This window comes from Zeus faber (genome assembly GCF_960531495.2).
Source record: "Zeus faber genome assembly, chromosome: 11".
In the NCBI taxonomy this organism is placed as follows: Eukaryota; Metazoa; Chordata; class Actinopteri; order Zeiformes; family Zeidae; genus Zeus; species Zeus faber.
This window is the reverse complement of record NC_137205.1, coordinates 6,457,069-6,573,473: the sequence shown is the minus strand read 5'-3', so window position 1 is coordinate 6,573,473 and position 116,405 is coordinate 6,457,069. Positions and strand designations below refer to the sequence as shown.

The following is a 116,405-nucleotide window of genomic DNA, read 5'->3' as shown; positions in this document are numbered from 1 at the left end:
CCAACTTCTACCAGGTTGCAACTTTTGAGTATAAGAGAAATGTGCCGTTATAGCACTACCTGCCAGCTACTACTAACAGTGCTGTATGGAAACGCCATTTTACAGGTTTCAACACGGTGAGCTCGCTTTTTCTTTCTTTTTTTTTTTTGCTTTGGGGTAGAAATTGATAATAGGATTTTAGGATGTACAGTATACTACTGGTGCCTACACACACTGTACATCTCTGTGCCTACTTCTATCTGGATATCGCCGTTCCCTTTGTATATTACAATGCTTTGGTGGTGAAGTGAGAGAATAAAGTATTGAATGAAAGCTTGATCTTTGTAATAGTTTCCAAATTAATAAATACTCTCTGATAAAATATTTTTTAGATAGAGGGGATGGTTGACCTTTGCCGTTCTACAGGCCTGTCTTGGTCTCACAAATGCATCTTATGGAAAATAAACATCATTAAAAAAAAAAAATCTATATATTGCCTTGATAAGCAGTTTTCTATTACCTATGGTCAATTTCAAGAAAGTAACCCTTGGTAGCTTACCACAATGAAGTCACTTTAACGACAAAATTAATTCTCTGAATATTTTTCTCCATCTTTATTGTTCATAGTCCCTAAATTTGTCTTTGAAACTACATTGTGTGAACCTAATCTGACAATGGTCTAACACCGACTGAAAGAAAACAATTCATATAATTTCCCAATGGAAGTCTATTCATTGGATAATCAGCTGCCGATCAAGTGTTTTAACAAGGGAACAACCGAACAAATGGAGTCACATTGATTTGATTGTGCCTTCTTGCTGTGAGGCAGCAGTGCAAGCTCCACCCCACCAACAGTAGATGCCGTCTGCAGCAGTTTTCCCTAAAGGCGCGGCCGTCAATCAAAACCATGAATAGGGTGAGAGAGTGGCCATGTGCTGCTCACAGGGTGCTCATATTCATATAGATGTTTTCATAATGCCTTGTTTGGTCAGTCCATGAGTGTTATAAGAAGAGCAACAACAGCGGTACCCGGTGAGCTGCCTCAAATGAGCTGAACTGATTGCAAGTGGGGGGCCTCTGCCCAGCGGTTGCATTGCAGGCTCTGGGCAGAGGAAGGAACAAACGAGCAGGAATGTAGCAGGCCATCACCTCCATGCCCTTCAGCATTTGCGAAGGCTCTTCCTCAGCTGTAGCAAGGGTGAGATTGGGTGGATCAGCAGCTGGTGGGATGGTTCTGGCCACTGAGAGAGAGATTTATTCAGAGTTGAAACGGTATATGTTTAACAAAATAGGTGAATTACAGACTATTTTTCATTAGTCTCATGGAAAATGTTCTAAAAGTGAGGAGTAGGAGGCTCTGTTAGGGAAGACTGTTAGTCTACCAAGTAACTGGAGTAATCACAAGACAACTGAACGCTAGATACTCCAGGAGAGCATTAATGCATCATCAAGAGCTGAATAGCTGAAATCGGAAAAATAGCTGAAAAAGAAAATGAACCTAAAATTTGACATACGATTTTTGAGAAGTTTATTTTATTGTTTTTAGTTTTTTGCCAATTTATAAGTTTGTCTCGAATATCATTTTTAATATAACTTGAATGCATGGTAATCACATAATGTATTATTTTACATTATGTATTATTATATTCTATAATAATGTATCATATTGGATGCACGTCCCCACTCCTGTCTATTATAACTAATCTACATATAGGGTTACTGTTTAGTGATGGGATATATTATGGTATAAGTCACAGTACCCTTAATCAAATGTTTCATATAGCATTGATCACAGTGCAGTATTGCCTAATATCAGACAAGGACAATTAAACTTTATTACAATCTTCATAACTTAAAATGTTACATCACTCATCCACTACATCCTTCAAAAATATTTGTTTTTATGCAGTACATACCTGTTACTCCATATTGCAGAGTCATGTGGAGTGGCATTGTGTTTGTACATACCTTTCCAATATAGGCAACTGCTGATGAAACTCGGCTTAATGGGAAATTGACCACTGTCAAAATCACATCTCAGTAGGAAGCCCCCCAACTTTTTGTATGAGTGACAAAGTGATACACTAGCAAAAGCTATCTGTATATTGCACAGCATAATCTTTATCCATTTGCGTTTCAGCATACTATTCATAGAATATAAATTAATTGCATTGAGGCCTGCATCTTAAAGCCGCCAGGACCAGGGGCTCTACCTAGAGCTAACTGTTTGGCTGCCATATCAAGTTCGGTAATTTGGATGTCTTCATCAGAGATTTTTTTTTAAATCTAAACTAATTTGAGGAATCTGATTCATTTTCAGAAAAATAAATAAATTGCAATGCTGAATAGAGAATTGGCTGAATATAAATTGGAACAAACTTGAGAAATGTTAGACGCTATTAACGTAACTTTCTTACACATTGTTTAGGAATGCAGACTTTCTTTCCTGTCTTGTGTCTTATTTAGAAAAACTGATTCTGTTTATTGTGACGAGAACTCACAAGCTGGTGCCCTGAGCGTGATCACGCTATGTGACGTCATGCACCCATTGCTGAGTCTAGACTGCCATCTAGCGGCCAAACTGCAGTGTTTCACTGTTTGTAGTGTGACTTTGGTCACCATACGTTTGACCTGTTTTCATTCGTGAAAGTACTGTATACTACTTAGTCGTTCTATTTTTGTAGGTTGTAACTTTTCATCGTCTTTGCAGCTACCGCGCGCACACACACACACACACACACACACACACACACACACACACACACACACACACACACACTTTGGAACCTTTAGTGCAGTCTGGTGATCAGAAAGATCGTTTCTGGCCTTGTTCAAGGCGAAGATGGACTACATTTCGCACAGTAGACATGTGTCCGAATTGCATCAAATTGGACACCTGCACATGTCAACTGTTGTCCGCACACATACATAGGTCAGTTTAATTTAGGAGGATTTAAATCTATATTTAATACAACACAGACAATTTATTCGATTATATCATTAGAGAACTCAGAATCGCGACTGCAGCGCCGCCCCTCGCGGCCGCCTGCGCGAGCACCTCAAGTCGATTATGCACATTTTAGTATTTTTAGTGTTTTTTTAGAGTTTATCGAGATTGTTGTGCGTAATCACCGGTGTTCATGACATTTCACTGCATATATGTATGACCGTATGCATGTGACAATTAATCTCTTGAACTTGATGTGAGAAGTGACTGCCTGGGCAGTGCTTGCGTCTCTGTCGGGTTTCCTAGATGTTGCGACATTATCAATGCGATCCTTTCTCACATCAGGAGGCACACTAGAGGTTGCTCTTTAACAAATACATATCTAAATTTCCACTCTAAATACATCAATGTATCATCAATATATTACATTTCAACCTTCAATTTGTTTAATTAAATAATTAAAAAAGAGTGCATTTTGCATTGTGGTAGGCATAATGCATAATGCACAATAACCATTGAGGGATTCACAGATAAATTCTTATATAGCTGCTGTATCCTATTTGATACATATTTTCAACACAATTTTACTATAAAATAAGGTACGAAATCGTAAGCAATTATCAGTAGCTTCAAACCAGTAAATATTCATTTTATAATGTATTCATATTATATTATTCTGTTACACAATATTCATATTGACATATTAGTAGCAATATAAATGTTTTTCTGTTACCTTTTAGAAATGAGTAAAGATTTTGTTGCAAAAATTATATGGGGATCTCTAAATGAAAGGAGCGTTTTTGGTTTTAGAATTTAAAGCACCTCTACTTCCGGAAGCACACGCATAATCCACCAGGGGGCAGAAGACATGCATACATAAGTATTGATCATGTTGATGTTGTTGTTGATGAAGACCAAACGTAAACTTATGTCAAATATGATACATGATGTTGATGATATTGTCGTTACAGGGTTGCTGACCAATGCATTGATTGTTGTTTTTTTTTTGTTTTTGTTTTTACGTCAAAATATAAACGCTTTAGTTTTTGCCTCAATTTTGCATCGAATGAAGTAAAAAAACTAAAAACAAATCCAGGATCTTTTCTAGGCTCACGAAGGGCCTATGTCTTTCAAATATGGCCCCCAAAAAGACTGCATTTGTTTTGTAAAATGTTGTTTAATTTCATTATTTAATAATCCATCTGCTGGACAGGTGGGGCATTGAGAAGATGCAGATTAAACAACATGATCAGTGCACAGGTGTTCCTTATGAAGGGGACAATAAAAGGCCAGTGTAAATTGTGCAGTTGTTGTTTTGCAACACAACGCCACAGAGGCCTCAAGTTTTGCGGGAGCATGAATAAACACTAGAGCTGTTGCCAGAGTCACGAAATGTCCAGTTCACACTGTCCACACTCAGCCCACGCTGAACGGGAACCTAAAGGCAGATGTCAGAAAACTTTAAAGTGGTAACATGAAGGTTGCACGCAATAGTGTTTTAAAACTGCAGAGCACTGAATTCCCATTGAAGATGGTCGTCTCGGCTGTCTTTACCATCATGTTAACATTCCAAATAAATGAAAAAGCTGGCGAGTGTTGCGTCTGGAAAAAAAACCCCGCTTTGTTCTTCTTTGTTTAAAATAGAGAAAACAAACTATGTGCATGTCATTTTCATGGAAAGGTATCAAGGTCATTCACGTGTACAAGTATCAAGTGCAGTCATTGTTCTCTGTTACTGTTAAGGATTGCCACTTTACAGAATATAATACATTGAAATGCATGCATACCTCAAGCAATGTAATTCAAAGGACTGTGTTATAAAGAGTTTTCTTCAAATCCTAATCCGAATATGGTCTATTATTATCAATTATTATTATTATAATTATTGTTGTTATTATTCTGTGTAAACGTGGAGTTTTGTTTTAATCCAAATCTTAAATTTGTCCAATTTTTGAGACACAGTAAGGTTGTATTCAATCCATCCCATATTTTTAAGGCCTTTGATTTAGATATTCCACATCAGCATGTTCTGAAATGTTATGGGTGCTGTCTTGAGGTTGTATACTTCCATTCTTAGGTGGAATTATTCTGTTGAAGAAGAATACGCACTACATAAACATACACAATACATAAATGTCTGTCACCGTGGGGCCGGGATCCGTGCCTTGCACCCGCGGCCCGGGTTCTGTGCCGGTGGCTGCGTCTTGTGCCTGCACCCGGGGGTTGGTTGTACGTATGCGCCCCTGGGGTGCAGGGTCTCCTTGTGCTCCCTGGGACTGGGTAATGCTCCTCTGGGCTGGGCGTGGGGGTTGCTCCAAGACCCTCTGACTTCCCTGAGCGCCTGGGGGTCTTCTGTGGCTGCAGGGAGGGGTGCTCGGTGATTTCCTGCAGCCGTAGGGTGTCTACAAGGCTGCGGAGTTCGGGGGGCTCCGGGGGGCTCCGGGGCCCTTTCCGCTGCTTGAAGGCGCCGCGACATAATACCGACCTTCTACACCAGTACCAATGGGGATAAGTCATGTACACTCACCGGTGGACGTCTTACTCACACACACACCTGCTTCAAGTGCACACCAGCACCCTCCTGGTTGCATTCCTCTCATTTGCTGCCATAACTATGACAGGAAGAGGCCACGTGACCAGTTGTAGTTCCAGTTTTCCTGGACCTAATTCACTGTTTTTCAATACATGTTGTCATCCAATGTTTATGTTTTTGTGTAAATGTTGTTTGTTTCTATGTCTATTTGTCTCACCCGTGGTGATTCTCCCCCTCTTGGAGTAGTGATCAGTTGTTTATAGACCCAAACATGATAAATAGTTCTCCAAAGAGGGGGGTTGGTGGTGGTTCTCTATAACCAAAAACTGTGCTCTTGTCATTCCACAGGTCATCCACAGGACAGAGTTATTGCAGCAGTTCTTGATGATTTAAGAATTAATAAAGAGTTGCATTGCAGGATGAGAACTTAAACTCCACTTGCAGACTAACTGTGTCCTAGATGCAATGGCAGACAAATACTCTGTGTTGCATGCTGACAGCACAGGTTAAAAAAAAAGAAAATAAAATAAAAGAATAATCACAAAAATTTTAATTTGTTATAGGTATCAATCAGCATCGGCCATTTCCTCAGACGGATCGACAGCTGCTTGCCGCAAACAGCAATCATCTTCTTCTTCCTCTTTCGGCTGCTCCCGTTAGGGGTCGAATTGTAATTGCAATCATCACTCACATACACACAAAGACACACATAGGCTACGACGCTGTTTGCAGCAGTTTGACACAAAGTCAAAATATATGACGACATCATCAGCAAAGAGTTGGAATGTCTCCGATTGTCAGATGTGGAATGTTCCTCATTATAACCACAATTATATTTAATGTAGAATAAAACCGTTCAGATTGATATCTAAAAAAAATTAAAAAATAAATAAAAAATGGAACGGTGATGAAAAGAATTTAATTTACTGAATTCACTACCTCTTCCAACTGATGGAAGCAAAAGCAACAGGTTTGGGCTTAAAGACAGAATGCAGTTATGGTATACAATATCTATAGAAAATGCTTAACGACAAGTCGTTATGTACAGTGTTTATAACAGTATGAGTGCACTTAAATTACATGTTATTATTTGAAAATGATTATAGGCAAAGGAATGATAGGCGAAGGACGTCGTTGGAGACGTGTTAGCCCATGGGTCAATGGCGCCACCTGTTGGTCAGAGCAGGAAGCAGGTAAGCGTTGGGCTCAGATGGTTCTATGCAACGCAACCATTTGGCACGCTGTCGTTTTTTGACGCAGTCGCTGACGTTTCACAGTTCACCTCTTCAACATGTAAAATTAAAATAAAAAAAAACAACAAAATAAATAATAACAATAATTGAAAATAAAAATATATAATCAAACAAATAATGAACATGTAAAATTAATAACTCATCGGGACACCATGTTATTTCTTGTGCGGTCTTGTGAAACTCCCGTTATGTTTACAGGGTGATTTTCGCTACTCGCCGCCAGGTGAAGGTAAATCACGTCATGGCAGAATAAAATGGAAGCATTACGTTCCATTTTATGGAGACATCAACTCGTATCTTTATGACAAAATGAGGAACGCTTCACGAATTTGCGTGTCATCCTTGCGCAGGGGCCATGCTAATCTTCTCTGTATCGTTCCAATTTTAGTATATGTCCCACCGAAGTGGGACACACCTAACCACGGACTGAGTTGTACTTATAGGCGTCATACGGGGGGGAGACAAATATTATGGTGTCGCGTTTTCTAAAACGCGTTGGAGAGGCTCTCGGTGTTCTGAGTTCCGGTTGAAAGGCTGAAAAGTTGTCGCTGTCTTATCTGGATGACAAGCAGAACCCTCTGGAGGTTTGCAGAAGTTCTGGTTCAGATAGTTCCCAGATGCATGCTGGGACGTTAAGGCAAATCAGGTCCTACGTCAGCTGGAGCTGATTGGTGGGCGAGAGACAAGCGTTGAGGCAGCCACACACACACACACACACGCACACACACACACACACACACACACACCCCAAACGGTCTTCCTTCCTCCTTTGGTTTCCTCCTTCCTTTCAGCAGAGAGGTGGAGGGAGGGAGGCGGACAGGAGGTCGAGCAACACAATGGCTGCTACCAGAGGGAGAGGGAGAGGCGGGGCTCTGAGAGGCTCAGGACCGGGCGAGACAAGGGTCACACCCATAGATACAATTTAACTGCTTATAAGATTCACCCAGTGCGGTCAACATTCCCATGGTTACAGCGAGCTCCACCAATCCGAGATGCCCCTTTTACACTTAGGGTTGTGGGTAGTGTAGCACTTTGCAATGACATCGAATAAAACATGTTTCTCTCAAAACAGGGTTGATATCATACGCACGTGTGGCTTCTACAGGAGCAAAAACTAATTATATACATTGCATAATATTTACACAATTATTTATAAACCTTTAAAACCTTAATGCTAAAACCTAACCCTAAAAAATACAAAAACTAAAATTCTGTGCAATTTTGTTATGCATCTTGATTCAATGGCCTCATGGGTAAAGTAGTTATATTATTATAAACCTAAAAAGGAAAATAAGGTGTGGGTGAAAAATGACACGCATGTGTGTCTAGGGGTTAATTTGGTCGGGGAATCTACCTGTGTCGTCAGAATTTACATATGTAATTTGCAAAGCCCTGAATAATATGTTAGGCCATTTTAAGTGGCGCCCCCAATTGACACTAGCACTCCTCCAGAAGTACATGTCCAGAGCTGTCCAAAACAGTTGACCTTACTTTGGTAGCTCTTTTAATAACTGAGATATAAGGCTTCAAAGGTGACTTCTGGTCAGGGTTCAAAGGTCAATATCTAGTTTTGTTCTTGTTCTTGTTTTTACTTTGTCGTAGAACAAAACCAAACACATTTTTGGAAATGTTTCATCTTGTAGGTTAACATATGTAAGTTTGAGACAGTTCAGTGGACCCTGCAACTACCATTACATCAAGATGCATAACAAAATGGTGCAGAATTTTAGTTTTTGCAGTTTTTAGGGTTGGGGTTTAGCGTCAGGGTCTCAAAGTTTTATAAATAATTGTGTAAATTTTATGCAATGCATACAATAATTTGTTTTTGCTCCTTTAGAAGCCACAAGTGTGTATGATATCAACCTTGTTTTCAGAAAAACATGTTGTATTCGCGATGTCACTTAGAAGGACTACACTACTGATAAACCGTGTAAAAGCAACATCTCTGATTGGTGGAGCTCGCTGTTTCCACTAAAATGTTTACCACACTGGCTGATGGGTACATTAAACTTTTCAGCCAGGGGTGCAAACGCTTACATTTATATACAGTTAAATTGGATGAAATGAAATGAAATTCATAGTGAGGGTATGACCTTTATATCCCTATTCTCGCCCAATCTTGAATTGAATAGACTATTCAATAGAGAAAAAGAGAAACCAGTATCCCGCTTGTATTTCGTGCTAGTTAGAAGGAAATTTAAACCCATGCATTTTAAATACGAATAGATCCATGGCCCCCCCTCCCCCACCTCCCCACGGTGGCGTACTTTCGTTAGGTTAGTTTTTATGTACGTATCTGTGCCCCCCCCCCCCCCTCCCCGCCTCCCGATGACAAATGAAGGAAGACGTTGAAGAAAATCTCCCCATTCAAATGAATTGGTTAAGATTTTATTCCATGTAGCATGAAAAAACCTCCCCAGTCTAATGAATTGGTTTAAATTTGTTATGTGTAGCACGAAAAGAAGTCGGACAAACGTTCTTCGGGACACGGTTCAACAGATAAATATTCGTGACTATGAGCAAGAAAAACCGTGAGACCGGGTTGCGTAGTCTACGCACATGGTATGTACTCGTTACAGAGGAGTACCTGGCTGCAGCCTGCAGAAGATTCAAGATTCAAGATTCAAGATTTTTATTTGTCACATACATATACATACTTCCATACATATATGCAGTGAAATGTAATGCAACGCACCCGGTGATAGCACACAATAAGTCCTAGGAAAAAGTACAAAAATAAAATAAAATAAAAAGTAGAAAATTCCTTTCTAATAGACCGACTAACTGACTCCTAAAACGTAATACAGTAAGTGGAATACTTATAGAATAAGATAAAAAATATATAGAATAAAATACAATAAAAAATAAATTGAAATAAAATGGAATAGGTAGAAGGAATATGCCTATGTATATACAGATATGTGCATTTAAAGTGGCATGTGAATTAAAGTGGCATGTGAATGTGAATAGTGTGAGGTAGTGTTTGGGATAATACAGCACAGTATACAACAGTACGGCGCAGCAATACGGCATCACGAACAACCCTGAACAGTGATACAGTATGCGGTACAGTATGCTACATACAGTACAGTAGGTAGTGGAGCCTAGTGCATGGCTCAGTTAGGACCCCTGGTGAGGTCAGCGTTGACAGTTCTAATGGCTTGAGGGAAGAAACTCCGTCTCAGTCTCTCTGTTCTCGCTGCGTGACTGCGGAGGCGCTTGCCTGACCGCAGCAGCTGGAACAGTCCGTTGTTGGGGTGATGAGGATCCTTCATGATCCTACGGGCTCTGCTACTACACCTCCTGGTGTATAACTCCTGCAAGGGGGGGAGGGTAGTTCCAGTGGTACGTTCAGCTGAACGCACCACCCTCTGCAGGGCCCGCCTGTCCTGGGCAGTACAGTTCCCAAACCAGGCAGTGATGTTGCCTGTCAGGATGCTCTCCACTGCTCCAGAGTAGAAGGACTTGAGGATCCTCACCGAGACCCGGAATTTCCTCAGCTGCCTGAGGTGGTAGAGACGCTGCCTCGCCTTTCTCACCAGAGTGTCTGTGTGAACAGTCCATGTTAAGTCCTCTGTGATGTGGACTCCCAGATATCTGAAGCTGCTCACCCTATCGACAGAAGTCCCATTAATCCACAAGGGCGCGTGCGTCCTCGATTGTGATCCACGCCTAAAGTCCACAATCAGCTCCTTGGTTTTGCTGACGTTCAGGTGTAGGCTGTTGTCCTGGCACCAGAGTGACAGGTCAGCCACCTCCTCGCGGTAGGCCTTCTCATCGCAGTCGGTGATCAGGCCAACGACCACGGTGTCATCAGCAAACTTGATGATGGTGTTGGAGCTGGACCTGGCCACACAGTCATGTGTGTACAGGGAGTACAGTAGGGGGCTGAGGACGCAACCCTGGGGGGATCCTGTATTGAGGGTGAGGGAGCTTGACATGTACTTCCCCACCTTGACCACCTGGGGGCGGCCTGTGAGGAAGTCCAGGATCCAGGTGCACAGCGGAGCATTCAATCCTAGCTCCAACAACTTGACAGCCAGTCTGGTGGGGACTATGGTGTTGAAAGCTGAACTATAATCAATGAACAGCATTCTCACATAGGCCCCCTTCTGGCCATCCAGGTGCGTGAGCGTGGTGTGCAGTACCTGGGAGACCGCGTCATCCGTGGATCTGTTTTGCCGGTACGCGAACTGCAACGGGTCCAAGGTGCGGGGGAGGGAGGCGCAGATGTAATCCTTAATCAGCCTCTCGAAACACTTCATGACCACCGAGGTGAGGGCCACCGGACGGTAGTCATTCAGGCAGGTTGGAGAGGCGATCTTCGGGACAGGAACGACGGTGGACCTCTTGAAACAGGATGGGACCACTGATTCAGCCAGGGAGATGTTGAATATTGTGGTGAACACCGGAGCTAGCTGGTTAGCACAGGTCTTCAGTACTCGTCCAGATATGCCATCTGGACCCGCAGCTTTCCTGGTGTTCACCCGCATCAAAGCCCTCCTGACCTCGTGCACCGACACTGAGAGTGCGCGCTCGTCCCCAGCGGTGTAACTCCAATTAGCCGGCGAGCTAGCGGTGCTGCTGTCAGACTCGAACCGCGCATAAAAGGAGTTCAGTTGGTTGGCCAGGGAGGCGTCCACACTCGTGGCTGGGGAGGAGCTGCTCTTGTAGTTTGTTATTGTTCGCAGCCCCTCCCACAAGCATCTGGTGTCCCCCCGCTCCATCTGCAGCTCCACTGTGTCTCTGTACGTCCGTTTGGCGTCCCTCACCGCCCTCCGCAGATTGTACGACGCCGCTTTGTAATTGTCCATGTTGCCAGATACAAGTCTGTCGTTGTAAGCGGCCGTGCGCGCATTCAGAGCGCAGCGGATGGATTTATCAACCCATGGTTTCTGGTTTGGAAATATCCGAACTTTCACCGTGGGAACGATTTCATCCGCGAGCGTAGCCACAAAACTCACTACAACCTCCGTAAACTCGCTGACGTCACTTGAACTTGCTTGGAACATGTCCCAGTCTACGTCAGTCAGAGCGTGCTGAAGCTCAGCCTCTGATTGGTCCGTCCACCGCTTCACTTCCCTCATCATCACCAGATCCCGCGCGATCAGAGGCCTGTAAACAGGAAGCAGCGAGATCGCGGCGTGATCTGATTTCCCGAAAGCAGGAAGCGACACGGGCTTGTATCCGTTCTTGTAAGGAGTGTAACAATGGTCCAGAGTTCTGTCTCCCCTGGTGGCACACGAGATGTGTTGGTGTCCCAGAATGGGGTGGGTTCAACGTCGAACCTCCAACTTTGACAAATTTGGGTCTCACTAGCTGTGAGAGTGTCACATTCAGCTTTGTGTGCATTTTCCAGCTAATCCAATGTTGTTTTTTTAATCGTTTGAGATACATCACTTTTACTGGACAGGAAGGGTATGAAAAATTGTAATCTGAGAAGTAACTTGTAACTATAGCTGTCGGATAAATGTAGTTGAGTAAAAAATAACAATATTTCCTTCTGAATGTAGTGGAGTAGAAGAATAAAGTTGCATGAAATGGAAATACTCAAGTAAAGTTCAAGAACCTCAAATTTGTACTTAAGTACAGTACTTGAGTAAATGTATTTTAGTTACATTCCAGGTGCCATGCCATTGTTCTGACGGCCCATTATTCCGAAACCCAATAGTCCAAAAAATTGTTCCATTGGACATGGACGACACCTTAACCCTAACCATCTCTAACCTTATACCTAAACTTAACTATGAACTATTGGGGCTTCAGAAAAATGGGCCCTCGGAACATCAGACCCATCCCGACCATCAAGCGCCAAGGAATTCCAGTGCGTCAACTCAATGTCGAGGTCCTCACCACCGCCAAATTGGAGGTCATACGCCATCTGGCCAAAACCAATGTAGTAGCAGCTGTCCTTCTTCAGGAGACCCACTGCACAGAAGAGGACAAGCTCAGGCTGCCTGGGTTCCATCTCGCTGGGTCCATCTACAGTAGACAGCATGGCCTGGCAACCTTTGTGCGGGATGACCTCAACTGGCCAGTCCCCACCTGGCTCCAGTGTTGAGTGGCTGGTCACTAGAATCCAGGACACATCAGTGGTCAACATGTATAAGCCCCCACCATCAACACTGACCGTGTCAGCCCTCTCGCTGGTCCCGGCACCCGCCATCTACGCAGGGGACGTTGTGTGAATGGGCTTTCGGCGCCAATGCTCTACTTCTGTATGATGCAAAACAGCACCCAAGCTTCTACTCTTGCCGATGGAACACCCATAACAACCCGGACCTGGCCTTCGCCTTGTGCTGCAGTGCTGACCCCACACCGGAGAGACGCATCCTTGACAGGTTCCTCCGATCACACCACCGACCGTCCATCATCCAGGCTCCCTCCCTAGTGCAGCCAGTACCAGGCAAGCCCGTCAGGAGATGGAACTTCAGGAAGGCCAACTGGCAGTTATACACGGCTGAGGCAGAAAGAATATCAGCCTGTCTCCCGGACCCTGATTCTGCTGATGTGGACTGCGTATGCTGCCTACTGAAAAGTCCCCCTAGGGGCAGAAAAGAAATCCATCCCATGAGGCTACAATGAGAGCTATATCCCGGGCTGGGATGAAGAATGCAGCCAGCTCCTACGAGACCACCAGCAGGATAGGGGGAGCAGGCTCAAGGGAAGATGTGGATTTGACTGCAACGGCACTTCTCCAAAAGCTGGATGCGACCCGTAAAGCCAGATGGATTGAAGTTGCTGAGTCAATCAACTTCACCCACTCCAGCCGCAAGGCCTGGCTGTCCATCATCCAGCTGACTGAGAAACGGGGTTCCTCAGGGGCTCCTCAAGCGTCTGGAGTTCCAGCAAGCCCCAAAGTACATCGGTGTATGCCTGGATAGGACACTTACCTTCAAGCAACACCTAGAAGATGTGAGGGCCAAAGTGACATCAAAGGCCTCGCTTATCCGACATCTTGCTGGTACAAGGTGGGGGCCCTCGGCCAAGACCCTCCGGATTTCTACACAAGACCCGGTCTTCTCTGCAGCTGAATACTGTGCCACAGCCTGTCATAAAAGGTTGAAACCGTGATCAACAACTGTCTCCGGACAATAACCAGCTGCCTGAAGCCCACACCTGTGTCCTTCCTGCCAGTACTTTCAGGAATTGCCCCGGCCGGACTTCGACGAGAGGCTGCTACCATCAACCTTGCCAGGAAAGCCCAGACACACAGCTGGCATATCCTGCATGACACAACCATTAAATCAGCACCTCCACACAGACTCAATTCCCGCCACCACTACAACAAGGTAGCACAACAGATGCTTCGTTCCATCCCGGAGGACTTGTCGACTAGTGCATGGCTGGTGGCATCCTGGAAGCAGAAGTGGGAGTCGGCTGGGCCATCACGTATGCACTTATGCATTCAGGACCTGGGAGATGGTGTTAAAGGAGAACATCTACCGTGCCGGCAATGGACCCTGCAGAACCGCCTGCGAAACGGAGTCGGCCGCTTCAAGTCATCTTTGAAGAAATGGGGCTTGGCAGACAGCGCAGCATGTGAATGTGGCAAGCCAGAGCAGACTGCCGAAAACATAACCACCACCTGTCCTCTGTACAAACCACCGTCAGAGATCGGCCTCTTCCAAGTGGGACCAGAGATGAGGGCGTGGCTGCAAGACACTGAGTTGGACATCTAAGGATGATACACAAGAAGAAGAAGAAGAAGAAGAGGAGCATCAGGCAGTCACCGTCGAAAGTCAACCCGCTAAAAATAGGCGTTTGACACCTTTCCCATTGCCAGAGTGAATGTTTTTTCTTTTCTCATGTGTCATGTTCAACGTCACAAACACCTCAGAAAAGGGGAGTTTTGGCAGTGTGATTGGGAAAAACAGTAGAAGCAGCATGGGGTATCCATGCCCACACTGGCAGCACCTGATGCTGGTCCTTTGGCGGCGGGGACGCTCCTCCTGTTTGGAGACCGGCATGGGGTGGTGCTAGTGGCTCGGAGCCCGGTGGGGTGCGCGGGGGTTCTCTGCTGTGGTCTCTGCGGTACGATCTCCACACTCAAAACATTTCATGGTTCCCCATGCAGGAAAAAAGTCAATAACTTCTGATTGTGATTTTGGATTCTAAATCGGATATGAAATGATCGAATGGTACACGGATATTCCTGTCGAATTACACGCCAATGTCTGGAACTTCAGCACACGTCGCATCGCACCGGTAAAGGGGCCAAAATTTGCGTGTCCACCGAGGTGTCCTGTTTACATCAAAGCTGATTGGAGCCGAAAAATACTCGTGACTATCTTTATCCTTTTCTTTCGGCTGCTCCCGTTAGGATTCGTCACAGCGGATCACCTGCCTCTAATAACTTCTGTTCTGCACATCTTCCTCCCATACACCAACCACCTGCATGTCCTCCCTCACCACATCCATAAACCTTCTCTTTGGCCTTCCTCTTGCCTGGCAGCTCCCTCCTCAGCATCCTTCTCCCAATGTAACTCTAGTCTCTCCTACACGTGTCCAAACCATCTCAATCTTGCCTCTCTCACTTTTCCACCAAACTGTCCAACCTGAGCTGTCCCTCTAATGTACTCATTCTTAATCCTGTCCATCCTTGATGGTCGACCCCAAGTACTTGAACCCATCCGCCTTCTCCACCTCCACTCCTTGCATTCTCAGCTTTTTGCTGCCCTCCCTCCCATTCAGGCACATGTATTCTGTCTTACTCCTGCTGACTTTCATTCCTCTTCTCTCTAATGCATGCCTCCACTTCTCCAGGGTCTCCTCAACCTGCTCCCTACTCTCGCTATGGATCACAATGTCATCCGTAAACATCATAGTCCACCGAGATGGACTATGATGACGAATAATGACCCCATAGGCGCCCGTGACCATGTCGCTGGTTCACTGGTTGTCTTTCTTTGGACCTCTTTTGGTAGGTACTAACCACTGCATACTAGGAACACTCCACAAGACCTGCCACTTTGGAGATGCTCTGACCCAGTCGTCTAGCCATCACAATTTGGCCCTAGTCAAAGTCCCGCAGACCTTTACGCTTGCCCATTTTTCCTGCTTCCAACACATCAAGTTCAAGAACTGACTGTTCACTTGCTGCCTAATATATCCCACTCCTTGACAGGTGACATTTGAACAAGATGAGTGATGTTATTCACTATCACCTGTTAGTTGTTTGAATGTTGTGGCTGATCGGTGTAAATCGGTGCCTATGGAGTGAAGGAAGTGAGTCACCTCGATGACCTCCGTGTCCACTTATCGAGATTGATGGTCATTGCCATCTAGAGCCCACTCCTAACTGATTTGATTTGTATACATTGAGTTGAGCGTATTTAAGACAAAATATCTCCATGACATTGTTGAGTAGAGCGCTGTCATAATTTACTTAATCTATGAGCCCATAGGGGACAATAGAATCTATCACAAATTTTCAATTTTCTTTTCCTCTGAAGGAATGTTGTTATGCATATATAGTCCACCGCTAACTACATATCAAAACATTACAGGATCATTAAAATTAAGTGAAATTATACGTTAAAGATCAGGCATACAGCACTATACATGGCTGCTCGGACCTGCTGCTCACTCATCTTTATTAGTTGGTGGAACAGCATGATCATTAAAAAGTTAACTACAAGCATTTAAGGTGAGCCATAGCTTCATTTTCTGGTTTTGTGTGCTCTACGGACTATTCGGCTGGGAACAGCAACGGCCAAAATGCTATTCTACTAGCGCTAAGATGGATAGAAGAAGTGCAACCGATCAAAGATTGGATAGGTTCTTATTCCAGCAGTGCACCAACAAGTATTAAATACATACAGTTACATACAAAGAAGGACATACTACTTGACATAGCTCAAACAATATTGACAATTAAGAGGTCAAAAAATTTAATTAATGTGGATTCCACTATATACCGGGAACACCCCACAAGACCTGCCGCTTTGGAGATGCTCCTACCCAGTCATCTAGTCATCACTATTTGGCCCTTTTCAAAGTTCTTCAGATCCTTACGCTTGTCCATTTTTAATTTTTCTTGCTTAATATGTAAATAAATAAACTAACAAAGAAACAAATATATATCATAAAAGAACACATGAATGGATGAGCATTTAAATGTCTACACGCTGGTGACAGAGGGCCTCTTGGAGAGAGCCCATCGTGAGTTGGGCATTCTAAACACAGAGCCCTAGAACCTAGACCAATGGTTATCAAACTTTTGGGCCGACGACCCCTAAAAAAAAAGTCAAAAAGTCTTGCAACATCGTCATTCCGACTCGCCGATGTTCAATCTTTGACACCTACAAACCTCCGTGGAGTTCGCACCCCATATGATAAAATCATTGCCATTCGTGCTGCGTTTATGCTCGTTTGTGCCATAATTTATATATATATATATATATATATATATATATAATTTATTTATTTTATGTATTTCATGAGCTGTTTTATGTGACTTTCCATCCCATCATCGCTAGTAAATATTCCGATTTGTGCGGGACGGTCCTTTTTTTGTACAGGCTCAGAAAGTCATCTGGCGACAACCAGAACAAAACATTTGGCGACCCCCCCCCCCAGGGGCTCGGGACCCACAGTAGAACCCCTGCGCTAGACCACGCGCTTGGTGCTGTAAACAGACTCCCGCGCGCCGCGTTCGGCAGCCCGAGCCACCTTCTCTTTCGGGATGAAGAAGGAACACAAGCAGCAGCAGCGGGCTGTGGCGGCCCAGACCGACGTGGCGTCTGACTTCGGGGTGACTGTCCAGCAGCTCAATGATCTGCTGACGGACGAGAGCGGCTTTTACAGCTGGCCGACGAAGCACTTCCACGAGGTTTACCCCGGCATCTATGTCGGGAACGCGTGAGTTCGTTCGTTTGGGGAATAATTATTGTGAAATTAATAATAATTATTGTGAAATTAATAATATTAATGACTGGGAAATGTCTGATGGGCTCTCACTTGCTTATTGTTATTTCTCAAAATATTCTTAAACATGTTATATTCCCACTACCACCCTTTCTCATACTTAATGAAGCTGAAGCGTATATGGAGCGGCGGTTTCGTTGCTTTTATTTTCAATGAGATCAGAAAGCAGCCTGTTGAGTGTTTGAAAGGGAGAAATAAATTTGTCAAAGGGCCAAATGGAGCAGAGGCAGGGCTGAGCGGACTGGACGATTCCAAAATAGACTGCCCCGGGATTGGTTATTCTAGTGATGTGGAATAAAAATAGCTTTGCGGATATGCACATTCAATCGCTGTCCTTCCCGTCAATCACTTGTGTTTAGATATGGTAGACGAGGCCTGACAACAAAATGTCTCTCAGTACACATCAAATTTCACTTCCAAACAGTTTGAACATTGTTGTTCAACTTTGATTTCATTATTTGTTAAATACACTGCATCCTACTTTAGATCGACATTGTTGATAATTCATTGTTGATAAAATGCAGGCCAACAGAGCCTACATCTAACACATTTAAAGCTGTATGTGGCGTCTTTCAGATGCTTACGCTTGTCAAGTTAGAGAAGTGCAGATGCAAGAACAGTTAGTATGGATTATTTATTTAGTGCAGTGACGTCATTTTGACGTGTGTTTTATCTGAGCTGATGGAAAGAATGCACTCAACTCACGGATAGCGGCGCTCACACATTCGAAAGAAGAAGCAAGGAAAAGAGTTTTCTGGAGTGCACCCACCCGTCATACAGCCACCGTTTTTGTATCAGCATTGGTGGCAATGCTTTTCACTGTCTTTCATGTTGGTCTCACAATGTTGTTTGAAAACCTGGCGTCCAATCCAATATTGTACATTGAGCCATTCTTCCATCAGTTCCAATCCATCTCTCCCCACAACAGAGGGAGGTGCTGAGTGGTACCAAGCTTGGCAGCAGAGCATCTCATCCCGTTTGATACACCAGTAGAGTTATCAGTTAGTCAAATTGGGTCGTAATTTCACTTGGTGACATCTCTGCTGCACTCCCTCAACATTTTGACAAATGACGAGTCTAGTGACAAACACGAAAGAACATTTTACATTCTTGCGAGAATGGTACTTGGCAAAAAATGAAAGTAGACCCGCGTCGGTGGAAGTAAATATGTACATTTCAGTATTTAACAATGAAGCTTAATGAACAGTTTTAGGATGGTCACGGATGATTTCTGTATTCATTCTGTCACTGAGCAAAAATCTCGACCGTGCAGGTTTGCGGCCACGAATGTGATGCTTCTGAAGCGACTGGGGTCCACACACATCCTGAACGCAGCGGAGGGCAACTCTCTCATGCACGTCAACACCAGCAGCGAGTCGTACGCTGGCACTGGCATTGTCTACCACGGCATTCCGGCCAGCGACACGGACCACTTTGACCTCAGCATTTACTTTGAGGAGGCGGCGGACTTCATCGAGAAGGCCCTGGCACACAAAAATGGAAAAGGTAGCGGTGAGCCACTGATGGGTATAATAATAATAGATTAATGTTCTCTGTTTTTTTAGTTACTATTTACTGCATGTTATTTGTATCGCAACCAACTTTAAACACTGACCAACATGTTGCCTGGAAGTTGAATGCATGCATAAGACTTGTAGGTCTGGCCAATACAGCAGGAGATTGTCGTCATATCGTAACTTGATTATTAAGACACACTCATTTCTTTCTTTTTCAACACATGGTGGGAGGGAATGGCAAAATACTGTACATGGACTGTAGATAACATTTTTATACTGTAGAATTTTCAGTTTCAGAAAAAGCTAAACAGAAACAGTGACATTTAAACACAATTTGGGTATAGTAAATAATCAAATCGTTTATGGGTACAAATATTGTGGGATTACCTCTCTTGCCATTGCTTTGCACTGGAATAATTGGAACATTGAATTTACTTGCTCACTCTCAGCATAGCGTGCAAAAACTCAAAGCAGCAAACCTCAAAGCAAAAATCGAACTCTGCATTTACACAGCTAACTCAATAGATGGCAAATTCTACAATTACATTTTTTTATTTTTTTTTATTTTCAAAAATCCCCCTTTGCAAAGCCCACTCATTCATTTTGGGGAAAGATTTAATTTTGGAATGAAGCTCTTGGTGTCCTCTCCAGGTAAGGTATACGTTCACTGCAGGGAGGGCTATAGCCGCTCTCCCACCCTGGTCATCGCCTATCTGATGCTTCGCCACAACTTGGATGTCCACTCAGCCCTGGCCATGGTGCGCCAGAAGAGGGAGATCGGACCCAACGACGGCTTCCTGCGGCAGCTTTGTCACCTCAACCAGAGGCTGGCAGCCGAGGGATCGTTCTGAAACAAATGACAAAAGACAGGGGGAAACGTATAGTGAGTGGAGAGGGAAATCACTTTTCTTTCCAGTTTGTGAGGGAAAGCGCTCGCTTACAAGATGGCAGCATTTAGCGTCTTCTAAACTTTGTGAGGAATTAAATTGAATAAAAGTGATGCTTCTAAGTGATGGGAAACACCTGGGCTTGTAAATATTAACCAAACAAAGGGGCAAAAGTTTCTCCACCAAGTGGAACACCAAGAAGGATCGCCTGCTGTGGGCGATGTTTATACTACATTGTTGTGGTTATTATCAGTGTGCCGACACCAGACAAGAGGTCTTCACAGGTCCCAAAATTCAGACCTGAAACTATTTCGCCCTTAGACATTTGTCCTGAGATCCGATTAGAGCCATGTCAACCTACAAGATAAAGCATTTCCAAAAAATGTGTTTGGTTTTGTTCTATGACAAAGTAAAAACAAGAACAAAACGTTTGAGAGATTTCAATGGACCCTAAACTGAGATATTGACCTTTGAACCCTGACCAGAGATCACCTTTGAAACCCTATATCTCAGTTATTAAAAGAGCTACCAAAATAAAGTAAACTGTTTTGGACAGCTCTGGACATGGACTTCTGGAGGAGTGGTAGTGTCAATAGGGGGCGCAACTTAAAATGGCCTAACATATTATTCAGGGCTTTGTAAATTCTGACAACGCAGGTAGATTCCCCAACCAAATGAACCCAGAGTAACACATGCATGTTGTTTTTCACCCATACCTTGTTTTCTTTTTTAGGTTTATAATGATATAACTAATTTACCCCATGAAGCCATTGAATCAAGATGCATAACACAATGGCACAGAATTTTAGTTTTTCTATTTTTTAGGGTTAGGGTTTAGCATTAAGGTTTCAAAGGTTTATAAATAATTGTGTAAATATTATGCAACGTATATAATAATTCGTTTTTGCTCCTGTACAAGCCACACGTGCGTATGATATCAACTCTATTTTAAGAAAAACATGTTTTATTTGCAATGTCACAGCGAAGTACTACACTACCCATAATCTTAAGTGTAACAGCAACATCTCTGATTGGTGGAGCTCGCTGTTACCATGGAAATGTTTACTGCACTGGGTGATGGTATGACCCTATGTCCCTATTCAAGTTCAAATTCAAGTTCAAGCGATTATTTGTCACATACATATACATAAGGTCATACATATATGCAGTGAAATGTCATGACACCCGGTGATTACACACAATCATTTCTATAAGCTCTAAAAATACAAAAAGAATACTAAAAATACTAAAATGTGCATTACTGACTTGAGGTGCTCGCGCAGGTGGCGGCAAGGGGCGGCGCTACATTATATAATATAATTAATTGTCTGTGTTATATTAAATATAGATTTAAATCCTCCTAATTTAAATTTACCTATGTATGTATTTGGATTATATAGACAACAGTTCATCCAATCTACTTCGCACTTGGCGGGTGGATTGCTCGGGACTCAAGGATGTGCAGTGTCCAATTTGATGCAATTCGGACGCATGACGTGTAATATTCTCGCCCAATCTTGAATTGAATGGACCATTCAATAGAGAAAAGGGGAAGCCAGTATCCCGCTTGTATTAAGTGCTAGTCAGAACAAAGTTTAAACCCATGCATTAAAATGTTTTAATACATCCATGGTCATAAATTTTGGTTATTTGCTCAAAGTGGCCTTCCAAACAACACCTCAATGATGTTGTTGAGCAGAAGGCCTTCCCCAAAGAGTGGAGTGGGATGGTTTTGAAATAAAATGTTCAACAATCAGATATGGGTGGGGTGTTTGGGTGTCCACATATTTTTGGCCATGTGGTGTGTAATATAAATGTAAATGTGGCACTGTGTCGTCACCCTTCTCACTCGCTCTAGAGACGTTCACATGTGGCTCCGCCTCTCAGATGCCCCGCCTCTCCCTCTCCCTCTGGCAGCAGCCATTGTGTTGCTCGACCTCCTGTCCGCCTCCCTCCCTCCACCTCTCTGCTGAAAGGAAGGAGGAAACCAAAGGAGGAAGGAAGACCGTTTGGGGTGTGTGTGTGTGTGTGTGTGTGTGTGTGCGTGCGTGTGTGTGTGTGTGTGTGGCTGCCTCAACGCTTGTCTCTCACCCACCAATCAGCTCCAGCTGACGTAGGACCTGATTTGCCTTAACGTCCCAGCATGCATCTGGGAACTATCTGAACCAGAACTTCTGCAAACCTCCAGAGGGTTCTGCTTGTCATCCAGATAAGACAGCGACAACTTTTCAGCCTTTCAACCGGAACTCAGAACACCTAGAGCCTCTCCAACGCGTTTTAGAAAACGCGACACCATAATATTTGTCTCCCCCCCGTATGACGCCTATAAGTACAACTCAGTCCGTGGTTAGGTTTGTCCCACTTCGGTGGGACATATACTAAAATTGGAACGATACAGAGAAGATTAGCATGGCCCCTGCGCAAGGATGACACGCAAATTCGTGAAGCGTTCCTCATTTTGTCATAAAGATACGAGTTGATGTCTCCATAAAATGGAACGTAATGCTTCCATTTTATTCTGCCATGACGTGATTTACCTTCACCTGGCGGCGAGTAGCGAAAATCACCCTGTAAACATAACGGGAGTTTCACAAGACCGCACAAGAAATAACATGGTGTCCCGATGAGTTATTAATTTTACATGTTCATTATTTGTTTGATTATATATTTTTATTTTCAATTATTGTTATTATTTATTTTGGTTTTTATTTTTATTTTAATTTTACATGTTGAAGAGGTGAACTGTGAAACGTCAGCGACTGCGTCAAAAAACGACAGCGTGCCAAATGGTTGCGTTGCATAGAACCATCTGAGCCCAACGCTTACCTGCTTCCTGCTCTGACCAACAGGTGGCGCCATTGACCCATGGGCTAACACGTCTCCAACGACGTCCTTCGCCTATCATTCCTTTGCTATAATCATTTTCAAATAATAACATGTAATTTAAGTGCACTCATTCTGTTATAAACACTGTACATAACGACTTGTCGTTAAGCATTTTCTATACCACAACTACATTGTCTTTAAGCCCAAACCTGTTGCCTTTGCTTCCATCAGTTGGATGAGGTGGTGAATTGAGTAAATCAGTTATTTTTATCACCTTCCAAATAAAACAAGATGTTGTCACTGCTTTTCCTTGAGATTTTTCTTCCATTGCACTTTGACAAAAGAATTCACCGTAAACTGTTTTTTTTTTCGTCATCAGTTAGCGCCATCCCCTCTCCATTTTCGTTCATCTCCTCCCATCCCCTCCTCTCCTCCTCTCCTTTATGTTTTATTCTTCTTCCACAGAATAATTCCACTTCAGAATGGAAGTATACATCCTCAAGACAGCACTTGTAAAGTTTCAGAACATTCTGATGTGGAATTTCTAAATGAAAGGTCTTTAAAATACGGGATGGATTTTATACAACCTTATAGTGTCTCAGAAATTGGACACATTTCAGGACATTTTGGATTAAAAGTAAACTCCACATTTCCATCACAGAATACTACTACTACTACTACGACTACTACTACTACTACTAATAATAATAATAATAAGAAGAAGAAGAAGAAGAAGAAGATGAAGAAATAAAGATGATATGATGATGATAATAATAATAATAATAATAATAATAATAATATTAATAATAATAAAAAATAATAATAAGAAGAAGAAATAATGATGATATGAGGATAATAATAATAATAATAATAATAATAATAATAATAATAATAATAATAATAATCTCCTTTCCCTTTCAGCTGCTCCCGTTAGGGGTCGCGACAGCGGATCATCTTCCTCCCTTACACCAACCACCTGCATGTCCTCCCTCACCACACCCATAAACCTTCTCTTTGGACTTCCTCTTTTCCTCTTGCCTGGCAGCTCCATCCTCAGCATCCTTCTCCCAATGTAACTCTCATCTCTCCTACACACGTGTCCAAACCATCTCAATCTCACCTCTCTCATTATTTCACCAAACTGTCCAACCTGAGCTGTCCCTCTAATGTACTCATTCTTAATCCTGTCCATCCTTGTCACTCCCAATGAAAATCTCAACATCCTCAACTCTGCCACCTCCAGTTCAACCACTTGCGTTTTTGTCAGAGTCACCGCCTCTAAACCGTACAACATAGCTGGTCTCACTACCGTCCTGTAGACCTTCCCCTTCACTCTTTCTGGAACCCTTCTGTCACAGATCACTCCGGACACTCTTCTCCAACCACTCCACCCTGCCTGTACTCTCTTATTCACCTCTCTCCCGCACTCTCCGCTGCTTTGGATGGTCGACCCCAAGTACTTGAACTCATCGGCCTTCTCCACCTCCACTCCTTGCATTCTCAGCTTTTCGCAGCCCTCCCTCCCATTCAGGCACATGTATTCTGTCTTCCTCCTGCTGACTTTCATTCCTCTTCTTTCTAATACATGCCTCCACTTCTCCAGGCTCTTCTCAACCTGTTCCCTACTCTTGCTAGAGATCACAATTTCATCTGGGAACATTATAGTCCATGGAGACTCGTGCCTGATTTAATCTGTCAACCTATCCATCACCATTGCAAACAAGAATGGGGCTCAGAGCCAATCCTCAAGCCGACGCAGTGCAACTCCCTCTGGCCTTTTCCATCAGCATCCTTAAAGCAAACATTGCATCTGTAGTACTCTTTCCTGGCATGAAACCATACTGCAGTTCGCTGATCCCCACCTCTCCTCTTAACCTAGCCTCCACTACCCTTTCCCACAGCTTCATGCTGTGGCTGATCAACTTAATTCCCCTGTAATTACTACAGCTCTGTACGTCTCCCTTATTCTTGAAGATAGGTACCAGTACACTTCTTCTCCACTCCTCCCGCATCCTCTCCCTTTCCAGGATGGTGTTAAACAGTCTCATTAGGAATGCCACTGCCAACTCACCTAAACATTTCCATGCTTCCCCAGGTATGTCATCTGGGCCAACTGCCTTTCCACTCTTCATCTCATTTAATGCTGTTCTCACCTCATCCTTGCTAATTTTCTGCACTTCTTGATCCACTATCCCAACATCATCCACTCTTCTCTCCCTCTCATTTTCTTAATTCGTCAACTCCTCAAAGTACTCCTTCCACCTTCTCAACACCATCATCACCCTAACCTGCTGTACATCCTTCCCAGCTTGGTCCCTTTGCCTTGCCAATCGGTACAAGTCCTTTCCTCCTTCCTTACTGTCCAATCTCTCATACAACTCGCCGTATGCCTTTTCCTTTGCCTTTGCCACTTTTCTCTTCGCCTTGCACTGTATCAGCTTGTACTCCTGTCTACTTTCTTCATCTCTGACTATCCCATTTCTTCTTCGCCAACCTCTTCTGCTCAATGCTCTCCTGTACTTCCTCATTCCACAACCAAGAATCCTTGTCTTCCTTCCTCTTCCCGCATGATACACAGAGTACCTTCTTGGCCGTCTCCCTCATCAATTCTGCAGTTGCTTCACCATTCATTCCCACCTATTGCCTGCCTTACCTCTTTCCTGAATTGCATGCAACACTCCCAACCCTCCTTTTCAACTTCCACCATGTTATCTTTGGCTCTTCTTTCACTTTCTTCCTCTTCTTGGTCTCCAGAGTCATCCTACAGACCACCATCCGATGCTGCCAAGCAACACATTACCTTACCACCACTTTGCAGTCACTAATCTCTTTCAGATTGCACCTCCTGCATAAGATGTAGTCCACCTGTGTGCACCTTCCTCCACTCTTGTATGTCACCCTGTGTTCCTCCCTCTTCTTGAAGTACGTATTCACAACAGCCATCCTTTTGGCGAAATCCACCTGTGGCGGACAAAGGGGGGTGGTCAAGCACTGGCTGCAGACGACAGCATGGCTCTTAATGTCTTAGTTTGTCTTACAGAGGAGATCAGGCTCGTGAGAAGTCCAGCAGAGGAACGCCATTCCTCCTGCGCCCGAGAGGACGATTATTGTGGGGGTCTCTCCCCACAGGTAAGGGTTTAGGGAGGGAGGCGAGGGAGTCTTTCTGACCGTGGTGCGCCGACATGGCGAAAGTTTTATTGTCCATTGCAATATGTGGCACACAGGCCACAATTATATAAAGCTGAGGAGTCTTATAATAATGGAGGTTAATAATTGTCCTCTCGGGTACAGAAGGAATGGTGTTCCTCTGCTGGGCTATTCACGAGCCTGTGCGCCAATCTCCTCTGTAAGACAAAACAAAATGTTGAGAAAACTCCCTGCCTTGAGTCGGACTAATCAGCGCCATGTGAGCGCTGATTGGGCCGATTCTGGGCAGCTAAGTGGCTGCGGGAAAAGGGAACCGTGCTGTCGTCCGCAGCCACGGCTTGACCACGCCACCACCATCTGTCCTTCCACATTCCTCTCCTTGACACAATACCTACCCATCACCTTCTCATCGCCACATGTCTCTGATCCCTTCGCCAACATGCCCATTGAGATCTGCTCCAACAACCACTCTCTCACCCTTGGGGACGCTCTCCACCACTACATCCAACTCACTAAAGAATTATTCTTTCTCTTCCATCTCACACCCAACTTGGGGAGCGTATACACTGACCACATTCATTATCATTCCATCAATTTCCAGCTTTATGCTCATCACTCATGTCATGCTGTCATGGTGTTGCATGGATTTTAAGCCGGATGCCCTTCCTGACACAACCCTCTCTATTCCTCCAGGCTTGGGATTGACACTCATGATACACTGGCTTGTGCACCCCCAGTGGCTGATTATAGTCTAGATATTATGTTTTATTAATAGCTGTCTGGCAGTATTTCCTGGCCCAGGTCATTGATTTCCGTTAAGTGGAGACTTGCAAAGTCTTTTGAGATTATACTGTGTTTAAGGGCTAGAGAGAGATAGAAAGAGAGCATACGCACATATTATGAAGACACCTTTATATATGAGTCCAGGGCCGGCTCTTCCTATAGGCGACATAGGTGGCCGCCTAGGGCGACATCCCAAGGGGAGGGTGCGGAGAGGGAGCAATCAGGCGCAATTTGCACACCTGTCTCCTTCTCCAGCGCCTAAGCTACATCAGCAATGGAATGTCTGCACTGCGACCTATTATGTCCATTGCGCGCCAGCGATGGGGCACCTGCGATCGGCCAAAACAGTGTGTTTTTATTGTAGATGTCGTTTATTTTATTTCACCGTTTTCTTATGGAACAAAGCAAGCATTGTACATAAGTGGAATTTACCTTTCCTCAGGAACTTTCCCTTTTTGTTAACCCTTAGATAATCAGACATGAACTCATAGTTGGCTTCTTTGTCATCTTTCATGTTGCTGAATGTTGACCTCTCGACGATGTTGTCAATGGTGGCGTCCGATAGATCCTTCCCTAAAAACTCACACAGACACACCACCACTGATCTCAGGTCCTGAACCACAGAAAGAAATCACTGTCGTTAGTAGGGATGTGGGAGTGTGATCCAAACCTTTACAAATATTCACTTTTTACAACTAATAACAAGTGTGTGTTTTATCAACAATTACTTTGATCATCTCTTCGTAACTGAGGAAGTGAATGTTGAACTTATCCTGATTAGCAAACCAATCTCTTACATGGTCAAACCAGCAGCCCCCAATCACTGGGTAGAGACACATAGACAGAGTAAATACAATAGCAATTGTCATAGATAACTAATCATTTTGTCCCAAATAGCTGGCCATTATTTACTGTATATACTAGTGCATGCCCATTCAAAATGCATTTTAATGGCACAGTTTAACATTTTCAGAATGGAAGATGAAACTGCTGGTTAAAGTCACTGGGGAAAGACACTGACTCAGTCACAGAGCCCTGAATCCCTGCCCCACTGCTGCACAGAGTTGGGCCGTCGTATGTTGTTTATTAATATTACATGTGTCTCATGTCCAAATTGCACCAAATTCAACATTGCACGTCCTTGGGTCCCGAGAAATACACCCGCCAATTGTGGAGTAGATCGGACAAACGGTTGTTGAGATAATCGAAAGACATACATACAGAGAGACAGACGGACATACAGACAGAAAGGGATTCCTTCCTTTCAAAATTAGAAGATATAATTTGTAAATATTGTATTATTGCGCTTCCCCTTGAAATTGCATTTTTTTATTGCTACACTAGATGTTGGATCAGCTTCTTTTTATCTATCCGTCAATCAAGACAATCAAAGCTGAATTTTGTTTCTATTCTATATCCATAGATGTGACAATGTGAGAAACTTACTCCTTCCGCCGAAGTACCTGTCGATCATCACTTCGCAGGACTTCAAATCCTCCAGGTTCTTTAGTAACTGGGTGAAGTGGAAGTAGGAGACCATACCATCTTTAGGATTCCTGGTAATATATGTAGATGACCTGAACATTTAAGGAAACATTGTGATTACTGCAATGTACCTAGCAGCATGTGTTGAAAATATGCTCTTGCGTGCATGTGTGTATGGGGATCGCACTTTGGCCTTCTTCTGAAGCAGTCCCTGGGGTGCAAGGTTCTGAGGGAGGTGGTAGGTGAAGAGGCGTGGTGAGGGAACTTGGTCAAAGTCCAAGCCCTTGAGCTTGTCCTCCAGCCAGAGCATCTGGGACGGGGTGGTGGTGTTGTCCATCTTGGGAAGGTTCTCCTTGCATATCAGGGTGATGATCCGCTGGGCCCACACTGTCCCTGGTCGGTGGATTTCGATCAAAACCGCTAAGAAGGAGAGACAAACAAAATAAGTGTTTGTTAAGGTCCTAGAGTCTTTCCCTACATCTACAAAGGAGAAAGCCTGGAACAAGGTATTTGACGGCCTTGTAAAAAGGGAGGGAGCTAATATCTTGAAATGTGATATTATTGCAATTCAAAACATGCAAGTTATTTTGAACATGCACATGCAAGTTTCCGTCCTCTCGACCTCAGTACAGCATCAGACTGACCCTGCTGGACGAGCTGGTGACCAACCTCACCACCATTGTGCAACAACTTCTTGCTGCCTTGCCGGTTTCCGCTGCAATAGCCACACCGCCCTCCACCGGTCCTGTCCCACCAATGCTGTCCATGATGACTGGTCACCTCTGATGCCACCACATATCCTTGAACCTGGTCTTCCTGCACCAGAGAAATATGCCTACGATCCACAGACCTGCCAGAGCTGGGGCAAGTGCGATTTGATGAATATGCCCAACGAAATCTTAAAAAGAGAAAACAAATTTAAGTTTGTTATCTCTCATATGTTGGTATACATGTATATATAAAATACCACATTATCTTTGTACCTTGCATAGCCTTTACTTGTCTGTCTGCTACCAGAAGGCATACCAGAGGAGGTAGCATTGGGGCATCCTCATCCCTTTTAAGAGAGGTGTGCCTGCTGTGTGCACCAGAGAACAGCTGAGGTTTCAGCTGAGCCAAAATGGGCACCTCATCTCTGGGGTCCAGTTCCAGCTGGAGAGGAGTGTAGCCCAAGTTATTAGACATACACAGCATGTTTTTGGAAGCAAGATTTCACAAAACACAAAGTATGTTGGAGTCTCAAGATCTGCTCACTTAAACTACCTCACTATGACTAACAAGACTCTAACCACCCCACCGAAACGTTACCACCTCCAACGTAATAATTACCACAATAGACCCAACTGTCAAGATACTTGCTACAACTACCACACAACGAAATCGCCCACTTGAATGGCTCAACTCAAACCACAACTGAACATTCTATAAGTAGTGTAGCCTCTTGACCTGTCTGATTTAGCGTTTTGACCCGGGGTACTAAAAAAATACTAACATTATTTGGTAGTCCACATAGTCCCATAAGGTTTATGGGTCATAAGCTTATAATAGTAGGGTTTTAGATGCTGTTGCTCCAAGAGTCCAAATAAGTGCCTAAACACTGGCACGTTTAGAAGGTTTTTTTTGTTTTTTTTTGTTGTTGTTTTTTTTTACAAGATAAGATAAGATAAGATAAGATAAACCTTTATTAGTCCCACAACGGGGAAATTTACAAGTAGTTTACAAGTATTTATAGTAGCCAGAGTATAACAATTAAAGTGTAAATGTAAGGAAAATAGGAAAACAAACATTTCAGTCCATGGGACTTTGATCAGTGCAAGGGAAGAACGCAACAGGCAATGTAACAATATATCTATATATATCTATAACTCAGCTCTGGGAGCTCAGTGACCTATTCACCTCAAACCTTCCAGACACCTCACTCACCAGCAGAACCTGATTCTCAACCCATCTCTCAAAGAAGTGTATTTATTCTTAAACAAAATGTTTCTATCATTTCAAATAAGATACCTGTGTGGTGAGAAGTTGTGCAGATTGGAAAAATTGATTTTCTTTAGGAAATGTTTAGCCCAGTTTATTTTAAAGGTATTATTTAGAGTGGTGAAATCCAGGAAATTAAGCACTCCAGATTCATAATTATTCATAATAACACTTTTTTATAAATATAATGTGTACATTTTTTTCCAGATATGGTTTAAGAGCATCTGATCAACAGCTTTACTGATATTACTGTCAGAATGTGAAGAAAGAGCTACATATGCGAGTCGAGAAATTCTCTCAGCCTTAGTAAGTAAAACTTTTCTTTCAATGACGAATGTTGTTGCAACAGCTGATTCAATTTATTTTAAATTTTTTTATCTTAATTTTGGTCTTTAGAAATAGAAAGCCCCAAATATGTAACATCTTCCCTTATCAGGATATTGCACAAAGTGTGTCCATCACATTCTTTAACAGCTAACAATTCGCATTGATTTAAATTCAAGCATAGACCAGAAGCCCGAGAAAAATCATTACTTATACTGTATGAAGAGCAACGGGTATCTGACTTGAATCTTTCAAAAAAAAAGTGTGGCATCATCAGCCAGCTGACTCATAAGAATATCCCTACCAGCTATGGAGATTGCTTGTACATCCCCGTTAGTGATATAAGTTGTGAGAATTTGTGTACAGGATAAAATGAGATAAGGTGAGATCGGACATCCCTGACGAATGCCACGTTTCAGATCAAATCTAGGGGTCGTGCAATGTTTCATTTTGATTGAGCTATTTCCATTAGCGTACAAAGTTTTAATAGCCTGAGAGAAAAAAAAATCACCAAAGCCTAATTTTTCCAGGGAGCGAAAGATGAATTGGTGTTCTACTGTATCAAAGGCCTTCTAGAAATCTAGAAAGAGGATAAAACTATCTTCAGATACCAGATCAGAATAGTCAAGTATGTCCAAGACAAGTCTAATATTATTAGAAATATGTCTATTTTTCATAAAGCCTTACTGCATCTCATAACTGTGTCGAGGACCACTTTCATTCTCTTGGCAAACATCAGAGTAATAATTTTATAATCATTTAGAGCAGACAGATAGGTCTCCAATTATCAATGAGAAGCACATCTTTTTGGGGCATTAATTTATGGATCTCCACTTTAACTACATCATGTTCCAATAAGCCTATCCAACTGAGCATGCTGTGAGGGGGAGCATCCAACATGGCGGTGCCCAGCTGCATGAACTTAAACACCGACAGTCTGCTCCAACTCAGACAAATAACAAAGCGAGTTGCAAAATATATACGGTATATATATATATATATATATATATATATATATATATATATATATATATGATGAACTATATATAGATGGTCTGTTATTTTGAGACTCCTTTACAACATCCTGGTTATTCTGATAATTCTAATATGTGAGATGTATAAATCAGCATCCTATCTATGTCAAGATTGTAAATATTGCTTACTCTCATCATATCACCTTCCTAATCCCTGCCTCCCTACTTCTCTCATCATCTCACCTACCTAATCCCTCTCTCCCTGCTTCTCTCATCACTCCCACCCTTTATCCACTATCTCACTATATGTATGTCTGACTCTGCACTGTTCTATGTTTATCTTTGTCTATTTGTCATTTGTTTGTGTAGATATGTATCCTACAAACTCCCTGCAATACTTTGACAGTGAAAAGGAATGTAAAGGAGAAAAACTCAGACTTAGCTATGGGTAAACATGGGCACGGTAGTATAGCTATTGCCTTGGATGCACAGTGCTGCTGCATGGGAAAACTACAAATCCACATCCATCACCCCCTAACTAACCTCAATGACACCCATGAAGTTTGTTAGTTGGAATGTGAGAGGCTTGGGCTCACCAGCTAAATGTAGCAAAATCCACCAGGATGAGCTTCTGTCTACTGCAAGAAACTCACCTCACTGCATCCAAGCACGTCAAACTCAAAGCTAAATGTGTTAATCAGATGTTTTTTGCATCATACAACTCGAGAAAAGATGTGTTTCTATATTGATCGATAAAGTATCCCATATCAGAATAAAACCACAATATCAGACACAGAAGGGCATTACATAATGATAAACAGAATTTTAGAAAACATCAAATGAACCAAAGCTATTATTTATGGCCCCAATGAGGGCAACCAAAATTTATTTTACAATATATTTCCAAATTCTCTGACTCAATTATTATACCGGGAGGGGACTTCAAAACAGTACTTCCATGTTTCCATGTTTAGAGCATTCACAAACCAGAAATAATCACAAATCCTGGCGTTCGTCGGACACTATAAAACAATATATGAATGACCTTGCTCTTGGCGATTGTTGGCTATCAAATAATCGACATAATAGAGAATACACATATTATTCACCACCCCACCAAAGCTTCTCAATAATTGACTTTTGTATTGTTGTTTTGAACTCTGTATTGTCCAAAATCACTAATCCTGAAATCCACCCTATTCTCAAATCACAGGCCAGAGGCATATGCAGTGCCAGACCGCAGTTTTAACCTTATAAATGAAACCAACCCTGGCAGGTGGCGGTTTAACATCTCACTTTTGGCAGAAATTTAAGCATTTATATTCCAGAGAATGGACATCCTTCATTGAACTGAATGACTCTCCAGAAATATCATCATCCTTACTCTGAAAATGGCAAAGGCAGTTCTGAGAGGTAGTATTATTTAATTCTCACTCACAAGAAAAAGAAAGGACAAGAATGCCAAAATAAACTAGAACAACGATTAAAAGTCTTGCACTACCAACAAGTCCACTCACCCGCTGAGAAAATACGAAATGAGATCCAGACAATTACATCTCAACTTGATACTATCATCCATCAAAAGACACAATTCCTCATGCAATGAACAAGAGTGAATTATTTTGAATTCAATGACAAAACAGGTACATTTCTTGCCATTCAATTGAAACACGACAGAGAAAAAACACTTATTACAATCATCAAAGATCCACAGGGTAGGATAACATACACGCAAGACGTAAATAACATATTCAGAGACTTTTATAACAAGCTTTATCAATCAGATCATGAATCAATTATATCAAACATTAACTAATTCCTTGATGATATCAACCTCCCTAAACTATTCATAGAGCAGCCTACCACATTAGATCAACCACTAACTCTAGAAGAACTCTGGAAAGCTCTCTTCTCTATGCCTAACAATAAATCACCTGGATCAGATGACCCAGTGGAATTCTATAAACACTACTGGCCACTTATATCCCCATTACTCATCTGAATGGTGCCAGAGATTAAGTCAACCACCACCATCAGCACATGAATACTGCTCTCACTTTGGTTTTGCTCAAACCCAATAAGGACCCAGCTTTCACCTCCAGTTATAGACCCATAAGCCTTATTAATTGCGATTTAAAGATTATCAGTAAAACACTAACCAACAGAATTGAAGAAGTGGCATTTATAATTCACCAAGACCAAACAGGCGTTGTCAAGGGCAGACACTCATCCAGCAATATGCGCTGTTTATTCAGTCTGATCATCATATCTCAAAGTAACAATTTACATACTGTTATTGCTTCTTTAGATGCCGAAAAATCTCTCTCCACACTTCCCTTTACTATTCGCCATCTGTCAAAACAGTAATATCATTGGCATACAAACAGGAAACTCTGTTCACAAAATCAGTCTCTATGCAGACGATAGTTTATTGTATTTACGGAACCCTATATCATCCCTCCCGGAAGTATTCAATCTTATCTCTAAATTTTCAGCTATCTCAGGCTATTCAATAAACTGGACTGAAACCACGGTTTTACCACTAAGTGGGGAAGACAGAAATGCAGTAACCCAGAAACTTCCCTTAACCATCACAACGGGCAACATTAGATACTTTGGTATTGATATCTCCACCAATCTGTCAGATTGGTTTACCCTAAACTTTATTCCATTGCTCAAAATCATTGAAGAAGCCCTTACTATACGTATATTTTCAATGACCCCAAGTCCAACCAACAATAAATTGGTTTAATTATCTAGACTCAATAATCAATAAATTATATTGGAAATACAAGAAACCAAAAATTTAACGAGACACACTACAGAAAAACAAAGACTGTTGAGGCCTAGCAGCCCCAAACTTCAGATACTACCATTTAGCGGGCGGGGTGTCGCTCTGTTGCCACGGGACCTGCCTCCGGGCCTGCGGTCCGTGCCTGGCGCCTGTGGATCAGGTACCGTGCCTGCGGCTGTGTCTTGTGCCTGTACATGGGGTTGGGATGTATTTGTGCGCTTCAGGGGGCGAGGTCTCCTTGCGCTCTCTGGGACTGGGTTATGCTCCTCGGGGCTGGGCATGGAGGTGGCGCCGCGGGCTTCTGGCTTTTTTGGGGGCCGGGGGTCTTCTGTGGCTGCAGGGCGGGGCGCTCGGGACGTGGGTTGTCTGTATGGCTGCAGGACTCAGGGCTGGCTTCGAGGCCTTTTCCGCTGCTTGAAGGCGCTACAATATAATGCCAACCTTATACACCATAACCAATTGGGACAAGTCCTGTACACTCACCGGTGGACACATCTCACATGCATGCCCACACACACACACACACACACACACACACACACACACACACACACACACACACACACAAATACAAGCGGTCTCATCACAGGCACACACACACACCATCAGCACCTGCTTTGATGACATCCCAATACCTTACATCGCTCTCCTTTTCTTCGTCATTTACTGCCATAACTACGACAGGAAGAGGCCATGTGCCAAATTGCTGTTCCAGTTTTCCTGGACTTAATCAATTCTGTTTTTTCGATACAGGTTGTCATCTGATGTTTATGCTTTTCCATGTAAATGTTATTGTTTGTTTCTGTGTTGTGTGTTTCCGTGGGGATTCTCCCCCTGGAGGAGAAGTGAATAGTTGTTTATAGACCCAAACATGGTAAAATAGTTCACCAAAGAGGGGATTGTGGCGGTTCTGTCAAACAAAAAACTGTGCTTTTGTCATCCTACAAGTCGTCCACAAGAGTTATTGCAACAGTTCTTGACAATTAATGAATTAATAAAGAGTTGCATTGCAAGTTGAGAACTTGAACTCCACTTGCAGTCTAACTCTGTCCTAGATGCAATGGCATACAAATACTCCGTGTCGTATGCCCAGCATGCTGACAGCACAGATTAAAAAAAAACAAAACAATGAATGCGGTATGCAGAGAGTAGTGATGGGGGCTGAACTACACTACTTTAAACTCACCTTAATTCTGTTACATACTGCAGTAGACTTTGGTTGTTTAACTATTTCCAAACCTCACTTATTTTTGCAGGCATTTCATTCGGGGCATCAAACTGGGACGGATGGACAACCTCCAGATCACCCAGACTCCATGTTGTAGTTGCTATAGTGCTATACAAACTATTTCAAGGTTTCAAAAAGTATTACTATGAGCCAGACTTCATAATTTTGCGCCATTGGTGATTATTATTTTATCCCCTTACTGTCAGACTATCAGATTCCTTCAGAGGATAGTCACAACAACAAATTTACCTCAATCCATGATCTGCCATTCTCCTCCTGATGGTTTGTGTCCACACTCCAAGTGTTGTAGTGTGGTGTGTTGCGTGACTAATAAAGACTGTTTCGGTTTCTTCTTCAATTTGAGCAGCTGGTAAACCCTGCAGAATATAAGACTTCCGACGCACCCACGCCCCTGGGACTGAGGAACTCATGTTTCTGTCTAGGAATTATGAAATGGAGGACCATTCATTTTCCTCAGCGGATGTAGGAAGTTTCCAGTTGCCAGTCATCATCTGCTTAGTCTGAAATTCGGCATACCAAATCAAGTTGATTGACAGTTTGTTCTCATCAAGAAAAGCAGAAATAAATAGAGAAATATATACAGGAATAAAATAATAAATAAATGTAAAAATATATATGAAAATAGATAAATCAATAAATCAATGAATCAATCAATACATTTGAAAAAAAATGAATATATTAATATATTACGATGTATACCTGGAAATAAATGTAAAAATTAATGTGAAAATAAATCTGAAAATGAATACATTTTTTTTTTTTTATTCCTCTTTATATTTCCACATTAATTAAAGTATTATTTTATGTATGTCCTTTTATACATCTTTTTATTTCTAAATTAATTTATTTATTTTTCATTGTGGCAGTGCGGTGGAATGGAGGAGGCAGAAGGAGCCAGTTAGTTTCAGCGCCAACAGTGCCTAACCCTTAATAATATTAATGATGACAGGACAGAATAGGCGCGGACATCGGGCAGCGCAATCTGTACTCTGCGGTTGGCTCGTGGACGGCAGCCGAGCCCCGTACACCGATCCCTCATTGCAAGACAGACAATGAGAAGAGGTTTTACATAGGTTTTTACATAGGTTTACAGAATTGGGTGACAATTATCAATGTAATGGAAGTTTGTGGAGCTTCAGAGCTCATACTTATCCCCTGAAGTTTGGAATGATTGAAACGTCACTCATACATAAATACAATGAATTACAAGCTGATGATGATGATAGCGGTGATGATGGATGACGTAGATCAGGGGTGCCCACACTTTTTCGGCTTACGAGCTACTTTTAAAATGACCATGTCAAAATGATCTACCTGCATTAAAAAATGCTGAATATATTTATTAATATATAAAGTGAGTATACTTTATATATACTGTATATTATATTGGTGTACCTTGCATCACTGCATGAACCCTTACGGCAAAAAACAATTAAATACATTTATGGTCACTACCTTACTCTGATGACTTGCACTGAAAGGAGAAGGCCAGGGTTTCATAGTTCGGACAGTAGCTGCTGGTAGCCAGCCTCAAGCAGGCTTCCAAATGATCATAAGTTATGGTGGAACAGTATTTGGACTTAATAATCTTCAAGTGGGAAAAGGCTGACTCACATAAATAAGTAGAGCCGAATAATGCAGTCAAGGAGGTGGCACATTTCCTCATGTTTGGGTACTTTTCCTCTGTGAGTAAGTTCCAAAACTGTCTATGAGCCCTGGACTTCAGCTGAATGTCAGCCTGTGGGGTCAACATCTCATCCTCCACTACAGACGAGTTCAGATGAAACAGTGTTGCAATTTTTGATGTGAATCAACCTCAACAACTTCCCTAAATGGGTAGCACATAAATGCAGCGATTGGTTGGAGTAAAGCAAAGTCTTGAAAACGTTTGTCAAAGTCTGTCAGACAGTTTTTAATCTGCTCTGTGTAGTGCGCACTGTCAAGTTGCGCACACACCTTCCCTTGGGTCTCCAGTTCTGATGCGAGGTTTTGAAAGTTCCCCAAATCACGGCGCTGCAGCTTTGAGGACAGAAGCTGCATTTTTTGTTTGAAAGCATTAACTGAAGTGATCATGTTGACCACGGTTTTGTCTTTTTGTTTTTATGAACAATTCGAAAGTGCCTCTCCACATTTCCCTTTTTTGGAATAGCAACAGTAGATTGACAGATCAGAAAAACGCACTCTGAATATGACACGGTGAAAATAAGGTCCTCCTCCCATTCTGCATGGAAGTGGTAAGTTTGGTTTCTTACTTGGTCCGGCTCCTCCACTATTTTTTTTATATCCCTTCTTTAGTAGATATAAATTGAAAGGCTAACTAGGTAACTTAGCTCGCTATAGTTTTGCAGTAGCTCACGTGTTTTCTACCTGGTGACACATGTGTTAGAAGAGAGGAGATCTAAGTAGTTGTCATTGTAACCCAATGAACAAAGTTTTAAGCAATATGCCAAATGGAGTATGGATGATAGGCTTATTTCTAAAAATACATTTTTTGAATGGTGCGCGATCTACCCGCACTACCTTTGCAATCTAACGGTCCATTGCGATCGAAATATTGGGCACCCCGATGTAGATGGTACAATGAATACATGGGTTTTTGCGCATCAATAATTGATTTAATAAATTATATTGATGTCTTCTAAAATTTGTAATATATATTACAGTATATAATGTCTTCATATATTTATAATTCGATTTCTAATATATAATTTTCATCAGGCCTGTGCAAAGACATTAAGAGGGGCTCCAAAAAAAAGAAAAGGCACATGGACATATGGATGGGGGGGGGGGGGGGGGGGTGAGTGAGGAGCTGTTCCTGTTACGCACTGTGTTTTGTTTCGTCCCATCAGGAAACAGAGCTGCATGGGGACACACAGCGGCGCGCATAGGGATGCCAGTGATCTGCACTCCAATGTGCGCATATCGCGGATGCGCTGAGGACACGTTTCTCATGAATATGCATATCTTGCCCCGAAAATCTGCTACCTCGATGCCCATTCACGCTTAAAAAACGTCATCCTCGTACATCCTCTGATGAACGGGGCAATGGCTCAGAACTAGGGGTCTCAGGAGGGAGGTGATGCTAAAACACCATTGGCTCATAGAACTGGGGCCTACCTCAGGAGGGAGGTCTGCACTCTGCAGCCGGACCCTTTTGGAGAGTTCCAGTGTAGGCACCAGTCTGCTCGGCCTGCCAGAGCTGCTCAAAAGGCGAGAGCGTTGAAAAGTGGGTATCTGGGGGTATACCATCCCTGATGGTCTAGTGGTCAGGATTCGGCCGCGGCCCGGGTTCGATTCCCGGTCAGGGAATCAATTTTAACGTGGCGCAGTGCATTGCACTGCTGCCTCACAGCAAGAAGGTCCTGGGTTCGATTCCCGCCTGGGGCGCTGTTGGCACCGTGCTCCGGCGGGTTATCTCCCAAAAAGGAGCCTTTCTGTGTGGAGTTTGCATGTTCTCCCCGTTGATCACATGGGGTTTCCTCCGCCTCACATCAGTAAGGACCCCCCTCAAAAACATGCACCCATCATCGTCTGACCAGCGATGGACACTTGTCCCCGGGCGCATCCACGTATGCTGCCCACTGCTCCTGGCTGTGGCCCCGGGGGAAGGACAAGCCAGGATGGGTTAAATGCAGAGGAACCGGCCACCATCAAAACATGTGTGTGTGTGTGCAAGCGTGTGTTGCGTGATGAATAAAGACTGTTTCTTCTGGAATGGATTGGGAATTTACAAGTGTGGAAGAACTGCCCATAAGAATACTCAGTACATCGAACGGCGACTTAAAATGCATTTCAATTATGTATGTGAACATTGTTTGTTTATTTTTTATCTTAAATATACAACTCTTACCTAGATGCAAGTGTTTATTTTAGTTAATATTATTTGAATAGTTTATATAACCTCCCTTGCTTACTACAACCCAATTGTTGCAATATATCTTCCAACCACTAGTTGCAGCAGTGAGCATCTTGTTAGGGAGCAGCTGGAACCTAGCGGAGGTCGAAGAAGAAGCTATTCGGCTGATACTTGGAATGTGGAAATTATTGTTTCTATCGCTTGTTTTTGGCATTTAAACACATCTGACACATTGCGCCATTGCCTCCTGTTATCTCAAATATTTGACAGACGGACCCTGCATTGCAGGAGTCCCAATGACAACGAGCGGGGGACCCAACGGGGCTACATGTTGTATTCCATTTATCTCGGAAAGCGCTGAGAATGACGTCACACCCGAGCTGACCGCGTTCCAGTACAAGTCGGAAAACGAAGATAGACTCCTCCATTGTTGTGCTTGCTCTTTCGGTATACAGAGAACTATAGAACAAATATGGCACCGGGGAATGAAGGGGTCCACGAACATGTACACGTCCACGTCCAAATAGACGTAATACATTTTTTTAAATAAACATTGTTAACATCACAGGCGTGACACTGAATCCTTCATTTATTGTTTATGCGCGGAACCGCCATCTTGGATTTTGAGGTCGGAGTTGGTGAGGTTCTTCCGACTTTCCGAGTCGGAATTCCGACTGCAGGGGGCGTTCCAGCTGAATTTTCGCCCGTCCCTTTCGTTGGTCGTCCGTATCGGAGCGTGCTGGGCGGGCCCGTACGGTGTGATCAGTCGACCAGAACACGACGTCGGATTTGGGTTTAAACAACGACGCCGAGGTAAGCCCATCTGGTTTTTACCAGCCGAAACACCAGGCCGCCACGTCCTCTGTTCCGCAATATACATGCACAGACAGCTGGCTCTGGTAGTCCTAGACCAGTGCCTGGAAACTTTACCCAGAGGTGCTTGGAGTCCGTGACATTAAATAATGTGTTTTCCCACAATAGGAAAATATGACTAAATGTAATCACTTGTTGACGGGAGATGAGCAGGGCTGTCATGCATATTAACGCTTTACTTATAACCACGTTTTAACCTGATTGGTAATCGTAACGTAATAAACATTTTTCGGAATCGATTTTATGACATCGATGATGCCAAGGGAATATAAATTTAATCCAGCATGTTTGTAAATAGACACGTATCTATCTATCTATCTATCTATCTATTCAAGATTCAAGATTTCAAGATTCAAGATTTTTATTTGTCACATACATATACATACTTCCATACATATATGCAGTGAAATGTAATGCAACGCACCCGGTGATAGCACACAATATGTCCTAGGAAAAAAAAATAATAATAAATAAAATAAAATAAAATAAAAAGTAGAAAATTCCTTTCTAATAGACCGAATAACTGACTCCTAAAACGTAATACAGTAAGTGAAATACTTATAGAATAAGATAAAAATATAAAGAATAAAATACAATAAAAATAAATTGAAATAAAATGGAATAGATAGAAGGAATATGCCTATGTATATACAGATATGTGCATTTAAAGTGGCATGTGAATTAAAGTGGCATGTGAATGTGAATAGTGTGAGGTAGTGTTTGGGATAATACAGCACAGTATACAACAGTACGGCGCAGCAATACGGCATCACGAACAACCCTGAACAGTGATACAGTATGCGGTACAGTATGCTACATACAGTACAGTAGGTAGTGGAGCCTAGTGCATGGCTCAGTTAGGACCCCTGGTGAGGTCAGCGTTGACAGTTCTGATGGCGTGCGGGAAAATCTATCTATCTATCTATCTATCTATCTATCTATCTATCTATCTATCTATCTATCTATCTATCTATCTATCTATCTATAACATATTAATAATATATATATATATATATATATTACATAATAATATATAAGTATATGGTCAGGTTAAACAGTGGATAGTATAAAATGCCAGTCCAGTAGATGGCGATAACGGACTTTCTAGTTGTTTACAGCCAGAAACACTACAGAAGCGCCCATTCAGTACGAATGGACCTACTTCAACTGAGCCTGAACTTAACTTGCATTTTTATAGTTCTTACACTTTTAGTTAAATATTACTCCTACTTTTTTAGTGTTTCAAAGCTAAGTCGGTCACAACAACAGTTGGGCTATTTGCTTGTCGTCTTAAAGGTGCTTTAGTTGAAGTAGGGCACGTGGACCAGCAACAGGCACGTGTGCGTGAGCCACTTCTCCACGGAGAGCTTCAACGACTTAACGCGGACCACGCCATCCCCAACCGCGCGGCGGCCCCACCGGTGGGTTTCACAAAGCGGATTAAGCTTAAACTTGTTTGGTCACAATAAACTGCAGCTTGGGGCTACTACGCCATCACTTGCTGGAATAATCTGCCCAAGCACTATGGGAACAAAAAGATTGTGGTAATCAATTTGTTGCGTTACACTACAAATTCCAGTATTCCATTCACAACCAACATCCAGTTTTACCTTTGTCTTCGCTCTAAGATGTCACTTTCTTTTCCTTCTTCTGATTGATTTTGTTTGAGAGTTTACTGACCATAGCTCACCATGCAGCTTTAGCAAATTTACCATGGCTGCCCTTGACTTTTTGCATGCTCCCGGTCAGTGCATTGCTGCTGGGAAAGGCGGACCCGGTTTAAAAGTGCAGACAACACAACAAAATGTATAATCGGTCAGTAATATTAGCCTTTGTATATCAGCCTCGGTGTGTCATTTAATATAGAAATGTGCGAATGCCAAATATGTTCAAAGTTCTTGGAGTTATTATGCCGGCTAACCCCAACCCTACCCCAGCTACGCTCTGAGAGCCTGTTTGGGGCCTCTTTTAATTTTCTTTTCACCCCTGGCCGCATTTACAGCTAAACTTGAGAATCTTGTCCATTACTACTTGTTCATAATCTGCATCACCAACCTCAACAGACTTCATCACGTCATCAACTTACGGGTGTATCATCGGTGTGCTCCGGTGGTTCTTGAAAATGTGTTTGCGCTGTTCAGCGTCTCGGTAAGTGAATTTTGTTACCCTGTGTAATCTAACGGGAATATTTAACTCAACAGTTTAACATTTCTCTACTATTAATGAATCAAACTCGAAAATAATTGAAAATTAAAATAGGTCGAGAGATAAATAAAACTCAAAGGAACACAAATCTAGAAAAATTGAATTTTCCTTTTAGAACACTTTTTTCAACATATTCGGCGACTCATGGCGATTTTAGAAATGTGCGACAAAGCGGGTTTTGCTGATGTGGGTCACATATAGAGAAGCAAATGCATAATACAAATACATTGAATGGCCTTTCCTTATAATTGCCAGGTACATACATATTGGCTGGATATCAAATATATAAAATCTGAGATGTTTAATAAAATAATCTCACACATTACTACTTTTTAAAACTTTTAGTTTTCCGTCCACATTTGATACATTTCGGTTTGCTCTGATGCTATGGTTTTTTTTATGTGTTTGTGTATTCATGCATCTGTGTACACATGTCATTTATGCATTATATTTTTTTGTCTATAGCACATTGTATTCTATGCCAAATAAAATGTGCAATATAAATAAAGTTTCACTTCCTTGAAGTCCAAAATGGTAAGGGAAGGGGCGTGTCAGGTGGAGCCAGAGAAGCCGCAGAGAGGTGTCGAAGCAGAATGCCAGACTGAGCCCACGCCTCAACTCAGTTGCCGGTTCTGTGGGGTGGATGAGCACATTGTCATGGAGCAGATCACCAAGAAGACCCCCAGAAGAGGCGAGGGTAAGGGTGTAGCGTTTAGGTGGCATTGGAATAGTTGAAAGAGAATGGACTTTTGTGGAGAAGTGCAGGATATAAAAATGATGTTTGGGATTGGAATAATTTAACATGTTAACAAGTGTCTCCAATGCTTTTGTAGATGCAAACCACCCAGAAATGAATAATAGTGTAATTGATGGAGAGGAGTGCAAAGTAGCTGCACAGCGAGTTGATGCAAGGACAACACCAGCAGTGAACTGGGAAGAATCATCAGACATTAGAGTGCACAATGCAGCTTCAAGAAACACTCCAGTAGATCCAATGAATACTGGTGTCAAGGTTGAGGCTGACCTTGTGATCTTCACTGTAAAAGAAGAACAAGAGGAAGTTGGCATTTACCACGAAAAAAGCAGTATACACTCTCAGACAAATGTTGATCCAGTAAACATTGGTGCTGGGGTGGAGGCAGACATCCAGGTTTCACTGATTAAAGAAGAGGACATTGCCAGCTGTAAAGGTTTGTGACCGGCCTCGTTTAAGATACTACATCTTTGCAATTTAATAGTAAATTGTAGTGGTCAACAGATTGATCGTTCAGCGGATTAATCGCGCCAATTTCTGCACATTTTGAGATAACCGGCATCGGCCGATGCCTGTGCTTACAAGGCCGATAAACAAAAAAATGTCTGCAGACTAGTGTACATGTTGATTCTAAATATTTGAAACTGTTTCAATACTCTTTTTCCTCACTATCAATATACCGGTAGCAGCTGCGCTTTCTCGCTCAATCTTCTCTCAAACTGCGAGTTGATACACAGCTGCAGTGCCCACATGCCACCACGTTGACAAAGAAAACAGCAGGAGTGTTGTTTGGAACACAATTAATTCTATTATATAATTATAGAACCCAGCAGTGCGCTGTGCGTGTGTTCTCATGACGGTCTTCGTGTGTTCTCATGACAGTCTTGTGTTTTTTATCTAAGATCCATTCATTTTCGTGTTTCCTACTTGTATCAAACAAAAACACAACTGAGTTAAGGGACTGTCCTGTTACAAACAAAAAAACTGTCGTGCCGTGTCATCCACGTCTCGGTGTTCCTTTCTGTTGGACTTGATTTAGTAAAAACTGGATGCTTTTGTGTGAATACTAAAGTAAGTAATAAATCCTGCACTTCTGTAACGGGGAGAGTTTCTCAATTTCCCATTCCAACCAGACTTTGTGACGCGTTTATGATTATTAGTGGGTGTGGGTGTGGGGGGGGGGGGTTTATTACCTGTGGACATTTATTTTGTTGATGCTTCTTTTTTTAATAAGTACACTTAAGACAGAGTGCAGATCTACTTAAGCAAACAGACAATAAAATTAGTGTTAAATATATAAAATAAATTGTTATTATTAAATTGTTGTATTTTATTAAGATGCAAAGAAATGAAAAAACATGACATCGGCATTATATATTGGCCATCGGCTGCCCTGCTGTGTAAGTATCGGCATCAGCCATTGAAAAACCCATATCATTTGACCGCTAGTAAATTGGTTATATTATATTATTGTTTTTTGTGTAGGAACTTGTTTATTCCCCAGATTGCATGAAGCCATCGTGTTAATGTGAAATGTAAATAATGGTATATGATTTCCCTTCTTTTTTTTTTTTTTTTTTTTGACATGGACCCAGCAGAAATCAACAATATCGTCATTGGAGATAAGTCCAACCTCTCTGTTAATTCCTTACCAACAACAACATCAGTCAAACAAGAGGACGGATCTGAAAGCAACATCAGGTACAAGGACTTACTAAGAAGAAAGTTCAACATACCCAGGTTATATTTTGGTGATCTGGCTTCACTAAGCCTAACAACTGCAATCATGCATATGCAGTGTTACGATGGTGGTTATCAACTTGTTAAGCCAACCATGGTTTTCCCAATCTAGCTATGAGTGTGGTCACGTAAAAGGGGCAGTGTTTGCACCATCTAACCAATCGCAAACATGCACAAGTCTACCAGAGCTGCATATTTTACACAATATTAGCAAACTATAATATTAAACAAATATGAAGGATTTTAAAATATAATCCATGCTAAAAGCAACAGAGTTGCTGCTGCCAAAGACAAAGGAAAGCTGGCAAACAATTGTAGACAGTGTGAATGGGTAAGTTAATAGGCTTATCAATATCACTGCCCCATTAAGGCACCAGTAGAGCTGCCTATACTTACAATTGTGTGTTCCATTAAATTAATGTGTTGCTTAGATATATTCTTGTGGTGTGTAAGACAATGTTAGCCTTATTCTTCCAGCTACAACCCTGGCAGTGTTAAACGATCTTGGGAGCAAATAAAGAACAAATATAAAAACATAATTCAAACCGGTAAGTAGGCTTACTTGCAAATCTGGTAAGGTCAACAAGTACGAGGCTTTAGTGCTTTAATCAGTCTCCGTTTTAGCATTATATCGATATACAATCAGTTTTGAAAATGCTTGCAGGCAACAGGAAAAAAACTGCTGAGGAGCTGGCCCTCTCCAATAATCAGGGTCGCCCCTTGATGGAAGGGTTGGATCGGGGTGTATCATCAGACCCTGGTGGAGCTGGCAGCGCCCAACAAGGAAAATTTGTACAGGGTATGTTTCAATAAGTCAGTATTAAAATACTGGGTTGCTTATAACACATAATTATATAATATAATTAGTGTGGAAGAAAGCAGTAAAATACATTTACTTTCTCTACAGTTGATGGGGAGACATTGCTGTTGCTGCCACCACCCACTTACATACCACTGTCCCATACAGAGGTAACAGTGAAAGTGTGTATGTGTGTGTGTGTGTGTGTGTGTGTGTGTGTGTGTGTGTGTGTGTGTGTGTGTGTGTGTGTGTGTGTGTGTGTGTGTGTGTGTGTGTGTGTGTGTGTGTGTGTGTGTGCGCATATACACATAAATACATATATACTGGCATGTTACCTGTGGTTGCTGATCATGGATCAAATAGACTTTACATTTCTTACTTTCTCAGGGGGAAGCCCTAGATGGCTAAGAGATAGTGTATGTATGCACAGAGAGAGCTTTGGGGGTACATGTTAGTCTTTGGTTAACAATTTTATCCAGCTTTAAATTTGCCCATCTTTACACAGATGGTGAGAGTGTGGACTTGGCTAAACTGATTTATCTTATTACTTGCTCATGGTTGTGGTCTGCACATAAGACAAATAACTGCTTCAAGTGCTCTCTATCTAAAAACTAATGAATTGCTTCAATTGTTATGCTGTTAATCTCATGGGAGGAGGGAGATCTTCCTCCCCCTGAACCTATGGGCTCCACTTCTAGGCCAAGAGGATCACAAGTGGTTAAGAATTAACCTTCATTTAAACAGGGCAGTCTGAGTGACATTTGCATCTTTCTTCAAGTGAGCTTGCAAAGGGGCAATGCTTAAATGTTAAAGCAACTGTATAATTTGTTTTATTTGTTTCAGGTTGTAGCAGACAATGTGAGGTCTCTATACAAGAGGACATTAGAACTCGAGATTGAGTACAAAAAAAGTGTTATCAAAAAAGTGAAGCTCGAGGTGGAGAAACTAGAGTATGAAAAGAAGGTATTTCAACAAAGCAATTTATTTCCAGGCATGGGTAACAATTAAACTAAAATGTTATTTTTCTTTGATTCTTTTGAATTCTCTTTGTTCCTAGGAACGGGAGAACAAAATGTTATTGGAAAATAAAGACTTGTAGGTGGAAAAAAAGGCATGTTCTTTGTTGTTTTTTTTCATATAGGTGAAAAATTGGTGTGTGATAGCTTCTCACAGCTCTGCCAGCGGGGATGGTCTAGGGTGAATCCACAACATCGGGGTTGTTGGCTGACAGGAGGGGCTCTCTCCTTTGGTATGGATGCTCTATTGGGAAGCACAACACACGCTGTGACTATTTGGCAAGCCCAGTCAAGGGCCACTCTGAGGCCATATCGGCAGCTGAAGCAGCCTTTTAGTATTCCAAAAGTCATTTCTATCCTAACCCTTGTTTTGGTAAGGGCTACATTGAATGTATTTTGTGGCCCTGCATTTGGGTCAGGGTGGGTCAGAATAAAAGCTCTCTTTTATAGACTATTGGTAAGTGGCCTGGGAACACAAAAGTACCTGTAGCAAAAAAAAAAATCCAGCCAATGCATACAGTCTGTAAGATAGAGATGTACAGACTAAGTGCACAACCTTGACGTGTTGCACTGGCAACATATGGCTGAAGAAGCTGACAAAGATAAGACATTCCCTCCGCTGAGAATCTATCTTTCTTATCATACACCGATCAGCCACAACATTAAAACCACCGACAGGTGAAGGTTCAAGAGGTTTATTTGTCACATACATATACATACTTTCGTACATATATGCAGTGAAATGTGAAGTGAATAACATTGCTCATCTTGTTCCAATGGCACCTGTCAACGGGTGGGATATGTTAGGCAGGAAGTGAACTGTCAGTTTCGGAAGTTGATGTGTTGGATGCAGAAAAAATGTAAGGATCTGAGTGACTTTGACAAGAGCCAAATTGTGATGGCTAGATGACTGGGTCAGAGCATCTCCAAAACACCAGGTCTTGTGGGGTGTTCCCGGAATGTAGTGGTTAGTTCCTTCCAAAAGTGGTCCAAGGAAGGACAGCTGGTGAAACAACACGGTCATGGGCACCGATGGACTCATTGATGCGTGTGGGGAGCGAAGTCTAGCCCATCTGGTCGGATCCCACAGAAGAGCTACTGTAGCACAAATTGCTGAAAAAGTGTTTGCTGGCTATGATAGAAAGGTGTGAGAATACACAAGTGCATTGCAGTTTGCTGAGAAGCCTGATCCATGGGGACCACACCTCGCAACTTACAGGACTTAAAGGATCTGCTGCTAACGACTTGGTGCAGATACCGCAGGACACCTTCAGGGGTCTTGTGGAATCCATGCCTCAACAGGTCAGAGCTGTTTTGGAGGCAACGGACCAATTATTGCTTCCAGTTGGCGACACAAATATTTATGTCAGATAACACAGGCTGTGAGAGATTGGCCCTGTTCCTGCCTTCCAATTGGACCATTTTCCTGCCTTCCTTTAGTTTCAGGTCCAAATGAAAATACGATTTATTTGGAATTTCCCCATTGACTTCCACGTTATAGGCCATAATGTGAATTACTGTCATCTGGCGGCCATAGCATAAATTGATTTGCCGGTATCTAGTGACAAGGAGTGCGAAATAGACTGAAACTGAATTTTCACCAAGTTTTTTTAAATTGGCAAACAAAGGTTTACGGTTGGAATCAGTTGGAATCAAATCCGGATGCGGTCTTGACCCAATATGTCATCCAATTGCGGAGCTGGGGAGCGGCATTTCTAGATGCAGCAGTTCCCCATGCGCGGAGAACCAGGAGAACCCCCTGAGGTGTTTTTGGACCAGAGGAACTCTTTCATAGTTCTAAGAACAGTTGGAGGACTTCCCTCATTTTTTATTCTGTCCGCACTGCAGGAACTGGGAACTATCGCAATTCTGAGAAGGCCTGGGTTATTGAATATTTAAACAAAAGATGAGACAGACACACGTTAGTTCTTGGCCAAGGGTCGTCACAGAGGCGAGCTCCTAGACAAACGGGACTCTGAGACAAACGGTTTATTCAGGACACACACAAGCTTATATAGTCATGGTTCACATTATGACATGGGAAGGGGTTTTTTCTCTATGTAACGGGTGATAGGGTGACTAGAACTGGTTTTTACTGGTTTTAACGGGAGTTGTCTATTCTGACGAGCGTACAGAGTACATGCGTTAAAGAGTGTAACACAACTGTGTTTGATTATATGATCATACAATAATACAGTATTGTAGCAAATATATTGTAAGTGCACGGTGATCAGTCCAGAAGTAAGTTGGTTGATCAAACACATGAGATGATGCAGCACCAGAATATGCATGTCTCCTTTCCAACTCTGATACATTACATTTAGCAGACGCTTTTATCCAAAGCGACTTACAATTATTCAAACACTGACGGACGCAGCCATCAGGAGCAATTAGTGTCTAGCTCAAGGACACTACAGCAGGAGCCTGAGATTGAACCAGCAACCTTTAGATTACTAGGCAACCAGCTCTACCTCCTGAGCTACCGTCCTCCGCCGATACAATCATGAAAGGGACTTCATAACAGATCCGGTTGAGCTAAATAAATGTTTCACACAATTCTATGAGGAGCTATACCAATCCAAATGTAAAACAACTGATCTCCAGATAATGAACCAATTCCTAGACAACAGCCAACTTCCCACACTTGACAAAGAAGCAGGAAAGGCAATGGATTCCGATATAACGTTGGATAAGATTAAAACTGCAATGTCTCAATTTCCAAATAACAAAGCCCCGGCCCCGACGGGTTCGTCATTGAATTCTATAAAACATACAAATATGTCTTGCCCTATTACTTCTACGCCTGTTTAACCATTCAAAAGAAACCTCAGTGCTACCCCATTCACTTTGCAAAGCAAAAAATGCTCTGATCTTAAAGATCCAGTTCCTTAAACTGCCTAATGTGTACTTAAGACAGCCCAATCTGCCACAACCATGCCTTTCCTCCTGCCTCGGTTGACCCAATCTTCTCCATCTGGAAGGGCAGAAGCACATTTCTTCCTTTAGGTTAGGAATTGTACTACGACTCATACAACACATTTTGAACATATGCCCAAACATAACACACAAGACAGCATCCTTTGTCACGCAACTGGCATTAAGGGATCAGTCTCTTTTCTGTATGATACTCTACAGGTGGGTGTAGTAATCTCCGACCGTAAACTGAAAACTGACTGGGAACAGGAACTCAATACTGAAATCTCTGAATATGTCTGGGAAGCAGTTCTTGGCACGGTGCTGTTGGCACCGTGCTCCGGCGGGTTATCTCCCAAATAGGAGCCTTTCTGTGTGGAGTTTGCATGTTCTCCCCGTGCTCACATGGGGTTTCCTCCACCTCACGTCAGTAAGGACCCCCCTCAAAAACATGCACACATCATTGTCTGACCAGCAATGGACATTTATCACCTGGTCCACGTATGCTGCCCACTGCTCCTGGCTGTGCCCCCAGAGGAAGGACAAGCCAGGATGGGTCAAAAGCAGAGAATCCATTTCACCGGCCACCATCAAAGAATGTGCATGTGCGTGTGTGTGTGTGTGTGCAAGCATGTGTTGTAGTGTAGTGTGGTGTGTTGCGTGATAAATAAAGACTGTTTCTTCTTTCTTTCTTTCTGTTCTTGATGGAAAACGCCATAGCTATTATGCTTATATTATTATATTATGTTCGGTTTAGTAACAATTGTGCATAACCTCCGGGTGCGTTGCATTTCACTGCATATATGTATGAACGTATGTATATGTATGTGACAAATAAACCTCTTGAATCTTGAATATCAAAGGCGTTTAATAAAACTGTCGATCCAGACCCATTACTTGCTATCTTTGGATCAGTGGTAGTTAATCCTTCCATTAACAAGTACAAGGGGCAAGCCATCTCCCTCTGTAGGCTGTTGGCCAAACACCTTATCTTACAACAGTGGAAGTCAGAGACTAGTCCACTATTCCAGCAGTGGCTTAGAGATCTGGGAAATGTGCTCCACATGGAGAGACTTCACTATAAGTCTACCAACAGAGATAACATCTTCCTGAATACATGGCAACCCCTATTTGACAAATGGGCGGTTGCCTGTGATAAAGCTTGCGCTTAGCTTGACATCCCAAGCACTTGGACACATAAAATACAAGATTCAATTTTATTTTACCCTAATGTATGCTGAAACACAGAAAAGAAAAAATGGAAGGTAATATACTGCATTACTTGTATATTGTCTGTCTTGCATTGTTCTTCCAATAAAATAAATATTCAACAAAAAGAAAGTACTTATTATTTATAATCCCTCCAGCTCAATGTGAAAACTGATAATAAATATTGTTGAAACACCCCCCCCCCCCCCCCCCCCCCCCCCAAACAAACAAACAAAAAAAAAACCATGAAACCCACGACACAGCAAACACACCGCTCCGACCTTGATCCATCTTGTTGTTGTTGTTGTATGTTGTATGTATGAAGTGACGGTGCTATACCAACCGCTGGCTGACTTATGTCAATTCAGGGTTCCTATTGGCGGTGCAAAGGCAAACAGGAAAAAAAAGCCCTTGAAGGTATCTAGCTATTGGGGGAGTTCCCCAGAGGGCAGTGCCTCTCAAGAAGTCCCCAGAACTGTTTGGTCCAAAAACGCAGATAGACACAACAATTCCAGACCCATCATGAGGCTGCCAACACTAGTCCACTTTTCTAGTCTTTTACTAAATACAATGTGTATATTGCATTCAATGAAGATTTTTTTTAATCAATATAAACATTTATTAATCTAGAACAACTGTATGCCTACACACACACACACACACACACACACCATTGTTTTTTTGTTTTTGTTTTTTACTTTGACTGGGCAGTTGCTTTGCCCCAATGGTTGTTTGGAAATTATTTATCTCATCCATTTTTCCACAAAAAGAACTCCATCTTTGGGTACTTCCTTACTGTCTGGTACCCTTCCTGTTTTAACTTTTTTTCCACCCTGTCTTCAAAGTGTTTTGTTTCACTGATAAGGAAAAAATTAAAATAAAAACTGACCAGGGGTTAAGTGTGTGCATAAAATGAACCCTAACCCTATATTAATAAAAAAAAGAAACAGTATGTAAGAGAAACATAAATGCTATGCTATAGAAACAGGTTGTGCAGGCATCACAGTTATTAAAGTGAATGCTTTTTAAGATAATTTATAAAAAAGATTAAGACTTGTTTTTGGACAAATCGTCTCATCCTAAATATAAGTACTCCAGGTCGGTATAAAGCGAAGTCAAATTATGGTTGTCTCAATGATGACATTTTAGACGATTGTTGTACAAGTAATTGTAGATTCACAATTGAATTATGTTTTCTTTTGTCATTTTAAAACACAAACTCTCTGAAAAAAGTTGTTTCAAATTGCTTGATTTAAAACTATAGTTTGGTCCTATCTAATATTATGAAAAGGGGTTTCACCGCAATGTGGGTGAATATACTAACCCTAACCCAAATCCAGATAAGACCTTCATAAATACCTGTAAATACTGTGCAAACCATTTAAAACAACGCTGGCTCGAGGTAGACGGACCGCCGTTTAAACTCGCGCACGCGTAGAACCGCCCCTCACCGGCTCTATTGCGCAGTAGTTTCCCACTCTGCGCACGCGCAGTTCCTTTACTCCGTCATAATAGCCGCCATGTTTACTGTCTCGTATATTTGTTGTTGACTCGCTTATTTAGGAATAGTCGAGAACGTCCCCCCCCCCCCTCCCGCGGAACCGCACACCGTCTTAATTGTTCTCAAAACGGCGAGGATTATGCCAGGCGGGGTCGCCGCTGCAATTCAGAATAGTTACAAAAACTATAATAAGGGTCCTGGAAATAGAATGGACGTGGATGTGGAATCGGGACATGGCGACCGGACAGAGCCGCACGCAGGGATCCAAGCGGCGTGCTCTTCTAATGGCAGCGGCGGGGAAGAGGACGAGGCGGAGGCCCTGCATCGCTCCAGAGAGTCTGGGGGATCGAGTAGTCAGCACACCCCAGAAGGAGCGGCAATGGGCTGCGGCAGGGAGCAAGAAGTGACTGTTGACATCGGAGAGACGTATTTATGCCAACGAGCCGACAAGACGTGGCGTGAGTGTGTTCCCGCTTCCCCGGGAAGCTCACAAATCTCATGTTTAGGCGGAGGCGCTTGTGAGATGGTGAGCTGGATCTGTTTGCCAAGCTTGTGACGTTTAGGAACGCTCTCTTTTCAGATTCCGCAGAGGTCATCCAGTCCAGGCTGAACGAGCAGGAGGGCAGGGAGGAGTTCTATGTGCACTATGTGGGATGTGAGTTCACGAAGATCAACCTACTGCGTAAAGCGAACCCCAAGCACGCTACTCTGTCGCCGTCCCTCCCTATGTTCATTATAACCAATTTGTTTCTATTTGATTAGTATGTTCATAATCGGTTAGGGATTTGTTTTGGTGAGGTTTGGTGCGTTTAACAGCCTGAAAATAAATGTGGGAGTAAAAATATTAATATAAAAACTTAAGTAAAATAAAATATCAAATAATAAATAAAATGTCAAATATATGCAAATAGCCAAAAACACGGAAAACAGAAAATAGTCAGATGTATGGAAATATACAAAATGTGATACTATGCACAGGATAATTTATTATTATGGGAATATAGTGTATAAATTCTAAATATGAATATGTTCATTGCATATTTCCATTTAATAAATATTGTCCATTGTTTTGCTGTAATGAAAGTATATCTACCTACCCACCTTAAAGTCTTCTTGTTTGCTTGTCTGTGCAGTCAACAGGCGACTGGATGAGTGGGTGGGTAAGTCCCGTCTGGCGCTTACAAAGACTGTAAAAGATGCTGTGAGGAAGAGCACAGAGTTGGGGGGGATCGGGGATCTGGTGGACCAGCCAGAGAGGAAGATCACTCGCAATCAGAAACGCAAACATGATGAAATCAACCACGTACAGAAGGTGAGCTTTCATCCCATGGCCAGAGCTTTGTAAAAGAAGTAAAAAGCATACAGGTTTTCCTCACTTAACAACCTACCTGTTTGACGACTGTTCAGATATAAGCTAAGATAAGATAAACCTTTATTAGGGGAAATTTACGACCAGCTGTCTGACCAGTCTGTATTGTACGCTGCGTACAATATCACATACTAGACTGGTGTTCGCAATCGCCACGCCCCCTTAACATGAAATAACGCGGGTCCTCGCTTATCGACCAATTCGCTTAACGACCTGGACCTAGGAACGGAACGTGTGTGTGTGTGTGTGTGTGTGTGTGTGTGTGTGTGTGTGTGTGTGTGTGTGTGTGTGTGTGTGTGTGTGTGTGTGTGTGTGTGTGTGTGTGTGTGTGTGTGTGTGTGTGTGTGTGTGTGTGCAGTATATGAATGATAGACAGTGAGACTGATTATTTTTTAATTAATAAAGATCACATTGAAAATGTATTATATTTTGCATGAAGTCCTTGGAAAAAAAGTTTTATTTCGTTATGCCAGAATGACCCCTGAATATGGTTGCATGTCAATGGCTTGATCAGCTCAGTGATACTGTACTGCATTTATCTCTTTCTGTATTGATTGGGATTTTCCAAGATGGGATTTCATCCGTCTCTATGCCGTTGCTGTCCTTCACATGTAGTTATTTATTTTTATTTATTTTTTATTTTTTATAGACTTATGCAGAGATGGACCCCACGACAGCGGCTCTTGAGAAAGAGCATGAAGCGGTAAGGTGTGGGAGGGTTTGTTTGCGTATGTATACACAAGTAAGGATGTGTGCTGTATTTGACGATGACTTAACCTCACCTCCAAAAAGCAAACGTTCAAAAAATGTAATTGACATTGACTTACTATTATAGCTTCTTTGTATTTGAAATCACCTAGTCATCCAAGAGCCTTGTGCACTGGCTACTGCAGTGGTCAGCAAGCCTGGAGTCGCATGCAGCTCTTTAATCCCTCCCCATTAAGTCCGTGGCTATGACAAAATAAAGCAAAAATATGTATCGTAAAAATTTGTTTACCTAATATATAAAATATTTATATTAATTATGGCTGTCAAAGTGAAGTAATCCATTTTTAATGCCGTAAAAACAATTTGACGACGTTCATGCATTTTCAGAGTTTGCCCCAAATGCATTGATTGACGATGGGTAAATGCCGGAGTAAGCACCTGCAACCTGCTGCAACTATCCCTCCAGAGACTCTTCCTTTTATTAACCATCTACTGTTGACTCCTGTTGAGTCAACAGTAGATGGTTTGTCTCCCGTAAAACTCCGGATTTCGACAGATATTCAACAGATATTCTCATTTACATCCGTGCAATAGGAATCGTCTATAAAGTTAAACAACACAGTTTTCAATGTGTAATAATTATTTGACTACAATATGATTAACTAAAAAATTAATTACAAACATTTAAATAGGCTTCATGTTACAGACTTGTGTGTTTTATATTCAAGATATATTCCAATCTGGGTCCACAGCCCCCCGTGGACCGCCCTAGGAATTGCAGGGCTCAGCAGCAAAAGTATTATTTATTTTATTCGGCTTTTTAAATGTATTCTTTTCCATGTTTTAATATATAATTTTGCTTAAAGGGGTTTGTTGAAAGGCCTCAAATATTTGTGGCTCCCAGCAATCTTTAAAACATGTTTTTAATTTTTTTTTTTTTTTTTAAATGGCTCTTCCAGTACTCAAGGTTGGCTACCCTTGGGCTACTGTCTCATCCTGTTGGTCGTTTCTCTGCCAGTCGACAGTGAGATGTTTTGTTTTTGTCTCTCTGCCAGATCACCAAAGTGAAATATGTTGATAAGATCCAGATAGGGAACTTTGAGATCGACGCCTGGTATTTCTCGCCATTTCCGGAGGACTACGGCAAGCAGCCCAAGCTGTGGATCTGCGAGTACTGCCTGAAATACATGAAGTACGAGAAGACCTTCAGATACCACCTGGTCAGTTTGGCTGACCAGCTGTTCAGCCTTCGATCTCTGCCGGAGAGCTGCACAATGCGTCTCTTTGAAATTGTCGTTTTAATCCGAAAATGTGCATGTACATGTTTATTGTATATTACGTATTACTTCAGGGTAGACCAATTCGATGACAATAAAAATCCCTCACATTTAATTTTATTCGCTTTAGAATTTTTTCTGCAGCCGCACTGAACTTCGTGGTGCCAGTCTAGCGAACACATTTTTTAAATGATTCGCGAGTCTGGATTCACTCCGGCACAATTTTGACAGAATTAAATCAAACCTGTGAGATTGCTGTTGATAACTCCGACAGACTCTTCAGACTCTCGTTCTCTGTTCATCGGAAGTCCTCCCTCGCTCACCATGCATTAAACCAATTTAATGAAATCGACGGCTCTTTTTACTGAGTGACTTGTCAAGAACAGTCTGAAAATAGTCAAACTCTTCTATCACAAGCAGAAATCGCGCTGTACTAACAACCACAGCAGACGCTCCATTGTAGTGACAGCGATAGATACAGTCCGCCCAATTTATTATTTTTTATGTCATAGCCAAATTGTTTAATTTTATTTATTTTTTAACAAAAAAACACTGCTTTGGTAATTGTTGCGCAAGTCGACATCCAGAAACAATTTTGAATATGCATTTCTAATTTTGGTCGCGCCTGCGCACCAGTTATGTGCGCCCCTGTTAATATGACTATTTAATAATTGTTTTATTGCATGTTGTGTCTTCGCAGTATACAACACATTTCCCTTGTCTTAACCTTGTTTCTACCTCCTCTGTTCTCGGTCGCTCTCACAACCCCCTTCCAGTCTCACTGTCAGTGGAAGCAGCCCCCCGGCAAAGAGATCTACAGGAGGAGCAACATCTCGGTGTATGAAGTCGATGGACGGGACCACAAGGTAAGCGAGACCTGGTGACTAGGATTTGCGATTTGTCAAAATTTTCCGCCCAGCCACCATCAGCCTAACAACCGGTGATTGCGGATACATTCCTGTGTTTAGCGTTCCATTCTCACTGTTTGGGCTCAGATAAATGTGCTGCTCCAAGTCACCTAGGTCTGCAAGAATAATTTCCAACGCTGGTGTACAGTCTACAATCTCCATCTCCACTTGGCCTTAGACAATTCTTTGCAACCATCATGCAGACAAAAAAAAAAAACATACGCTTGTCTAAAGCGTCAACACAATCCAAAAGCTGCACATGGCTTGAAGCTGATAGGATCTGTCCAAGAATCTCTCCTCTGATTGGTCGACTGGCGTGGATATTAATCAAGCTTCTGATTGTCTGAGAGTAGCAGCGCATGTTATTTCATCAGGAAGTAAATGATACAGAGAAGCCACGCATAGCATTGTCAGCGGTGACACGCTAGGTTTTAAAGACAGGTATAGGTACGAGGAGACAGACCATTAAATTAGCAAAATAAAAGGACAAAATCGTGCAAAAAAAAAAAAAACTTGCACCAATTGCTAGCCCATCACTGATTCCGGGTGTATTCATCCAATCACCCAAACTTATTTACGACACACCAAAATTCAGGTTAAACTTTACGTAGCATGTGCAGGGTTCTTGAATTTCATCCTCAGAAATTAAGTGCGAATGATAGCGATCTGAATGCTGGAAAAGACGTAGATGATGCCAGGGAAATGTCCATTTAATCCAGCATGGTTGGAAATTATTATAGTAGAGTATAATAGTAGATGACAATGAGATTAATAATAGATGTGTACATACAGTATATAAATAATAAGTAAGCCATAAATATACTGCCAATGTTCCATATTGGCGTCATGTTGGAAAGGAAGCTGGTGTGTGTGTGTGTGTGTGTGTGTGTGTGTGTGTGTGTGTGTGTGTGTGTGTGTGTGTGTGTGTGTGTGTGTGTGTGTGTGTGTGTGTGTGTGTGTGTGTGTGTGTGTGTGTGTGGGGATGGTAGCTCAGGTAGAGCTGGTGGTCTAGCGATCTAAAGGTTGCTGGTTTGATCCCAGGCTCCTCCTGCTAGCATGCTGTAGTGTCCTTGAGCAAGACACTTAACCCCTAATTGCTCCTGATGGCTGCGTCCGTCGGTGATTGAACAATTGTAAGTCGCTTTGGATAAAAGCGTCTGCTAAATGAAATGTAATGTGTGTGTGTATGTGTGTGTGTTTCACAGATCTATTGCCAGAACCTGTGTCTGCTGGCCAAGTTGTTTCTGGACCACAAAACCCTGTATTTTGACGTTGAACCATTCATCTTCTACATTCTCACCGAAGTTAACAGACACGGGGCACACATAGTCGGCTACTTTTCCAAAGTAGGTTTAATTCTAAATATATGCATGTATAATGTCAGCTTCTTGATGAACATGATCCAGTCTGTTGCAGTGGAAACGCATCCTTTTAACAGGGGTCTTACCAGGTCATAGAGGTGCTAGAAATGCTTGAATTTCCTTCCTCCTAAATTTAAATAGCTGAATACCTTGGAAATAGCCCCTTTTATGCTTAAGTGCTTGAAAAACTTCAGGGAAAATATATGCGGTCATTGAAAACCTGTGATATTCCCCCTGGGTTTCTTAGTCAAATTGTAACGTAATAAACATTTTCCAAATCGATTTTATGACATAGATGATGCCAGGGAAGTGTAAATTTAATCCAGCATGGTTGTATACATATACTTATAATTGTGTGTGTGTGTGTGTGTGTGTGTGTGTGTGTGTGTGTGTGTGTGTGTGTGTGTGTGTGTGTGTGTGTGAGAGTGTGAGAGAGAAAATAGACAGTTAGACTAAGATTATATTTTAATAAAGATTTAAAATGTATTATATTTGTTATGAGTCCTTGAAAATAGAAGAAAAAATTAGCTTAAAAAAATTACTTGAAAGTCCTTGAATTTCATTTTGTAATGCCAGTATATGAATCCTGTTTTTAAAAACATGTATCTACATTACCCTAGAAGAACATATTTGATCACACACGCTTTCCACCCATGGAAAACAAGCACACCATTATCTTTCCTCACGCCTCCACTGTGATTGCAGTATAATGAAGGATAACGTTTTGTTTTTTTATTAATTCATTTGGTGAAGAATTTTGTGTTCAATTTGTAGTTAAGAGCTTTACCTTTGACCTTAAATGTATGTATGTTTCAGGAGAAAGAGTCTCCCGATGGGAATAATGTGGCATGTATTCTCACACTGCCCCCTTACCAACGCCGAGGCTATGGGAAGTTCCTCATAGCTTTCAGTAAGTATGGAGCCTTTGAGGATTCCCCTATGTATTTGATTGCGGTCAACAATGTTGACTCCACATAGAGGCAGGAAGTGGAAATGTGTTTCCCCCCTGGGAATTAGCTGTGCCATTTATACTGCTTCTGTACTTTAGACGGTTGGAATTTTTGAGGTTAATAAATGGTTAATAGCCCTTAGTCTAGTACTCAGCTATTAAAAGCATGTACTATTGAAATTATGAGAAAAAAGGATAAATAATACAAAATCCAACTTGTGATACCATCTCATCTTACCTACATCTGTGTGTGTGTACAGGTTATGAGCTGTCCAAGCTGGAGAGCGCAGTGGGCTCGCCGGAGAAGCCGTTGTCGGACCTCGGCAAGCTGAGCTACCGCAGCTACTGGTCGTGGGTGCTGCTGGAGATCCTCCGCGACTTCCGGGGAACGCTGTCCATCAAGGACCTCAGGTAGAGAGCAAGTCAAATCAAGGCCAATTTCACAGGGACGGTAGAATATTTCAAATAAATCTGTATGAATGACTCCCCCGGCTTTCTATCTTTGTGTGCTTTAAAATGCCAACTTTGCATAAGATTCGGAGGCTCTCACAAAACCCTGCAGCGCAATGAAAGTGATGAAAGAACCCCCCACATTGGCCGACACGCATGAAGGCATTGGCACGCCTTCACCTGGTCCGCTGGGCATATATTACCTAATTTATATTTATTTTCACATTTATTTATATATTTATTGCCTTGTTTATTTATTACAGGATTTATTTCATAAGAATTTTTATTTATTTTTTATTTGCGTGCTACATCCACATACATTCTCTTTGTGCGCTGCTGCTCTGTCCGACGCGGGGGTGCAGACCGGGACCACACCGGGTGACTTGTGTTGGTCTGTCCCTTGCCCCATCTATTCCGGCATTTTCATGGCATGTGTTAGTTAGTTCAGTTCAAGTTCAAGAGGTTATTTGTCACATATGGCGCAATATGGAAGTGCTCCGTAATGTAGCTGCATGTGTTAATAGTGAAACTCACTAGCGGTGCCGGAAAGGTTACCTGTAATTTACCGAGAATTATGTGTGAAAGGGGCCTAACAATGGCATAGCCGCCAGTGCTGAAAAAATACAAGTTTAAATCAAAAATCTTACCAAATCGTGACCTTAAAATCTAAAGTCAAATCGAATCGTAGATTTGGAGAATCGTGACACCCCTAATATGTATACAGCGATCAGCCAAAAAGGCTCTGAACTGTCGAGGCGTGGACCCCACAAGACCTCTGAAGGTCTCTGAAGGACGTTAGCATCAGATCCTTTAAGTCCTGTAAGTTGCGAAGTGGGGTCTCCATGGATCGGGCTTGTTGTTCCAGAACATCCCACAGATGCTCCATCTGATCTGAACCTAACCCCGGCCATCCACATGATGTAGAAGAAAACGTGAGTCATCAGACCAGGCCACCTTCTTCCATTGCATTCCATGGTCCAGTTCTGATGCTCACGTGCACATTGTAGGCCCTTTCGGTGGTGGACAGGGGTCAGCATGGGCACAGTTAATTTAAGCAAGCTCGATGCACTGTGTGTTCCGACACCTTTCTATTATTCATCTATTTCTATAGCCAGCATGAACTTTTTCAGCAATGTATGCTACAGTAGCTGTTTTGTGTGGCTAGACTTTGCTCCCCACCCACATCAATGAGCCCATGGGCGCCCATGACCCTGCTGCCAGTTAACTGGTTGTCCTTCCTGGGATTACTTTTGGTAGTTACTAACCACTGCATAATACACACCCCACAAGACCTGTCGTTTTTGAGCTTTTTGCTCTGTCCCAGTCTTCTATCCATCACAATTTGGCCCTTGTCAAAGTCGCTCAGATCCTTATGCTTGGCCATTTTTTCTGCCTCCGACACATCAACTTCAAGAACTGACTGTTCACTTACTGTCTAATATAGCGATCCCTAACCTTTTTGGACTCGCGGCCCACTTGAAAATCTCAAAAGAGTTCGCAGCCCACATCCAACCAGCAGTAATACAGGAGCCAAACGGTGCGTTCTCATAGGACGTATATTTTAACAACCATATGCATTCTCACGCCAGCACTGACAAAACTAACAATAACAGGAGCACATTAATATTAATTCACCTTATGAGAAGGCTGATGTTGCATGGCAGACACCAAATGCTTGATGTCTGGCTTGAGGAACGACAGTCTCAGGCGAAGATCTGGCTTAACATTGTTTATTTTTATTTTTTATTTTTTTTTTATGCTAATGGTCTGGAGTGAAACACACCCAACCTCACCAGAACAAATTGTTAGTACATGTTAATGTTCAAGTTCAAGAGATTATTTGTCACAAATATGTACATACGGTGATACATATATGCAGTGAAATGTCAAGACACCCGGTGATTACGCACAATATGTTCTATAAGCTCTAAAAAGACTAAAAATACTAAAATGTGTGTAATCGAAATGAGGTGATCGCGCAGGCAGCCGCAAGTGCGGCACCACAATCGTGATTCTTGGTTCTATAATTATATAATAGAATTATTTGTCTGTGTTGTATTAAGTATACATCTAAATCCTCATGTACCTGGCGGAACAAAACTTATATTGAATTAAATGAGGTGTAACGCTGGTTTGTCCTCCTTCTGCTCCATCTCTCCAGTCAGATGACCAGCATCACACAGAGTGACATCATCAGCACGCTGCAGTCGCTCAACATGGTCAAGTACTGGAAGGGCCAGCACGTCATCTGCGTCACGCCCAAACTGGTGGAGGAGCATCTTAAAAGTGCCCAGTACAAAAAGCCCCCAATCACAGGTACAGTCTGAGCACTCTCTTTTGCTCCTGTTGTCTCCTCGTTGTTTGTGTGTTACCACAAGGCTTGCCTCACCTAACAGGGCTCTGTATTGCCATGGTGATCGTACGATCTCCCAATAGAGGGTGCCTGGTGTTGGTTTCAAAAGCAATACGGACGTCACATGACCCACGTCACATGCTCTTGAAAGCATACACAGTAAACACTTGCCACTGCCTTTGAACCGAATGTGCTCCCGCACTGTACAGCCCCGATGGTGGAACCAGAAACACAGCATGTATGCATCCAAACCGATGAAAAGCAAGCCGCTTAAATTAATAATCATGGGCAGTAAATTCATAATGAAATCATTCCGCATTATTGAACACCTAGACACTTAACACCCTCTGCATTCAAATAAATATTAATTTAAAGAATTTATAAATTGGCTCGTCTCTAAAAAAGGGTTTCGTTTTTTTTTTCCAGGGAGGGGAAATTACTTTTAAAATGACTATCCAAAGCTTAGTCAAAGATGTTTTTATAATTTCTGCTTTAACTAGCTAGTCATTTCAAACCACAAATTTATCCCCGTTTTTCTCGGTGTTTCACAACCAAAAGCTGATACTCGTCACTGCTTAGCTGGCAAACTGGTGATGCCAATTTACAAACCCGTCCAAGCCCAAAAAGTGGGAGGTATAGAGTCATCTTTCTGAAAAAGTGTTAGAAATAAACAATACCTGAGTGGCCCTCATGTCTGCTGTGAAGAGATTTATTTTTTCTGGCTACCCGGTTGTTAAAATAATATGGTTGTATTTGTTTTGTCCAATGTGTCTGTGATGCTATTTGTGTGACTGTGTCCTCGTGCCAACCACCTCTGTCCTTTGCGCAGTGGACACTATGTGTCTGAAGTGGGCGCCACCCAAACACAAGCAAGCCAAGCTGTCCAAGAAGTGAGGCGGAGCCACCGACATCACCCAACATGGACATTGTGTTTTCCCCTTCAGCTCGTTTTGTGACTTTACCAGTGTACATTTCTAGTGTCTGTTAATATTTTTTTAAATATAAATGAGAATACCGACTATTCAAATGTGTGATTCCTTTTGTCAAACATGTACTGGTTGAAACAATACTGAGAATTTCTGCCTGTATTATTACAGAACAAATTTTAAACAATCATTAATAATTTGACAAAATTGTTGCTGCTATTTGGCCTTTCAATTTACAGAATTGTTAATAACGAATCTTTGTTTTTTACATTTCATTGTTTAATATACATATTAAACTTCCCAGAAAATAATTTTATTTTCCCACCTCAGGTACAATTCATTAATTTAGATCATTACATGTGAAGGGGTATTACAGTCATCATAAACTGGCCGCCACACAAAGAATACTTAAAACGGCACAATGTAACATTTGTATTTGTGATTTGGCGCATTTACAGTTTCTGAGTGTAATTGCGCTTTTAAACCACTGTCGGAAAACTTAAGTCCGGTGTCCGAAAATATTTTATTTTACCGGACAAATTTGAACCTCATCGGTTACGTTTCAATAACCGTATGTTACAAAGGCAAATATAATGTGCACCTAGGTTACAGAGCCCCTTGCACGGACCTCGCCGCTTCAGTGAGCTCTCCGTCCACGGCTCCAGTGCGGGGATCTACCCGCTGCTGCCGGTGTAGGTACCTGATGCGCTTGGCCTGGCAGATCGGCTCGCACGCAATGAAAGTGGAAGACATTTTACATTTTACATATACATTTTACCAGGCAAAAAAAACAAATTACCAGAGCCAAACATCAAGGAAGAGACGTAGTGCTGTAAAGCGTAACGCACCTTTCCCGTGGGTTCGTGTAACACAGACGTTACATAGTGCAAGAACAGGCGTTGAACTCATTGGATAATAAGTAGCAGTAAATAACAGTATTTTTTTAAATTTTGCATGAATATCAAAGAATTTATTGAAAACCTTATCAGTGATGGATGGAAAGGTTATGTTTGACATCAAATACAATTATTATTAAATTATAACAATTTATCAGCATTTTTTAATTGAGCGCTCAAGGTTTAAACATGTCACTTCCTCTTCATTATGTCACTTAAAGCAACAGTTTATTCGCTTTGGAGGGAAATTAATGTTGGTGTGACAGGGGAAAGCAAAACAGGGACACAAATCAAATCAAATTGTCATGTAATATTTGTGATTCAACTTCCATGACTATATACAGACATGAATTTTGAAAAGGTTGGAAAAAAATCCCATTCACTTTAAAAACCGTTCTCATATAGTATGTTAATAATCAATTTTTTATTCATAGTCTTCAGCTTGTCATACATGTTGTGTTCATAGACTTTGTTAAATATTGTGGACCTAGATGGCACTCCTTTCATGGAATGACTCGAATAAAAGCATATCAGATATTCTATACACAAACCACCCAGAAGCCAAGATTTCCTTAAATATTTGCTCCTGCTGCCCCTCGGGCTTGGTTAAAGTTGAAAACCCGTATCGGCCGTTAACAGTTAACAATAGTGTCTTCTGTGGTGCAGATGGTCGTCAATAAAAGCTGGTTTTGGGTGTCATGGCGGAGGAGAATGGAGCGCAGCTGGTATGGAGAGGTGTAAGGTTTCAGGTTGGGGAGCAAGTGGATGTTGATGCCCGTGAGGCCTTTAGCTATAATGTGTCTCAAGCCGGCGGAACAGTGACGTTCAACTGAAGGAAAAAACTTTTCAGGATCGGTTGCCAAGGCTGATAACCACTACTGTAATGGTCCCACTCCCGAGAAAATGCGCAGACACCTTCAGCGGTGTACTCGAGAACTTTTACTTGAATTAAAAGGAGAAATACGCACACCCAATATTATGAAAGTTAGTACCATGTTGACAATTTAGAGTAAATACATACGCATTAAGCATTAAATTAAGTATTAAAATTAAAGGTAGGCTACTTGTCATATTCATTCTACTATGGCATAAAGTCGTCTTGCTTTTGATCGATTTACATGGATATAGGAAATGTGAAGCTGACATCCCATTGCTGGAGCAAGCCGCCATATTTGGGGGATCACTCGCAATGACTGTGAATGTCGGCCGGCATTTTTCTAGTAAGAGATGGCTTGGAAGTCTTGTTAGGTGAAAAACTACCACGAAAAATCTCGCAACCGTCTTGTGTGAAACCTCGACCCTTTTCTTTCTTTCTCCATTTTTGTACATTTTGTATTTTTTCGCTGTTTCTCTATCCAACTGAATGGAAGTGATCCTCCATAAATGGCGACCGGAGTCCATAGCAACCCAAAGCAGCCGTCAAACTTTACCTTCCCTATACATCCATATTTTCAAAACTAAATGTATATAAATATAAATCCAGATTTTAAACAACAAGAACTAAAGTAAGACGACTGTGTGAGAAATGTAGTAGAGTAAAAGTAATTAAATTTGCTTTGAAACTCATATTAAGAAATCTTTGAAACTGAACACACTAAAGTACATACAAATTCTTGACAAATGTACTTTGTTAATGTCCACAACTGATGGACTTTCTTTTGTGTGTGTGTGCGTGCATATGCGTCTGTTACCCATCCGCCTCGTTGTTTCGGGCAAATATGGAGGGGGGGCGTGGCTTGAGGGGAAAAAGCCGAGCTCTGATTGGTCCAGGTGGAACATACAGGTAACTATGGTCGTCTTTCTGGTTTGACCGCATTCCGGCTCGGAGTCCGGCCATACAGCGGGTAGCAGCGTGGATGTGATCCCGATTTCGATATCTCTCCGCTAACTTTTGTTTGTTTCCTTATTTCCACCGTCAAATTCCTCGGACGTTCGAGGGGGATACATCGTGGACCCGGTTCGGACTCTTGGCATCTTACCTGACATCGCCCATTCGTTTCACTTCCTCGGATCCATCGATTTTATTTATTTACTATTCACTCTTTCAGAAATTCAAAAAAACTCACAAATGTCTTCGTGATCCGCGCGTCTTCATTCTGCAAACCGTGTTTCCAGTCGGGATCATGAACACTTGCGCGTTCTTCGTGATTCTGGTCTCAACAGGTGAGCAATCCTGAGATAGAGAGAGCAGAGCTCAACGGGACCAATAGATCAGCGGTCGTTTTTCTCGGTGATATCTAATGGATAACGCATTGTCCTTCTCTCGACCTTTCCGTTTCTCAACAGGTCTGAGAACATGTGAAGCTCAAGGTAAAGGCAAAATGAAAGAAATGTCATGTCACCCCCGCACACGTTTCTTACCTGTCAGTAAACGTGTAAAGAGGAAAAAGGGGATTAAATGCAGTTTAATATCCGTGCAATAATACAAACCTTTTACCGTGTGTTATTTCGTTTGGTGAAGTTCAGCTATGCAACTGTTTTATCTGTCAGACACGGTAGGTTGCTGAAAAATCCGAGGTTTTGAACGCACCACGAAGTCAGACGCTGCTTACTAAACCTCAGCGTCTCACCTGTGCCCTTTCATCGTGCACCTACTCCTTGACCCCTCCCCTGACCCCCCCCCCCCTCCAGTGTGCGGTCGAGCCCCCTTGGAGAACCGCATCGTCGGGGGAAGCGAGGCCCAAATGGGTGCCTGGCCCTGGCAGGTGGACATCCAGATGGACAAAAGTGGACATGTGTGTGGCGGCTCTCTCATTGCCAGAGACTGGGTGCTGTCTGCTGCTCACTGTTTTCCAAAGTACGGAGGCCTCTCCTCGTTACTGGCCCTTCAGATGGCTTTGGAGATTAAACAATTTTATACAGGCCAGTTTCACTGGTTTAATTAAAAACAGAATTAAACTAATCCTTCTTGATGTAGTACAGAATTGAAAAATGCCTTTCTGAAATGGCGGTTTATTTGGGATTAGTTAGTTCTACACTAGGAAGTCCTAGACTAAGGTCATTAAACACCAGTCAGCTCCTTCTGTCTTGTCTTGCTGCTGGTCTTAGTCCAGATAATCTATTTCCTCTATTGTCAAGGTTGACCTGGAGGCCCACACCCATTAATCCAAAGATTAACCTTCCTCTAGCCAGGTTTCATTTAAGCCTTAATTTAGACCTTAGGTCTAAGGTCTAGTTCTAATCAGAGCTAACTGCCATTTCAATTAGTATAGAATAAAAGTGTGATTTAGTCTTAGATCAGGCCTAGCATGTGTCCGAAATCGCCTCAATGTGTGTTACTTCCTAGTGCCCAAATATAAACATATGTTTATATAGATTTCTTTGAGCATGCCACGTCATTCCAATTCAGATTAATTTTGGTGTATGTATTTAACCCCCACAAACAGTACATTTCAGTCACACTTCGCAGGATCACAGTTCACGCAGGTTTGTAACTATTTCTCGTCCCCCGCAGCCCCTCGGATGTCTCGCAGTACAGCTTGTACGTAGGTCGCCACCAGCTCAACGGCTATAACCAGTATGAGAGCCAGCGGCGGGTGTCACAGGTGCTGGTGCTCGCCGACTACGAGGGCCCCCAGAAGGGCAGCGACGTGGCCCTGGTGCAGCTGACACAGCCGGTGACCTGGAGCGAGCACGTGCAGCCTGTGTGTCTGCCCGACGCCGGTGTCACTTTTGCCGGTGGCACCCTGTGCTACGTCACAGGCTGGGGCAACACACAAGAAGGGGGTGAGTGGGCAATGGGTTGTCAAATGGTGCTGTGCATGTCTGCCAGATTTTGTATCACCGCATGAACAAGTTAATCGGAATCAGAAGCAGTTCATTCTGCCAGGTTCATTTACATCTCGGCCTACTAGAAATGTGTTTCTTGTGAAGTTTGGTGCCTTTCACATACAAAAGTGTAAAAGCTTTTTATTTTTTATTTTTAATCTCAGCATTTTTCAGGCTAAAAGTATTGTTGTAGTATACAACAACAGTAGTACGCACAGGCATGGTTGAGGTCTTGGTAGAACCGGAACATTTCAGAAGTAGTTGGAGTTTGATAAATCTCGATCTACATTTGGAGCCGAAATAAGTGACAATGTCATAATTTCATTAGTTTCATTAGTGGGTGGCTTTGTGACATCATCATCTGAGGTTATACAAGTCCAAGCTTAGATTTTCGGAAGTCGTTCCCCTCCAGCCACTTGTGAATGCGACATCTAGACAGACAACATGAGCTGCTCGTGCTGCTTGTGCTGCATTTTACAAAACCCAAAAGTTGAAATGTCTCTGGGGGACATGCAATGTTGAGTCCATTTGAATGGAACCGTATTGTTGGGAACTTCCACACAGAGTGATTTTCTTCCACAGAGACACTATGAGGCAGGACATTGTGGACTACAGACAGCCACGTTCAAATTTTTAGGATGAAGTACTAACACGCAACAAGTGTATTAGCTTTAAAAAGTATTCTGCGTGTCATCAGGACTCAAGGAAAACTCTCTTAACTACGTCAAACGATGCTGTGTTCAATGGAGTCTCGGAAAATTGTAACTCCTTTTAGTAGCAATACTGATGAAGACGAACTAGCACAATTTGTGATTGGTGTCGATACAATCACAAGTCATGGTGTGTTTTACAGGAATTGGAAAACTGTTATTCGTATCCAACACGACTAAGCTGGACCTTGTGTATTGCTGCCTGCAGCTATATTTAGTCAGGGTCCAGCCTGCATGGCCTATTCTTATTGTTAGATAAGCGGCAGGTGTCCTATTACGCCGATTCAAACTCCCACTCCTCCCAACCCGAGCCTGACGCGGCCCCTGTATCAGCAAAGCACAAATATGGGGTTTTAATAGTAATATGAATAATAATATTTATTTATTTTGTGCAAATATATAAAAGATATGATAATCTTTTGGGAGGGAAAACGCGAGTCCAAACCGCGGTGCTCAGCTGCAAAGAGGTGAAACTGAAACACGTCCAGGCTTTATAGAGACAGGTCTTTCTATTCCTAAATTGTATTAATTTTCTTCTTAAAAATGCCGGCAGACCCTAGACGTGTCTTTTACAGTTAGGGGTGCGGTGTGGTGTCATCGGGCACAAGCGCTTCGTTTGCCTGCTGGCCGCACCTGAATGCGGAGCCGGAGAGGCAACGAACAGACAGGGACAGGTAGAACGGGTTGAGAACGTTCCTTCTCTCTGTCCTCACTCCGTCAGCGGAGGGAACAGAGAGGGACTGGGAGATGGGAAGCGGAGCACTGGTCTCTGAGAACCAGGAAAAAAATTTAACCGATTCCGATTGTATGTCCGTTGCCAACAGTGTCTGATCTACACTGGAATGGATTGTCCCTTGCCCCATCTATTCCGGCATTGTCATAGCATGTGTGAAAAGGTGCAAGACCGAGATGTTCTGGAATATAGCTGCATGTCTGAATAGTGAAAATCATTAGTGCTGCTGGAAAGGTTATCCCAATAATTTACCTGGGAACTATGCGTGAAAGGAACTTAGGTCTTAGTGAAGGTTTAAATTAAACCTGGCCTGAGGCAGTTTCATCTTTGGAGTAATGGATTTGGCCTCTGGGTCGACCTTGACAATAGAGGAAATGGATTATCTGGACTAAGACTAGCAGAAGGAGCTGACTAGTGCTTAATGACCATAGGCTTGGATTTCGTAGTCTAGAACTAACTATTCTCAAAATAACCGACGTCTCAGAAAGGCATTTTTAAATTGTCTTAATTTAAGTAGAATTAGTTTAGTATTAATTTGGTTGAACCCGGCTTGTGAAACCGCCCCTATGTTAATTGTTTCGTCCAACAGAAGCACTATGAGTTGACAGAATACCCTTGTTTATCTGAGAGCATGCTCCAATGTGCTAAACACAGGCTTGAAACTATAGTGGAACCTTTCTAATGCCCGACTCTTTGATGTAAATCATTCTAACATTCTATCAATCCCCATATAATGCTGGCTTCATCGTTGAAAACAGTGGCTCTGTCGGGGGTGGGAACCCTACAGGAGGTGGCGGTGCCGATCATCGATCAAACCTCCTGTAGCAGCATGTATCAGGTGGACACATACGACTATGAGGCTCTGGACATCGGCACCGACATGATCTGCGCAGGCTTCCAGGAGGGGGGCAAGGATTCTTGCCAGGTGGGTTGATGTTCTTACACACTTGCACTTATTAGAATATGTTTTGGAGGTAGGTTGACTCTCTCTGGTGTGGCAATTGGAAACGGTCAGTGAAGTTGGTACGATGGTGTCACTCAATCTCTTTTCTCTCTCTTGAACCAGGGAGATTCTGGAGGGCCGCTGGTCTGTCCAATAGGCAACAACACCTGGATCCAGGCCGGTGTGGTGAGCTTTGGCTTGGGCTGTGCCCAGCGCAACCGACCAGGTGTCTACGCCAAGGTGTCGGCGTTTGCCACTTTCATCAGGTCCACAGTCCCAGATGCACAGCTTCTTGGCCAGGCCTCCATGAGCAGAGGCACCCTCACTCTAGTATTAGGTCATGCACTGGTTTTACTTCTACTAAGTTAAGAAGGGAACGATTGCAATATTTTCCTTTGGTAGAATATTCACTTTGTGTATTTAACCTACCTCTGGGGTTCTGGTATAGCTAGGGACCCATGGTCGACAATGCATTTCTCTTTTTATTGAAGGGGAGGAGGACCCTTAGTACAGCTAATTGTGAAGGTTGTGCCAATAGCTAAACTGGATTGGTGTGTAGGCTAAGTTTTGGGGGTGTAATATTGCTTCAAGAAGTAAATTGTGAAAGTGGTGCAGGATTTAGTGAAATCCGGAGATGGAGTTCTATATATCACTTAGACAATAATATGTGATAACAAAAATGGTGCAGTATGTTTTTTTGTTTTTTTTTTAACAAATATTTGTATTTCCATTTAGATATTGATTTAATAGATCGTTTTTTAATTTTTTATTTGTAACACTGTGATATAACTATTTGTCAGCTGCTAATTCACTGAAGGAGTGTAAGTGTGGGAAATGTTATGTTTAATTACATAGAATATTTTATGAATTTCATATAAGTTGGCAAATGAATCATTAACATAACATATGAGTAATATTCACCTGGGAAACAATAGCCACAGGACAAACAATCAGTCTGGGAAAGAATGAAAACGATATTTTTCACATTTGTAACCCTTCGTTGCTGTTGGCTGCTTGTCATTTCCACAAACTCCTGGCTGTGGGTGCACAAACATTTTTAATTTACCATCAGGATTCCTGTCACCGCCAGAAACACATCATAGTTGGGCGCAGTCTACCGTTGTTTGTAGTTCTCCTGGGCGGCCACTAGAGTAACTACTGTAATGCCCCGCACTTTACGTCTTCATATTTTCTGGCTCCAATTATTTAGAGATACCATTTAACCATGTTGAGGACCAATTTCTTTTCAAATCTTTACCTGCCAATTTAGATGTTCTATTTTTGAATCTCAGGAAGACATCGAATCTGAATAGCGGTCTTGAATGTGTGTGTGTGTGTGTGTGTGTGTGTGTGTGTGTGTGTGTGTGTGTGTGTGTGTGTGTGTGTGTGTGTGTGTGTGTGTGTGTGTGTGTGTGTGTGTGTGTGTGTGTGTGTGTGTGTGTGTGTGTAAGGTTTTTCTCAGTGAATTAAACCAAAATAATTTTGAATCAAATGAATGACACAATTGTATGCAAATACGTTAAAAATTGTTTTTCTTTTCAATAAAATATTTGTATTTCTTTTTTTAAAGCAAAGGTTAACTACTCTTTTCTGTTAGGGGCGAGTTAGGCCTTGCAGTTAGGTGCAGGCAATAACCTTTAACATATTTTAAAATGTTTTGTGTCTGTTTTTTTGTTTTGTTTTGGTTTTTTTACCTCTTAAAATAACATTATGTGAAAAGTGATTGTTGCTCTCATAACATATCTGAGCGACGTACGGTTCCAGCCAATTACTTTGAGAAGAGAACACAGTAGCATCGTGCCACCATGTTCCACATTTGATACAACCCAGCTTTAGAGGAGCAGTTTGTTTAGTATTGAAAAATGGTTCCTTATAGTATGCAGTATTAAAGCTTATTCGAGTCACGTTTGTTATTCCGGATATCCTACGATATAAGCAGTGGATATATTTGAATCATTGCAAGTAGGAATGTGTGGTCAAAAGCCATTGTTCGTTTACGTTCGTGTTTGGTTTATACCGCTATCCCTGCCCTAAAACACTCCCCGACAACCCACTCGGATCCAGCGATTTCCCGAGTTGCCGGTGATCGCGGCGCCGCGTCGTCCGCCAGGCTCTGCAGTTGGTGTGGGCGGCCGCCTGGGGGCGCACTTGCATACGTCTTTCATTTCTCCGGCGTCCAAGACCTGCTAGCCTGCTCGGGATTGGAAATTAAACCTCTGTTCGTTAGCCGAGATGGCGTCTAACGGTAAGAAACGGGCAGGATAACGTGTTTGTAATCAAACACTATTTGAATCCAAGCATATGAAATGTTTAACGGTCTTGGAACGGTTCCTGCGTCTGTGCTAATGTTAGCGGCTACCTCACCCTCGCTGGGAGTTAACGGTGTTTTAAACGAATTTTAGTTTTTGCCGCTTTATGCCTGTCAGTGTATAATAAATGTATTCATTGTCGTGTGAAACGTTGACGTGAAGTCATGCTTCCTGGCTAGTCACCGTATGGCAGGGTTGTTTCCTCTGAGGCGCGCTGTGCTACTGACCCACATCTGAAGGCCTGTAATCGGCTCTGCGCCACTTCTAATGGCAGGATGGATGGAGCTGCATCTGCATAATGGTCCTGGACGCAGTAATTGCTGTTCTTACCCTGGAAACGCTGAGGCCTAGGCAGATACACGCCGTACCAACGCAGCTAGGTTATGAATATTGTGTTATTGTGATGATTGACGACTGACGTTCTGTACTTTCTCCTTTCCTAGACTACAACCAAACACCTGCGCAGGGGTAGGTTCTTTCGGATGAATGTAATTAACCATCATCAAACCAATCAAAACAAACCAAAACACAAGCAATCGTACCCCGTATGTTGTAACTGAGGCGTAAATGCATCCATTCTATAGTGAGTGACATTGAAGAAATGATTTAAATCTCTCCAGAAAGAGTGAACCTTCTATTTAGAAACTAAAACAGGCTAGGGCATTCGGCTTAATACATATAGAATGTGACTGATTTACACTTTGCGCCAAAATAAATATATCAATTATTTCTGATTGACGCATTACATTTCTCTGCACAAATGTTTATGGAGAATTTGTCTGAAACATTTTCTAGGATCCACAGTTTGCATCCGAGTCACGAACCAAATCTGAAAATAAATAAGTTGAACCTTAAATCAGTAAACGCCACCAGCTGATACTTAAGAAAATATGTGAAATGCATGGCAAATATCCCCATAAGGTGCATATTCCCAGGTGAAGTGATGCCTGATGTTTGTGTACAAATTCTAGTGATTATTCACTGGAGGCCTCGACTCGTGTCAGGTGTGGCATTGCGTTGGACATGTTGACCTGTCGGTTGTTTCTTTTCGGGTCTGTAGCTATGGGTCGTATGGCGGCGGGGCTAACCAGGGCTATGGGCAGTCCCCTGGCCAGGGCTATGGCCAGCAGGGCTACGGAGGCTACAGCCAGAACTCTGAGAGCAGCTCTGGCTCCTACAACCAGGGAGGTTACAGCGGCTATGGACAGCCGCAGTCAGGTAGATGGAGAACACAACAATTTGTTTAATTTCTTTAGCTGGAGTGCCAGACATTTGATTATCCCAATCAACATATTGATAAATATGTTGATTGATGATGAGATTGGAGTATGTGTATTGCACTGACTAAGCCATTTGCCCTGTTACACAAGGAGGAGGGTATGGCTCTTCGCCCCCTAGCCAGGGGGGAGGAGGTGGCTACACCCCGACCAATCAGTCCTATAACTCCGGAGGCTACAGCAACAGCGGCAGCCAGCCCTCCTCAGGCGGCTTCAGCCAGCAGTCGGCTTACTCCAGCTACAGCCAGCCACCGCAGGACTCCTCTTCTTCCCCATCAGGGTAAGACGCTGTCACAGATCGGCCCCACACCACGCTGTACGGATGGGGTGGACTTTTGTGTTGTTGATATGGAAATACATGATTCACTCCTATACAGTATTTGTGTGAATCATGTATTTATGTACAAATTGTTACACACATTGAATAAATGGAAACTATAAACGACAACAATTTTAGGATCCGATTAATGTATTGCTTCCAGACAATGCATCAACTACACACAGAGAACAGATGACACGTTGTGACTGCCCGACCGCCTGCCTGCACTTGCACAATGCTAATTGAGTAGATTTCCTTTATACGCCTTTCATTGACAACATGCTGAATGTCTATTTTCATCTTATTTTTTTTGACCAGTGAGGCGGTTTAGATGTGTAAAACTTGCTTAGAAATGCTCTCTTATGTTTCATCCCATGTAACATGTGTTTTGACACTTCACACATCAAATCATAAAATTCCTCAGACATCTTCTGTTTTAATTTCCAAAATCGAGTTTCCTCACAACCAAACGTGAGCAACATACAGGGTTGTTCCCGCTGCAGGCACTACAAGACAAAATGTCATTAAAGTACTGGTATAATAATTCCTGTACAATATCTACTGGTTGTAAACATGTGTCCGTAAACATACCATGTTGTTGTTCATCAGTTTATCTTTTCGTCAATATTTTCATCTTTCATGAACTAAGATTCATTATTGTTTGTGGTCTTCAATTTTGGAAAGAGGATTATTCCATTCACTGTTCAATTCTAAACCACGTGTATACCAGTTGCCAGTGCTGTTTTTCTTGTATCTGTATGAACATATGTGAACCAGCATTATCGCACCTTTCTAAAATTGCCAGGAGCAGCCAAAATAAGTTGAAAAATACCTTTCGAGAAGGGAAATTAGATTTTTCCTTTTTGCCTTTGTGCCTTTGTTTTTTGTTTTTTTGTTTGTTTTTTAATCTCAACGTATTTTTAAAACCCAGTTTGATTCATAAATAGTAGATCCATGTTCTCCGTGGAGTTAAATATTCCCGTTAGATTACATGGGGAAACGCATTTCACTTACCAAGACGCTGAACAACGTTGATCTATCGGTTCCTTTATAACGACAGTCCAGGTGAAGATCATTACTCCATATTCCGTGTGATGTGAAGTCACAATGTGAAACCGTTTTGATAGAGTTCAACCTTTAAATCTTACGTGTTTTATTCACACACCTGGATTCATTGTTGTCTAGGCGGCATAACATGTGAATAAGAAAAGCTGACTTCACTTCCGTAAACAAGACACGGAGCCTTCGGAAAATTTTGAGGGTGATTATCTCAGAAACACAGTTTGCGGCACCCTCGTCATTAACAAGCCATATCTTAAAAATATTTGCTTGATTCGCACAAGTGACACCTTGTTTTGAAGCAAGTGAAGTGAAAACAGTGAAACGGCACCAAACATACCTAAAATCTGCGGTGGGTCAGATATCGATATTAGGAATGCAGCGGTACATGCTATGTTATTGAACGGTTTGGTACGCCCCCTATGGTTCAATACACAGACGTGAACCGCTGAATTTCGGTATCACGGCATAAGTCCACCAGACGCATAGGCACGGCGTATAGCTGTGGCGGGCGTGCTGTAAGTGCTGCTTCCTCTTAAATCCACTGTTGAAGCTCCACTGGCCACGTCAGCTGCCTAGCGTTTCTCTATTTTTGCGCAGGAGGTCTGTTTCAGTTAATTTTTTCAACTGCACGCAGCTATGCAGTATTTTCAATAGAAACACGAGATTAAACAACATAAAAATGATTTTGTAAAGAGTGCCATCAATCAAGGTGTCCAGATGGAAAATAACTCCTGGGATGGCCTCTTTATTACAAACTTCCCGTCACCACGTCGTTCACGAACGAGCCGGTTCTTTTGAAAAGCTCTTTTGTATGAATGAAGGGAACAGAGTCTCGTTGGGGGATGAGCCATTTTATTTTATTTTTTTATTTTGTCATGTTTTACAGTTTTATGTTGTATTTGTTTAAGTTGCCGTCTCCTACTACCAGCAAATGTTTCCCCCTCCATGTAAGAGAGAGCCTGTGTTCCTCCCTCACCAGGAAGTGCCCTGGCTGAAAAGGTGCACACTCACCGTCACATCAGGTTCACAAAGCAAAGGCACACACGCACTGTTCTGCCTGTAAGGTTTTATTTCTATAAGTTATTTTACTATTATTATTTATGTGGGAAATATACTGTTTATACCTGTTGTACACAAAAATAACTAACTATAGTACTGTTTTAATTTTTTAGTGAAATGTTTCTATATACATTACTCACTAAAAGTTAGGGATATCTGGCTTTAGAGTGAAATTTATGGAAAATGTAAAAAGTTCACGCTACAGTGATATTATATCATGAAAGTAGGGCATTTAAGTAGAAGCATGCAATGGTGATTTCCTCATCTCAAACAATTTATTGAAACAAAAGCCAACAACAGTGGTGGGTAAACCACAACAAAAAACGTCACTGTCTCAATAACTTGTCATGGGCCCTTGAGCATCAATTACAGCTTGACAACGACATCTCATGCTGTTCACAAGTCGATTTATTGTCTGCTGAGGCATGGCCCCCCACTCTTCTTGAAGGGTGGCCCTCAGGTCATTGAGGTTCTGGGGTACAGAGTTACGAGCCTCTACACGGTGACTCAGCTGATCCCATAGGTTTTCTATGGGATTCAGGTCTGGAGAAAGTGCAGGCCACTCCATTTGAGGTACCCCAGTCTCCAGCAGCCGTTCCCTAATGATGCGACCTCGATGAGCTGGAGCATTGTTGTCCATGAAGATGAAATTAGGCCTGTGTTGTTCATGCAGGGGCATAATAACTGGATTAATGATGTTATTCAGGTAGTATGGGCTTGTCACTGTACCATTCACAAAGTGTAGGGCAGTTCTTTATTGACTAGACACATTTGCCACTGGTCCCCCATCCAGCGTAAATGCTCCCTGGCCCATGCAAGACGATGTTGCCTGTGCCTGGTGGTGTTGTCAGGTACCCTTGCAGGTCGTCTATCATGCAGACCAGGCTGATGGTAACGGTTTCGAATGGTCTGACGTGCCACTTGGGTGCCTCTCACCTCCCTTAAATGTGCCTGGAGTTGAGTGGCATTCATCATCCGGTTCCGCAGGGCACTGTTCACAATGAAGCGCTCGTCAGTGTGGAATGTGGCCAAAGGACGTCCACTTCTAGGCCTTTCTGTGACTCTTCCAGTCTCTCTGTATCTCTGTTGCAACCTGCTGATGACACTCTGTGACACTCTAAGCTCAGTGACCACTTCCCTCTGAGAACATCCTGTTTGAAGCCTCACAACGGCGAGCTAATGTTGATCAGTTGTTAGGTGTCGTCTTGGTCTCATGATGTCAAAATGTGAACAGCATGATGAAGAGGACTGTTTAAATACCAATTCTAATTGAACCAGGAAATGTATTGGTCGATTGATGGATCAAACACCTGTTGTGAATTTTGCCGTTCAGCTCCTTGTTAGAGAACAGCAAGTTATCTTCATCCTGAAATTTCACCCGAAAGCCGAATATCCCTAACTTTTTGTGAGTAGTGTGTATATATCAGAATTATCCACTATCCTCGACACCTACCCCCAATCAGATTAATTAATGTAAATATATCAATTATAACAACTCACCAATGAACTTGAACCCCCATCTTCCCCCTCCCCCAACCGTCGGGCACACAGAGCGTTACACTATTTATTTGTGACTACTATAAAAAAAGTATACCAATTTAACTTTTTTTTAAATTTCTCAAATCGTCACCTTCCTAAAATAATGGCATAAGTCATTTTTTCAGGTTTTTCAGAAAACACAAACTGAACCAAACATATTTATTCATGATTTCATTCAAAAAGGTTATGACAATAGATGGTTATTGACATACTGAGGAGGTAGGCGATTTTACCAGAGGTGGCCAGCATCATGAGGAGATGAAATGTAAAGAAACCGTACCGTTACAGTGGTCCCAAAACTGTGATACATACGAACCTTGAGCCCACTGTACCATTGCATCCCTAATTTATATTTATAATGGCCTTTGTAAATTAACTTCCTCTTCAATTTCACACGAATCATCATCTCGTGTGCATCAATTTTTAGTGGTGACTTATTTCATTGGATTACATTTTCAATAAGTTAAATTTCCATGAAATGCGAAACACGTTACTCATTAACTCACTTTTAGGAGAGTTATCCTATCACGGTTTCTATTTTTCCGACGCCTTGCTGGATCTTAAACGCATCACTTACTCGCACAGTCAAGTGGACATGACATGGTCACAAGTTTTTATGGTCTATTTTTTTTGTATTTTTTCATTAATCTGGCAAAGTAATGGGGACAAAAGAGATAAAATATCGATAGAACAGATCCACAGACATCTAACAGATAAGAAGGTACATAAATACATACATCTAGTTTCCAATCTCGAACCACTACAGAGCGGCGGAGTCTACACGACACACTTAACACAGTGCCAATGTACATTCTGAATCAGAACCTGCACATTTATAGTATGTAGTGTCATCATAATGCGGCGCACTGTAAATCTCATCTCGTTCAATTTGTTTTCGAACATTGTTGAGTTGGTGAGGCATGGCAATCAGGCTACTGTGGGTCAAATTTGGTCGGTTTTTCACTAATTTCTGCTCCATATATCGATCGATATGGATGAAACTTAAACCACAAGATGTTTGACATACTGGTTCAAATGACATAAACCTTGTTTATAACTTTTGCCGTAGTTCTGTTTCAGTTTTAGCCTGATAAATTCAGAATTTTCCTCGAGCAATTACAATAGGGGGATAATAATAATAAATATAGGTGCAGGCAGAAATACACAGGGTCCAGTTAAGTCATGTTAGGTATGTATTACAAGTTTCTGAGGTTCCGTAAATCAACAAAAAAGAATGGGACAGTGCCTCCTAGGGCTGGACGATATGGCCAAAATTGTTATCAGAATGTTTTTTGTATTGATTGATGTCGATAATTTCACAATATATATTTAATAATAATGCTCAATTTACAGTTTTAAGTGTATTCTCATGGCTTTCTTAAACACTAAATAAATAAAATAAATATGCAATCAAAAAAGAGATACAATAAATACTAAATAATAAAGCGATTTATATTCTATACATTTAAATATTTAATGTAATTATCATCATCTGAGTGCAAAAAATTTCTGCGGTCTGTGATTATATGCGAGGACGTTTGGAGTAGACTGTGAGACGACCTCCAACTGTGTCAGACCAGATGTCACTGGTCAGAGAGCGTGGAGAGCGCCGCGGAGGATGCCCCAGCGCTCCTACCGTTCATGTCACATGTTAGTATCTCTGCTGTACGATTGGCTATTCGTGCCTTGTCGGTAGAACTATATCGAAAAATAAATCTCAAATTTATCATCAGTGTGGAAGATTTAATCATTAAAATTATGGATAATTTTAACGCCCAGCTCTAGTTCATCCAAAGGTTCTTAGAACTTCCTGTGGTGCGAAAACACCTTCCGTCACTTATTATAATTTTTGGGGTTTTGTGAAATGCAGCCCAAGTGACAATTTTCAGAGTTTCCTTTAAACACAGCTTGCTGCACAGCAAGCACTATGCAGTCCACAGGACTTCCGAGAGACGAAGCTTGGACTTATAACATCGGATGATGTCACAAAGTGCCCCGCTCCTGAAACAAATCAACAAATCATCCTGTCTAGTTTGACAAATCCTACGATTCGTATCTTGACCAATAGTATGACAGAGTGCTCTCTGGTGCACATACCTTTAAGTAAACATGGCAAAGAGATGCAAAGGGAACAGAGTTTGTCCGGCAGGCCCAGATGTCTGAAATGAACTGATTTTGAAACCTAAACCATGTCTCTGCGTACTGCGGTTGCCGTGTTTCAGATACTTTAAGCCTGAAAAAAGCCAAGAAGATAGAAAATCAGAGCTAAAACAATAGGGTCCCAGCTCTGCAGGCTGGTGTTGTCATGAGTTTATTACTGGTGGGAAAAATTCCTCAGCGTACCATCCCTAATCCAGATTAATTTGATTTGCTACAGATATGAGCATATTCCATTTTCTGAATGTCACACATGTCACCACTTCATAATAACATTAATTTACATGTTTGAGGTAAATTGCTGTTACTAATTTAAATTGTGGCTTTGATGTACAAGATTCAAGATTCAAGATTTAAGATTTTTTATTTGTCACATACATATACATACTTTCATACATATATGCAGTGAAATGTAATGCAACGCACCCGGTGATAGCACACAATATGTCCTAGGAAAAAATAGAAAATAAAATAAAAAGTAGAAAATTCCTTTCTAATAGACCGACTAACTGACTCCTAAAACGTAATACAGTAAGTGGAATACTTATAGAATAAGATAAAAATATATAGAATAAAATACAATAAAAATGAATTGAAATAAAATGGAATAGATAGAAGGAATATGCCTATGTATATACAGATACGTGCATTTAAAGTGGCATGTAAATTAAAGTGGCATGTGAATGTGAATAGAGGGAGTAGTGTTTGGGATTATACAGCACAGTATACAACAGTACGGCGCAGCAATACGGCATCACGAACAACCCTGAACAGTGACACAGTATGCGGTACAGTATGCTACATACAGTACAGTAGGTAGTGGAGCCTAGTGCATGGCTCAGTTAGGACCCCTGGTGAGGTCAGCGTGGACAGTTCTAATGGCATGCGGGAAAAAACTCTGTCTCAGTCTCTCTGTTCTCGCTGTGTGACTGCGGAGGCGCTTGCCTGACCGCAGCAGCTGAAACAGTCCGTTGTTGGGGTGATGAGGATCATTCATGATCCTACGGGCTCTGCTACTACACTTCCTGGTGTATAGCTCCTGCAAGGGGGGGAGGGTAGTTCCAGTGGTACGTTCAGCTGAACGCACCACCCTCTGCAGGGCCCGCCTGTCCTGGGCAGTACAGTTCCAAAACCAGGCAGTGATGTTGCCTGTCAGGATGCTCTCCACTGCTCCAGAGTAGAAGGACTTGAGGATCCTCACGAGACCCGGAATTTCCTCAGCTGCCTGAGGTGGTAAAGACGCTGCCTCGCCTTTCTCACCAGAGTGTCTGTGTGAACAGTCCATGTTAAGTCCTCTGTGATGTGGACTCCCAGGTATCTGAAGCTGCTCACCCTATCGACAGAAGTCCCATTAATCCACAAGGGCGCGTGCGTCCTCGATTGTGATCCACGCCTAAAGTCCACAATCAGCTCCTTGGTTTTGCTGACATTCAGGTGTAGGCTGTTGTCCTGGCACCAGAGTGACAGGTCAGCCACCTCCTCGCGGTAGGCCTTCTCATCGCAGTCGGTGATCAGGCCCACGACCACGGTGTCGTCAGCAAACTTGATGATGGTGTTGGAGCTGGACCTGGCCACACAGTCATGTGTGTACAGGGAGTACAGTAGGGGGCTGAGGACACAGCCCTGGGGGGATCCTGTATTCAGGGTGAGAGAGCTTGACATGTACTTCCCCACCTTGACCACCTGGGGGCGGCCTCTGAGGAAGTCCAGGATCCAGGTGCACATGAGGACCATTCAATCCGAGCTCCATCAGCTTGGCAGCCAGTCTGGTGGGGACTATGGTGTTGAAAGCTGAACTATAATCGATGAACAGCATTCTCACATAGGCCCCCTTCTGGCCATCCAGGTGCGTGAGCGTGGTGTGCAGTACCTGGGAGACCGCGTCATCCGTGGATCTGTTCTGCCGGTACGCGAACTGCAACGGGTCCAAGGTGCGGGGGAGGGAGGCGCAGATGTAATCCTTAATCAGCCTCTCGAAACACTTCATGACCACCGAGGCGAGGGCCACCGGACGGTAGTCATTCAGGCAGGTTGGAGAGGCGATCTTCGGGACAGGAACGACGGTGGACCTCTTGAAGCAGGATGGGACCACTGATTCAGCCAGGGAGATGTTGAATATTGTGGTGAACACCGGAGCTAGCTGGTTAGCACAGGTCTTCAGTACTCGTCCAGATATGCCATCTGGGCCCGCAGCTTTCCTGGTGTTCACCCGCATCAAAGCCCTCCTGACCTCGTGCACGGACACTGAGAGTGCGCGCTCATCCCCAGCGGTGTAACTCCGGTGTACGGTACTTGAACCACTTTTTACAACTACGTGAAAGTATGTACACCAAGTACATCTGCTGCGACCTGTATTTCCACCTCAGTAGCCCAACTTCCAACATAATCCATGATACTTGCAAATAATTTTCAACAGAAGAGTGCTCACGTTTTAGATTATTAATGTAGGTGCCAGAGTTTTCCTTCATATGTTTATCAACAGCAAGTCTCATATTTCTGTGATTGTGTTCTGTTTGTTCATTTATTGGTACAGCCGTTGCATTACCCTGCACTGCTTCAGTGTACAAAGGATGGCCAGTATGGCCAATTACTAAACTAAATAAGTGATTCCTTATATTGTTGCACGTCTTTGGTACAGTTGCTTGCACAGATTGTCACTTATCATTTACCTTTTTATTTTGTGGGCAGGAATTGTTGTCTTTGGCTTATGTCTTTGCTGCTGGATGCTTCATAGTATTCACTAACTCGGTTCTGTCATTGGTTGTCAATATCTGCCTGTAGTCCAGTGATTTCAAATACCGTTGAATGAATGATTGTGAAGGACCACAGAAATGCCTTCTGACAGACTCAATGTTATTGTAGTAAGCCACAAAGTTGCTGGGTGAGTCTTACTGATGGTCTCCAACTCTGCTGCATGTGTGTGAATCAACAACTGCATACCATGATCCCTGCTTGATAATTGCACATGTCTTATCAGAAATTGTAAATAAGCATGCATCATTATTTAGCAGTGATCTCCAGATTGCTTTATCAATTGGCATGGCTGTATTATATAATGCAGAGTCATAGTGATCAACACTATTACAGCCAGTAAAATGCCTCAGCATAGTTATTTCAAATGTTGTATTACATAAAGTATGTTTTTTCTGCTAATTCTGTTATTGCAATATAATCTCTTCCTGGAACATTATATTTTATTCTACCAGACTTTTTCATATCCTCATAAAGAATAATTCATTTTATCCAAACATCTAGGGCACTTGTTGTCCATGTTGCACAATGCTTCATCAACGTCATACGTCAACATCGTTGGTGGTGATGTTGTACTGAGCAGCATTATATTCAGAGGTGTTTTTAATGTTCTGCCACCCTCATGTATGTAAATAGGGAGGACAAAATTTGGAATGCCTCAATATAATTTAGTTCAGTAAAACACTACATTTAACTATGATGTCAGTCTAGGCTTGAGCGATCGTGCAAAATTCCAATCGCTCGGTGGCAGTGATTGCCAAATGACAAATTTGGGCTGGACCCAACTCGATCCTTGGGGGAACACTGCTATTTGATGCATCCTCTGGTTTCAAATATTAAAAACACTCGCATACGAACTTGACAAACTAAAGAATATGGTGATGAATGACTTTGGAATATCATCCCATCTGACGTCGTTAAGATGTGGTCTGTTCCATTTATCTTGGCCTCTGCACCCATCTAGATGCTTTTGAAGTAACCACAAATAGTCACGACTGGTGCTGACGCCGTGAAACACACTTGGTGGTTACATGTGGTTAGCCTTCCATTATAAAGAGTCCATTGTGTTGGGTGTGCCATGGTTGTTTGACGTCAAGTGCTATCTATCGGTTAATTAGATTGCTGTGGGAAAAATGTCATTAGCTCAACCTTTGGTTTGAATCAGCCAGATGAAAGACAAAAATAGAAGTAAAATTATAACATTAATGTGGAATTAACACAAAGGATGTACATTTAAATTCAAATACTATTGTTTAATATCAGCGTTTTAACTTCATACACGGATTCTCTACTGTAGAATACAGATTTGTAATAAAAACCATCAAAGGCCATCAAATTTCACTTTCAGCTTGAAAGGCATATTTCTTACAGAAATAATAACAAAACCCAGGCCTATATGTTAAAGTGCCAGTTGAATTTCAAAACCATCAAGGTCATTACATTCAGATATCAGCTAAGAAGGCAATAATTTATTATATGCAGGCATTTTGACGCTATTAATCTTATTTTTATCAAATGTAAAACAATGTCATCACGTTTTTCTTCATTTAATAATCAAACCACAAATAACTGATAACAAAAATAAATATAAACAAATGCTGAACTCACAAGGTAATCCAACTATGTTATTAAACAGACTTCAAATACTAATGTAATGGAAAATTTTAAGTTGAAAACGGAAGGAGATTCACTAACCAATTGAAGGTTTGGAAATTTCACAATTTAGTTTAAACTCTCAAGTGCTCGCATGTTAGACGAAATAAAGACGGACCCGGAACTGCAAGGAATTGATGTATCATCAAATGCCGCGCTGCTTTTGTGTTGCTGACGTGTTGCTGACGTCACATGTTGCTTCTGGTGTGGCCCAGTGGTAGACAAAACACAGCTGCGTTAATTGTGTAAAAAAAAAAAGAAAAAGTTTTACTTGTTACATATGTCAAATTAATAACAAAATGAACGCGTTAATTTTGACAGCACTAATATATATATATATCTATCACACACAGTATATTAAAATAAAAACTGTGCCCCCCTCCCCAGTTTTGGAGGCAACTCCCAGTCCCCTGGCTATGGGCAGCAGCAGAGTGGTGGTGGAGGCTATGGTGGTGGTAGCAGTGGAGGTTACGGGGGCTCCACAAGCCAGCAGCAGCCGCCCCAGCACAGCGGTGCCGCTCCCTACAACCAGCCCTCCAGCTACAACTCCCCACCACCACAAAGCTACGGTCAGCAGAGCCAGTACGGCCCCAGTGGGGGTGAGATACACCTGCTTTTGTTTTATTTGTGTGTGTGTGGATGGATGGATGGATGGATGGATGGATGGATGGATTTTTTTTTTTTTTTTTTTTTTTTTTTTTTTTACAAAATTGCAAAAGGTAGTAATTGCTAAAGCATAGATGTGGAATGTTTGCTGTGTCAAAAAGGGTAATTTCCCTCACATTGCCAAACCTTTCTCTTCCCCAAAGGGTATGGACAGGACAGTCCACCATTGAGCGGAGGGGGAGGCGGGAGTTATGGCGGCCAGGATGGGGGCTACGGGGGCCAGGACAGCCGGGGTGGCAGGGGCCGTGGGGGCGGCTTCGGACGAGGCAGTGCCGTAGGCGGGGGCGTAGGCAGTGGTGCTGGCGCTGGTGGAGGCGGTGGTTACGACCGTGGCTTTGACCGTGGCGGCAGGGGAGGACCGAGAGGCAGAGGGGGAATAGGGTAAGTGTTCAGAATCCATCCTTTCCCTCCCTCCACTCCCTGTTGATCTGTCCCGTCTCTGTGCCTGTATCGGCAGTCTTGATGTCTGAGTCCCAGGAGTTTGCTTTTACGGCTACGGTAGTGTCAAATTATGAACAGAATTTTAAATGGAAAAATTGTGTTTTTATTGAACAACCTTCAGTGCTATTTGGAAATCTATAGATCATGTGTGCTGCTCTTGCAAACAAAACAAACAAGGCAGTTCGTCGGCCCACGCTTTGTGCCTATGACTACACTGCATTTTTGGTTGTCTCTCTTTTGCTAGAATCGTCCTTGACTGCCAATTTTCTGTATGTTGATTATGTCACCCTTCATATGGTAGGTGTGCGTAGTTGTACACATTACATCACATTTTATTGTTCCAGCAAAATACTACTCTCAGGTTGAGTTTCAAGGCAAAATGCATATAATAGACTCGCTAAACTGTTGGGTTAAGTACCAAAATGTCTATATGACTGAAAAGCAAATTTCATTTGGTGCTTATTGGTTTTGCCATTGACAAGTGGCTGCCGTGGTTTCGTTCAGCACACAGGGGGTAATGAATCCGTTCAAACCAATGAAAACCTTCTACTCTGTCGAGTGGCATTAGATTTTATATTTTCAACTCAATGCAATCACCCCATCAAGGTATGAAAGTATTTTACCCATAGGAGACATTTATTTCAACATGACATACTGTTGTTCAAATCACTATTTGAGAACTATCTGTAATCAAAAATATTTTTAATAGTGGTTTGCACTCTGCTTTGCCATTTTTCCTTTGGAGTACCGACTTGACTGGGTTTCTTATCTTGTTGGTCTCAAACGGCATCACAGACTTTAAAAATTACATTGTAATATTAAGCATGTGAAGTGTGCACACCAGCGGGGAAAAAAATTACAATGCAAATGCTGCATTTCTAAAAAAAAAAATCAAATATACACCCTTGCTACCGAATGGAGGGATTTCCTTACAGGTCACACCTTAGAACATGGCTGAAATGAGGGAGACAAGGTGACTGGATGGTATGTAGGTATGTGGACGGTAAACATACCAAGATGATATGTTTTCTATCCATTCTGCTCTCAAAGATGAGTTGCCTGTGAGTTCAGACCAAACTAAATGAACAGAGACAGATGTCACCTAAAGTCAGTGTGGCACTTAAGGGGTTAGTTGCACGTTAAAACAAAAATAGAAATATGTGTGCTATGAGTGCCTTTGAACTGATGAAAATCTAAATTTTGACCTTTTGACTTTCATGAAAATCTGTTTTCATGTCGACTGAGGTTTTCCTGTTTTGGCCACTTCTCTAACCTGTATCTTTGTGCAAATGGCCAAAATGAAGTGAATTGACTGTGTGGATGATAACGAACATTAACTAACTAGCGCAGGGGCCTTCAACCTTTTTCAGTCCCTTGGTGGATAGGGAAACAGAGCAGGGACACCCTAGAATTTATTATTATTTTTTATATTTTTTTAATTGTGTTGCCTTTGAGCCTGGCCTATAATAACATATTTATTATGCCTTATTAACCCATGTATATACTCAATTATGATCGTTTCATTTCCTGTGTGTTTTTGTTATAGATTTAGATTTATTTCCGTTGGTTTAGATCCCTTAGTAGACAGTTGCACTGTGTGGGGGCGGGGAAATACAGTGAAATCCACCTTTTTCTTGTTTTCATAAATAGAATAAAGGTTTCACAAATCTGAAATAGGTGTTTGCATGCTGTTTAATATCAATACAATAATACAAACGATTTACTATGCGTTTTTATTGAAGTTCAGCCATGCATCACTTATGTCTGTCAGAGACACAGATCTATACATTACGGAAATTCCGATGTTTTTGAACGTTGCTATAATTCAAGGTTTTTGAACACTCTATAATGTCAGAAGCTTTCAGCTGATAACTGAAATAACAAAACGCAGCAGCTCTAGTGTTATGGTTGGAGTTTACTCAATATAATTTTGGCTAAAATAAACAATTCAATTTTCCCCCAAATAATTTTGACATTTAAAGAAATAAGTTGGCTGACCCCCTGCAGTACCACCGGACCCCCTGGGGGTCACGGACCTCCGGTTGAAGACCACTGAACTAGCTGCTAAATAGGCATATGCCAACTGAAGATTGCAGTCGATGGATTCAGTTCATCGCAGAATTGTATCGGTTGTAATATTGTTTGCTGTACTTCCACTGCCTACAAATGTAAGGCCGTTGTTTCAGCTGTAGCCTTTAGCATTTTGGAAATGCATGTCAACACTTCTTGAAGGAGGCTTTTATGCAACAAGGTATGCAATGAGATAGTTTTACTCATAAGTCTAGTCTCTCATGGCTTTCCATGGTCCTCGTGGACGTTCATTCTGTGACCTCTTGAAAAAACATTGTAATAAATTGTGGCATTTTTCTCAAAAGATGGCATCCGAAGGTGAAATAAGAAGTGACAATTTTAAATAATACGTTGAAACAAATCTTTCTCAAGAAATAAATGTGCAACTATGCCTTTAAGTCCTGCTTTCCCCAAGTCCACATCTTTTTGGTGACCATTTCTGACAATTTAATATTCAAGAAAAATTCTTGAACCCTTTAATTCCGACTCCAACTCTTGTGGAAGAAAAAGTACACTACCCTTAACAAATGCTCAGCAAATAATAACTGCACCAGTATTTTAACTGAACATATTCTCTCCTAATATTTGGAGATGGGATAACACCATGAAGTCAAATGTGTCTTCAGCAGCACATAAAACTTATCATGGGTTGAAAGTCAGGTTCCCTACTCCTAAAATAAGCTCTGAAAACTGACATTAAGGGTTGAGGCATTCAAAAATAACCACTGTGCTAATAGGGTTACGATCTCTTCATAAAATGAAATTGATCATCAAGGTGTGTAAGCAAATGTTTCAGTAATTTGAAAATTCGAGGGGAAAAGCCAAAGGTTACATTTATTAACAAATGTTGTTTTCAGTAAGTGATCTCCTAGCATCTGGTATGGTAAGTTGATCTTGGCATTGTTGACATTCAAATTAACTTTTTTTTAATTTTTTTTATAATGTGTAATTTTGGTATGTCTTTATGAACTCATGTAGACAATAGACAATTTCCATTTCATTGTATGTTCTTGCATCCATATTTGACCACTATACTCCACTTTCCCACCATAACAATCTTTTGCGATCCAATACTCAAATTAATTGAAGCATGTGACATAGATTAGTGGTTGCAACATTACAATATATTTTATCGTCCTCTGTCCTCAAGGGTTTTTTTCCTTTTGATCCAAATCTTATTTTTGGGTCATGAACAATAAGAGGGTGAAACAAACATCCATTGATATAGGAAGACTTTGCCACCTCCCTTTTTAAATTTATTTTTTTGCATTTTAAATTGTATTTCCTTTTAACTAAATACATGTCAATCTGAGACTAAACTACTCGTTAAAAAACAAAACCAAATAGTAATGTTAATACTGACCTGGTCCCCACGGCAACATGCCATGCGACATTACCATCACCCTGCTTCCTCTCACCTCTCCCCACCACTCTCCCAACGGGTCCCTCTCAGGATCACTGTGTAATACTTTACTTGCTTTAATCGATCTTTGAATCTTCTCCTAGGGTCGTACCCCCTCATCTGGGAAGGGTTTCAGCTCTGCGGCCTTCATTTGGGAAGCCACAGAGAAGGGAATACATAGACAGTATGCTCAGAAGAGGTAGAATTTCTATAGTGGGGGCGGTAATTTGAGAACACATGGAGAAAAACAAAAGAAAAAAATAGGACTGCAGTTGGGACTATCATTCTGTTTTAATGAAACAGATTGGGTAACACCTAAAGGTGCATCCAACACAGGCCTTGAAATCAAAGCTGTAAGGGTTGTGCTGACTTGCTCAAAGCCGTAAAAGGCTGTTGGAGTTTGTATAAACCGTGGTTGCAAAATCCCAAATTTTCCTCCTATGGTTTATTTCACTAAAAGGAGACAGGGTGATTTAATTCATCTGCATCGTATCCCAGGTAAAGGTTCTATTTATGAGCAATAGAACAGAAAAGTCAGGGGGTCAAAGGGGAAGAAGGTGGATTTCCTGAACGGAGGGGGCGGGGGGACTGAAGGTTGCCCACCACACCACCTTGAAAAGAAATTGTTCTTCAGTGCGTGTTGCTCTTTGTCTCCTCCATCAGAATGGGCGACCGCGGAGGATTCAATAAATTTGGTGGTAAGTTGCAAAATCAATTTGAACAAAAGGTTTGATGGGTTCCAAGAGTCTAAGCTAGCTAACGGGAGGGGTTGGTTAGAACATTCAAGAATGTTGAAGGCTCAGGCCACGTAAAAATGTGTTGGTTGGTAATACGTGTGCAGTGAGATGTGAATTTGGCGTAATGTGCCACCATAAACCTAAAATATTGCTAAATGGTACACATATAAATGCATGAAAGTTATGTTATAAGTGACATTGATTCCCATTGTAAAACGAAAATGAAATGATTCATAGCATACAAGGGAAATAATTGTGATACAAAATATATGGGGGGGATATATGGGGGGCATGAAATTGCCTCCACTCTGGACTGCCCATTGTTTTGGAAGACTAAACCATATGACCACTATAATGAGGTACTGTAAGGTCCTCAATATGCTATGAATATGATTTCAATGTTTTCGAGTAGATATCATTACAGGTAAGAATCGTGTTGATTGTGAATGTTCCTACACTCAATATTTCTGATTTCTTTGTTCATTAATTTGCATCATAGAGAAAACTTTGTGCGCACTTTTGAATCTGCTTCCATCTTTCAATCGGCTTTCATCTTGCCTGCCAATGATGTTATTGTGGTTGACGTTAAGTTCTCTACGAGTACCTTTATCCAATGTTCTTATGTACTTCATACATTTGCAGTGTCCAAGGAGTAGTCGGTAGAAGTGACAGGTGCTAATTGAAGAATCTTATCTTTTATCGTTCATCTTCCAATGGAATTAAGCAGACTTCTCTCCACCTATTCTGTCTATAAATGTGATAGGGCAAAAAATGGCTACACGTTTGTTAACTGGAATTCTGTAATTTCAGTGATATGGCAATTGGATGGTCAAACTGGTTTGATTGATTTGTTAGGCGGCACTATCTGTATGGTGGCTGTCACATCCACTGCTCAATGTAAAGAAAGTAAGTGCATTGCTAGGCCGTATTTGGATAAAGAACTGAGAGGTGCTCATCTTTAAACAATTTGTGGGTGATAAAAACTGTGACGAGCACAATAGCTACAGAGTAGTGTTGTTGACAGATAAATGCAGTTTGTAATTTTAAGGTAGTTATCTTGTGGCAAAATTCACAAAACCACCAGGCTTAACTGGAAAAATGGCAAAAGCGTTTGGTGTATCTATCAGTTTCTAAATACAAATCAAGGTCATGGCTTTATTGTGCATAATCAAATTGTTTCCATTATCGGAAGTTTGATCAAACTTGATCCATGTCATTGGGGCTGACTAATCGGTGTGACAAACGGACATTGAATACTTAGCCTCACGTTAAGATTGCTTACACTAAAATAAGCGAAGAAGCAAGTCCATTTGGATGATGTGGGTCCCAATGAGGAGAAGGCAGAGATAGAATAAAAAAAAAAGTTTCTATATTGTACTTAAAAATGATGCTTATTTTAGACATAAATGAATCCGGTCACATTTGAGTCCTGTTTCTAGAGTACACTTATAAGTTCTTGTACTTGACATGTATTAACTTGGTCTCGGACAGTGCATAAGTAATATTATTTCTGGACTGTTTTTTTTTTTTTGTTTCTGAACAAAAGCAGGCCTGTTTCTAAAGTTAAAGAGCAGTCTTACTTTAATTTCTGACAGACTTTTAGATTGACTTTATTTATACTAAAAATTATCCTTATCCGGATTGCGTCATTTGAGTAAGGTGTCTGATCTCTACTGCTCATCCCTCCCGCCATTGTGTACAGAAAACATAACCATAGAGAGCAGGCAACAAAGCAGGTAGGGCAGGAGAAATTGGCTGAGATAGGCCAGCCCATAAGGGCTTGGAAGCATGTGGCACCGTCGAGTTGTCTGACAGAACAAGCCATGCATGTTCTTTATTTTTCCCTAAAACAAAATTCTAACAAACATTGACTCGTCTGATGTCGGCCTGTAAGTTTCAACCCCCTGGGTGGTCTTGAGTTGGCCTTGCCCTTCCAAAGACTTGCCAATGATGTGGACTTGATTACAATAATAAAGCCCCTTTCACACATGCAGTCTTGAACAGCAATGTTCGGAACCGTTCCTGCATGGGCTCATGTGTGAATGGGAGTAGGGATCGATATTCCGGGAAATCTGTTGCGGAAATTTTCTACATCAAGACCAAGTAACATTTCCGGGAAAATGCTGGCTGTGAAAAAACACAGCTGTGTTGTGAATGGAAGCAGTAACATTGCCGGAACAAGCATGTGAAGTAGGGCTGGAACCCAATCCAAATACGGTATCAGCAAAGCAAAAATAGTGTTGTTTTTTTTAATTAATATTTATTTTGTACAAATATTTTAAAACATCATTTTCGGAAGAAAGAAAAAACATTTAGAAAAATGGTGACTCCGAACCATGGCGCTCTGCCGCAAAGATGAGAAACTGAAACACGTCCCATCTCTATGGAGACAGGTGTTCATATTCTTATATTTTATTCTTTTTGTTCTTAAATATGCCACTCAGACCCTAGACATGTCTTTTACGCCCGGGATGATCCAATGATGTCATTTTGCATAATAACAAGCCATGTGCTTCTGTATCTGTTTTATGTATCTGCCCGTGTGGGCTGAACCGGAGCACGGAAACGCAGAAGGAGCAAGCGGACAGGGAGAGGAAGAACGGGTGGAGGAAGTTCCTTTGCCGAGGGCAGAAGAGTATAGGACTGGTGTGTAGGACTGGTGGAAAATAATCACACTGATTTACGTCCACATAGATCCTCTCTGTGAATGAGCTTTGTCCTTGTGTCGCTCCGTGTACTGCTGCTCAATGTGATGCTCTCTGGCGTGGGGGGTGCAGACCGGGACCGTACCGTTTCACTTCTGCTTGACTGTCCCTTGCCCCATCTATTCCGGCATGATCATGGCACGTGTGAAAAGGCGCAAGACGGAAAGTTTCCTGACTGTTTGTCAATAGTGCAAATCACTAGCGTGAACGGTTATCCCAGTAATTAACTGGGAACTATGTGTGAAAGGGTCTTAAGTCAGTAGTTAGAGGTTAGAAGAGCAGCATGGAAGTCCCTGGTAATGTGAATTGGCTTCTTTACGCTGAAGTCTCCCTGAAACTAAATTTCCAATTTTTCTGAACTTCGAGGAAAGTTGTTGTTGTTGTTATATCGAGACGACCTGACACAGCACCCAGCTTTTTGTTTGATATTTGATCTCTTTTGTCCTTTTTGTAAAAAACTCATTCTGTTCGCATCCAGCCCGTTGTTAGATGCAATATTATGTCCCTCCTTATTTTGCAGCATTCAAGCCTGTCATAACGGGGGTTGGGTACCGAAACCTGGTACCAATAATGGCATCGGACTGAATCACAACACAGATTTGGTGCCTCATTTCGGTGCCAGTTAAATGCCTGGACTGTTGCCCTCTTGCCCTCTGAAGCACCAGAAATTGTATTTTCAGTGTCATGATATGAAAACACATTGTAAAATACTGAAATGTGATGAATAGGAAAAATCATTTTATTTACACGCAATATGCAGCTGGCATAAGTTGGCAGAATTTAAATGTTGACATTCTTTACTCACCCACAAGTCAGTCAAAAACATATTCCGTGTTTGTGTCCTCACACATGGAGCTTGCTTGCGGCTGCAGAGCACCGGGTCTGAATCGTGTCTTGAGTTCTATTTTATTCCCGAAAGTTTAAAAAGTTAATGAAATTTCATTGAGTGACATGCAGTGTTAAGTCCGTATGAATGGAACCTTGTTGTTGAGAACTTCTCTCCGCGTGTAATTTGGTTTGTCACCGGGACTCGGAAAACTATAATTAGTCACAGAAAGTCGTCACTGCATCATTACGTCAGCCGGTGCTGTCTTCAATGGAAACTGCAAATTTTGACTCGTGTAAGTAGTAATGCTGACACGACTAACCTGAACCCCATGTATTGCTGATGAATATCGATATACATTTGGGCCAGAAATTTGAAAAGCTGCAAATTTACTTGAAGTTCAAGAACATTGTGGCGCAACTTGATACGTTTGAGGAGTGGGCCGCTTTGTGACATCATCATCCAAAGTTATACAAGTCCAAGCTTCATCTCTAGGAAGTCATTCGCATCCAGTGACTTGCGCCCTGTGGACTGCATAGTGTTTGACAGACAACCCCAGCCAATGCTGTGAATAATGGAAAATCAGAAAACGAACTCGTGCTGCATTTCATGAAATCGATGGCCTTGTTTTTTGTACTAAAACTATTACATATCAGGAGATCTTTATATATATTGTTTTATTTGACAACTTTAAGTTGTAAATTGTTTCTTTGAATTTCTGAAGATTGCCCTTTTTTACTAGAAAGATATTACGTGTCGTGTGAACTTTATAAATACTGGGATAATTGGTTTTATTGTTTGGTCAAATGTTTTGGCCAACTTTTCAATAAAACTATCTGACATGATTCCTCCAAAATTACCACTCTGCTTTATTTAGCTAAAAATAAAACACATTTGATTCATATATGTTCAACTGGTCTAACAGTTGAGATTGAAGAATTGGGACATTTGGAATTGGTGTTGATATAAAACAGTAATATGTATCAAACATGACTAAACAGGACCCTGTGTATTAGGGTTGCCATGGTTATCGGTATTACCGTTGTTACCCGGCGTTCGGGCGTACACCGATTACATTAGTTGCTCACCGCCCCACTGTCGTTTTGCCTATTTCTTTTTGAATAGAAATGAAACCCATTTAGTACATTATTGTGTATTGGTGCCAACATTAATGAAATTAAAAATAAAACCTAATTTGTAAAATACTTAGCGTGTTATCAATACTTAGTCTGACTCTGTAAAAGTGGCTTCTTGCGCGCACAGCAAAGTGACAGCAATCTGCGGAGTCACATTTCACTTATCACAGAAGGAGAGGAGAGAAAGCTATAGAAGAGCTTACATCAGGTCTAGGACGGGACCGGTCTCACCCCATCCATAATTAGCGCCCGCGCATAACAGGGACACTTGGCCCCCCCGTTTGTAAAATGTCCGATGTTACCGGTAACACTGGTGTCGTCATATGTTTATTAACTGGTGGGAAAAAATCCTCACCGTGGCATCCCTACTGTGTATTGCTGCCTGCAGCTATATTTATTATTAGAAGAGGTCGAGCCCGCAGCCTAATATTGTGTAGGTTCCCCTCGTGCCGCCAAATCAGCTCCGATCCGCCTAACAATGTTGAGGTAGGTGGTAGATGTCATCAGAGCATTTCCCAGAGCCTTACACTACCTCCACCTTCTTCCCATCCCATGCCACCTCTTCCCAAGGTAAACGATGCACACGCATCCGGCCATCCACATAAAAGAAAACATCGGATTCATCGGATCAGGCCACCTGCTTTCCTTGTACCATGGTCTAGTTCTGATAGTCACATGCCCATTGTAAACGGTTTCAGTGGTGGACAGGGGTCAACATGGGCATTCTGACCGGTCTGCGGCTATGCAGCCCTATACGCACGCAGCAAGACACCTTCAATCTGATAACTTTCTATCATAGCCACATTAACTTTTTCTTCAATTTGTGCTACAGTAGTTCCTCTGTGTGATCAGACCAGACAGGCTAGTCTTCAGAATGTAGAATGGAGACCCAACAGACTCGTCGGGGATTCCTCCTGGTGAAGGATATTGTAATGTGTGACCCCCTGTCGCCGATCATGTAGTGTGAACCCACAACGCACAAGATTCCTGATCACAAGACAGAAAGTTGTGTAGTGTGTACTGTACAGCGATCTGATGAAAGTTGTGTAGTGTACACATGGCATAAGGAAAAGTGACCTATGATGCTGGTAACACTTTACAGTAATGCCGCTTAAGATACAAGAAAAAGAGAAGCTCTAGACCCTTATCAGTGTTTATTTTCACTTCTATGTGGTTCCTCTATATTGGCTACCTGACAGAGAGGTCTTTGTTTATCTACAAAACTGACAATTGGCCCTAAAGATTGAGAAACTTGAGCAATATGATGTAAAATATAACAAACTAATGAAGTCCTCACTATGACTAAAAGTGTGATTGCTTCCACATTAAAAAATCGTAATACAATTTAGAAAACAATGATGAATTGGGCGACACATGAAGATCGCCTGGTAGCACCTATAACACGAGGGCATAGTGAAAGACAGAACATCACTTTTCAAAAAATTATTTTTTAATCAAAAGGTGTTATTTCACTGCCCCAGCAAAATGGTAAGAAAATATCCATCATTGGTGATGAAACCTCAGTGCTAAGAGCTTAGAAGTAGCAAATATGCCTTGGGATTTGGGGTAAACATTTTTAATGAATTTCAGCAATGACATCATCGTATCTTCATCATCGTTTATGTCCTTGGTTTTGTTGCAATTAGTTGTGTTGTGAGAAAAACATTAATTTTGATGAGCAAATTTGTTTTAAACTCATTGCCAAAACTCAACACTGTAAGAGCGCAGGGTCTGGTTTGTCTACATTCACAATTATTTATTTATTTTTTATTTTTTATTAGTGTTATGCGTTTGCTTCCTCTTCTATGTGCGATAACATCTGAGAATAATAATTTATCTTGCAAAGCCATTGCTTGAGTCTGAAGGGTGAACTTGGGCTGAAATTTGAATTTTCCGAACAGTCAACGCCTGTATTACACCAACAATGTTACGGTGAATCAGTCCATTCGGAAAGTGATTTTCAAAAACATTCACTTGAGTTTGACCCACCTAAAAAATCCTAAGGTTTTGAATAGGACTGAGTGATTGGTAACCATCACTCATCACATTTCACCATCACCATTGAAGTTGGCTTTACTAATGAGTGTACATTACCAACAGTGGTCCTAAACATTTTGTTCTTGGGGGGAAATCAATCATATTCCTATGATGTACGTTATCTTGACAGCCTTTGCCTTCCCCTCAAGACAGTTGTTGGAAACGGTTCAGTAATGTGTATAAACCAAGCTGTGTGAACGAAATGAAACAACAGTGGGGACTCATGGAAAAAAGGGAATTCAAAGAGTTGCTGTTAGGGCTCTTTCGTTGTCGGTGTACGTGATTAAAGTGGAGTCCATTTCACTGAGCCAGGAACCTGTGCTCCATATGTGTTACACAATGAAATGGTCCATCAAGGTAAAGCTTGTTGGGAGTTTGAGTATCATTTCAAGCACTACAAAGATGAGCCCTGCTGTAAATATGGGGGAGAGGAAAAAGGTGCAGTAAGTGTGCTTACACAACAATTACGAGGACAAAGACCCACGTGGCTCTGTGTGAAATAGGTTTCTCCATAGTCTACCCATTAAGCGACATGGTTTGAGGAAACTAACGGATCGAACAGGGGTGCATTTACTGAATCAATTCACGCTAAAATGCAGTAAAAATGACATTTCAGCGGGTCTGTTGTGTGGTGTTCGGATACACAAAATACAAGGGTGCAAGCGAGTCCCTTTGTATGGGTCACGGTTCGGTATTCCGCTGCCTTTTGGCTTCAAGATGAATCACATTGCAGTGTCTTTGCTCCTAAAACACCACCATTGTCATTTGGAGTTACGTGCGGTTGAAATGGTCACGTGTGATATGATTTTGAAGTACAGTTGTGTTTGAAAGATTAGAACAGTCAATTTTGAGGGTATTTGGGTTATGGCACAAGGATGGAGTGTCATGATGAATCAACTGGGACTGCACACTACATACCGAAAGAGGCAATGCAATCTCAATGACGACAATTTTGATTGTGTGAAATGTCCGTCAGTGCGCTGTGCAGTATGCAAGGAACCCATGCCCTCCCCTTTCAACTGAAATCTGTCTCTTTATCCTTTTTATTTTTTAATTTTTTATTTTTTTGGAAGGACCAAGAGATCAGGGCCTCACCCATGGAGGACACAGCTCCAGTAAGCATTCAACTTTTTTAGTTTGGCTTTTGATTTACAGGCTTTACTCAAGTTAATTTTAAATTGTAATAAATGCTCTGGCTGAATATATAAGCTCTCAATTATCAATCGCACTTGGAATTCACTTCAGCTATTATTCTTAATGGCTGAAGGACTGCGTTCCGTATGTCAAGGAAGAAATTGAGTCACGTGATATCATGTTTTGTTTTTTTTGTTTTGTTTTTTTCTGGAAAAAACCATTGGGTATATTTGTTATCAGTTATCAAGAGTTGATAATATTAGAGTTGCTTATAAAATTGAGAGAGAGAGAGAGAGAGTTTCAGCCATCATTGCTGAAAATGTGTAACATTTGGTGCCCTCGTAATGCTGTTTTTTGTTAATTTGTTTCTCCAAGCAGTGCCAGATCAGGATAACTCTGACAACAACACCATCTTTGTGCAAGGCCTGGGTGACGACTACACGGTGGAATCGGTCGCAGACTTTTTCAAGCAGATCGGCATCATCAAGGTAACAACCACGCACCACAGGATTTAGCCAATCAATTATGTGTTATCGGGAAAAGTTGACCTTCTGAAAATGTGTTCTCAATCAGGATTGATGTTCTGTTCCATTTGAATGATGAGGCACAGCATTTAGCATGTCGTGATTAATCTTGTGTTTTATGTTGTTGTTTCATGGAAAACGTACACCTTTACTACGCGGACGTCCAGCAAAATGTAGTCGCAAAGCAAAAGGATGCGGACGTAGAAAATCATTGTTGATGTAGTTCGGTGTGAATTCAGGCTTCACATTTTAAGACTTGATGTTTTATCTAAAAGAAAAAAAACAAGAAGGGAAGCAGACAAAGGACTGGACTGGTGCCTAAACAATGGCGTTAAGTGTTTTTATTTATTTATTTATTATTTTTTTCTTGTTTGGTCCTTTTAGGTAAATAAGAAGACGGGTCTGCCAATGATAAACCTTTACACTGATCGTGAGACAGGGAAGCTGAAGGGGGAGGCCACGGTTTCCTTTGACGATCCACCGTCTGCTAAGGCCGCGATCGACTGGTTTGATGGTAAGTCTTCTAGGTTTGTCAGGGTTCTTGTATTTAGGTACTGGAATACCTTTATAATAGCCTTTTCTTGTGCTGAAGTGCTTGAAAAGTCCTTTGGGGGGGGAAATCGCGATCATTGGAAACCCACTCTGCGCCCGGGGCTGGTCACTGTAGCTTGGGTGCCTCCTGGTATGGGAGGTGGGTGTGCTATGGTGGGGGGGGCGCTCCCTGGCCTGCTGCGTCTCTGCTTTTATCTGGTTGTGTTTCGCCTATCTCTCACAGTGCCAAAACTCATACTCAGTACATACAACACTCAGTAGGCCTAGGGCTTGCTTGAGCGGGGCGCGGCGGGCATGGGGGTCCCACTGGCTTGCCTGCGCGGTGGGCGGTTCAGGTGGGGTGTCGATCTGTCGACACGGGACCTGGCTCCGGGCCTGCTGTCCGCGTCTGGCGCCCACGGCCCGGGTTCTGCGCCAAGGCTGAGTCTTGTGCCTGCAGATGGGGGTGGGTTATAGGTGTGCGTCTCAGGAGTGCGGGGTCTCCTTGTGCTCCCTAGGACTGGGTTATGCTCCTTGCTGCCAGGTGTGGGGGTTGCTCTGAACGCTTCCAGCTTCTCTTGGGGCTGGGTTCTCTCGGGGCCAGGGGGTCTGCTTTCCTGGTCTGCTTTCCTTGTCTATGCGGCTGCGGGACTCGGGGATGGTTTCGGGGCTCTTTCTGCTGCTTAGAGGTGCCACGACATAATACCAACTTTATACACCAGAACCAATTGGGATAATTCCTGTACACTCACCGGTGGACACTACACACACACACACACACACACACACAGACACACACAGACACAGACACAGACACAGACACACACACACACACACACACACACACACACACACACACACACACACACACACACACACACACACACAAACACAAACACACACACATATATACAAGCGGTCTCATCACAGGCGTGCCCACGCCACCGGCACCTGCTTTGAACGCACCCTCCTGGTTGCATCCCTCTTTTTTTTCCTCATTTACTGCCATCACTATGACAGGAAGAGGCCATGTGCCAATGGCTGTTCAAGGTTTCCTGGACCTAATTAACTCAGTTTTTTCCATACATGTTGTCCGATGCCTATGTTTTGCCGTGTACATGTTGTTTGGTTCTATGTTTATTTGTCTCACCCATGGGGATTCTCCCCCTCGTGGAGAAGTGATTAGTTGTTTATAGACCCAAACATGGTAAAATAGTTCACCGAAGAGAGGGATTAGTGGCTGTTCTGTACAACAAAAAACTGTGCTCTTATCATCCTACAGGTCATCCACAGGACAGTTATTGCAGAAGTTCTTGGTGATTTAAGAATTAATAAAGAGTTGCATTGCAGGTTGAGAACTTGAAATCCACTTGCAACTCTGTCCTAGACGCAATGGCATACAAATACTCTGTTGTATGCCAAGCATGCTGACAGCACAGGTTTAAAAAAAAAAGGGAAAAAAAGGCCTGTGATATTCCCTCTGGCTTATTAGTCAAATTCTAATATCATAAAAACATATTCCCTCATAGTAGCTCTATTTCTTCTCTGTCTGAACGCTGAAAACTACATAGATTATACCACCGAAATGTAAACTGAATCCAGCATGGTTGGAAATAGACACTTATAATAGTAGATGACAATGACATTAATAATGGCCATATAGAGATATCCTAATATAAATAATAGACAATGAGATTTAGACTGTTATTGTAACAGTACGCTGTCAGCTTCAAACGGGAGACACTTCCCTTCATCTGAGTCCCTGTGATGCCTACGGTAACACTGAGGGATAGAAGACAGAAATAAAGAACACCTTAACGCCGAAAGAAGATGGCAGCAGACATTTAAACCCTTCTTTGTCCCCACTCACCACTCCCCGACACCAACTGGGGCTGAATAGCAGGGAACCCGCCAAATGGCCCGGCTAGTTGACTGTGGATTATTCTCCAAGCACATTTGCATTCTGCAGCTCTGTGTTTCCCTAAGGGCAATTTTGGACTGAAATAATGTCTAAATCATGTGTAATCACCATAATCTTTTTCCCTAGGTGATTCTGTGAAGAACAATACTATTCTCATCTTGGGACGAGAAATTACAACATTTGAAATGTGATGATTAAATGTGATTAAGCTGTTGAGCTTGCACTCCCCCTCGCGTCCACAGACGGGACCTGACTAACCAGTGGAGTTTTGAGTGTTTAATGCCCTAAACCCAGTGATAATATCATGTATATATCGCGATTGTGGTGCCGCCCCTTGCGGCTGCCTGAGCAGGCGCTCCATGTAGACTACACAGATTTTTGTATTGTTTTCCTTTTTTTTTTCCACTATGCCCGGCAATAAATCATCAGCAGTGATCTCCTATGGCCGCGATGCAATCGTGGATATAAAAATTTCTCCGAAAGAACATTTTGGGGACTTTCAATCCGCAAATCCAGAGTGGCCGCCAGAGATTTAAAGCACCAACGCTCTCAACAACAGCAACGACAACAATGGAGCCGCTGTTTCACAGGTGGGCCCACGGAGAAAGCACTGTGGTCAACGAGGCGGCATTCGGTCAGAATGAGGACGCAACCTTACCGTCCATCTCTGCCATGCATCCTTCTTGCCAATGTTCACTTTCTGGAGAACAAGATGGATGAGCGTCGAGCGAGGCTAAAATTCCAACGGGATACGAGAAACTGTTGCGTCCTCTGCCTGATGGAGACATGGCTGAACCCGCTGATGCCGGACCACGCCATACGTGCAGCCAAATTAAGTCCTTTTCCTTGTTCCGCGCCGACCGGTCGGAGGAGTCTGGGAAATCCAAGGGTGGAGGAGTCTGCCTCATGATAAACAGCCGCTGGTGTAACCATAAAAACATTGACTCTCTTCCGCTCCTGCTCGACGAACCTGGAACAGTTGACCATCTTATGCCGTCCATTCTACCTCCCCTGGGAATTCACAGCTGTTTATATTCCACTGCAAGCGGACTCCGACACAGCACTATTGGACCTGAATGATGTGTTGTGCGGACTTCAGAATGAACATCCTGACGCGGCTGTGGTGGTGACTGGGGACTTTAACAAGGCGAACCTTAAAAAAAGTTCTGCCTAATTTCTATCAACACATTACGTGTGCCACCAGGGGAGATAGAACTTTGGACCATTGTTACAAGAACGGATACAAGACTGTTTCGCTCCCTGCTTTCAGAAAATCAGATCACACCACGATTTTGCTGGTTCCCATTTACAAGCCGTGCATCGTGTGTCAAACCGGTGGTGACGAGGTCCGTAAAGCGGTGGTTGGACCAATCAGAGGCTGCACTTCAGGACGCTCTTACTGACAGACTGGGACATGTTCCAATCAAGTTCCAGTGAAGTCAGCGAGTTTACGGAAGTAGCTGTGAGCTTCAAAGCTACATTAGCTATGAACGTATTACGCTCCAACAGTGAAAGTTCGGATATTCCCGAACCAGAAACCGTGGGTCGATAAATCCACTGCACTCTGAATGCTCGCACGGCCGTTTACATGAAGGTCTTGTATCCGGTAGCATGGACGGTTACAAAGTGGCGTCCTACAAACTGCGGAGGGTAGTGAAGGACGCCTATTGGACGTACAGATACACAGTGGAGCTACAGATGGAGCAACGGGACACCAGACGCTTGTGGTAGGGACTGGGGACTATTATGAGCTACAATAACAGCTCCTGTCCAGCCACGAATGTGGATGCCTCCCTAGCCAACAAACTAAATTCCTTTTATGCACGGTTTGAGTCTGGCAACAGCACCGCTAGCTCGTCAGCTAATTGGAGTTACACCGCTGGGGATGAGCGCGCATGACGTCAGGAGGGCTCTGATGTGGGAAAACACCAGGAAAGCTGCGGGCCCAGATGGCATATCTGGAAGAGTACTGAAGACTAGCCCCAGTGCTCACTACAATATGCAACGCCTGTCTGGCTGAATCAGTGGTCCCGTCCTGCTTCAAGAGGTCCACCATCGTTCCTGTCCTGAAGATCGCCTCTCCTACCTGCCTGAATGACTATCCACCGGTGGCCCTCACCTCGGTGGTCGTGAAGTGTTTCGAGAGGCTGATTAAGGATTACATCTGTGCCTCCCTTCCCCGCACCTTGGACCCACTGCAGAACAGATCCACGGATGACGCAGTCCCCGGGTGCTGCACACCACACTCACGCACCTGGATGGCAGGAAGTGGGCCTATGTGAGATTGCTGTTCATCGATTATAGTTCAGCTTTCAATACCATAGTCTCCACCAGACTGGCTCTCAAGCTGCGGAAGCCAGGACTGAACACTCCACTGTGTGCCTGGATCCTGGACTTCCTCACAGCCAGGCCCCAGGTGGTAAGGGTGAGGAGGCACATGTCCAGCTCCCTAACTCTGAACACAGGATCGCCCCCAAGGCTGGGTCCTCAGCCCCCTACTGTACTGCCTGTACACACGTGACTATGTGGCCAGGTCTAGCTACAACACCATTAGCCAAGTTTGCTGTAGACACCATCGTGGTGGGCCTGATCAACAACGGCGATGAGAAGGCCTACCGCGCGGAGGTGACTGACCTGTCACTCTGTTTCCAGGACAACAGCCTCCTCCTGAACGTCAGCAAAACTAAGGAGCTGATTGTGGACTTTAGGAGAGGATTACAACTGAGAACGTATGCGCCATGGGACTTCTATCAACAGGGTGAGCAGCTTCAAGTACCTGGGAATCCACATCACGGAGGATTTAACATGGACTTTACAAACAGACACTCAACAGACACTGTTGAGAAAGGCGACGCAGCGTCTTTACCACCTCAGGCAGCTGAAGAAATTCCGGGTCTCGGTGAGGATCCTCCAGTCATTGTACTCTGGAGCAGTGAAGAGCATCCTGACAGGCAACATCACTGCCTGGTTTGGGAACTGTATTGCTCAGGACAGACGGGCCCTGCAGAGGGTGATGCGTTCACCCGAACGTACCACTAGAACTACCCTCCCCTCCCTGCAGGACTTATACACCAGGAGGTGTCGTAGCAGGTTCCAGCTGCTGCGGTTGGGCAAGCGCCTCCGCAGCCACACAGCGAGAACGAAGAGAATGAGATGAGTTTCTTCCCGCAAGTCATAAGAACTATCAACGCAGAACTCACCATGGGTCCTCACTGAGACACGCACGTAGGCCCCACTGCCTTACTGTACTGTATGTAGCATACTGTACTGCATACTGTATCACTGTTCTGGGTTACTGCATACTGTGCTGTATTGCTGTTCTGTTCGGTGTTACTGTATTGCTGTGCCATACTGTTGTATACTGTACTTTATATCTCCACACACACTACCTTACTTTATTCACATGCCACTTTAATGCACATATCTGTATATACATAATAGCCTATGCCAGCCTATACATTGGTCTATTCCCTTTATTTCTATTTTGTACCCCCACCCTGTATTACTTTTGAGTTAATTTTTTTTTATTCTATATTAATCTATTTACCTTACTGCATTACGTTTTAGGAATCAGTTATTTTCAGTTTGTTAGTCAAGTACAAATTAGGTAGTTATTGTGTTCTGTCTAGAACATTTTGTGCGTAAACACCGGGTGCCCTGGATTGACATTTCACTGCATATACTGTATGTATGGAAGTATGAATATGTACAGTGGGGCAAAAAAGTATTTAGTCAGCCACCAATTGTGCAAGTTCTCCCACTTAAAAAAATGAGAGAGGCCTGTAATTTTCATCATAGGTACACTTCGACTATGAGAGACAGAATGGGGGGAAAGAATCCAGGAAATCACATTGTATGATTTTTAATGAATTAATTGGTAAATTCCTCGGTAAAATAAGTATTTGGTCACCTACAAACAAGCAAGATTTCTGGCTTTCACAGACCTGTAACTTTTTCTTTAAGAGGCTCCTCTGTCCTCCACTACTGTTACCTGTATTAATGGCACCTGTTTGAACTCGTTATCAGTATAAAAGACACCTGTCCACAACCTCAAACAGTCACACTCCAAACTCCACTATGGCCAAGACCAAAGAGCTGTCAAAGGACACCAGAAACAAAATTGTAGACCTGCACCAGGCTGGGAAGACTGAATCTGCAATAGGTAAGCAGCTTGTTGTGAAGAAATCAACTGTGGGAGCAATGATTAGAAAATGGAAGACATACAAGACCACTGATAATCTCCCTCGATCTGGGGCTCCACGCAAGATCTCACCCCGTGGGGTCAAAATGATCACAAGAACGGTGAGCAAACATCCCAGAACCACACGGGGGACCTAGTGAATGACCTGCAGAGAGCTGGGACCACAGTAACAAAGGCTACCATCAGTAACACACTAAGCCGCCAGGGACCCCTGCTTAAGCCAGTACATGTCCAGGCCCGTCTGAAGTTTGCTAGAGAGCATTTGGATGATCCAGAAGAGGATTGGGAGAATGTCATATGGTCAGATGAAACCAAAATATAACTTTTTGGTAAAAGTCAACTTGTTGTGTTTGGAGGAGAAAGAAAGCTGAGTTGCATCCAAAGAGCACCATACCTACTGTGAAGCATGGGGGTGGAAACATCATGCTTTGGGGCTGTTTTTCTGCAAAGGGACCAGGACGACTGATCCGTGTAAAGGAAAGAATGAATGGGGCCATGTATCGTGAGATTTTGAGTGAAAACCTCCTTCCATCAGTAAGGGCATTGAAGATGAAACGTGGCTGGGTCTTTCAGCATGACAATGATCCCAAACACACCGCCCGGGCAACGAAGGAGTGGCTTCGTAAGAAGCATTTCAAGGTCCTGGAGTGGCCTAGCCAGTCTCCAGATCTCAACCCCATAGAAAATCTTTGGAGGGAGTTGAAAGTCTGTGTTGCCCAGCGACAGCCCCAAAACATCACTGCTCTAGAGGAGATCTGCATGGAGGAATGGGCCAAAATACCAGCAACAGTGTGTGAAAACCTTGTGAAGACTTACAGAAAACGTTTGACCTCTGTCATTGCAAACAAAGGGTATATAACAAAGTATTGAGATGAACTTTTGTTATTGACCAAATACTTATTTTCCACCATAATTTGCAAATAAATTCTTTAAAAATCAGGCAATGTGATTTTCTGGATTTTTTTTCTCGTTTTGTCTCTCATAGTTGAGGTATACCTATGGTGAAAATAACAGGCCTCTCTCATCTTTTTAAGTGGGAGAAGTTGCACAATTGGTGGCTGACTAAATACTTTTTTGCCCCACTGTATGTGATGAATAAACCTCTTGAATCTTGAATCTATAACCCGTTTTTGTTAACGAGTACCCTGAATGGTACACCCACATATTATCTTCACTCCAGTAAGGACACATTTTTAAACTCCTATGCAGTCCGCCCAGTTACAGAGACTCATGCCGGGAATGGCTTTATCAGGGATAACTACACAATTAGATCATTTTATTCTGCTCCTCCGCTCTTTATCCATTGTTGTGAGATTTTAGAAAGCAGCCCCCAAAAAATGTAAAAGGAATTAAATAAATAAAAAGCCAAGTTAAGCAATTATTTTAACTGAGCCCCTGCCCTGCGGACGATGAGACCCGGTTCTCTGTACCGGGCCACATTTGGAAAGACTGCAAATTACTTATTTTACTTCTTTGCGTTTGGTTTAAAACCAAGGTTATCCCATATAGAATTGGAGAGGGAGACAGGGGCACATGGAGAGACACATTGGGGCGCCGTGATCGACTTCGAACGCCACCCCACCATCCCATCAAGCCTCACTGATAAACCCTTAATTTAAAAAATATATTTTCCTGGCATCGTGCGGCCATGCAACACCGGTAATGGAGTTATTTTTGGACGAGCTACCAACCCTTTGTTCCAACAAGCGGACAGGATTCATCGACGCTGCCGAGTCCAACCACCAACCTACAATCACACCAACCCTCGGAAGATCCCAGCCGAACACCATTGCCGCCTCTCACCGTTTCGGGGCCAAATAATACGTGGGGATGCGGGATTTGATGTTAGGCGTTTGTTTAGGCGCAGTGATTCCTTTATTTTATTATTCAGTTTAGGGTGAGTTAGCTGTCCTTTTTACACATTCCAATGAAATCCCTACAGTTCAATCTATAGTTAATACTTCCCCCTCACCAGAACACTCTTTTACTTCCCTTCTGTGTCTTGTTGTTTAACTCACTTAAATTCCCTTTTTTCTACCTGAACCTTTTACCAGATTATTGAACTCTTTTTTTATAAACATTCATTGATTGATTAAGAAGTAGTTGGGTATTTATCTCATATTCCGTGTGAGATTTTCTGACGGGAGAGCACACGACTTTGAAGAATACGGACCGCTCTCGCCGGCTTGCGGCCATAAACTTTAATTTTACAATTTTTATACCAAAATTGGTGGTATTTATTTTAGGTCCTTATCACGCTCCAAAGATCACACTGAAAATGTATTATATTTGCTTTGCGTGAAGTCCTTGAAAAATAGCTTGAAGTACTTGAAATTCATCATGTAATGCCGGAATAAGCCCTAGTTTGTTTGAGGAATCGAGCAGGTCCCAACACTCGTGCGACTCAAACGTCCTCACGTCCAAACGTCCTAGTATGTGAAAACAGTGACATGCATATTCCTTCATAGAAAATTTGATGCAGTCGATGTTCTGGTTAATGAATCAATGACTTCTAATATGGAAAACAATATGGCCCTCGCCTTTTTGATTGAATGTGAAAACTATTGTTTGGCTGTCCCTCGGCAGGCAAGGAATTCAATGGGAACCCCATCAAGGTGTCCTTCGCCACCCGCAGGGCGGACTTTGGAGGCCGAGGCGGGATGAGGGGCGGCCGAGGACGAGGAGGTGAGTCCCCAACAAGTCACTGTGGCCGAACATCGAGGCACTTGTCGGTTTTAACCCTAACCTTGCTCCATACAGGACCGATGGGCCGCGGTGGGTTTGGAGGTGGCCGCGGAGGAGCAGGAGGTGGTGGAGGAGGCGGAGGAGGAGGCTACCCAGGAGGCAATGGGGCAGGAGGAGCAGGAGGTGGCGGAGGGGGACAGCAGAGAGCTGGAGACTGGAAATGCTCCAACCCGTGAGTCAGGCTTTTGTGTGTGTGTGAATCTGTGTGAGATGCAGAATCGACCTGTATGGTTTCTGGTGGCCGGCCTCTGAAACTGCACTCAATCTCCGTCCTTCTCCAGGGATTGTGGCAACTTGAACTTTTCGTGGCGCAATGAGTGTAACCAGTGCAAGGAACCTAAATCTGAGGGTGGAGATGCGATGCCCCCCATGGACAGAGGTAAGGAAATAACTCCCCATAGCATCGAGAAGGAACATAGGTCACTATGTTGTCCTAAATGACTGGTCAACTGTCATTAATATTAATTCATGGTGCTGATTATAAATCAATGCAAAAACAGCTAACCTCTTCTTAGGGCCTAAATGTGGCCTAAAAATAAAATCTCTGATGTTTTTCATACCACACCGATCAATTTTTCTTAAAAACAAACTACAAGCGGGCACCCTGGTGACTCACCTGGTAGAGTGCACCATTTTCAAAGCGAAGTCCTTTGTGCAGCGGCCTGGGTTTGATTCCGGCACAAGGCCATTTGCGGCACGTCATCCCCTCTCCCACCTTTCCTGTCTCTCTGCGCTGCCACTGTCCAATAAAGCATGAAAATGCCCAAAATAATGTAAAGAAAACTACAAAAGACAAAAAAAATTAAAATTAGGTTTTTTTTCATGTTAACAATAAAAATGATAAACAAAAGCAAACAAACAAAGATGAATTTCCTTACTGGGATTAATAAAGTGCTATCTTAACTTTTTAATAAATAAAAGGCCTCTTGAAAAATGTATCCCTGAAGAAAAAACACTTTTGTCAACAAAATTAAAGATATGTTATTTGCATGCTAAATAACAAAATCATACATGAGGTGCTTGTGATGTCTTTCAAAGTTTTTACATGGAACACAAGCCTGTCTACTGCCTCTGGCTTGAGGCATGCCCTGTGGCATGTTACAATACCCCTCCCTCCCACACACACACAAACGACCCTCTCTGACAGGGCACTTGTACACAGAGGTACACAGAGGTATTCTTGGCCAGATTACTGAGCCTTGGGAAGTTTGCTTTGTGGCACTTCCACAACAGAAGTGGATCAGTGTCAGGGGACAACAAGGAGGTTGCCAGCTTAGTTTCAATTTTGTCTGCCTCTGATTGGGAGGAAGATGGCACTTTATTCTTGAAGAAGCTTGCTAAAGTTTTTTTCTTCTCTGTCTCAGGCTGAGCTTCTTCTTGGTGCAGCTGCACAAGTGGGCCAGGCTTTGGTGTGATTTTGTTGGCGGGCAGAGACATCAGCTCTGTGACACCTCTTTTCTTAATTTGTTCCACCTTGTCATGGTCAACGTAAGTTGTCCGGAACCTGGGGTTCATCAGTGAGGACAAGTCCAAGAGTTAATCTGTGACAGGGGTTTTTGTTTTTTTTGTGTGTGTGATTCCAGTGTCTTCTTCCTCCGGTTGTAGGAGACTGCTTTTGAACATATGGAGCACCGGTTTGATGTAGGAGATGCTGACAAAGGCCTCCCCAGACAGGGCATCAGTGAAATATTGCAGTGGTTTCACGGCTTTATTCACTGACTCTAATACATCTATGTCTTGCCATGTAGGCACAAGGTGCCTGGGTGACTTCTCTGACCACAGGACATGGGCTATGGCTTTCTACTGTTCCAGGACTCACTCTATCATCTTTTGCCTTGAACTCCCCCTGCTTGGGGACTCTGTGATAAACACACGAGTGGGTAGACTGAGCTCAGTCTGTCCTACAGCCATCTCTCTGCTTTTTTCCTTCAATTGGAGAAAAATAACTGACATTTATCCAAACCCCAATGGCACGCTCAATTTGTGTGTCCTTCACACCATTCTCTTTATAAAAATAAAGAAAAAAGAAACAATCAGTATTTTGAACTGGGCTTCATTCACACACATAGGCTAGTATGTCCAAATAAGTATTTTTTCTGAGACGTTAATATCTAGTTTCAACTTTCAAAATGTTATTGATGCATACAAACGCATGTGTACATACAGTGTATGTGTGCTGTTTGATGTATAAATGTGTGCATTTTGTGGTAATATGTATACATTTGATTAAAATGGAAAAAATATATATATTTAAAATATATCAACTTTTATACTAGTAAATTAACTAAGTTTAAGTTGAGAATGTTAATTATGGCATCATTAATCTATCAATCAATAAACTTTAATGTTTAAAGCACTATTCAAACAAAAAAGGCAATTATGCATTGGCATTTAGACACTTACCCATGGTGTTGTGCAGTTTGTGTCCAAAGCACTGGAGGTTGGTCCACTCATTCAGTCTTCAACTTTGATCATGTTAGTGCCGCGGTCTGTAGTTATGCAGACGTGTCAGTCCTCCCCGAGGTTCCAAGAGCCCAATGTATCGTTCAGTCCCTGGACGATTATTTTGCTGGTGTGGTCCCTAAGGAAGTAAGCTGTTTGGAGGCAGTCACATTGCAGAGTGCAATCATCGGTAATAAAATGTGCCATCAAACAATGTCGGGATGCATGGTTCGACTGAAACACAGGGCTGTGTTAGTGGACAAAGCACGCGCTGCCATGTTGTTATTTTAGGTCTGTCGGAAGAGAACTCTCACGTTACTATGAACTATTGCATTACTATGAACTATGGAGCTCAGGGAAGTGGTGGCAGTTACGTACTATAATTACCCAACTTAAAGTGAAAATTGATAAAAAAAGAATTTAAACATCATTCTAAACCATAAATTCTAATTATTGATAAAATCGATTTATCGTCCAGCTCTACCTCTTCAGCCAACCTTCACCATCTAAGAAGATGATTAAATGATCAAAACTGTGTGTTCATTATGTTCTTAGATTGAATTACTCAAAGCTATGTTTTTCATTATTACATAGGGATTGTCGGTGTATATTTAGAACTGCATAAGCCTGAGTCTCTATCTTCGTAGCCATACAGCTGAAATTGTTTGTTCTGCTCCCAGGAGGATTTGGTGGAGAGCGCAGTCGCGGGGGATTCGAGCGGGGCGGCTTCAGGGGTCGTGGCGGAGAGCGTGGGGGCTTCAGGGGTCGCGGTGGGGACAGAGGAGGGTACGGCGGACCCGGCAAGATGGACGGAAGGTAAGTTCCGTACTGTAAAACTACTCTTGTTGAATTACTTTTTACAATTGCAGTGCATAATGTGTTTCTAGTCTCTTACTGTACGTTAATGCGGGTATAACCGGCAGAAATTAAGAGTGCGATTGAGTGAGTGTTTTTTGTGAGATGCCATTCATTTTAAGGTGACCCGTTTGCCCTGTTGGACTGCGTTCAAGCACAGGGAGAAGCAGTTGGTTTCTCACCTCTAAAGTGTTTGTTATTCACGATGGGAACCGTCATTTTGATAAGGCTTGGGTTGTAAAATGCCAAACCTTCCTTTCATCCTAACGGTTACTTTCGTTATTGAATAAAGCTTGTTCTGATTGTGTGTCTTCAGGGGTGATCACAGACAGGAGCGGCGAGACAGGCCCTATTAAAAAGTGTCCTCTGGGCCTCTCCCTTCCTCCCTCCAGCAAGACCCAGACTCCCTCCACCTTCCGCCATCCACGCAGCCTCTGGGAAACAAGCGGTTACTTTGACCTTCTAGTTTGGTAGCGTAGGGAAAGATATTGATGTTCTTTAGTTGCATGTTTGTTTTCACTGCCTCCTCATCATAGAAAGTCCAACTGTACTTGTGGTCACACAGTCCAACATCACCCCTGAATTTTCTCCTCCGACCTTGTTCTCTCACCTGAAAATGCTGTGTTTAAGCCATAGTGGATTATTATTTTGTTTTTGTTTTTGAGAGTGTTCTCACCACTGTATTTATGATTTTTTTTGTATCGTGCAAGCAGTTTATTTTCAAAATTAAAGTGTGTATAAAAACCAGCAAGTGAACATTGAATTTTGATTGCTTTGGTCTTTGATGAATTCCACATCTCTCGGCACTAGCCCCCTTTGCGTGTACTGTGCAACCGCACAATTGTCTTGCATTTAAGTAATCACAATCGGCCAAAGGATGTCCTGAAAAATTCTATTGCTTTCACTAAATGTTATTGTCATATGATAATCAGGGTTAATAAAAAATGAGTAAATAATCAATATTATACAATATAATATAAAAATATAAAAATATTTACTATCAATAACAATTCGACAGCTATTGTTTGTGTGATCAGTGTATGTATGTATGTATATATATATATATATATATATATATATACTGTATATAGTGGCGGACCAAAGGGGCATGGTCAAAACTTGCATCAGTTTTGTCTGAACACAAGAACATCCTTCAAGTTCATGTCACCCATATATTTCTCCATCAGACGTTAGAACGTACATACGGTTAAACTCCCAAAATCCCATAGGACAGACAAAAGCAGTCTTGGGTTTATCCAATTCTTCAATAGCAATCTGATAGTAGCTGGATTTTAAGTGGAGGACTAAATCTAGTGAGGGGTAGAGAATGCCTCTTCCATATTTGGGCGTGCGTAAGCATCCTTTACAGTCTGGAGGTTGAGCTTTCTGTAATCAATACCGAGGCAAACTTCTTGATTCTTTTTCCTCACTACTACAATAGGCGAAGAGAATAGGTTTTCAGACTCGTGTAGAGGCAAGAGTTCTTGCAAGTGCTTAAGGACGGCTTCCAGGTCATGAGGTGTACTTGATCACATCTTCCGAAGTCAAGGATGTTCTGTGCAAAAACTTGCATGCTGCTTATTTTCTGTGTGATGCACTCCTTCCACTCAGTAGAGGCAGTGGAGTCATCGAAGTTGAATCTCAGATTGGACTTTTGAGCACAATCTGATTTTGGTGTGATACACACCTCTGGGGAAGGATAACATCATGTTCAGACTTGTTGGTAAGGTACTACAGGTACCATGTATGACTGTGTAGTGGGCAAATCGATGAGACAGGGACAGTCTTCACCAGCAATCCACCTGGCAAGGAGGACAAAGAGGGGTGCTCCAAAACTACAGACTTCTAAGTATTTAACCCATTTACAATGAAACACCCTTCCAGAACTACAGTTGGGCCGGCTGGGACTAACTGGGGACTTTTGGCAAGCATTTTAACCAGCCCAAGGTTACCATCCATACTTTGTTTCTACCTTAACTCAAGGATCTTTAGGTCTGCCTTTTATCCTCGTGCTGTTGGCTGCTATGCCTCAGAGGCAGCTTCAGAAGTGTCATATAATGCATCAAGCATGTTGGTACCAATCAGCATAAGTGAGTGGAGAGAAGTAGCACTGTCATCGGGAACCAATAAGGCGAGTGTTTGCACTTCAATGTCTACTCCACCTAATTCTTTGGGAAAGGTGACACTTAGCTTGATTTATCCCAAGTAAGATACGGACTGACCATTAGCTCCCTCGAATTCAAGCAAGTCAAGAAGTGGCTTGATCTCATATTCCGACGGGTACTGCTGAAAGAATGATTGAGGTACTGTGGTAACTTGTGAGCCTGTATCAAGTAAGCAGTTGACAGGGCTTCCTTCTATTTCCATGTTTGCTGTGCTCTGCATACAAATTAAACCTTTGGGTAGTTTGAAATGGCCATCTCTTGTGTGAGACAGTTTAAGCATGGCACGCTTTTTGGCAGGTACTTTAGGTTTGTTTCCACTGGGACATGGTTGACCATCTACAGTTCTTGTCTGTCCCTCAACAGGAACTGCCTCTGGTTTTCAGGACTTGTAGGGATGTCCTGCGTTTCCCATAACTGTGGTCGTTGTCTTAGTTCTTTCCGTTTCGCTGCTACCAGGGCAGGGTTTGTATCAGACTCGCAGGTGGCAACAATATGGCCAATCCTCCCCAGAGTAAAGCAGTACCAAGGCTTTTTCATAATTTATGTTCGCTGCCTCTTCCGGTCTGCAACTGGTCTCCTTAGCTCACGTATGCTACTTGCGTCAGCTCTGGTTTGGATTTCATCACAGTGACACACACTTTTTATGTGCGATATTGCTTTTCGTCTTGTGGCGCCTAAGTGCCATTTTATCCTTGCAGCCTTGACCTCTTGACGTCTGTCGTTTTTGGTACGTAACAGCAGCAACAGTTCCACAAATGATGGAGGATTATGTTTTTTGTGTACTAGATGGAGGTCAGCAAGCAAACTGTTGTCCCAACAGCCTCTGCAAAACTGTTTGAGAAGATGCTTGTCTACATCTTGTGCTAGAACGCCTCCTCTGAGCACAGCATTATTCAGGGCCGCTTAAAGGCGTTGCAGGTAGGTGGAGCGTTTTTCTCCTGAATCCTCTTGAATCTTGCTGTGTGTTCATGAACCGTACAAACAGTTCCTGGCCATCTTCGACTGTGGCAAATGCAGATATGCGGTAGGTTGAGCTTGAGGACCGAGATGTCTGATAACATCAGCAGCGGGGACAAGAAGGCTTTCAAGGATCTTCCAAGTTCTCTCAAGGGCAGAGATGGAAGTGTCTTTCATCATCAAGTCGATATGGAAACGCCAAGTGTCATAATCACCTTCATGTATGGCCTAGAAACCTGCACAGAAAACGCTGTCAATCTTAATGTAGGATGAGAATGAGATTTAGTCCTCATTTCTAACTGTCCTCTACCACTATCTTTTGCACTTCAGGTGGATTGAGCTCACTTGGACTTAAGAGTCAGAGATGTCTTTGATCTAGAGGAGCGAGCAGATGTTGTGCTCTGGTAAACACCAGACAGACCAGGTTGAATGGGAGATGGGGCAATAGCCGACAGCTGTGGTGGAATCTCATGTGGTCTGGGTTCTGCGGTCCGCTCAAGGTTCTCTATGTATTGAGGAGAGTTGCCATGTTCTCTCGGCTCAGTACCCTCAATAGGCTCCCCTATCTGTGACATCTCCTTTAGTACCTCTTTAAAGTCTTTCCCACTCAATTTGGATATTCCCTTAAGCTCATCCAGGTAGGTCTGTGTGACATTGCTCCCTACCTTTTCCATGTAGACATCTGTCAGAGCTCGTATGTGGTATGTTACATCAGAATCTTCTGACAATGGATGACAATAGGGCAAAACAGACTGTCGTGATTGTAAGGCGATGCCGTAGTTATACTCTATCAGATTTGTATGAAACTCTGAAGCTAGGTCATCTCTGCTGAGATTCCTATTTATTGAACCATATGCTTTCAAAAATTTAAAAATTTCTTCATCTTTCTCCGTCCCTGTTAATCCACTCACTAGGACAGCATTTGGGACTTTTAACACTTAGTCGAGCAACAAATTTATCTTGTAGCAATGCGCGGTGTGTTACTAGAAGGTGTATGACAATAAGGTCTATTCTGGGGTTATTGTTTGGTAATGAATCAGGCTCCTGACTGGTTCGCTAAGTTTTATGTAACCCTTATTAATAAGGATTATAAAAAGAGTGTAATATGTATTATGGGCCAGAAAATCAGTTACTAGTCACATGTCAAAGAAAAAAAAAAACATTTGTAAAGAAAGCACAACTACTAGTTCAAGTGGTTATTCGTCACATATACATACGGTCACCCGGGTAAGTTAAAAATAAACAAATTCAGATTGGCCAATAAATCTCTAAATTTGCCATTTGCTTAGATATCAATATCCTTAAGTGACTGAACCTCAGTCCTTGTGTCACACGTCACCCACAACTAGCGAATAGTTCTGCTTGATCCACTGTGGAAGTGGCAGTTGCTTGTCCTACCGCACCACAAACTAATGAAACATCAGTAATTGTAAAATCCCATTTGCAAATAAATATAGTAGTTTCAAGCTTCATAGAACTGTGGTTACCAAAATAACCTCTAATTCGCAATAAAAAATACTAAAAATAATCCCTTCTTCACATGGTAATTGGCATAAAATAGCTGCCTCAACACACAAGCACACAATTGTTGCGTCCTGCGCCATGCAATGGCTACCTATGGCCATATGCACAAACATTTTACCCATTAGCAAAAATACATTTTAGTACCCCTTAAACACCACAATTAAACATTCAGTGTGTAACCGCTGTGCAAAAAATAAATACATAAATTTCATTGATATTAAATTACACAAAATTGCACTTCCACTTCTAATGAGCATAGTCCATACACACTTTTTGAACAACGAACAAAGTTCTGTTGTGTGAAAGGAAGGGCAAGCGTCAACTTCTGCTGCTCCTTCTCTCCACCATGAAGTGTTTGGCCTCTGAGTACCGCAAATGCACAATTGAAAAAGGTGTGGTTCACATTTTAGGACCCTAACCAACTGTGCTCCTAGCTCAACTGTGCTGGACCTGCATTCAGTGATCACTGCATCAGACAAAACATCAAACTGAATGACTGCAATTGGGATGTTTTTCTGCTCCAACTGGGAGCTGTGGGATAATTTATCGCCTCAAGTCCTGCTGGAAATGATATCTTTGTGATCCCCGGGTTTGCTTTTGTATGTGTTCACAGTCATTGTTTTATCAATCTGTCTGTCCTGATAGTACACAGATTTTATTACATTTGATTAAATGTTCTCTCAAAAAAAATACATTGTAGTGTGAGTATTGGCAAATTGAAATTAAATAATCTTTTTAAAAATTTAGGAAATGGTTCAAATAGTCAGTAAATTAAACCATTAAGTAGAAACAGAATTAGGCACAGATTATCGACAAAAGTGATTGCTTTTATTGATTTTGTTTACTTTGCTAATAATAGCTCTTCTAGGGTTTTAGATGGTCTGAATTTCAATGCTGGCTATGTTATTGTCATATACACTACTCACAAAAAGTTATGGATATTTGGCTTTCGGGTGAAATTTATAGAAAATGTAAAAAGTTCACGCTACAGTGATATTATATCATGAAAGTAGGGCTTTGAGTAAAAGCATGCAATAGTGATTTCCTCATCTCAAACAATTTATTGAAACAAAAGCCAACAACAGTGGTGGGTAAACCACAACAACAAAATCTCAATGTCTCAATAACTTGTCATGTGCCCTTGAGCGTCAATTACAGCTTGACAACGACGTCTCATGCTGTTCACAAGTCGATTTATTGTCTGCTGAGGCATGGCCCCCCACTCTTCTTGAAGGGTGGCCCTCAGGTCATTGAGGTTCTGGGGTACAGAGTTACGAGCCTCTGCACAGCAACTCAGCTGATCCCATAGGTTTTCTATGGGATTCAGGTCTGGAGAAAGTGCAGGCCACTCCATTTGAGGTACCCCAGTCTCCAGCAGCTGTTCCCTAATGATACCACCTCGATGAGTTGGAGCATTGTCGTCCATGAAGATGAAATTA

At 42.3% G+C, this 116,405-nt stretch overlaps 5 protein-coding genes across 12 annotated transcripts; all 5 read left to right on the top strand.

The window, feature by feature from the left end:
• Nucleotides 1–17,304: 17,304 nt before the first annotated feature.
• Nucleotides 17,305–23,176, top strand: LOC307236396 (dual specificity protein phosphatase 3-like). Of its 4 annotated transcripts, none has more exons than XM_080008807.1 (3): nt 17,305–17,575; nt 18,915–19,153; nt 22,895–23,176. In XM_080008807.1, exons 1-3 carry the CDS (start codon nt 17,400–17,402, stop codon nt 22,975–22,977), a joined length of 498 nt encoding a protein of 165 aa, XP_079864933.1. In that variant the 5' UTR covers nt 17,305–17,399; the 3' UTR covers nt 22,978–23,176. The 4 variants fall into 4 exon arrangements, with proteins under 4 accessions (XP_079864933.1, XP_079864932.1, XP_079864931.1 ...); XM_080008806.1 differs by lacking the exon at nt 22,895–23,176 and adding an exon at nt 19,810–20,171 and having other exon boundaries at nt 18,915–19,147; XM_080008805.1 differs by lacking the exon at nt 22,895–23,176 and adding an exon at nt 19,810–20,171.
• A 16,936-nt stretch (nt 23,177–40,112) lies between these two features.
• Nucleotides 40,113–46,941, top strand: LOC307237277 (uncharacterized protein). Its single transcript, XM_080009987.1, has 10 exons — nt 40,113–40,273; nt 42,397–42,481; nt 43,064–43,235; nt 43,372–43,728; nt 44,891–44,993; nt 45,510–45,580; nt 45,697–45,831; nt 45,940–46,001; nt 46,675–46,794; nt 46,889–46,941. The coding sequence occupies exons 3-10, from the start codon at nt 43,070–43,072 to the stop codon at nt 46,928–46,930; spliced, it is 1,056 nt and encodes a 351-aa protein (XP_079866113.1). The 5' UTR covers nt 40,113–40,273; nt 42,397–42,481; nt 43,064–43,069; the 3' UTR covers nt 46,931–46,941.
• A 5,621-nt stretch (nt 46,942–52,562) lies between these two features.
• Nucleotides 52,563–62,866, top strand: kat8 (K(lysine) acetyltransferase 8). The gene is made up of 11 exons (XM_080009654.1): nt 52,563–52,928; nt 53,051–53,125; nt 53,604–53,782; nt 54,489–54,542; nt 55,603–55,767; nt 56,601–56,690; nt 57,938–58,078; nt 58,910–59,003; nt 59,303–59,453; nt 61,654–61,808; nt 62,675–62,866. The coding sequence occupies exons 1-11, from the start codon at nt 52,610–52,612 to the stop codon at nt 62,737–62,739; spliced, it is 1,488 nt and encodes a 495-aa protein (XP_079865780.1). The 5' UTR covers nt 52,563–52,609; the 3' UTR covers nt 62,740–62,866.
• A 2,924-nt stretch (nt 62,867–65,790) lies between these two features.
• LOC307236939 (serine protease 27) lies at nt 65,791–70,486 on the top strand (the record flags this gene model as incomplete). Its single annotated transcript, XM_080009534.1, has 6 exons — nt 65,791–65,830; nt 65,954–65,977; nt 66,299–66,464; nt 67,122–67,393; nt 69,637–69,803; nt 69,945–70,486. 6 exons carry the CDS (start codon nt 65,791–65,793, stop codon nt 70,188–70,190), a joined length of 915 nt encoding a protein of 304 aa, XP_079865660.1. The 3' UTR covers nt 70,191–70,486.
• Nucleotides 70,487–71,984: 1,498 nt separating this feature from the next.
• Nucleotides 71,985–111,067, top strand: fus (FUS RNA binding protein). Of its 5 annotated transcripts, none has more exons than XM_080009972.1 (15): nt 71,985–72,066; nt 72,574–72,598; nt 73,191–73,348; nt 73,501–73,687; nt 84,335–84,546; nt 84,757–84,994; nt 89,190–89,224; nt 97,041–97,082; nt 97,480–97,589; nt 98,010–98,139; nt 106,865–106,963; nt 107,039–107,195; nt 107,305–107,402; nt 110,146–110,281; nt 110,637–111,067. In XM_080009972.1, exons 1-15 carry the CDS (start codon nt 72,054–72,056, stop codon nt 110,674–110,676), a joined length of 1,680 nt encoding a protein of 559 aa, XP_079866098.1. In that variant the 5' UTR covers nt 71,985–72,053; the 3' UTR covers nt 110,677–111,067. The 5 variants fall into 5 exon arrangements, with proteins under 5 accessions (XP_079866098.1, XP_079866097.1, XP_079866096.1 ...); XM_080009971.1 differs by having other exon boundaries at nt 97,477–97,589; XM_080009970.1 differs by having other exon boundaries at nt 84,335–84,516; nt 97,477–97,589; nt 106,865–107,195.
• The last annotated feature ends 5,338 nt before the right edge of the window (nt 111,068–116,405 follow it).

Coding starts and splice junctions, on each gene's coding strand:
- fus (XM_080009968.1), top strand. Junction 97,083..97,476: donor CCATGGAGGACACAGCTCCA/GTAAGCATTCAA, acceptor TGTTTCTCCAAG/CAGTGCCAGATCAGGATAAC. Junction 107,196..107,304: donor GACTGGAAATGCTCCAACCC/GTGAGTCAGGCT, acceptor GTCCTTCTCCAG/GGATTGTGGCAACTTGAACT.
- kat8 (XM_080009654.1), top strand. CDS start 52,610: ATGCCAGGCGGGGTCGCCGCTGCAATTCAGAATAGTTACAAAAACTAT. Junction 53,126..53,603: donor CTATGTGCACTATGTGGGAT/GTGAGTTCACGA, acceptor TTGTCTGTGCAG/TCAACAGGCGACTGGATGAG. Junction 54,543..55,602: donor TTGAGAAAGAGCATGAAGCG/GTAAGGTGTGGG, acceptor TCTCTCTGCCAG/ATCACCAAAGTGAAATATGT.
- LOC307236396 (XM_080008805.1), top strand. CDS start 17,400: ATGAAGAAGGAACACAAGCAGCAGCAGCGGGCTGTGGCGGCCCAGACC. Junction 17,576..18,914: donor GGCATCTATGTCGGGAACGC/GTGAGTTCGTTC, acceptor TCGACCGTGCAG/GTTTGCGGCCACGAATGTGA. Junction 19,154..19,809: donor CAAAAATGGAAAAGGTAGCG/GTGAGCCACTGA, acceptor TGTCCTCTCCAG/GTAAGGTATACGTTCACTGC.
- LOC307237277 (XM_080009987.1), top strand. CDS start 43,070: ATGGTAAGGGAAGGGGCGTGTCAGGTGGAGCCAGAGAAGCCGCAGAGA. Junction 43,236..43,371: donor GACCCCCAGAAGAGGCGAGG/GTAAGGGTGTAG, acceptor ATGCTTTTGTAG/ATGCAAACCACCCAGAAATG. Junction 43,729..44,890: donor GGACATTGCCAGCTGTAAAG/GTTTGTGACCGG, acceptor TGGACCCAGCAG/AAATCAACAATATCGTCATT.